The sequence below is a fragment of the Rhopalosiphum maidis genome, chromosome 2 (genome assembly GCF_003676215.2).
Source record: "Rhopalosiphum maidis isolate BTI-1 chromosome 2, ASM367621v3, whole genome shotgun sequence".
NCBI lineage: Eukaryota > Metazoa > Arthropoda > Insecta > Hemiptera > Aphididae > Rhopalosiphum > Rhopalosiphum maidis.
In genome coordinates, this window is record NC_040878.1 from 59830916 (window position 1) to 59943693 (window position 112778).

The following is a 112778-nucleotide window of genomic DNA, read 5'->3' on the forward strand; positions in this document are numbered from 1 at the left end:
TAAATGAAAATACAGTTTATGTTTTCATATTTTCAATTTACTCAATGAGTTAAATCTGTCTATGCAGAACATATTTGATAATTCAAAAAAATCCTCTTATAATAAAAATTCAAGTATATTCTGGAATACTGGAAATATTGATAATTTCACCAACGCTAGTAAGTTTTTAAAGGAAGAATCTTCAATAAAGTTTGAAGACATTTCTGAATTAGTAAACGAACATTTGACAAACTTAGAAAAATTATTTAACCAATATTTTCCTGAGGATATTCGAGTTAATTATGAGTGGATTGAACAACCATTCGCAGTAGGTATAATGTATAATGACACTAAATAATATGTCTACTGACATTGAAAATCAATTAATTGGGCTTGAGGGGGCTTAGCGCTCCAAAAGACCACCAAGCCCCCTCAAACATTCTTGCAAACATAAAATTCGTCTTCAACCGTCTTGACACCGTATATTATGTTATGTAGACTGTAGATAACAATTAATATTATTAATGATCGCCTCGAATGTTGATACACAAATGCATATGTATAGGCTTATGAGTAAATAAATATAAAATAATATAAATGTATTAAAAAAACGTTTTGTTAATATTCCTTATTTTGTTAGACCAAGAAAATAATTAGTTAACTTGCCCAGCCATGCCTGTTTAAAAGTGCGGGAAAATTTATAGATATTTAAAGAATATTTTATATAATATTTGTTTATCATTAACAATGGGATTGTATACTAATATAGAAGATAGATTAATTTAAGTACCTAGAAACAAACAATAATCAAATTATTTTTAAATAATGAAAGGTACCTATTACCACATCAAGCACCTACCTATATGGTATGTATTTCTTATGTATAAAGATTTGTATGTGTTTTCAAAGGAATTATGTTGTCATGATAATAAAAGTGTATAGTGTATATATTTATAATATGATGTTATTTAACACATTTATATTATTAGTATTATGTAGGTATACAAATGGTAATCTTTGAAAACATGCTGAAAATTATAATAATTTTATTACTGTCAATAAAAAAAGCAATATTTGAACTTAATTTGACTAATAACATAAACATAGGACTTATAGCTAATGGTGAACAATATGATCCTATCAAATTCCCATACGTAGTAGCTTTAAAAATTTTTTCTGAAAACAGGCAGAAAAATTCAATATGTACCGGCTCATTGGTAAAAAAGTTATATGTATTGACCGCTGCTCACTGTGTTCATGGTTCAGACAAAAGTCTTTTAGAAGTAAATATACTTATTAAATATTTCCAATATAATTAACTATATAGTATATCGACCACAAAAAAACTTTAATTACATAACAACTAAAATTTCATTGTAATAGGTATATCTAGGATCAACTAAAAATAATGATTTTCGAAAGGTTGTCAAGCTTTACATTCACAAAGATTATAACCCAGAATCCGATATTATACAAGGAGATCTCAGTCTGTTAAAAGTATGCATCTATCATGTTATCGATTGATTGATCACCACGTATTTACAATATAGTACTTTGCCAGCTGGGCCTAACCATGCTGGCTGACAGATGAATTTACAAACCTATCATTTTTGTTAAAACTTATTGATGGTCGAATAGACTCACCGGTTCGTTTAAACAAACTTAATTTTAAAATCTCAGTTTTCAATTCACGTAATGTCTTCCCCTTTCATATCCCTTCCTTTTTCTATGAATGATGATTATAGCGAACGAAGATCCGTTGTTCCTATTCAGCGAGTAAACAAGTCTTCTTTTATGAGATTTTTATCGCTAAATTAATGATTTTATAATTTATACTGTCGTGTACTTCAATTTCAAGATGAATATCTAAATTTTTAAATTTACCTGATTAAAGTTTGTTTAATATCAACTATCAAGGTTCATTAAAATATTTCAATAACATTGATTCATTGATGTGTTCATTGTATTTATATAAACTTAACCCTTCCACCTTTCGATAATTTTTTATTAAACTCTTACACTTATACTTGCATGCCTTACTTTTGCAGTTATAGATTCATTGTTAAAATTACCTGTTAAGTGTTAGATTTTTACTGTTGTAAATTTCATGAAAATTTATTTATAATTTATTATTTACTGTATAATAATTAAATTGTCTATTATAAATCATACCGTAAGGCATAAATTCATTATTATTATTATATTTATATATAGATAGAAAGCGCATTCCCAGGTGTCAAGAAATACATAGAAATTGGTGGCAAGCCTACAGATTTTGCCAATCACCAAGCCTTGAAATGTATAAGTATTGGATTTGGTTCAATAGATAAGACTGGTGAAATGGGCAGTTCGGGATTTATGATAACTACTAATGTTAGACATGGGGAAACTGAATGTAAAAGTTACCAAAGGTAGGTAATAAATAAAAATAATTCAGTTAATGTTTATAAAATGTATGACTTGTTGATGCAGTGTTGAAATAAAAGACACGTGGCAACAATATTTGTGTTCAGAACCGACGTTACCGGGTCGCACGAAAATGACATGTCCGGGAGACAGCGGTGGTCCAATGATTTGCAACAACAAACTCTATGGAGTATGTAGTTTTTATTTCAACTTCGAAAACGGGAAAAATGAATGTGGTATGCCTAACATGCAGACTGTACACTCGTTCATAAACTATCATTTAAAATGGGTAAATAATATATTAAATAAAGATGATAAAAAAGACGATAAAAAGGGCGATAAAAAGGGCGATAAAAAAGAAGATGATAAAAAAGATGGAGAAAAAAAGAAAAAAAAGAAGAAAAAGAAGAAAAGTTCTGGGAATTCGATTAAACCATACTATAAATTCCACAAAATTTTAACAATATTATTATATTGTGTGTTCATATTTATTTGAAATTGCGCAAAAGTACAATCTTGTGTATTATCTCAATATCTTATCAGTCATCGTACCCATTCATATTAATTATTGTTATTAATTAAATCCATCTTACAAAAGTAAATTTTAAATTTTAAATTTTAATCTTAATGTGTCTAACATTTTAATATATTTATTTATTTTATGATTCACCAATCATTAATATTTCCTCAAATTATGTCAAAATGTATTATTGAGTGGAAATGGTACATTTTCGCACAATCAATAAACAATATCTATAACAATATCAACAATATCTATTCCTAATCCCAACGAATAAAACTTTTTTCTTATTTTCTATATTAGTGTGGCCTACAGTATACATAAAATATAAAACAACATAATTATATCAATTTATAATTTAATTATGAGTGGATTGAACAACCATTCGCAGTAGGTATAATAAATAATGACACTAAATAATATGTCTACTGACATTGAAAATCAATTAATTGGGCTTGAGGGGGCTTAGCGCTCCAAAAGACCACCAAGCCCCCTCAAACATTCTTGCAAACATAAAAATTTTGTAATTTCATTTTTATATATTATATTCTTAAAAAACAAGAAATAAAACACATAATAATTTTTATATTATAAATTTGTTTGTATAATATCTTACACGAAAATTAAAATTATAAGTTGAAACACTGTCCTATAAAAATTTGTTTTATCGTCTGTCGAATATAACAAAATATATATAATTATATTAATTTTGAAATACAATATACAGTGATTCTTTTATCATAAAACACTCATTATTTCAAAAAGTATTCATGTTTTTGAAAACATTTTTTTTACATAATTTCAAGTTGTTAAAAAAACAACGTTTTTATTAAAAAATTATTGGTCCTCTACTCCGCTTGTCTAAACATTAAATATGTATAACTCATTAACTACTCGCTCTAAATTCGATTTTTATGAATCAAAATATTCAGAAAATTATTTTGCTTTGGATTATGAAAATTGAAATTAAAACTCTATGTTGTCTTTCAAAAAAGTAAAAATCTTAAAAAAATATTTAAAAATATAATTTTTTAATAAAAACGTTGTTTTTTTTAAAACTTGAAACTATGTAAAAATATGTTTTCAAAAACATGAATACTTTTTGAAATAATGAATGTTTTATGATAAAAGAATCACCGTGTATAATAATTTTTTACAGTTAAAAAAATTGTTATTTTTTGCTAGATTTTCATTTAAAGTGGTACATTACCGAAACTAGAGAACGGGTTTTGTTATTTGGGATCTTGTTAGATTCACTTAGTCTAGGAGAAGTGCTGTGAAGATTTCCAGAACTTTATCTTCAATCGTTAACTCACTACAAAGCTATAAAGCTGAATAACATAAAAAAAAACTCCCAATAAAATGATTTTTAATTTTATTTTTTTTATGCTCTGTAGTGAATTAATTATAAAATATAAAGTTCTGAAAATCTTCATTGCACTTCTCCTAGCCAATGTGAATCTAACAAGACCCAAACAACAAAATTTGCTCTCCAGTTTTAGAGATCTATCTCACTAAATGAAAATGAAAATAAAATCCATTATACATACATATTGCATAAAATTAATACATTTCTAACGGCTTTGGTTTATGAGAAAAATCGTAGCTCCCCAACTTTTTCAATGGATTTCCGCCTATGCTATCGTGTGATAACAAATTGAAACAAATGTTTTGTGAAACTTTATTAGAAATATTTTGGGCACACTTATGCACGAAAAATTACGCAGAATTAGTTACTAAAGCCATCTCAATTTTATTAATATTTCCAACGACTTATTTCTGCAAAAAGGCGTTTTCTACTATGGCAAATTTGAAAACGTCAAAAAGAAATAGACTTGAAACTAAAGATGATTGACGGATCACGCTTAGTCAAATTTAGCCAAGGTGGAATTTATTATGTGAAAACACTCAAGGACAAAGATCACATTAAATTTATTGTATCATTATTTGTTTTATTTTATATTTTTGTATGAATTCTATACATTTACAATTAAATATTTCACCTACTAAAATGTAATTTTTATTTATTCAGTTTTAATAGTTATACTGCAAAATATTAAGCAATTTTAAATTTTTTACAAAGCTTGCCTGAGTCTCGAAAAATGTAGGCCTAAAAAGGATTTAGGCCCATTTCGCCGAATCCCATCTCACCGAAAACCCATATTGCCGAAACTTATCTCGCCGAAACCCATCTCGCCGAAGCATAGTAAAATAGAATTTTGTTTCATTATAATATTAATTTAAAATATATAGTCAAATAAAATGGTGAAATAATAAAAAATAAATGAAATAATTACATTATAGTAAAAATAATTAATATTTAGCAAAAGTATACAAAAACATTTATCAAAAACTTATAGTAAAAATTAGTAAAAATAATTAATATTTAGTACAAATTTATAAAAACATTTGTCAAAAATTTATAGTTTTATTCAAGATGGAAGTGGTAAATAATCGCGTCTAGATATTCCATAATAGATTTTTGTTCATTTCCAAATCTGAATTAAACATACATTTGAGGTATTAATATAATATTATATAGGTATTATATAGGTAATTATAAAGTTGATTAATTAGTATTTACCGCTCTTTTGCCGTTTTTAATCGGTCTTCTAAAATTTTGTACTTTTTCTCATTTTTGGAGCTTGGTTACATTTTTTTTTTTAATCATAAATAATTTTTCGGCAAAATGAGATTCGAAAAAATAGCATTCGGCCAAGTGGGATTTGTTATCAATCTGTATACAACTGGTTTTTTTTGTCGGTAAAGTGGGATTCGGCGAAATAGGATTCGTCGAAATAGGATGATATCCTAAAGAGTGGGTCGCGAGTCCGAAAAGGTTGAAGACTGAACTATAGGAAAAAATCCCACGGAGTCAAATCGTATGATCGAGGTGAGTAGGTTTGGTGTTTGGACGTGTTCTCTACGAACTTGATGGGACAATATTTGATCGGATGATGAAGAATTTCATGGATCGAATTATGGCGTGTATGGCTAATAGGGGGAAGCCATATGCACGATATTATTTTCATGTTAAACCTCAACCTCTTTTGAAGAGAATGATATGTATTTTTGTTATTTTTATATAAATATATTTGATTTATAGCAGTTTTAAATACGTCGTTCTTTTTGAGACATCCTATAGTTCAGTCAGTCGTAACAAAAATCCGTTAATACTGTAAAAAGTGGAAAATGGAAATGGTACGTTTTGAATTAGCGCTTATAGGTACTCATCAATTAAAAATAATTACATTATTGTTTGTTTCTAAGTATTTAAATTATGTATCTATATTCTACAATATACTATCACATAGTAAATTATGAACGAATATTACATAAATATTACTTTTTAGCACGCTTTATAATGTATTTTTTCACTTTATCACCAGAAAAAAATGAACATAAACAGAAAAATGTTAATTTTTTTCTGTGTTTACACATCACGTATTCGATAAAATTATTCGATTTTCAACTTAAATAGCAAACAATTGGATTTAGTTTATAATTTAGAGAGGTCAAAATATGCTGTACATTAGGTGTCGAGTGAGTCACTATAATTATTTTAGTATAATTAGAATATAATGGATGTGTTGAATTTGAATTCAATAATTTATCATTGTATACGTAAAATAATTCTTAACAAAGATTATTAGTCTATATTATTAACTAAGTATATTTCAAGGTAATAATGTTTTTTGATAAAGCTATTTAAGTTAATTATTTTACTATTAGTAATACGGTAGGTTGATTTAATTTTTGTGAAAATTACATTTATTATATTATTTGTGATTAATTTTAACAATAATATATATATATATATATGTATACTATTACCATATTATATTATTTTTATTAACTTCATCATAACTAAATAAAAAAAGTGGGAAAGTGGGTATCGCTCTGCTGTATAGTAAAGATAGAGAGTAGGTCACTGGTCACTAAAATGGATGTGATAACGATTCTGAACGAAGATGATTTGTCAGTCAATGATGATTAGTAGGATATATTATATTATTATTTATATTTAATTTGTAATATATCTTTATTTTACACAATTTCGTAAGAAATTAAATTTCATACGCTCATAATTTTTTTTCTATATTGACACTGAAATTTTTTTTTATAGTTACTTGAAGGAAAACTTATGGATAACCTTTTATTGGGTTTTTTAACCTTAGGTATAAATCATAACAATTTTATGAATTTTCAACTTCAAAATTCCTTGTAAATTTTCGCGGTTTTGATATATTTCGTAGACATTTGAACTTTAAATGCTTATAAACAAAAATTGTGACTAACAGTTTTTGATTTTTTTACTACGATGAGTACAACTTATAATAAACCTTGTATTAAATTTTAAAGATTTTTTGGGAAGTCAAATTTTTGTTATCGGCAATTCAAGAAAAAAAACTTAGAAAAATCAAAAATTTCAATTGTCTATAAATAGTTTTAAAAAAAGTCAAAATATTTTGAAAATTTAACCGTAAACATATAACGTTAATATACACATTTGGTAAAATTTTCAAGTATTTGCAATGATTCGTTTTTGAGTAACAGCAAAATCAAAAAAAATATTTTGTCGAAAACTGATTATGCGTAAAAATTCCCGTTTTTCCGTTATTTTTTCAGGGTTTTTCTTGACGCTTTTGAAATCTACTGGACATTTTTTGACCCCCTAAAGTACCAACTAGATGAATTTTCCTTTTCAAAAAGGGGCTGAAGTCAAAAATCAAAGCATTATTACTACTCCAAAACGTGATGACAGACACATAAATAAAAAAAAAAAAAATATTTTAAAAAAAAAACACACAACTTTGTGGAATCAATACATTCATCACTCCGTTCAGAATCTAAAATAGTATTTGCATTGAAATTAATATTTATATTAATTCGTCAGTTATTCACACAACTGATGTGTAATACAACACAATAATCCTTGATGAAACATAAATTTGATTAATTCCAAATAAATGTCAACAGTGTATACAATAATATTGTTACAATTCTATGGAATTTATAGTATGGTTTAATCGAATTCCCAGAACTTTTCTTCTTTTTCTTCTTTTTTTTCTTTTTTTTCCCCTCTTCTTTTTTATCACCTTTTTTTTCATCTTTCTTTTCATTTTCTTTCGAAGGTATAACACTATTTACCCATTTTAAAAAATAGTGTATGAACGTGTGTACAGTCTGGACGTCAGGAATACCACAAACAGATTTCCCTTCCCCTATTTTATACATAAAACTGCATATCCCATAAAGCTTGTTGTTACAAATCATTGGTCCACCGCTGTCTCCTTGACATGTCATTCTCAAGTCATCCACTGTCGTCGGTTGCGAACACAAAAATTGTGGCCATCCCACTACTACTCGTCTTCTATTTAAACAAGTTACAAAATCTATACAAATTAACTAAATTATTTGTGTTTATTACCTTTGGTGGTCTTTACAATCGGTTCTGCCATGTCTGACTAAAGCCTCTATCATATTTCCTTCTTCGCCAAAAGTACTCTTATTATCTTTTATACCAAATCCAATAAATATACATTTCAATGCTTTGTGATCGGCAAAATCTTTAGGCTCACCACCAATTTCTATAAATGTATTGAGATTCGGGAATCCGTTTTTTAGCTATATAAAAATGCAATAATAATAACTGTTCTTGTATGTATGTATTATGTATAATTTATAATAGAAAATTGAATTATTATACATTGAATAATAAATTATAAAAATAATTATATGATATTTTTGAAAAATTAATATATTTTTTACGCAACAATTAAAATCTAACAGTTACTTTTAACAATAAATTTATTACTGCAAATGTGGCATGCAAGCAAGTATAAGAGTACAACCAGAAATTATCGAAAAATAGATAGGCTAAATGTATACATTGTACATTTCAATGAAGCAATATTATTGAGCTATTTTAATGAACCTACGTATTAAACAAACTTCAATAAGAAATAGTTGGAAGTTACCACTCAACCATTGGAGTCCACACCAAAATTGGATTTTTAATAAATACGAGTGCCCACGTATAAATAAGCAGCAATAATCTTAGTTCAATAAAAAGGAAATTGCATTAACTTTCAACACACAAATATCTCCATCCGGAAGCTCTGATGCTGGGTCATATCCTTTGGGTATATGAAGCTCAACAACATCTCGAGTAACTGTATTATTCAAAGCTGATCCTTGATATACCTATTAAGCATACATTTAAATTGTTTTTTTTTTGATAACACAATATATTTGACTGATATAATACATAGACATAAAATTTATTACGATGGAAATACTTATCTCATAAGTATACTTACTTTCATCTCATTTATGGTTCTACCAAAAGTACAGTGACCAGCGGTCAATATGTACAATTCGTTTATCAATGAGCCAGTGCAAAGATAACTAAACGCTTTATTCTCAGGCCGAATAGAAATACTCACTACGTACGGATATTTTTTAGCGTCATATCTTTTACCACTACATATAAGTCCGTTGCTGATACTATTAGTTAAAATGTGTTCAAATAATGTTACTTTAATCGATGACAATAATAAAATTATTATAATTTGCATCATACTTTAAATGATTGATGTTTGTATTATCTATATAATATTAATGTACTGCATTAGAATAATATATTATAAATATTTAAATTATAAACTTTTATTAACATGACAACATAAATCTTTTAAAAACATTTTAAAATGTATCTCTTAAACTATCAATACAGGTATATCATATCTATATACCTATGTAAATATGAAAATTGAAATATTTATTGTCACCTGTGTTCTCTAAAATTACTGAACCGATTAACTTGATTTTTTTTTTTAATGAAATAGTACATCGCGCATCAGTTTTTAAGTCGATTTCCGATTTTATGAGTTAACGAAAAATCGAGTATAAAGCCCTAGTATAGATACTTATCTACTTTTCATCATTTTTTTGTCACTTTCATCAGTATCATCATCTTGGTATACCGCCTATAGGGTTATATTAGAGAAAAACGTTTAAACCTAAAAGTATACCTTTATTGATTTATTTTAATATTATAATCGAAACTACAAAAATATAATACTTTTTTCTTATATCATACAATAGACAATAGTGTATAAAAGTTTCATTTTTTAAATCGTTATTTCATAAAACGAATTTTGTCCTCACTTAGCTTATCACACGATCAACCAGAATAAATATGCAAATGCATACAAATCCACGCTCTAGTTATTACCTATATATATTATAATTATATTATTGTAAAGTAAATAATAAGTTTATAATAATAATTATAAATAATGAGTTTTTTTATGACTTATTCTCAATTTTGAATTTTTTATTTGGCTCCATATAGAAAAAGGTTTCCACCCCTAAATTAGGGGTGACTGTATTTTTTTTTTACATCGATATTTCGGTACGATATTTTATACCGGTATGAATCGGTATACCGAAAATATCGTTAAACCGGTATTACCGTCAGCCTTACCCTAAATTAGTGCTTGCGCGCCAGTCACATTAGAACAAGGTGTATCTTTCGACACCGGATCCTGCGAGCGACAACTGGGCCTCTTTTTGAACAAGCTAAGACAGTATTGTTTTTATTTCGATTCACGTGTCAGGAGAGTTCTTTATTTGTGTCACTTAACTGGTTTACTATATCACTGCATATCAATATAATATATATACCGCAATGAGAGGTTAGGTGCATGATAATAATATATTATATATTACTCTAGTAATTTATGCATATATATTCTATAAACGGTGTACTTGATCATATTCTTGAGTACACGACATCGAGAGCTCTACAACAATGTTTACATTGTTACAATAGGTACATCACTACCTACTTATTACTTAAAAATAATTTTATTAAGTGTTAGTTTATAATTAAATTATCTATGATATACTATACCGTTGTAAATAATAAACGAATAAAAATATATATATTAAATATATTTTTTTTATTTTGAACCTTTAAATTTCTGAATTACTTTTAAAATGCCTGGACAGCTTGTTGTGTTGTAACAAATAACATTAAAGTAGATTTATAACAATAATAATAATTGACAATCGACTCTGTTTGTATTTAAATATAAAAAATATGATTGAACACTGGTATTTTTCATTTATTGTCATGTCAATATTCACTAAATACTAATGGTGTTATACTAACATATACCAACATTTTTGGTTTATATCACATTCACCAACGGATATCAACATTCATAAATTGCAGGTATTCACCTCAACAAATATAATATGATAAATATTATAATGAACCTACAATCAGTCGGACCAAAAAAAAAATTATATAAGCATACATAATACATTAACATAGCAACAGAATATATAATATTATTGTTTATAACTACATATTTTTCTTTTTTTTAATTTCAATAATTATAAATTATTGTAATGTGTAACAAAGTTATTATCCATTTTAGATTTTTGATCATTCTTCCACAGCTGGATGTTACTGGTGCGTTAATATGCCTGGTCTCATTGATCTCTGGATTACTTAAAATATTGAATTCTAAATAGTGTAATTCTAGAATCATCATAGTTTGATTTTGATAAGAATGGTTTGAGTGACTGAATATACACTATTCCTTTTTCTTCTCTGAATGGTCTGCTTTTTATTTTGTAACAACATTTCCAACAAATTTTTCAATTACAATAAACTTATATAATATCTATTTGGGTGTTAATTTTATATCTGAAGTTAAAGACTAACTTTACCGAACTAAATCACCTTTTTGAAAAGTTTATTTATTTTAAGTTTATCATAACCCTTTTTTTTATTTTCATTATGTTTTTTTTTTATTGTTTTCTGCTGCTGAATTTCTTGCTTCAACTAATTCGTCTATTTGAACATCTCTGGACTGCAAATATCAAACAAGGTTGTGGCTCTCAAAATTTGTATCTACTGATGATACAACAGATAGAGTTTTTTGAATTTATTATAAAATCTTTCAGCGAAATACCCGAATGGCATGATTTTGATACCAGTGAAAAAGCACATCGCTTATAAACATCAATATTATTAGTTGGAGAATTTATTATTGCATTATTAATAAAGTATTCGGTAAAAATAACGAAAACAAAATGATAAAATGTAGTTAATACATTAATAGCGATTACAAAAATATCAAAAATGTAGCTTATATAAAAATCACAAAAATATTGAACATTTTATTTAACTTGAATTAAAATTATATGCAGTTATATCTTTTAAAAAGTTCAAAGTGTATAATATAATAATTAATAATAACTAAAAAAAATTTGGTATAAATATAAATCAAAAATAAATGTATAATACTTACATTTGCAAATTAAAATTATATGCAATTATGCAATACCTTTTAAAAAGTTAATGATATTAAATAAATTTACCATATCTTCTATTTTTTTTGCTGTGTCTTTATATATATTTTTTTATTTTTCAAATATCCTGCAAATAATTCTTCGTACATCAGCTCTTGAATATTTTGTTCATTCTTTAAGCCATTTATAAAATTCCAAAACGTTGAATGGTATAAACCTTGCAATAATAAAATTAGATATAAAAATAATTTTACTTAATATTTGTTCTCTGCAATCCTTTTTTTTGCCAAATCATAACAATTCCAAAATTCCAAGGGAAATATTGGTATCCTACATGTCTATGTCTACGGCGTCTCCCAATGCAATTGTTTTCGAAGTAGTCAATTAATAGTTTTAATAGATCATTGTTATCTTCAATTTTATCAATATAAAATTGTGAATTCAATAATTCATCAAATGCTGTTACCTACCATTAACGATTTTAGAATATAAACTAAGGCTGGTAACAAGATATGTAATATGTAAAGAAAAATTTGGATCTGATATATATTTTTCAGCTAGGTCAGGTATTTTTTTAATTATTCTCCTCAAACATTGAGTAAAATGGAAAAAAATATCCAGATTGTTTGTTACTTATTACTTAGAAATATGTTTTTAAAGACGATTAAACTGCTATGCTCAAAGTCTATCATAATAGTCCCTGGATTCAAATTGTGCATAGGCGCAAATAAGGAGGCGCTTAGAGGGTATTAACACCCCCAATTTTAAAAATAGCACCCTCAAATACTTTTTATAATATCACAATCAGTAGCTATTCAATGCTATGCCCGTTAAATGAAGAGCTTAAGAACCCTCAGTTTTTTTATTGAAATTGTGGATAATTTATTTTACTTTTGAAAGCAGCAATGTATAAAAAAATCTTGTGTTAACCAATTTTACAAAGCTATAAAATAAAATATGTACTAATATAGTAATATAATATCTACTTATCGCGAAAATCGTAATCACTGTAATTACCTATGTAGCTATATTTGTTATCGTAGTTTTACCGTCGCTCTTTTCACCTAGACCACATAATTAATATTGATAAAATAATTTAGATTTGATTTATCCCTAAAAGTAAATATCAATTTGAGATTAACCAAGGAAACAAAATTATTTAGAAATAGTGCTGAAAAAACATTCCAAAAATGTATACAGCTACACTTGATTTAGCTGGAATATTTCAAGTAGAATTAACAATCCCTAAAGTTAAAGGAAGACAAGTGTATAGAATGAATATTCAAAACAAATCCACTGAAGAATACTAGCATATATCTAAACAGTAAAAACTCTATGTTAGGTAAATATTACATTATAATATTGGTTTGATTTATAACTTATTATACAATTCTTATACATTCTCTATTATGAAAACTCTCTATAACGAAAGAAATCTGTTGGTCCCTTCAAATTTATTATAGAGTATTTATTTCTTGTATGGATTATTACATTCACAAACTTGAACAAGGATTTGTCAATCATAAAATTACACTTAATAATTTAATAATTTTCAATCATTGTTTAAATCCGAAAAAAAAATAAGATAACTTTGTAATAAGCTATGACTGTATGTAATAACAAAACTTATCCAAGTGTCTTCAAACTATTCCAGATCCTTACTACTTTTAGTACTATAGCTGTCAAAACTACATAAAATGAGCGCACCTAATATTTATAATAGTTTTTACTATATTTATTATTGGGTTTATAAAAAAAAAAAAAACAATAATATAATGATAACATTATGTTTCAATTAATAATAATCAATGACTTCTTATTTCCAAACTAAAGTTGTATAAAATTATAAAAAAGTATAATATTAAGTAATGTAAAAAATATGCTAAAAGTAGATAATCAATATAAAAGAATTATTAAACAATCACATTTGTATTTTAACAAAAAAAAATATTATTATCATTCTTTTTTGCTTTTTTTATAGTAACATGTTTAATATTTTGAATAGGTGTTTTAAAATTAAACTTGAGTCAATACTAGTATATAATAGTTATAATCTTTTTGTTAAAAAAAAATTGTTTTTAAAAATAGGGAGATGCATGGATGATATTTTATATAAAATTAAAATATTAATATTACTAAAATAACAAAAGTTAGTAATATTCTGTCGTGGAAGACAGTAGTTAACAGTCTAAAAAGTTGGCAGCCATCAGTAGTTCTAAAGCAATTTGCGGCTTGATAACGAACTCTGGTATTTCTTCTAAACTGTTTTTATAACGAGCTTTGTATGCGAAATACTTACAAACATTAAGCAACACGTGCGATCTAAACAAGAGGAATATATCAAAACTTTTAACTTAGTTTTTCTAACAAAGTCGTTATTGCTTACGGTAACTCCCTGAAGTGTATTTCGTTCGTTTCACTCTCTGAAAACTGACCAGGTCCACTCAACATGGCTTTGATTGTGCCCGATATCAAAGCCAGCTCCCGCTTGATGATGAACTCACATCCATCGCTTGAGATTAACTTCACATACTTAGCATTGGGACCATTGCAATCGCCATGCTCGTTTAAGTCGATCTCGACATCCTACATGTACACACAAATAACATGAGTCTATTTTTCGGAATTGTGTGATGAATTTTTTATATAAATGTTTTCATTACCTCTCTTTCTTGATCTGTGTCGACGATCATATTTTTCGATTTACACTTTTTAAGTCAGAACCGTGTACTAATCAAAGGACCAACACTTATGGATACAAAATTGAGGTGCAATACTCTAGCCAAACACCAATAACGAAAATAATTGTATACTATTATTGACGGTCAACAAACAATATTAGCAATATCCCTGGAGTCCGGTCCTGCACAGGTTTCACTTTTCAGGGCTCACTTACTCGCATAGATTCACTTGTGGCTTGGTAGGTAGTTGGTAATAATCGATGATCAATACCGTGGTCAATACTCAATGTTGTCATATTAGATAATAATGATAATTATTATATCATAAGACTGCGCACGGGCGCAGGACGCTATCTGGTTGTTCGCCTCATCTGACTCGGGGTAGTAACGACTCCGCGGCGCACCACAACTTCGTCCGCCTCTACCTAGTCGCAACCCTGGCAGACGATATCGACACATATAACTAGGCACGAACACCAGACCCATGTCCTCACCATGATATAATCATGGTCCTCACAAACGCCGGCCGGTAAAATGTTTTTGTGTGCCCCGCCAAAATAGTTAATATAACTACCTCGATTATTATCCGATACCACAGCCGTGTGCCCGTGTCTAATACATTATTTAGTTAAATACAGTGCACCAGATTATCATGTATAGACATTTTACAATATTTTAATTTATACAAATTGATAATTCTGAAAAAGGAGTCGAAGTTCTAGATTCATTTTAGTTATACAGGCATTATAGGAAACAGCCCCTCTATATCAAGGTTTATTATAGATTATAATCTTACACGATCTATGAACTCTATATCCACGGACTAATCTATATCTTAGTCAGTGTCTATGATTTGTGATTTGTGGTGATATCCATATCTCGCTGTTATTGTTGTTTGGGGTGTTGTTAGACTCACATTGGCTAGGAGAAGTGCAGTGAAGATTTTCAGAACTTTATATTTTATAACTAGTTCACTACAAAGCTTCAAAAAAAATTAAATCACTTTTTATTGGGCGTTTTTTATGTTTTTCAGCTTTATAGCTTTGTAGTGAGTTAGCAATTAAAAATATAGTTCTGAAAATCTTCACAGCACTTCTCCTAGCCAATGTGAATCTAATAAGACCCCAAATAACAAAATCCCTTCTCCAGTTTCTGTAATCTACTATGCTAAATTAAAATCTAGCAAAAATAACTATTTTATTAACTGTGAAAAATTAAATAATTTTTTTTAAAATCTTGAATCTCACACTTTGTATCTACTAGATAATCCCTTTTTAATGAGCTATCAACCAACTTTTTAGCTATAATAGTTTTGGAGAAAAGTTAAAAAATAGAAATGTTGGAACTGTTTACACCGACGTTTTTGTGGATTCAAATTGATAAACCGCTTAGGTGTGATATCGGATCTCTCACATTAATATTTTATATTTTTTAATATTTTATTTTATATTAGTTAAAGCTAGCTTAATTATCTCCCAACTCATTACAACGAAGTTACATTTTTATTATTTTCCAATTTAACACAAATTCTTGAAGTTTTAAAAATTCTGACTTTTCATTTCAATTACCATACCTACTTAATAAAAAATCAAGAATGTAAAAATATTGTGATTTATTTAATTGTATAATACAATTCATTATCTTGGTTAAGTAATGACAACACTACTGCATAATTAAATGTTTTTCTACATGGATCACAAAACCGTGTTTACGAACAGGGGTGTATTTACATGTTTCCCGAGTATAGCCTGTGGAAAATTACCACCTTAAAAATTTTCCTTTGTTGACACATGCCTATAGTGCTTGCACAGGGGTGTATTTAGGTATATATTTTTTTAAGAGGAGCTAAGGTATTTTCTCCAACCAAAATTTCCTAATTCAGCCTATTAAAAACAAGAGTTAGGAATTTAGTACTTGCACAATTTTAATTTTTGTTATAATTTTTAATGTTTTCAAAAAATTAATAATGTGATAAAATATATTATAATATAACAAATTATATTAAATTTAAATTTCTTTCTTTTCCACTGTTGGCAAATTTGTCTGATAAAATGTCGACCCGTTTCTATTTTTTGGAAAGACATGGGTAAATAAATGTCTCTATGAAAAGCTAAAAGTGCAAGTCCCATTAGCCTGAATAGTGGATTCTAAAGTTTAAATATGTTTTAGTCTTCTGAACGTCATAAACTTAATTAATTGGATACACATGCTAAAAGTAATTTACATTTAACATGTATGGTTAAATGGTCAGCATATCAGAAGGCAAAAGTAACAGGGAGTGTTTATTCTCAAATATCTTCGCAACATACATTGATGGTTGAAAGTAATAAAAAATATATGAAAATATTAATTGATATTGTTTTATTTATAAGTTGTCAAGGAATTGGTTTTCGAGGACACGACAAGACAAAAGATTCTCTAAATCAAGGTACTAAACTAATATCTAAGTAATAATTAATAATATTGCTATTATTCTGAAATAATCTTAAATGTAAAATACTAAAATATCCAATAATTATGATAATATTATTTGTGGAAAATTCAATATATTTTCAGGAAAGTTTAAAGAAATATGTAAATTTTTAGCAAAAAAATTTAATCTGAAAACCAATTATTCAAGTCATATAATTCAAGATGAACTTAAAAATATATGTGCAGATATTGTGAAAGATATTGAAGATATTGAGGTGTTTGGAATTATGTGTGATGAAGCAAGGTAAAATATATATTATTATGTTTTATACATGGACTAGTTGTTTAATTTTTATTAAATTAATTTATAGGTGTTACAAAAAAGAACTAATGGCATTATGTGTAAGGTATGTCAAAAATCTAGATGTCGTTGAGAGATTTTTTGGTTTTATAGATTGTTCTAAGAAACAAGATGCTGAATCTTTTTATCAACACATATTATGATATTTGAAAAAGTGTAACCTTAGTTCTAAACCACAAATAATTGCTCAGTCATATGATGGTGCAATGAAGCAATTGGTATATTATAATTTATAATAACTAATAAGTAATAATTTTTTAATGAATAAAAGTTCAGTTTTTTTGTTTTAGGAATATTAGCAAATTTAAAAAGTGGACGATTTATAGTTTATTTATTTATCTTACACAAAGTATTAATTAATATTAATATTGTTGCCAACAAATTTCAAGAAAAAACTGCAACCTTAAGGCAATTTAAAAATATTATTCAAGGTGTGATGATGACTTTTAAAAATGTAAGAACAACAGAATATTCTTCTCAGCTTTGGTGTGAAATAGAAACCTTTGCTAAAGCCAATGACATATCAATAGTAACACCATCTAAAGGTAAGCATTGATTATACATATATATTTATTTATAATTCGTAATTTTAAGTAAATATTTACTTAACTAGAATGTAAAAGAAAAAGACAAGAGCTGACAATTTTTAAACATGTTGATGTTACTGCAACCACATGTGCTGAACATAGTATCAATGAAACTAATGAAACCATTGAAGGTTATTTTTAAAAAAATGCATTCTTTCCTGTATTTAATGCTATCTTGATAAATCTGGAAAAAAGGTTTTCTCCTGAAAGCCTTTAAATGGCTACAGCTGTTGATCAATTTATTCAACTTAAGTTTGAGGAAAGTATTACAGATCAATATTGTATATTGAAAAAAACATAACTAAATGTATTAATACCGTTACTGTTATTGATATATTTGAAAAAAAAAATAGATTAATAACATAAAAATAAAAACAAATTTAATAGCTTTAAATATTTATTTTTTTATGTTCATATAACCTATACATTTTTGGTGCCTCAGCTATAATAAAGTAGGAGAGCCACTAGCTTGTAGGTTGATGTGTTTAATAATACTAAATACACTAATGGATATGGTAAAATGGATGTGACCAGATATCCTCATATGCTTAGCCCCCTCCACCATAAAATACGCCACTGTTTATGGACTAATATAGAATGGCTCATCGCTATTCACAACCTATAAGTTTGGGTACAAATATTGAAATATAATTTATAAATTTCAAATAATAAAAGAATTATTATATTGAAAACTGAAATTGTTATTGATGACAATTTGATACAATGGCAATGTATATGTTCATATGTAATAGATATGGTATTATCACAGTATAATAGTAGAAAATAATAGGTAACAGATAATATGCAGTCATCCTTAAATATAATATATATACTATAAACTTTTCTATGCATTCTCTACAAAACAAACTGTAGAAATTTCTTACACCCATTGAACTGCATATTATGCATAGTAAAAATATGAAAATGTATACAAATCTGGACTATAGTTATTACTAATAAATTGAACTGATATAACTTATAACTAAAATAATTGAATATCATTTATATTTAGTAGTGTTATAAATATAAATATTGTTTTTTAAAATGTTTATTATCATCTCATCTCTTTGATAGCTGTTTTTGTGTGCATTACTACAATTAACATTATACTATAATATAAACATTTCAAATTACATGATACATACTTGAACCACTTAATTGAGATTAAAACAAGTTATATTATACAAGATTTAAATATTCAAATACTTTATTTGATAAAAAATTATGTAAAATATATTTTGTTTAAAATGCCTATTAACAATTATATATGTGTGTATTTTCCATTTTTTTTTTTTTTAAGTTTTTACTATTTTAGTATTAATTAATACAATAATCGTTTTATATTTTATTGATTGATTTGATTTTTATTATTATTGTTATTATTATCTGTACTATTTGTTTATTTAACAAATATTAAATTAGTAACATTTAAGATTTTATAAAATGTAGATAATTAAATTATGTTTAAAAAAAAAATACAAAATTGAATATTGTTATATTACAAAGAAACCATTAATTTATATATTGTATATCTATGCCCAAATTATAATTTATAGATACAATAAATAATATTAATTACAAATTATTATTTACCATTCCAATAATTATCAAGGCAAGAATGTTTTAAAAGCTTAGATTGTTTAAATTTTGTAATTATAATAATTTGAAAATATCTGTTTTTATTACTTAGCATTAACAATCCAAAAAATTAGCTGCCATCAGAAGTTCTAAAGCAATTTGTGGTGGAATAGGGAACTCAGGAATTTCAGTTGAGCTGTTTGTATAGCGAGCTTTATATGTGAAGTACATACACACCTTTTGTAAAACGTGAGAACTACAACAAAAACAACAAAAAAGAATATTTTTAGGGCTTCTGTTACCAGGGATTGTATAATATTATATATTTATATGATGGTTGTCGCCACCGCTACTTACGGTATTTCTCTGAAGTGGATTTCATTTGTTTCATTTTCTGAAAACTGGCCGGGGCCACTTAACATAGCTTTTATTGTGCCTGACATCAAGGCATGCTCCCGTTTGACAATAAACTCATGACCATCACTAGATATTAGCTTGACATACATGGCATCTGGACCTTCGCATCCACCATATCCCGAATTCTCCTCATCCTAAACACAAAAAAGCATTAATATTAGAGCTCGGATTTATATATATTTATGTTACCAAAATATGTGCTAAAAACCTCAAAATATATATTTTACTAATATGATTTATTTATTATTATTTAATTATATAATAATATAATATATCCATATGAGTTTCTAATGAAACAAATTACATTTTAAATAAGTAGTAAAATTATTTTTAAAAAAAAGGTATTAAAAATATAAATAAAAATACTAATTATCTTGATTACAATTTATGATAACATGAATTTTTAAATTTTCAAATAAAGATCTTCGATCTGATCGTAAAATTGCCATATACCGACTAAATAATTTTAAGTCGCAGTAAAAATAATATATTTACATATAAATCCGAGCCCAAATTATTACACTTAAATTGATTATTGTAACAAAATTATAGTATTCAAATTTTACTATTATATGATGTGTGTCATGTTGTATTCGTTCTGTATTATCACAGGCCCGCCATATAGGATAACCATTTTTGATTATTTAACAATATGTATAATCTTATTATATAAAATAATAATACAGCCTACCAATTATATATGTTCTGAACTAATCTCAATTCATCATTTTCCCCATGTATTGCTAACAGATTTCAATATAATAAAATACATTTTTATAGGTGCCTATAACTAAGTATTATGTTTTGTCTAATATTTTTTTTTAAAACCTTTCATATTCATATGTTTGCTATCTGGCTGCTACTGGTACACCATACCAGAGATAGGCAACATTATTATTATAATTATTACTACGTAACAGACAACAGTCTTTTAGTTAAACATAATCACAATTATCGTCATTACCTGACCGTCTTCAACCATGTCGACGCTCATCTTATCGCACGATGTGTGAACAATGACGGCAAAGACAAACCACGTTCACGGACAAAACGAACAGTCAATTCACGTTTAGGTAGACGAAGAGGTATTCCTCCAGTCTCTAATTCTCCAAGTAGTCCAAGTTAACGGGCGATGTCGGTAATCCGTGAAAACAACTTAGCGTCAAGTGCAGTACTGTAGTAATGTAGTGGTCTTGGTCTATAGACGTCTAGTGGGGCATAATATTTTGCTACCACAGTCCACGATGTGTCGCGGGTCGCGGTGGCATTATCAAACATATTCTCCACTACGGCAATAGATAATATCGGAAACGTTCAACTTCACTACTAGATCGTGGTTCAAACTTCAGTCATGGGTAAACAAAAACTCGATCAGCTGTTTGAGTGTCATTTTCATACATAGATAATTATTAAGAAATTACTTTTTAAAAAGATATTAAATTCAGTTAATTCTCTACTTCATAGTTCGTATATATATATATATATATAATTCCATGATTGAAATGACAATTAACAACCATTGACTATTGTTCATTACATTGTTTGCTCCGGACGCTCCGGCCCCCGGCTTTTTTGTATTTAAAACAGATATTTATCTGACATCTGTGCTACAACTACAATAAAATTCTCATATTGCATATTATACTCAGTCCAGCGAGATAACGCCTTGCAGACCGGCCAAAATCAGTTTTTCTGCTCATTCTCAAGTGACATTCAGTCATAGGCGAACCATTTTTGGTAGCAGTGTGACGCGGCGGGATGTTGCGCAGAATTTGCGCGTTCTCTCGCTGGACTGAGTATAGACGCATAGTACAAAATATAAACAACATGGTGTGATCGCTGGGTTTAGTTCAAGACTCAAGTCACGATTAGTTGACACAATACCATTGATTATAAAATAAACTACCAACAAAATATTACTATATAATCAAACGTATATAGATTATATACCCGTGGCTAAATAGTAAATACTCAACTATTTAACCATGTAAGTACCTACTACCTATCTATAGAAAATTTTAATAATAATAACATAAATTATTTTAATAATGATATGCATGATGTGATATAATATAATAAAATGGGTATAATCTATACTATTATAATATAAAGAGAAGTCGTATTTCGACGTTTTATTTATTTATTTATTTTTTTGAACTCCTATATTATTATGTAGGTAAATTATATGAATCTTGATATGTTTTTTGATATAGGTGGTAGTAGGTACTTATGTTAACGAGCAGTGGTGGATCTAGGTTTATTTCTTTTTTTTTTGGGGGGGGGCAACATTTTTCATATTAATTTTATAAACACAATTTAGAATTAGATATTAGGCCTGCCTTATAAATATAATATAACTGCCAAGTGGGGGGACTCTAATTGATATAACAAGTTTATATAATATGATACAATAATAATAAAATATAATATAATATATACCTTATATATAATATATATATTATATTATTATAATTTATAATAATTAAATACTAAAAGTAAAATACCTAAATGACTTTAATAGCTATATCGAAAAAACATATTAGGTACTTGTTGATATTGGCTGAAAGACCGTTTTCGACGTTTTCGCTTTGAATCGTTTTTCGTATAAAATGGTAAATCGTTGAATTCAAATTAAATAGATATCGCTAGTTTCCGCCGAAAATGAACGCTTAATCTCTAAGTCTCCGCTTAGAATAGTTTTCTGTTTAAAACTAATTATATCTTTAAAATTAGATTTAAATTCAAATTCAATACACCTTTAAAAGTGACCTATACTCGTCACCAAATGTATAGACGTATAGTCATATAGCAGAACATTACCACTTTATACCTTTTTATTATTATTATAATTATTTATTAGGACGCCTGTTTTAGAGATGAATAAAAAAAAAAAATTAAATTAATATTATTTTAAATAAAATACCTATACAAATATACCTACTTATATTGCTAAATATATAAAAACTAGTTATCAATGAAGCTGGCAGTTTATTTTCTGAACTCAGATGAGATTTAATTACTAATTAATCAATATATATTATAAATAAATGTATCGTAGTTCAATTATGAGTTAGCCATCAAGCCGCATAAATAGTAAATATAATTAGATATTACTTGGCAGTTTAGCACATACCTATCGATAATAATATATAATACATTTCCATCGCGTGTTAAACAGAAATAGATACTCCTATAATGTATTCGTCATCAAGTCATCTCATTTTAACATGCTAGCTTGGGCTAAAATAATTACAATACGTGGTGAGCATTCCACTTATTATATTCTAACTTCTAACCTAACCTATGTTCAATGCGAAAATTCATCGATTATATACAATATAAGTACCTATACATTACATTAAATTATTGAAATACAACCTACCTACATATGTATGTACTAGGTATATAAATTATAAATATATAAAATTCAAAAGTATGTTTTAAAACAATAACATCGCCATTGTCGCACATACAGTCCACGGGGGTGCCAGAGTGTGCTTAGACGCTTAGCACCCCCAGCTTTGAGCTAAAAATATTGTTAAAAGTGTAATTTTGCGTTTATAAAAATAAGTTTAATAAGTTTGTATTATTGTATTGGTAATGCACTAATACCATGGACGATGGACGTAGGTACTGAAATAATTTACATATTATGTATGTACAATATTGGGTATTTGGGTTTGCGATGTTAATATGTTACCTATTTATAATTATAACGCATTTGGATTTTGGAAACAATAAGCTATCGGCTTATCAATATTTAATTTATAGGTAATTTTATTTTACAATTTGGTTTTTACGAATTAAATGTTCAGTACCTAAATAAATCTCACAACAATTTGGTCAATAAAAAAGGTCTTTTAATAGTGATGTACTGATGTCTTATGATGTTTTAGGAGCTTAATATAAAAATTTAATAGCATAGATAGTTTTAAAGTTTGAGAATACTTACGTAAAGGTTTAATATATTATATTTTTTAGTAACTATAATCAGGGGCGTCATGATTTAACACTCAATCCCCCCCCTAGGCACGCTCCTGACTTAATCATAAAACGTTGTATATTCATTTCCAAAAATACCTTCGATGTCATATCTTATTGCAGTATAACGTATAACCAGGCGCGATCGCAGAGGGGTTTTGGATGTTTAGACCCCCTGCGAAATATCGGGAACAAAAAATAAATTACCTGACCTACAAATTAATAGTATGATATTTATGTACATTTTTTCACGTTTCTGAAATAAAATATTAGAATTGTTTGTTATCATTTTAAGAGCAAATTTTAGTAATGTTTATCATTAATCCTACCTTAAAAATATATAATAGTAATTCGTAATTACATCAATATTTTTCTGTCTCTCTGCAGTATTTGCATTTATTATATATACATAAAGAAGACTGATGTGGGCAGGTCGTGCTTAGAGGAAAAAAGATGCTATGATAAACACAGTAATTAAAGAGGAACCAAAAGGAAAAAGACTACTAGGCAAACCACGCCTCAGATAGGAAGACTGTGTGAAGAGAAAAGTTAAAGAAGTAGACCCAAGAGCAAACTGGAGGGAAATAGCTGAGAACAGAATAAGATGGAGGGAAATTTGTTTTACGGATGGTCTTAAAGACCGGAAAACCAAAAAAAAAAAAAAATATGTATATATAGTACTAAAGATTTACTGACGTAGTATTTATGCTATATTATTCCCTTGCAGAGTGCAGCACTACCTATTTGTTCTCAAAACGTCAGCCAAGATCATTACCCCTTCTATATATTATAATTATACTACTGTTCTATCATTCTCGTGTACCACCCACATGGCGCAGTATGGATCTCCACAATTATCCCATGCATTATGTGTGTAATATCGTACTTTATTCTGCGATATAAAAATAACATCATAGTGTTATTTATTCTTCGGCCTTGCACAGCTGTACGCAGGAAGTAGCTAGGTAGGTACGCATAATAAAAATATACATAGCGATAGTTCAAATAGGTAGATCTTTATTTTAATTATTTTAATCAAATATTGTAGTATTTTTCTATCTTTATTAACTCACGAAGATAAACATTTGAAAATTAATTATAATAATACATAATAATACCTCTAAAAGCATAGATACTAGATACAGATCGGCGTGGGAAGACAAACTGAGCTTATAGTTGTGGGCTCGTGGTCCACTCAACTAATTAAAAAGCCCTTTTCTCCCGTTCCCCTTACGACAATAAGACCCCTCTATTTGTGCCTATGACTATTACAATATAAATTTTGTTTTAGAAGACGGAAGGTTTCCTAACAATTTGACTAAATCTCCTACATGTTATCAATAAACAGTATTTTTTAAATTATACTTGTGATACATTTTTAAAATATAGGTAAGGTGTACTTGGGTAAATTAAAATATAGACCGTTATAGATTTGCAAATAAAATTGATCGATTTAATGGCTCGCAAAAATGTAATGAACCAATTATAGTAATAATTAATATAACGTCATAATAATTCAAATTTTTTTTTTGCAATAACGGAGTTCTGGGTTCAATAATTTTTTGAAAAAACATCCGTACGCAGTAATCGGTGGCGTCATCTATCTACGAATCGAACAACTACCGAATGCTGTACTATTGGGCATCAAATATCAATATTATTGTTGTGCCCAAAGAGTAGAGATACGAAGCGGCATCGCGTTATCTATAATATCACGGGTACAATTATAAGTTACATTTATTATTATTATTATTATTAATGTAGTTATAAACTTTTGTGATATTACATAATTACGTATATATATATACGTAATCTATTATTATTATTATTGATTATTAATAGACAGCACGATGTAGAAATAGAAAATATATCTCAAATCTCGATAGGCAGTTGAACGATTTATTATAATAAAAGGTATATGTATATATATTTAAATCGTACGTTTGTATGTATATTACACAACAGTAGTTACCATTACGACTTGAATGTGATTTAATTTGTTATTATTTACTTTGTGGTGCTATATTATTGTTGATTACGCGTTCGATTTAATATGCCTATTGCATTTACATAATATTGTGTTGCATCTCGTGAACGGTCGAGAAATGAAAATTACCGTTTCGTCGTCATAAGAAATCATATTGATACTGTGTAGTATGCCCGTCGTTAAGTTTAGTTTGCGAGTGCAAGAGGCAAAACGAATGACATCTAATGAATTAATGTTTAACAAGAAGAAATAATAATTTAAATCAGATGTATTTGTGATATATGTAGATTTATCCACATTCTAATATTCCACTCATCTATACGTGGACAAATTTTAAGATTTGAATACGTTTTGGAGCTCTACAGTCTACACCATAATGATTCTAATTTTTACTAACCGTTATCAATTTTTATGAGTGATGAATTATCATAAAAAAAAATTAGGTACCTATTACTCTGTTTTAGTTGATTAGTATGCTACCTAAATCCGTGCACAAATTGTTTAACGTGTTCAAAAATGATTTGTTTACTTTAGGTATAGGCATTAGGCGTATACTAATACCCATACGAAGTTATAAACTGAATCACTAAACTGGGGCTCTTTGAAAGTAAACAATAATGGAAGATGTTGGTGACATCGAAGACTTGATATCTTCTATTGCCGATGTTGCTGAAATTGGTAGAGTCAAACCTAGGAACATTGTATCTTTGCGTCCCAAAGTTAAGGACAGACCGCTAAGGGAAAATCATCAGCCACCATCCCAAGTTCCTGGTACTCAAACAATATTTATTAAGACTTGGGGATGTTCACACAACAGCTCAGATGGGGAATACATGGCAGGGCTTCTATCAAATTATGGATATAAAATAACTGGTAAGAGTAAAAATTCTTAATAATTATTTGTTGGTATAAACAATATTTGTTTTTAGAGGATAAAGCTATTGCTGATCTGTGGATACTAAATAGCTGTACAGTAAAAAATCCAGCTGAAGATCATTTTAGAAATGAAATTTCTGCTGGGAAAAAATCAGGAAAATTTATAGTAGTGGCTGGTTGTGTACCTCAGGGTGATAAAAAATCTTCTTTTATTCAGAATCTAAGTGTTATTGGTGTTCAGCAAATAGACAGGGTAGTAGAAGTTGTAGAAGAAACATTAAAAGGTTTGTTAAATAAAATTTCTTTTGCATGAAACAATATTTTTACTTACTTTCAATAGGACATACTATTCGTTTGTTGGGTCAAAAGAAGATAAATGGAAAAAAAGATGGTGGTGCCAGATTACAATTACCAAAGATGCGCAAAAATAAATTAATTGAAATTATTGCTATCAGCACTGGCTGTTTGAATCAGTGTACCTATTGTAAAACGAAACATGCAAGAGGCAACCTTGGTAGTTATCCTCCAGGTAACTTACTAATGTAGTGACATTCATTGATAGTTATAAATTCCTTTTACAATATAATATATTCTAGATGAAATTGTACAAAGAGCCATAGAATCATTTAATGAAGGTGCTGTTGAATTGTGGCTAACAAGTGAAGATACTGGTGCATACGGATTAGATATACAAACAAATTTACCAGAACTTCTTTGGCGTTTAGTTGCTATCATACCTGAAGGTTGTATGATGCGTATTGGTATGACTAATCCACCATACATACTCAATCATCTAGAGGTTTAGTAAAATCTCACTTTATGCTAGAGAATGGCTATTTATTTATTTTTTTAAATAGGAAATAGCCAAGATTTTATCTCACCCTAGAGTGTATGCATTTTTGCACGTACCTGTACAATCGGGAAGTAATCAAGTATTAGCAGACATGAAACGTGAATACTCTATCGAAGAATTTGAAAGTGTTGTTACTTTTTTGAGACAAAGGTAAATTAAAATTGTTTAAACTATTTAAATTATATTATCAATACTTTTAATTTCTTTTACTAGAGTACCTGGGGTTTCGATTGCAACAGATATTATTTGTGGTTTCCCAACTGAAACAGAAGAAGACTTTTCTGAAACAATGAGTGTTTGTGAAAAATATAAATTTCCTAGTTTATTTATTAACCAATTTTACCCACGTAAAGGTACACCAGCTGCAAGAATGCCTAAAATTCCCACAGATATGGTAATCAATAAGGGTAACTTGTTGTTTTTATGAAATTAAAATCAAATTTTTTTTAAAGGTTAAACTTCGAACTAAACGTCTTACAGAATTATTTCATTCTTATACCACTTATGACCATAGAATTGGGGAAGTACAGGAGATTTTAATAACTGAAGAAGCCAAAAATGGTATTGAGTTAATTGGACATAATAAATATTATGAACAGGTTAGTTATAAAAATTAATAATTTAAAATCCTAAATATAGAATACTTTTAACTCCCTAGTCTCTATATTATATTGAATATTTAATTTTACAAATAAATGAAGAATTTTTAGCAGAATCTATCATATTTTTAAAGTATGATATACACAAAGATTCAATATCAATTTATAGATAATTATTTAGTATGTTCCTTAAACTATTATAACTATTTATATTAATAAAAATTAAGAATAAACTTTAAATTGTAAGTTTTTTTTTAGGTTTTAGTGAGAAAAGAACCCGAATTAATGGGCAAGTGCATTAAAGTAATCGTGAAGTCTGCAAAAAAACATTGTCTAATAGCTGAAATGGTGGATAGACCAAGAATTATTAAAAATAATCTTCAAAGAATCAATGATATGTACTCAATTTGGCCTGTATTTGCTTTATTAGTTTGCGTTTTAGCAAGAATACTTTGGTTATTGGTGTAACATAAAATCTAATGTAGTGTATATAAAAAAAATGCTTTAACACATTTTCATGACCTCCATGTAACTTCAACTTCATCTGTCCTAAACCTAAGAAAAATTATTTATGATTAAATTAAGACTATTTAGCAATTAATAATTAATTTTATTATTTAATATTTTAATAATTAAATGATACCTTTGAGTACAAAATGTATCTTCCCATATAGTTTTATATCCACTATTATGCATTAAAGTTCCAGTATGAGCTATCATTACTCCATTGTCTATACAAAATCTATGATAAACAAACATTTAAAAACAATATATCAATGTTTATTTTTAGATTCTAAATGAAGCAAAAAAATTAATGGTTTAATAATGGTTTTTTATAACAAAATGATCCATTTCAGTATTGATACTCATTATTTTAACTTTATTGAAAATATTTTTTTTTTATTTTTATAATTTATTTATTTATTTTTTTTTTTTGAATTACAACATACATTTTTAATTTCATACTTTGATGCATAAAATCAAATTTTGGCAAGTAAATAATTAGTTATAAAGTATTTTATAAAATCAGAGCAGAGTAACATAGGGGTATCCCACAAAATGTTGGTCCATTATCTCATCTTAACTTTAAATACTTATAACTGAGTTATAAACCTTCGAAAAATGCACTATAAGCATACTAAACAATCATGATTTAAAAAATAAAAAAACATTTTAAATTAAAGATATTATTAATTATGTGAACATAATATGTAACATTTTATATTGAAAAGGTAATAAAATAAATATAAATAAAATTTAAAACAACTATAAAGTTTTAAAATTTAATTCATTAGTATCAAATTCAAACTTTATGTTAACAAAACTATGTTTTAGCTTTTATGACAGTTACAACATGCATTTTTCTAAAAATTCTTAATCTTAGTTAAACTAATTGATTATTTGATCAAAATTCAATTTTTATGTATTGCAATACTCTGAAAAATTAAATAAAAATGTAAAGTATGTTGGCATTCAAAGAAGTAAAAACTTGAAAAATTATAACAGTGATAATTATAATTGTAATAATTTCTTTTCAGAAATGTTGAAACTCGTGTATTTTAATTAACTATATAGTCATTATTTATTAACATTGTTTTAGTTGAGAACATTGATGTACATAATATAATAAAGATCTCTACTTTAAAGAGTTATATTTTAAAAAGTGTCACAAGTTTTAGAAAAATAATTTTAAAAACAGAAAAATCCATAATACTAATATTATTGAATTGATAAATATAGTTACTTTAAATTTTCAACATTGATTATTTAGACAGTTATACTTAACACACTATAATCCTAAATTATAATATTATAGAATTATGAAATCATATTATTAAAAAAAAAAATGTTCAATTTTAATTCAAGATCATTTATATTAGTCCTCGATAATTTAATGGTCAAAAATTAAATTGTCTGAAAGCTTATAGTTTTAGATTTTTTATGTAAAATTTAAATTTTTAAGAGTTATAGATTTTTCAAATATTTTATATATTTATTACTTGTTTTAAAAATAAAATATAAAAACTAACAAGAAAATAAAAGGTCAATATTTGATTCTAATATTAAAGATAACAACACTACATTACAATTAATGAATTCAAAATTTGTTATGTTATCCATTCATAAGATGGAAATAATGCATGCAAATTCTTTTATTAAACTAAAGTAATAAAATTATTATTTTATGCATTATATATATGATCTCAATAATTAATTTGATTGTAATTATACTAGTTGTGTAACTTTATGTATCAAAACTGTGTACCTATATTAGAGTTTACTAAACTGAAGGTCACGTTATATTTTTAAATAATATGTTTTTAAACATCCTATAAAAAAAAGTCATTGATATTAATTTTGGTTACTAAAATTCAAAAAATTTTCAAAATGGGTCGTACCATGAAAAGTTTGAAAACCTATAACCTATATTATCAAAAATTTTAAAAGACAATCTTATGAGTGCTTATAATTTTAAAAATTAATTGTGTACTGTATAATAGTTAATTATTATTTATTATCTAACCTTTCATCAGTAGCATATAATATTGCATTCCTTTCATCACACATAATTTTCATCATTTCTTGTAATCTTTCATTACAACCAACACCTCCAACTATTAATACTTCTTTTGACTGACAGTGAGACATTGCTCTTTCTAAAAAAAAAAAAGTATAAAAATTACTTATGAAATTTAATGTACACCCAATGCCATTAATTAATTTCTTTATTTTTTGCTTTTTAAATATTATGAAATAATTAAAAATTTGATTATTTATTTAAGAATAGTATTCTGCTAGATAATTTTTGGCTGTAAGTGGAAACTTAAGTGTTAACATTTTGACTGCGGTATGGTTTGACCTGAGCGATTCCCCTGTGCGGAACATTTTTTGTAATAATAGTAATAAGTATAATAAAAATACAATCCAAAGTAAAAAATTAAAAATATCATAACAATACAAATATAAGAATAATAACTCTATCAGTCAAAATTATACGTATAAATAATTAATAAACCACAACAAAAGTTAAAATAAACCGGTGTAAATAAATCCTGCTTAAACATAATATTGATCGAATTGATTGAATTATTTTTTTGTGCTTTTATATAGTATTAAAATTGTTAAGAAAATATTACACTCGCATGTAGTGTCGCTGTCTTTCAAACTCTTAACAGCAAATTAAACGTTCTGAATAAATTGTTAAATTCTTTTATGATTAATATTAGATATAATATACCAACTATTAAATTTAATTCTAAGTACATTATCTATTGAATTTTGTTAAATTTTTGTTGTAATTTAAAAGCAAATTATGAGCATTTTAAAACTGTATTTAAAATATAAAAATGTATGAGATTTATTAGAAAATATTCTTATTTTTATATTAGATAATAGGCCAATTCACATTAATATTAAACACTAGTTAAATGGATTAATTAGAATATTCAATTTTCTATGTATGTGTTTGTATACGGAAACAACACATGCAAGCGTAGCATCTTCTTTGTTAAAATTTAAAACCATAAGGGTTATAATTATAATTATTCTAAATTTTGAACATATTACTAAAGATAATTTTATTTGAATTTACCTGTTGTTTCTATTAACATTGCAAAAAGAGTTTCTTGAAGTGAAAAACATAAATCTTCAGGAGTATATTCACCAGATGACAACAATGTTTGTGCTTTTTCTTCTATATAAGATAATATACCAGAGAATGATACATCCATACCTTTTACCACATAAGGTAATTTAAGATATTTTTTACCTCTAAAAACATCAATACATAATTTAATACAAATTTATAATTTTTAATATAACATGTTCTATTACTTTTTAGCCATTTGTTCAATATTGTAACCAGGACTAGGATCATTGGATAATTTTAAAACTCTTGCAAATCGATCTAAGCAATTTCCAACAGCAATATCAATTGTTTCACCAAATATTCTATAACAATTCCCAGAATAAGCTATGACTTGAGTATTCCCTCCACTAACATATAAAACAGTAGGGTTGTCACTACCAGTTATTAAGCGTCCCATTTCTATATCTAGTCAAGATCATTAAGGTTGAAATCTAATAATTAGTATTAAATAAAAACGTAGCAAGCCTTAAAAGGATACGTGCAATACAATGGTTAACAGGTATTAAAGGTTTGTTCCAAAGTTGAGCAACAGTACGTGCCACAGCAGCAACACTAACCAAAGGATTACCAATTCCAGGACCTTTTGTGAAACATACAATATCGATCTGTTCCGGTTGTATACCAGATGTTTCGATTGTTTCTTCTAATAACGATACAATATTATTTTGGTGGTGTTGTGCTGTTTCTCGGGGTAAAAATCCTAAAAGCAGTACAATAAAGGTTTTATTTTAAATATAGGTAACAATTAAAAAGAAAGAAAAATATAAACCTTCACCGGGCGGAGTTATGTATGTTCTTCTACAATTCGCCAGCACCTCACCATCTCTAACGATTCCAATTCCTAATTTATTTGCACTACCTTCGAATCCTATGCTAATAACCATTGTTTTGAAATAAAGTGTATTGAAATTCACTATTATCTGTTCAAAATTTCAAATTCAAAACTTAATAACTAATGAGTCTTATTCTATTCTGTGGTCCTAAGTAGTTCACGACGCTCATAATACTCGTGTTCATAATAGACTAATAGAGCCAAAATGTTTATCACTATAAGTAACAAGTAACACCGGCCCCCACATGCTTTTATAGAAATACATATTATTATCATAGAGTATGATTATTATATGCATTACGGTCTTATATTATCACAGGACGGTGATAGTCATTATCATAGTGATAACGTAGTACCACAAAATACTGAACACAATAATATTGTATTATTATTGTAATTCTATAGAACCAAGTACACAACAATGTCAAGACCATAGAAAATAGATGGTCAAGACTAAACGTCTCCCTCTCTCTACAACTCGTCTAGTGACTACACAATAGTGTTTTAAGACTCGAAACGGTACAATAATCTCTTCTAACACAAAAGATTTCATTGTTGAATGAAAACTGTTGGACCACGGTTACGTGTAAAGTGTAAATATTTATACCTTTTGTAACCTAAATCTAACATATGTTTTTCATTTATTTTATATTTTTATCTACAATATTGTTCTGTATCTGTATATTTTCATAAAATAATAATACAAATTACTATAATTTAGTATTTATTATTTACCACCTAAACGTCCTAAACAGTTTACAATTATTATTTTTTTTTTTTGTTACTTGATTATTAGTAAATATATTATATTTATTATTGTTTCTCCCAATTTATAATTTTTATTTTCCATTTTTATTTAATATATTTGCTTAAATCTTTGAATGTTTTCTTACATTAATTGATTGTGTTATTTACTTGTGTTCATAATCTATTAGTCATGGATAAATTCAGTACATCCCGTTATAAATTTTTTAAACTCGTGACAGAATTAAAATGACATTTTTAAGGCTAAAAAATTAACGATTCTGTGCTTTAGACCAAGTATATTAAAATGTCGTCAAACAGCACAATTGAAAATTCCAAAAATACTGGTTTGTAAAATCCTTTAACAATAGTATTTGAGTATATATATATTTTTATTTTTTTTATTCTCTTCTGTGATAGACATGCTTACTCGAAGTTATTCGGATCGAAGTAATGATCGTAATCGAGATGCTAATAGTAATCGTGAACGTGATTATGACGGATTAAAGCAACAATGTGATAAAGCAATGCATGAGTTGATGATGTTGAGAAGGTATATATTTATTTTTATGTCAAATTGAATACAATTTAAATATTTTAAATCACATATTTTGTTTTTTATTTATGAAGACAACATGGAGAAACAGTAAGAAGATATGATCAAACAAGAAAAGAATTAGAATATTATCGTGGTCAAAATCAAGTGATGATTAACCAAATCGAACAGGCTGCCCAAGAATCATCTTCATTACGTGCTAAATTAGCTGCTGAAAAACAAATCTTGAATAGATCTGAACAGGTACATATTTCTTACTGTTTATTAATTAAATATTTCAAAGATCAATAGAATTAGTTTTACAGGGGATTGATATTGTAACCAATTTCAAAATATCTGTCATTTTTATAGGCATTATTTAAATAATTTAATAACAATAGTGGTCCTATATCAGGCTATATACAATTTACTATGCTAATTTACAGGCTATATACTATGTACAAATTGTTCATTCAGTATATAATTATGAATCTAGTTTAGTATGTTTGATCTTGTCTAATTTCATTTTTAACATGCATTTATTATATTTATAATATTCATTAGATTCATAATAAATCCATGCTAAATAGTAAATACACATTAATTTTTGATAATTAACATCATTAACTAGCTATTTATCTTCTTAATCACTTATTTATTGACTTGAATCACGGACTAAGATATACTAAGTATATCTAAGTCCATGAATTGAATATAATTTTATAGGATAATATTAAATATCTTGTTATGGTTATGTTTTGATAGTAATGTTTACAAGTATTAGAATTATGCTAAAATTCTAGTAGTTTGTAATTTCAATAAAATGTTCTAAAACACTAATGAAAATAATGAATTTATGTATTTTAAAAAATACTTATAAATGAATTACCTAGTATGAAATAATAATAAATTTTAAATGAGTCAAAGTTTGGGAGATAAACAAATTTAATTTATTTATGGTTTTCTTAATTCTATTCCAGAAATATACTTGTATAATTTGTTACTTCTTGGTTAAATATAACGTAATATATTATTAGATTGAGAACTACAAATAAAAAAAGAAAAAAATAATTAAGAATTAAGGATATTTAATATTTTTGATAAAAAGTTTGTACAGAAAGTATACATTAATCTTAAGTGATGACATTCTAGTATTTTGAAATTCAGAATAAATAAAAGTGCAGAGTAAGAATGTGGTTCTGATTTTCCGAGTATTTAGGTTTCTGGGTTTTAAGTATAAGAGAAAGTAAAAATATTAGATAGATCAAAGGAATACTTAGGAATAGTTTGATTAAAACTAGTTTTCCAACATCTTGGAAAATAACGTAGGTTAGTGATAAGTTAAGCAGGTACATTAAAAGAAAGAAAATAACAAATTTACAGTTTCTTCAAAATATGTAGTGTATTAGATGAGGACCAGAATTGTATTGTCTTATTGAGGATACTATACAATTTTGTATTTCTTGTTATAATATGAAAAGTAAGTACAATGGTTAAATCTTATTGTTACATCAAATGCAATGCAAAAATATATAATCGAAAAAAATAGTTTTTTGAAACTTATTGGAGCTACCATGGTTTTTAATTTTAATTCTATTTAAATAAAATGTATATTATAATTTTTAATGTAAGAAGTGCAAATTATTTTTCAAACATTTATGTTTTTTGCTTTAAGAAAATAAATATAGTTATTGAAGCATATTTGTCCCGCAAAAAAAAGATTAGTATTTGATGAAATTTATGATAGATTCAAACACAATATAACTATATAATTAAAAGTTTCTAACTATATTTAGCTATATGTAAAAGGTAGTTATAACGTTACTTTTAATATCTAGTTAAATTTAAAGATATTTTTAAATCTATATCCTGTTTATAAGACATAAAATTATGACTATTTATAAACTCTGAATTCATTTTGATAAGCTTTATTTGCATCATACTTTATTTTTACTTTATGATGTAAGACATGCAAGTTAAATTGTTTATGTTTTTATTATAATTTAGCTGATTATGAACATACATTTTTACAACATTAATTTCAATTATAACTTCATGACAGCTGTATAATTTATTGTTATCAATATCAGGATTGTTTGAATTTACAAAAAAAACAAAAAGTCATGACCATATATTACGAACAAGTAAAAGCAATTAGAAGTTGGGATTTCATCTTCAATGAAGTGATAAAAATAAAAAAATTTATCTTTTTCTTAAATTGAATTTTCACTGGATTTTTAGTTATATATTTTATAGTTAATTTTGTTAGCTAATAATTTATTTAGGTGATATAATTTTTCTGACATTTTACATAATATGTACATTATTATAAATTAAAATAGCTTACATGAGTAATTTATCAAATTGACAAAATTATATTTCAATTATCTTTAATTCAATAGTTGATCACACATCTAAGTCCTAAACATATTAATACATTATACACAATTCAAATTTTTTTTAAATACCAACAGCATTTATTTATTTGAATTTTTGGTGTTTATTTTGTCAATAATATATTTATGTATGTATAAAGTAAAAAATTATTAAATTTGAGATTTTAAAATTTTATTTTGACGTTATAAAAATGTTTTTTTTTTTTTTTTAGGATATTCCTGAAGATGATACAGCAAGTGGTGATTCACTAAATGATCACTTCATGCCATATGATTCAAGGCTAGAAGATTATGAAGCTTTGAGAAAGGGATATGAAGATTTGCGTACCACACATTCAGCAGCTGTTGATAAAATGGATATGATGAAAGATGAAATTAATCAATTAAAAAAACAATGTAACGAATTATTTAAAGAACGGGATATAGCTTTCCGAGAAAGAGATGGTTTAAAACAACAGTGTACAGCTGCTATACGCCAATGGGATTTAACACTTCGAGAACGTAATGATCTTCAAGAAGCTATACAAAAAGTTCAACAACAACATGAAGAAGCAGTCCAAGAAATGAAAGCTGCTGTTGCTTATAGTGTAAAAAGTAGTAAGGAACTTAAAGATTTGAATAAAGCTCATGATGCTGCTGTTAAAGAATATAGACTTATTATGAGTGAGCGTGATAGTGTTCATAATGAACTTGAAAAACTTTCTGAAGATTTATCTCAAGCATACAATAAAAATAAATCATTGGAAAATGAAATAAAATCTTGTAGGGATGAAAAAAAAACTCTACAATTACACATTGAATCATTAAAACGTGAAATATCATCAGCATTACATGATCGTGATAAAGCACTTAAAGAATGCAATGACTATCAAGAAAGATTTGGAGAGATAACAGCCAAAAATGAATCTCAGAGAGAATTTAAGAGTCATTTAGATTATGGTTTTAGTAGAGAAAGAGAAAATCGGAATGATTCACGAGAACAAGTAGCTTCTTTAGATTTATTTAACTCTTGTCAAAAAGAACGTATGGATAATCTTGATCAAGCTAACCAAGAAATTGAACGTTTACGAAAATTAGCAGATAAATATCGTAATGAATTAGATGAGTCTTTAGAAGAAGCAGAAGTATCTAAAAGACGCCGTGATTGGGCTTTTAGTGAACGAGATAAAATTGTATTAGAACGTGAAAGTATACGAACTCTCTGTGATAGCTTAAGAAAACAACGCGATGATGCTGTGAGTAAGTTGGCCCGTGCTATGAGAGACTGTGATGATATAATGAAACAAAAAAGTGATACAGCTAAAGAACTCAATGATTTTAAGTATGATAATAATAGTATGATAACATATTTTTTTTTATATACAATTAATATGTTTTCTTATTTTATAGGGAAAAAATGGAAGCTCAATTGGAAAAAGAAGCTCGTTTACTACAACTACAGGCTACTGGTCGTTACAGTCAAGATTCTGCAATAGATACTGACCTTCAAGATTGGGATACTGAAATATTAAATATTGATTTAGTAAGTATTATTTAAAATATTAAACAATTTATATTTTAATTTAAATGTATATATTTTCAGGGTGTTTTAGGAACAAATGAAGATTTAGGAATTGATTTACTTGGGGGAAGAGATGATCCTTTGTATCCCAATGATAATGCGATTTATATATCATCTGTCAATAAAGGAAGCGTGGCGGCAAGAAAATTAAGGTTGAAAATATTATATTTTAAAAATCTATTTATAAATACTATTATTATATAGTCTGTATATACTATATTATATAATATCCAACCTATATAATTTTTTGTATCCAAAAAAAATAACTCATTAGTTAAAAGGATGTCAGCACACTATTTGTTTTTTCTGACCCACTTGCTATTTAAAATGTTGCTATATTAATCCTTACTTTAAATTTTTTATGATAAGCAAATTCACTTTTATTAATAATATGTTTTTGCTAACAACATAAGATAAATTTTGGTGAATGCATATTCGCTATGTCATATGTGAGTCTGGGAAAGAAATAAAATAATGTGATGGCTTTGTCTGAATAGTTTTATTTAATTATTTTATAAATTTAAATGATAACATACAATATTCATTTTTTTTTATTATTTGATAATATTAAAATACATGCATTTTTTTTTCTAGAGTTAATGATTGTATATTAAGAGTGAATAGCCTTGATTGTACATCAATTAGTAAGCGTTTAGTTTTAGAGACTATGAGATCATTAAGCAGCGCTACTCTGGTTGTTAGACGAAGAAAACCTGCTTCTCCATCTAGAAGTCTTTTTACAACTCAACTTCAAGTAAATAATTATGATCATGGAATTTCATTGGAAACTGGTATATACATTAATAAAATAACACCTGGATCTCTGGCTGCTAAAGATGGAAATTTAGATGTTGGAGATAGAGTATTAAGTGTAAGAAGAATGTAGATGTTTAAATGAAAACAAATAATTTATCTTAATATTGTTATTTCTGTTTTGTTTTTAGATTAACAACACTACAGTAGATAATATAAAACATTCAAGAGAAGCGATGTTATTATTGCATGAGCCTGGTGATGTATTAACTATTACAACTATGAAATCAACATATTGTGCTGGAAATTGTGGTTCCGGACCAAATCGTGATATATATAAAAAATATACTAATAGTACAACACAAACAGACAAATCTAGTTATTCGAGGTATCAAGAATCTTATCAAAAACCTCAATATGTTCAATCAAGAAGAGTAATGCTCGATGTACCAGAAAAACCTCATAGAAATCCTTCACCTGTCAATAATTCTATCTCTGAACGAGATCAAGAAGATGCTATTGCTGAATTAGATTCTGTAATTGATGCTTTTAGACCACATCCCGCACCCCCTACTACTGCTAAACATTCTAGGTAATTATTTTTTCATGGTTTAATAAACCTTTCTTATTTTTAATATAATATTTACTGCTTTTATTATTTCATCCTCAATTTTCCTCAATATTCGTAGATTTTCTTATATTATGTAGCATCCGGTTTCAGTTTTAAGGCTATAGGCATTAATTCAGTTGTGTAGTTGTGTTATTTCAGTTTTTTGAAATATGACCATAAGACCATAAAATTAATAATATGCCAAAATAAGTAAATCAGTATAGTATGTTAGAGCCAATGCTTATTAAAAAAAAGTGTTTATTTCACTTCCATATCAATTTATTTGTATTAAAAATAAACACATTATTTCTAAACAGGCATATTTTATTGACTTACATCTATGAAAACTAAAATTACTTATTAATATTATTTTGATTTTCTTCATGGGCCTATTAACCAATGATGAATGAAATGCATTATTTTTCATATTTGTCTTATTATTTGATAATCAAAAAAGAGTTGTACAAATTATAATTCACGAGTGCGGAAATAAATAATAATGTATAGTATTATGGTATAAAATTAAAGTATATATCACACAATCAAATGAGTACTAAGATACCTTAAAAATTATTTTATGTAAAGCCAAAACCAATAATTACTTCTTAATTATATAAAACTCTTAAATAGATGTTTTGAATTAGACCATTACACAATTATATTTTATTATTATTATTATTATTTTTTTTTTTTTTTGGTATTAGGAAATAGTTTTATTATTATATAATAAATATATCTTTCATAATTTTTACAGTCGGCATAGAAAATCTAAAGAATTAGACAAGAATGGTGGTACTTGGCCAAAAGCTAGAAGTGGTCCTGTAATTGAACATGGAACTGGTACAATACTTCATCCTCGTAAAAATAAGGAACGTTTGCCATTATCCGTACTTCTAAATAATCCTCCATCTTGGTCTTCACAAAATAATTCAAAAACTGATACTTCATCAATAGATTTCTCTGTCAGGTAATTATTTAATTTTGTTCTATTTTTAAAATAAGATATATTTTAAATGATCTGTATGTTTTATTTAAATAGATCTGGTAAAGTTGGTAAAGATGTAATGGACTATTATGTTAAAAAGAAAACTGGTAAATATACAAATAGTGATACTGAAAGTAATGCTGGAGATAGCCTTGCACCAAGACCAACATCCCATATGTATGGACCACCATCATCTAACGCTCATCACTTTTTCACTCCACAATACAGTAGATATTCTCAACCATCTCCATCTCATAGTGGGGAATCAATGTTATATTGTTTTGAACCTCCTTACAGTCATGTATCTCAAGTAAAAAAAAAATATACATATGAAGTCAATATGATATAAATGTACCTATTATTAATATAAATAATCTATATTTCTACAGTTTCATCATAGTCACTCTCCATCGGTTGATATGCACTACAATAGACATACAACTAGATCACCTCATCGCATAATGACTAATATCGGATATCGTGGTGAAGATATGCCAGAATCCTATCATGGTTATGAAGTTGGTACATTTCCTAGAAAGAGAGAAACTCCTAGATTTAGGTATGTTTATTTTATTTATTTTTTGGCTGTACATTTTTATTTTTAAGAAAATATTAAGAAGACATCTTATGTTTATATTGTCTTACATATGTACAATATAATAAGGTTGTTATGTTGCAAACATTTTTAAATTGAAATTTTTACATACTCATTACTTGCTTAAAATTTTAAATATTATAAAAAAAAATTATGTATAATCACAGTTTATGTTGTTAGTACCCTATTACATTTAAGTTTGGTAATGAGTCAATTCATTATAATATTATATTATATATATATTATTAAAGGTAACAACATAAAATTGCTTTTGTTAATGTATGTTTGACAGAAACAACATATGCAGTATGATATTTTTAATAATTCTTAGTATAATTTAATAAAAGTATTAAAATAATATATTATATCCTAATAAAAAAAATTGTAAAATATTATGTATGATAAACTCATATACTATGCATGCTTATTTACTTTTTCAACATTAAACTACAATATCAAATAGATGTTAAAGATGTTATTGATTAATATTTTATTAAAAAGTATTTTTTTTTTTTTAATTCATGAAAAAAGTTCTTGAAATAATAATTCCACTGTTTAGGTGGACATTAATTAAAATGGCATGTTTGTGACAGAACAAATTTTGATTAATTAAATATTTATATATATTTTATAATAATTTAATATGTATTAATAAATATGTATTTCTTGTTTTACTTAGAATACCTTCCAACCCAAGCGTGGCTAGTAAAAGTAGTGGTGGTGCAGTTGGTATATCAACTGGGAGTATTGATAGATCTGTAAGTAGTGAAAGGGATAGCCCAATGCCTACCTTTAGGGTTGAAGTTCTTAATCCTGGACAAATAGCTATGCCAGCCAACAAGCGACAATCTTTACCTGAATATGGTTGGGCATCAAAGTTAGTATAAAACTTAATGTTTAATATTTTTAATACATATTACTTATAAAATTATTATTTTAGGTATTTGAAAAAACCACTACTAAGAGGAGTTGGGAGTGGTCCATTAACTGGCGAGTTAAGATGGATCAGTATAGAGAAATCAGTCGAACCTCTTGGAATTCAGATATCTTGTGTTGATAGTGGTGGAGTTTTTGTATCTACTGTTAGTGAACATAGTGTGGCTTCTAAGGTAGGTCTTCAAGTTGGAGATCAGCTACTAGAAGTTTGTGGAATTAACATGAGGAGTGCAACGTATCAATTAGCTGCAAATGTTTTACGTCAATGTGGAAACTCAATTACCATGCTAGTACAATATAGCCCAGATAGTATGTCTTATTAATTATTATTGATTTGATATAATATGATTTTAATTGAATTGTTCTTTTAGAATACCAAGAACTAGAAGGCGCTGAGAGTTCAACAAGCAGCCGTTCAGAAACTCCAACACCATGCAATTCTCCTACTGTTAATAGAAAATCCACTGGTGCTTCAGTTATAACTCATGGCATGGCTACATTAACTCGTCGAAAGAGTGATCGAAATACAGATAGCAGAAGTTTAAGAGCATATGAGCCACGATATTTTATCATGGAGACAAGGAAGTGTAGTAATTTAGGTATAAGTCTAGTTGGCGGGAATGCTGTTGGGATATTTGTACACAGTGTAAACTTAAATTCATTGGCCTATAATGCAGGTTTACGGTAAGGCTACTTAAAATTTGTCTATTTTTATTAATCTTAAGTATAAATTTATACTTTTTACATAGAACTGGTGACCGTATACTTGAATATAATGGAACAGATTTAAGAGAAGCAACTGCTGAAGAAGCAGCTTATGAATTAGCCAAGCCAGCTGAAAAAGTCACTGTTCTCGCACAATATTTAATTGATAGTAAGTAGTAACACAATTTTAAAATTATTATTAAATTTTATTAAAAAATAAAATATATTGTATTTAATTATTTTTTTACTATAATAGAATACAACGAAATAAAGGATAAACCTGGTGATAGCTTTTTTATAAGAGCACTGTTTGATCGTACAATTGAATTAAGTGATGCTGGTAATAATTCTTCACAGCTACAATTTCGTAAAGATGATGTTCTGTATGTAGATAACACTATGTATAATGGTGTTCCTGGCAATTGGCGAGCGTGGTTAGTTGATCACAATGGTTATAAACAACAAGTTGGAATTATACCTAGCAAATACAAGTAATTACATTAAAATATAAAAATATTTTGCACTGTTATGTTATTGTTGAATTTTATTTTTGTATGATTATAGAGTTGAAGAAGAACTTGTAATTAGACGTAGTGGAGGTGAATTAGAAGGTGATGCACGGCGTGCAACAAGACGTAGTTTCTTCAGACGTAAAAAGCATCAACGCAGCAGTTCCAAAGAATTGGCTAGTTTTTCAAATATAAACTTGGGATGGTATAGTAGTGACTCTGGTACTTTACATGACGATGCCATTGTTATTGCTTCTTACCAAAGAGTTATCAGGTTAAATTGTAAGTGTACTTTTATAAACAAAAATAACAGTGTATTATATATCTGTTATACTAATTTTAGCTGAACCAAGCATTCGTCCTGTAATGGTTGTTGGACCTCTGGCAGATTGCGTAACCGATAAATTAATAGTAGATTTTCCTGATTTATTTATGCGATATATACCAGAGGCAAAACATTGCTCTCAAGCATCTATGGAAAAAGGAGTTGCTGATAGTTTGTATATAGATTATCGGAAAAAAGGGTCTGTTTATGAATGTGTTTCTGTCTCAGGGCTCAAAGAAGCCTGTAGCAAAGTAATTGTTTTTAAAATTTCTTTAACATATTAAAACCAATATTTATTGAACTTTATAATATTTATTTTATAGAATTGTCATTGTATAATTGACATTGGTCTTACTAGCGTTGAGAGACTTCATCGTCATCATATATATCCAATTGTTTTGTTAATTAAGTTTAAATCGACTAAGCAAGTGAAAGAAGCTAAAGACTCTAGATCATCTCATGATAAAATTTCTGCTAAAGCTGCAAAAGAAATGTATGAACACGCATTAAAACTTGAATCTGAATATCGACACTATATTTCAGGTGTGATTTTATTAAAAGTACATATTGTAATATTTCATAATGTTATACTTTAAATATTAAATGTTATATTTCAGCTATCATACCAGCGGGAGTTAATGTAGCATACATGTGTACACAAATTAAAGCTGCTGTCGATTTAGAACAAAGCAAAACACTTTGGGTTCCTTCTCCAACACCACTTTGATAACAAGTGTCTTATAAATCATTGTTCCGTCCAAAACAATTAGTTTTATTATTATTATTATTATTATTATTATTGCTATTATACTAATTTGGGAACTCCCTTTAAGTTTTTATATTGTAAAATGTATTTTAAACTATTGTTGGTTGTTGGATTTTTTTTTTATATATAATAATTTTGTATTTAAAATTTTTATTGCTTATAACATATTAAATACTTTACTGCGTAACATATCATAAAGAGTATCAATAATATTATATACATTATTTTTAATTATTTTATATTTTAAGACATAAATAGCCCTATGATAGCTCTAAATGAGTGATTAGGTGGAGGTGGAGTGGCTTTGGTCTCTAGAAGAAGATACATTTTAGATATAAATATCCAATTATTAGAACAATCCTTGTGGCCGTGTCTGAGTGACAAACAATAAGAATTATTTTAAATTTTAATAATATTAAAATATTATATTACACAAGCGCTAAGCTATAGCTACCAGTTTGTTTACATGTGAATGGTTTATTTTTATATTAATTTAATTAAAAATACAAATTTTTTTTCTTTTTAATAGACATGAATAAAATGCTAGATTTTATTGTAAACTACTAATTAATAACTATGACATCATGAATTCTGAAATACTGTTATTGATATTATGCGAATAAATAAATTAAACATTGATTATTGTTTTCCAATAGGTAATATCATTAGTTTTATTATTTAATATTATTTTTATTTTTTATAATTCTTGTTTTAAAATATTTTGACACAAAGGCAACATTTTTGTTATTTTTAAATAACATTTAATAACAATAAATATTAAACTACAAAAACTATATTATGTGAGATGTTTAAAATATTTTTCTATTTGTGTTTATAAGTAAGTGAATAACTAAATAAGTAGTATTGAAAATTAATTAATTAACATTTTAACTAAATAGGTACATAATTGCTAGAATACTAGATAATAAACTTTATAGTCTATATACTTTGTTAAGAATAGACTGAAGCCAAAAGTTAATAAAAGTTAAAGTTCTTTTTATTATATTTTTGGGCATTTAACATTTTTGACTTACGTGTTTTTTTAGATTTTTATAGGTATTATGAGATTTTTGTCGGCCAGTTAAAAACATTGAAATTATAATATAACTATATAAAGTTCCTTATAAATGTTTACAACCCTAAAAAAACCATATCGAAAATACTTGGTCACATTTTTTTTTACAATCAAGTGTTTAATATTAAAAATCTTGTTCAAAATCAAAAAAATATATAATTAATTAAAAAATAAATTATTTTGTAGTTGAAAATTCAAAAATATTTTAATTTAAATATTAGATGAGACTTGTGGAATACAAAATTCTAAATAAGTTTTTTAATGGAATTTTTAAAAGTTCGACGTTGGGCCACATAAATTTGTATGAGTGGTTTAGGTTCAAATGTTGACATTATCTATTTCACAAATAAGTTTTTTGTTGTGATTCGAAAAATATTAATCATAGAACTTTTTATTTGTAACAATACACCTTAATACTTAATTTCCATGTGCAATTACGTTATTTACATAGGGTGGCCAGACGTTCCGTTTTATACGGGATAGTACCATATTTCAAAAGTCTGTCCCGTTGTCCCGACATATGCTTCCGGGACACTATATTGTCCCGTTTTTTTAAAAATATGACTATTTTCATATAATAGAAAATATGTAAATAAAATTAAAAATATAATCTTTATCTATCTGTACTAAATATCAATTATGGTCTACGGAGTAAATGTATGTCGTATATAATTATTCATTTGTAGAATAATGATGTTTTTGCTAAATTATTATGATAAATTAGTAATAATTTATACTTATAAAGTTATAAGTTCAAAAAAATATTTATAATTTTTAAAATTGTGATTAAATATCCAAAAAATATTCTTTTAGGAAGTTACATTTGTTATAGTTATCAATTATTATTAAGATTTAAGACTTTAAATATTTAGCATTTCATTAAAAATAGATGTTTATTCATAATAAAAAATTCTTATCTTTGTCCCGTATTTTCGTATTTTATATCTGGCCACCCTATATTTACATTAAATAATAACAATAGAGCAACTTTCTCAATTTTTCCGGATTATTTTGAAAAGTACTGGTAATTTTTAACTTTTGTTAATAATCCCACTCCCTCAAGAAAAAAACACACTTACCTACTAAGTCCAATTTTTACTACAGACCATTTTAAAAGATGAAGAATAAAACATTTTTCTACTGTGAAAATAATTTAATTAGGTACTTATTACTTAATAGTAATAAGTAGATAGTCTTATTTTGAGGACACCTACCACATCCGAATTGCAGACTTCAGTATTTGCTGCCTGCCTTATAAAAGTAGGTACGGCATAACAAATTTATATTCTACAGTTTCACTTTTTGTTTTGTGTAATAACATTTAATTACAGATAACATTTTTTTTTAAATTTATTAAATAATAATATTGTTAGCTGATATTTTACACGAGTAAAATAAACAAATTATTCATCCTCAACTACCATACATACGTGAAGTTGGCACCCCGACTTTGTCCGATCGTTTCCAAATCGGTCTCATTTTTTTGCAACAATTTGCAACGTTAATAAAAAAATTTACAACATATTTTTACGGCGACAGAGCAAAATTCAGTTCGTGGTGCCAACTACCCCCGCTTTGTTTGCTAGGTCAAAGGTTAAAAAAATATAAATAAAGTTCCATATTAATTGCGCTTACAGTAATTTAAAAATATAGAAACTATATATAGGCACTATTTTTTATACATACATTTAAGTTTATATTGGTTCCCATACAACCTTGTTAAATTAATTCAATACAAATATTTCGTCAAGGATCACATAGGTATGTCATTGAAGTTGGCCACCCCAATTCATCCGATCGATCTCGGACCGGTGCCAATATTTTGCAAATAGTTTGCAATAATGTGCAATAATTTGTAAACTCATTTCCAGTTTGCAAACTTCAACTTTAGTAGTGGGAATTGTTTAAAATTTGGAGGGGCCCCCCTACGTGCGTGAAGTTGGCCCCCTACTTAAACCCAGGAACTTAAAACTTCTTTAGAAAAATTGCTACACTTTTTATTCTTTTGAAATTTTTTATTCAAATTACATTTTTATATTACGTTGCAAAAAAATGAGACCGATTTGGAAACGATCGGATAAAGTCGGGGTGCTAGGTGAAGTTAGCACCCCGAAGCTATGTTTTTTTGTACCACCGTAAAAAACGTGTTGCAAATTAGTTGCAAAAAAATGAGACTGATTTGGAAACGATCGGACAAAGTCGTAGTGCCAACTTCACGTACGTTAAGTACGTGTCTATAATAATATGTTGTCCCAGTCTGGGATCAATATGCTAAAATACATAAATAAAATACATATCGTCATGTCCTACAATTCCAAGTCCCACGTGTGCTTTGAAATGCTTCGCGGTCTGTTCGAAATGATGCACTGCACACATATTTTAAAATATCATCTATCAAAAATTACATTAAGGACCCAAGGGCGTAGCCAGGGAGGATTTAGGGTTCAGACCCCCCCCATGAATTTTTTTTTTTTGAAATAAGATTGAATAGGTTAAAATACATATTATATTTAAAACTTGTATAATATAACATATTTATACTCAGAACCCCCTAAAAAAAAGTATCTGGTTCCTCACCTATGTTTACAATAATACTCTATAAAATTATTTTATTATATATCCTAAATATTTTAATTTTAAGTAAAGTTGATAGGTACAAAAAATTATTTCAAATATTAAATAATAATTTTATCGTACGTTTATCATCTAGCAATACCGTTTGACCGTCAGAAATGGACTGAACAGAAATTCAAAACGGTATTTTGTATATAATATTATCGTGTTGAACCGGGTTGTTTATCGTTTCGTAGTTACGAAATTTTGTAGCCACGTTCAATATATATATATATATTTATATTAAGAAATACCTAATTAATTAAATTCTTATTTTAACTAATTTGTCAATATTTCTTGTATTTTTATTTCAATAAATCAAACATAATACTGTGGTTATGAGACTATTTTTCTATTTGTATTTTATTTAGTTCACATTTTTAATAGCCTTTATCTATTAAACTTATTACTTCCAAATTTAGTTTGTAATATTTATGTTGGTTATCTACAAAAATAAAAAAATAAATAACATATAAATACTACCTTACTTTGATTTTTTACTATTTGTTTTTTATATTATATATTTTGTATAATATATAATATATATATATTTTTAACACACTTATATTAAAACTATTATAGTCTTACAAGTTTTGTTTTCATAGTATTAAATAATGAATAGACAGAGATTGATAAATGGCAAGGTATGATTCTACTTATTTATAGTATTAATTTTTACTTCTTATAAAAATAATCCAAGCATTATAAATACTATAATTAATATCATAACTATTTTTTATTTTTAAAGAAAATTATCCTTGATCCAAATATTTTAACTACTGAAAAATTACTCATTCAAATTTTAAATTAAGTGCATCAAAATTTAATCTCAAAAACCTATATTAACTAAATAATTTACTGTCATAAGGGAGAGATTTCATTTAAAAATAAATGTTTATATCACCATGGGATACTCTTGAAGTAATACATGAAAAATCAATAATTCAAAAGTTTGATCTTTCAGTATATTTGAAAATTTCAAAATCAGAAATTGAAAAAATGCATAGGTATTCAAAGAAAAAATAGGAATAATGAGCGTACTTGATGAATCACCTTATATATTTGTGAAGTTTTCAATCATTATTATTATATATTATATTATGATAAATCAATATAGCCAATAAACATACAGATATATTGTTAAAATCTGTACAACTAGTAGTAAATAATGTAAGTACAGTATTTAATTATACTCAGAAACTCAGATTTTTTGATAGTTTAACACAACTTTTACTCATTTTTACTCTGGTACGAATAATTTTTAAATTGATAAATAAATAAAAAGTAATAAATACCGACTAGAAAAGTTGACTATAAACCGAACGAATAAACTGAATAAAGTTCATAACAGTTTTCTAGGTCACTTCATAGGCTTTATTAATATATTAATTTTTAAATGAGTTATAGTTATGTAAAATATTAAAATTTTAAAATACTTGTAACTCGTTATAAATCAATTAATTTATTATACATGTGTTCACTAGCGTCTGGCGTAACTAGGGGGTGCAAAAAGGTCTTTAGCACCCCTTGTTTTTATACCTAACAATTATTATTTAAGTGAAATATCATCAATCGGTAAACTGTCAACAGTTTAAGCTCCCCCGCGTTTTAGAGATCTAGTTGCGCCTATGCATGCGTTTTTAATTCATTATTCCATGTATAATAGTTTTAAGACTACGCGTCAATAGGCATTAACTTATCAGCCTGCCCTCTAATTATTGTCGTTATATGTACATCTTAATTCTTTATTTTTAAAGACAAATATCGACATAATATTCCTTTTTGTGATGTATTATAAGATATTTTTACTATACATATTACGTTATTATCAATGTTGGTACATTTTTTGAATTTAGATTTATTTAAATATTTCTGTTTACTTAAAGTAAAAAGGTAAAAGATGCACAATCGTGTTAAATTCTTATTTCTATGATATTAAGAATTTCTTTTGTTCATCGTAGATGATATTATTATATTAAATTCAATTAATAATGTAAAGTTGCCTATATTGTATAATGTGATCCCATTAATCTCGTTGCTTATATAAATATTAATGTTATTTTAAAAAAAGATTGAAAATCAATTTGGAATAATTAATATAATAAGTATTTATGTATAGTATTATAATATTAAATATGCATGATAGTCATAATTGATAATAATATAATACTATAAAATAAAACATATCTATTAATGGTTAAGTATAATTACTCTATATCCAACAATATGGACATAATATAGTATATTATAATTTATAGTGAATCAAACAACCACATCGTGACTTAAGTATAGGAATAAAAATTAACATAGATATAAATATGAAAGTATATAATTGAGTAGCAAAATAATGTTTATATTGTTATATATTATTATGAATATTATGATGTAATAATAGTAAACATTTATGCTGGACAAGCGTAGGTACCTATTCATGCATTTGTAGGTACAGTTAAATTTGTTTTTTGTCCAAACGTTCGTTGCCCTTCAGAGGTCATAAACCGGAATTATACTTAACCTAGAGCACATAATATTCCTTTAGTTGACTAGATAGATCTAATTATAGAAGTTGATTCAAAAATGTTCCATAAGGAAAACTATAATAATATATTATTCCTAAAGTGACATAAATATAGATAGTGAATCTTTGTAACTATATAGGTAAATACTTTCAGGTATAAATAATAATAATAATATAATATAAGACGGTCTGACTTATATTTACGACGAATACTGTTTTTTTCTTAACATTTTCAATTAAGAACAAAATTATTTTTAAAAAGCTTATAAATCTTATTATTTGAATTATTCGTGTAGATATAATATATTATTACATTCACATTTATATTATTATCTACACACGAACATGATATTATGACAGCATAACAACAACTACTGTAATGAGTAATGACAATTTTATTTCCATAGGACAACCAACTGAAATATTTTATGACTTAATATATTTCCCTGAAATCAGAGTCTTTTTTAATTGTATCTTCAAACTGCATTCTGATTGATTTTTGGATTTTTTTGTGTAACTGGAAATAAAGTCTTTGGATACATTAGGATTTACGTAATTACGTTATTGTATCAATTAACTGTTTCTCTGTACACTTCTGAATTTTTTCAGTGTATTTCTTAACTGCCTCTACACATTTTAGAATTTTTATCATTATACTTTTTTATTGCTTCTTTGTGTCTTAATTATGTCGTATACTCAACAGTTGTATTTTCCTTTCATAATTTATTATTTAAATTATTTGTAAGCTAAGTGTTACTAATGGGTGACTTCTTAGTCCCGATTAACCAGCTATTATAACCTTCTCATATACTTATTGATTAATTGTGCTCCTTGTATAGATTGTGTAATTCATGTAACAATAAAAAAATATATTGGTATATAATTTAGATTTTAATAAGAATTATTTTAGTTTTATTTTTAGGTAACCTATAGTTAAATCATTTTATATATTATGTTCCAATGTTAATATTTTATATTGTATAATAATTATAATAATGTACCAACACAATACACAAACTAAGCATGCAAGGAGTGTTGTAACCTGTAGGTGTTGTACTAATTTATACCAGTACCCAGTACTTAATTCAATTTATTATTATGTAGTTTTGGCTGTAAATTATAAAATCTATTATTAAATATTATACTACGTTTATGTTATTATAGGAATATGATTTATATTTGTTCTTTGATTTTATTATTATATATTTAAGAATAACATAATAATATACCTAAAAAAATATTATTTTATAATTTTACATTCTTAATTTTATTTGAAGTAACTTTTTATAAAATACATTTATTTGTTTATTTTTAACTCGTAATATTATATCAACTATTTTATAATAATAATTTATATTAAAACTTTTAATTACCTTGAAAACTTGTATAATATATGCTTATATAATATGAAAAAACACGTAATAACATGCACTTTTGTAAAGCCGACAAATATATTATTATGCATTTCAAAAAAATCGTTAAAAAAATACATTTGTTTTAAATATATTTTATATTTTAGTTAAGTATTTGATTGTAAATAGTTTTTTTTTTGAAGTAGGTATATAAGAGTGTCGGCCTGGGCGCCTGGCCATGACCGCTGGGATGCGAATGCGGCTGTGAGGTCCCTCGTGTTTTTTTAGTGTCGTAAATTATGTTCATGGTATTCAGCCGTAATTTTTAAGAACAATTTTTCTTTCGGGGCCCAGGGAATTTTCCTAATATCTATATAGTATGATGAGCAGTGCATAATAGTATAATTGTTAAGTAACAAGTTTTTTTGGATTAATTGCGCTACTGCAAATTAAGTTAAGTTTTATCTTTCTTCTTAAAAACAATGGGCTCGGATGAGGCCACGAGGACCCCACTTGCCCGACTTGCAGGGGTCTCGGTGGGCCATTAGATTCAGCGATCGTGTAAATATTGCATACAAAAATATGTATAAAGTATTAATTTACAATACTATATGCCTATATCTGTATAATATATTAATATATAATAACGATGAAATATCAAAATCAGTAAATTGCAATAAACGCAACAAATGTATTCACTGCGCATTTTTAATTGTACGAGAATTATTATACCAGTCAAATTTATTTGTCATTTATAAATTTGCTAATTTGCTTTGTTGGTTTAACTTTTGAAAGGGTATTTCGAAGCTTAATTGCATAAAAACCAAATTTTGCTCAACGTTGCACCAAAATCACCATTAATGTTAATGACTATAGAAAAAAATATAGCTAACAAAACTGATCGAGACAATAACTTATTCATCTAATGAATTAAAAAAAATTACTTATATAAAAATTGGGTTTTACTATTAATGAATTGTTACTGTTTAAAAAATAATTAGTTATAAAATTGCTTTATATTTAAGTTCATTCATGATTATTAATTATTTTATATTTGTACTAAATAATATTATGACAGTTGATTAATGATCAAAATATACATTTTTATATTATGATCCATATTGGTGAAAATATAAAGTGTATATTTATAAAAGTATCTTAATGTGTTGTTTCAGTAAAATATATACACTTTTTAGGGGCCCCTTAAAAATACTAACCCATGGACCTTTGGTGTGCCAGGCCGACACTGTATATAACTAAATAATTGAAGCGTATATTTTTTCTCGCGATTCCACATCATCGTTTTGAGTCTTCCAATAACATCACATATAAAATAATGCATGATAAATTTAAATAAATAAAATAAAACTTGCATTTAAACAGATATATTTATAGTGCTTATATACTATATTATAATACCAAACCATTTATACGATTTACCATAACATATATACATAATACCATAATACCTTATGTACCTATATGTTTTGTCGTAATGTTTATACGGATCATATTATAATATTATATTTTATATATTAGTTAATAACGTAAAGCGATTCTATATTTTCTAAAGCGCAATTGATTATACGGAATTATACACGAATTTGAACGAATGCCAATTCGGCCAAGTTGAGCGTTCGTGGTCGGAGACTTAAACGTGACATAAGCAGTTGAATGGGTACGCATTATAATTTTAAAGCATCCGCGAGTTTACCCGAGGAAAACCAATATAGTGCTCAACGATGAATATACCCAGATTATAGTTTTTAACACAAGTTCACGTGGGTACCAACATTGAACCGCCAATATCCGATATGCGATAAACTATTGCATTGATAGACTGCATCTGTTTAATATGTATAGTTATAAGCAAAAAAAAAAATAAAATAAAAAATAAAAATAATTATTTGAGCCACAGAACGACGTTTTTATAGAATTATAATGTCAGTGCGTATATTATACACGAAAATATATCATATTATTATGTATAGGTATTATAGTCGTTAATGTACCTAAAATATAATCAAACGACCGTGTCGACGCCGCGTTTTGACCGAGATCGGTCAAATTCGATTTTTATACGCACGTGCGTCGAAAACCAACAAACGTCACTGTCTACCGTAATTGCCGTGGGGGGAGGGGACAGGCGCGAATAAATGAAATAAATAATGAACAATAAGAGCGAAAAAAAGGGAAATGTGCTGGATCGCGCCGGGATATCCGCGAACTTCGTCTTCGGCTGCGCGCGCGCATCGTCGTCGTCATTTTAAATAACAATAAAATAATATAATATAATGGCTCACGTGCGTTCGAATTATTATTTATTATCATTATTATTGTTATTATTTTATGCGGTGCGCAGGTATAGGCACGTGATAAAATAATAATAATAATAATAATAATATTACTAATATCTACAAACGGCGGCGGCCGGTGAAAGTGAGCGACGCGATCGGGTGTTACGTGCGCGGGCGCTGTCGACGTGATGGCGGCGGTGCGCGCGCGTGGGAACCACCGCCGATCTTCGACTCATTCTTCGTCTTGTACGGTCTTCTTCTTCTACTCCACCGCCGCTGCGCCGTCCGAGTAGGCTAAACGTAACGGTATATGCCACGCTACGGAGCTGCTGCTGACCCAGTTTTGCGATCGCCGCCGTCGTTGTCCGGCCAGTCAGTCAGTCTCGCGTGCGACACCCGGCCGAGCTCAGTCAAACCCATGTGCGTGGTCTCGCGCGCCCCTACAGTGTACTGCATGTGGACGACTCATGTACTTAAAGATACTATTCCTTTGGGCAGTAAGTACTCTATTGATGATGTAATAATAATATATTGTGATATTCATGTACGAATATACGACGATGATGGCGGTTGTGATCAAACGTAATTAAGCACTGTATTGTTGTAATTCATACATTATATAATTTGACAACCCTTCATGGTTTTTAATTTAATTTATTTTTTTTTTTTTTACAATTTATTTTTGTAATGCGTGAGATATTTTGTCAAACAAACTTTAATATTAAATTATATTTAATATGTATTTAATATGACGTGTACAACAGCTGTAATTATTTAAAGTCGAATGATGTGTTATATTAGTACAACAATAAATATGTTACGTGTAGTAGATGTGCTATGGTGGCAATAAAGGATTAAAACAAAATTTTATTTCTCTGCCCGTTCCCGTTGCACACGCTTTACCCGGGTTCCACGTCTAATAAAATAAACGAATTTCGGGGATGCAATGTGGCAATAATCGCTTATATTTTGTTGCATTCGAATTCTTCACATTTTCTCCGTCCTGAAAATATCTTATGCATAGGTTTACCTAACCACCCAGCTTTTGGATACAAAATAAAACGAGACTTTTTTTCACGATCGTGGCATGCCTCAATAAAATAATTTTTAGCCGTCATTGTATATTGTGTATGTGTGTGTGCAGGCAGGTAGAAATACCGAATACGCGCAAATGATTTATAAAACGAGGTTTTAACAAAGCGCGCGCTCGTAAGCAGGAAGAGGAAGAGCTATCGGCAAGGCAGGGTGAAGGTCGGAGCTTCACCTTTCCAGTGCGGTCGAGTGTACCTACCAAACTGGACCAATGCCCTCACCCGAGTCAATATTATCTTATTCTCGAAGATATTTTTGATATTTACGGTTAATATAAAGTATATTATTATATTTTACATTTATTGCCTCTACATATTGAAAAAAACCGCAATATCCGATCCAATAAAATTTAAAAAATAAATTAACTTTCCGAAAACAAATCTAATTCACTCGTATATGTTTCGTGAACAATCATATAACTACACTTAAATCATAGAGGAGTTGAGTTAAATATTATATATTTGTTCCGTATTTTCCGTAAAGTGTGTGTTGAACTATCTGATGAATATGTTACATTATTTTATCAAACATAATATGATAAGTTCTATAATCACTGTGCCGTTACCATGTGTTATTAAATATAATTTTTCAATTTTTGTAACAACTCAAATATTTAAAGCTGTGTAAACTTTATTTTACATTTTAATGATTTTCAGCGTAATATATTATGATACGAATGTATAAATTGTAAAATCAACTTTTTTAAATACTTATAAAGTTATAAATATTAGTTAGTAAGTAATATTTTTTTAATTTTATATTATTATTGTATCTGGGCTTGATTTTTTTTTATTTGTTTATTAAAAATAAACGATATTGATTAAATATTTATTTCTAACTTACAACTATAACATATAACATATAAGTTTAAATTTATATGAAATATCCTTAGAAATACCTTATTCTATAATATTATCACGTCTTACTTTTTACATAATATATATAAGTATTTTATATATAATATGAATTAAAATTCATGAAACAAATTTAACTGTTAAATTATAATTGATTATTTCATAACTACATTATAATATGTAAAGAAGCAAAAACAAAAAGATCTTCCATTTTCTGCGCACCTTTTCATCTATTTGTATAGCTAAGGTGCACATTTCACAATTACGTACCATTTACCTTCATTATTTGTACTTGTCACACGTACCGAAAATTTTTTGTTCATCATAATAAACTAATAAAGGTTTAACAAATTATCAAAATGTTAGCAAGATTTTTACACACATTAAATTTAGACACATGTAAATACTTAGGCATGTTATCATTGTTATAATATGATAAAAATACATTGTTATTTACTTACGCTATGTTTGAAAAATCTCTGCAGCTACTGGTTGTCATTAGCTGATATATATATATATTATTGTCTATTCTGAATCCCGTGTTATAATATAACTCTTAAGTATATAGTATAGTGTTCTTGCCGCGTTTCCGGTGTATGTATCATATTAGCTATAACTACTACTAATCGTTGTCTGTAGCAACAAATCGATTGGTGGAACTGGTTGGTGGTTGGTCATTACTCATTAGTCATCGTAGACTGTAGGCAGTACATAAAATATATTACTCATTAGCTTAATAATTGCAGATCAACAGATACACTTAAATACACAATGTTGTATAACGTTGTTTATATACAAATCTCTACGTAGGTAAAGTTTTAAAAATATATATTAATAGAAATATATTGAAATAGTAATTACCTGGCAAAAAACAAGGCTTAAGTCACAACCACCGCGGTCCCATATCGAGTGTGATCTTCACGAACAAAACCCGAAAGAACTGTGTGCATATATAGGTACATAAAACGTGACGTAGAATGCGTTTAAAGTGGTCAGACCAGATTAGTGGTAAAAAAAAAAAAAATAATAAAAATAACGTTCATCATTGCCCGCGCAGAGGTCGTCGAATCCGCGAATTTATTGCGAAACTAGCGGCTTGTACCCATATTACAATATTGTTTCCATTTATTATTATTACACTGTTGCACAGTACACTTTATAGCGCGAACGCTCGATGTACTGCACCTGTACATGAATTAATAATTCATTCGTCCTTGTGAGATAGAGACTCCACCGGAGGAGGTCTTTGACTGTTTCGCGAATGGTTATAATAATATAATACATTTACATTGTGTTTAATTGAATATTTATGTTTACGAAAATTGTCGGTGTCGTTTTTGCGTATGCATATATAATTTTTGCCGAAGACGTTAATTGGAAATCCGATCGTTTTATTTTCGACACTGGCGAACCGTAACTAAAATATTTGATAGCCATTGTCCACATAATGTATGATATGTGCGTATATATAGTTGTTTAGTGTATACATTATTGTGTTTCACTAGACGGAAAAATAATCGTAATTCATCCTTGCAATGTTGAGGCACCTTGACATTGTGTGCACAATAAAAATCACCGTCAGCCGCCACATGGCACAGTTTCCAATGCCAACGCTTAACTTTCACGGCTCCTTTCTTCTGCCCGACATACCGCTCCTATATAACACATAAAGCAGGTCATACTTTTCTCAAATTTCAATATTGCGTAGAAATTTTCCTAAGAAAATGATAAACACTAATTTTAATTATTTTATAAATTGTATTTACGAAACAATTAAATAGTTGTTCTCAAAACATAATATTATATTGTTTGTTTCAGCTGCCGTTGGAGCTCAATGGTTACGGTTACGACGGTTATAGCACCTGCACGAAACCGTATCGCAATGCAAGAGCTAAATTTCCGGATTTGCCTTGCGATTTTAACACTCAATCATGGTGCATGGTACCTGGATCGACGTACCCGTGGTAATATATTATAATAATATTTGCGACACCGTAGTCTCAATGACCAAATAATTAGAAAGCAAAAACCTCATTGTTACCCAAAAATATACGTAGGATAGACGTAGGTTATTTGTTGTGAATGAAAAAAAAATTGCCCATTATATTGTTTGTCATGATTTATGTAACACACGCATAAATGTAGGTGAAAGTATGTCTAATATGACACGAGCGAGTGAAAGTTCTAGATTTAAACGGTGATGTTATTTGTATATGTTCGGGATCTGATAAGACGTATATTCTAGGGATACGGTGAAAGTATACTTATAGTGTTTATAATTTAAGTTTTTTCAAGGAAAACTAGAGTATTTTTATGTATCACAAACATTTCTGGATTTTTCTTTAGGTCAAGGTCAATCAATTTATGTTTTTATATGTTTTTGTAAATAAAATATCACTAAAAGAGGTTATAATTTATCATCACGTTAATTTAATTCGATATCTTTTAGGTTGATTTACTTTATAAATATAGCTATATAGTTATTTATATGTTTATACAATGATTGATCAATGATCATTATGTGATCAACTCATAAGTTGTAATTATTCGTTTTAATTATAGAAATACATGATCGGTAGGCGCAGATTTTTAATGTCTTTAAAAATATTTACATATCATTTATTAAAACCTGAAACCTACAAATAAATCCCCAAATATTTGTAACTAATGTTATGAGTTATTATTTGGGGTTGATTCAAGTGGAAATAGTTGAATTAATATAAAAAATTGACATCTATATGAAATCTACTGATGACTTGTTTCATTAAGAATCAAGATTAATTATAGATTTATGTTATTTTAAAACCAAATCATGACATTTTATAGGTATAGGTTTGAATTTCAAAATATTTTGGCTCATTTTTGAATTATGTAAAATATAGACACATTTTAAAAGTTTCGCTTTTTTTCTATCTACATGTTGATGTTTAGTCGAAAATCTTAAAGACGTATAATAGAAAGTTCCTTATGTAATATTAAAATGTATAGGTATGGTAATTTAAAAATATCAAAAATAAATTTGTCAAAATTACGAATATTTACAAATTATTTTTTAGCTAAGAATTCGTAAATGTTTAATTTTTATAGCTTAACTTTACAAAGTTCTTCATAGTTTGAATTTCTTATATAGAATTATAAAAATATCAGAAATACATAGTTACAATTTTTTTTTTAAACATTTGAGGTTCTTATTTTGGTGAAATAGAATTTTATTTATAAATTCATAAATTAATTATAGGTATACAATATTTTTAGAAATAAAAGCTACAGACATATTGTCTTAGCTAGGTATCATTTTTTTGTGTGATTTGGTGTAAATGTTAAGTACTTATGATAATTTGTTTTTTATTTACCTAAACAAAAAAAAATCGATTTGATCAAAAACCGGTTTTGCGTAAAATTTTTTGATTTTCCTTAAATTTGTATTTTTAATTATATTCTTGGTTATTTGATATAAAGTGCTAAGAATTTTTTGATTTTAACCCCCTAAAGTAACAACTATATTTAATTTATTGATATCAGAAACCATCTTCAACATTAAAAATTTAAGCATTTTTATTACACCAAAAAGTGACGACATGCATAAAAAAAAATGTAAAATTAATACATTCATCACTCTGGCTCTGAATCTACAAGATAAAATTATCGATGTAATTTATTGATCATTGATGACGTGCTACTTAGTGTTTTGTATGACTATTGATATATATATATATATATATTATATATTACCCATATATCCATTTATATCATATATTGTTATCTTGTTGATAACTATATAGATTTTTAAATTATTAAATTACCGTAAAAACCCCGGAGCATTGAATCTGCTATATAATAAGTTTATAAAATGTACCTCGTCATTAAGTAGATCGCTAATCGCTGTAATAGAGGTATCTGAATGTAATCTTATTAGTCTGTATAATTCAATTATACCTGCAGCAGTATGTATACAAAAAATGATTCTAAACGGAGATAGTCAGCCTGTATTTCTAAGGGTATATTTTTACATTTCAATCAGTAATTATTATAATATTATTATATAATATATAACTTGTTTGCTGGTAATTGTGAATAACTTTTATGAAAATACTGTAGAATAGTATGAAATATGAATAGATAAGTTGTTTCTAAAATAGTTCTAACTTTTTCGGTTATATATCAAATTTCGTAAAAATGTGAACATAAAAGTCTATAAAAATAATTGTGCAAATCAGTGGCGGATTTAATGGGAAAAATATGGACATTTGCCACCTGGGCCCCTACACGAATAGGCCCTCCGTATCCAGTGTCCCAGTCCTCAGTCCTCAGTCCTCACTTATTTTCATTTCAACAAAAATTGTCAATTATAATTAGTCATTTTTTAAGTTTTTGAAGTTTTGGATTGTAACACATCAAGTAATAATTGGGATAACAATAATACTGTGTAATATATTTGTACTCGTACGTATTACCTATGTACAGTCAAATCCACACACCGGCATCATTATAACTATTTTTATTTATATTGTTTCATTACTTAACTAGTTTAATAGTTTTTTAAGATCTGAGGGAAGGTGGGGGTAATGTTCTCCACGAGTTAATATTCACGACAATTCAAAATTATTGGACCCTTTATATAAAACGCCACTAGGAGGCTTTTTTCTTTAAACTGGTGCAAATGTATTTTTGAGAATTTTAGGGTTCAATAATAATATGATAACTTATAAAGAACCTTGAATTAAATGGTCAAACCTTAGCTATTGAAATTAAAACAGTTATATTCATTTTTGAATTACAAAAAACATCGATTTTATTGAAAACTGGTTTTGCGTACAAATTCCCGTTTTGTTAATTTGTTTAGATTATTTTTTTCGATTATTATCAAAATTACAGAGAATTTTATACATTTACTATTTAGTATTTAGTCTTCTAAAGTACCAACTAGATTACTAGAAACCACCTTAACAGTTGAAGATAAACTACATAATAGAAAAAATAAATGTTCAAAAAACCATGTACAAGTCTGTAGAATTTAAAATATGTATAACCACAGGGCTCAGATACACCTTACATTAAACTATATCAATGCATATTGTATGTACCATTATTACGTTATATTCGTATTATAATTACGATTATATTTTAGTATTTTACAATATTATAGCCTGGGGATGGTTGTTAAACTATCGACACACTTTACGATTTCAGACATCGATTTGCGACAGACGATTGCTATTATAGTTTATTTCTTTATCTTAATCACGTTTTATCCGGTTATCGTGATCCGAACAATGGGCTGTTAATCGTTATTCACTATTGCAGCAAATAGCTTCTGTACTTAAAACTATACGTGACGTTACGCTTGACCTTGAAAAACAGCATTAAAACTACCGATAGAGGTATGTAGTAATTAAGGAATTATTAAGGGTGAACATTTTTAAAGTCCATAATCACTAATTGTTTTTATTTATGATTTTGACAATAAAAAAAAATAAAAAGTTTAAAACTATAGTGCTTGTATACTAATTTTTTTAGTTCTAAAAATATATATACAATTGTAGATGGGCACAATTACTCTATACTATAGAGTATCTATATCTATAATCTTTGGTCTATACTCTACACCATTAAATGCATGGGTGATGTATAAAAAATCACTACAATTTACAATTTATAAGATACTATATTATATGATGGTGAAAACGAAATTTGTTTGTCTAACATTTTAACAATGTTTAAAATATAATTTCATAAAACTAATAATGGGTCTTTTACTTTTTTTTAGTAGAATGCCAATGAATTGGCACACAGTATAAAAACTACCAAAACCCAAAGATCAGAATTCAGAACATTCCATTTACTGCTAAATCAAAATGTATCTTTTTTTTTATGTCAAGATTCGGAACGTGTATAGTAATGAAATTATTGGGAAACAATCCCGCCTTATTTTATCACACGCTGCAGGGTATTGAATAATTTTTCAATCCTGATTTTAACACTTTTATCCTTTCTAGGAAATGCATGACTTAATTCTCCACTTTTCTAGTCTAAAATTTGGCCAAAAGTAGTATGTATTTTTTATCTGTTCAACATGTTTTTGAAGGGGGATATTTTAAATTTAAGTGGGAATACTCCGCTCATAACCATTTTTTTCCGTATAACAGAAAGTTACGGTATTTCTCAAAAAGTTTAATGTATGTTTACAGCACCTTTCACCGAAAATATTTTTAAAAACATTAATAGTGTTTCACGTTTCGCTATTAAACAATATTATATGATTTTTACCCTATATTATGATTTGGTCGTTTTCATTCGCTCGCATTGTCGTTATAATATCAATTGAATTTCGTATATTTATGTATAGGCACGCAGTCCGACGGTTCGTTTTCGAGAATCACGGTTTGATGAAACGCATGTATGGCGAACAGCGACACATATCAGTGTTACGCGCCGATATGGACACCAACGATATCGAAGGAGGCGTCTGGAACCGACGCCGCGAGGAGTCATCGTTGAACCGCTACGACTCACAACCGCCACCGCCGGCGCCAACTTCGGGGACATCCTCGGGAACCGCTTCGACTAGCAACAGTACTAGCACTACCACCTCGACGACATCCACGACCTCCACCGCCCGACCGTTCAACGTTACTACCGCGTCCGTGGCCGACATCATTCCGCCCACGACAACGGCCGTCGCCGAAGACGTGGAAGACGGCACCTCAGACGACGTTACCGTTGACGACCAAATGCAGTTCGAAACCACTACCGATCCGATAGCATCAACCCAGCGCACCGACCAGGTGCAGGAGCAACCGGGATTTTTCCAGGAGTCGACCAATGGTGGCACGGACAACACTCAGAAATCAAAAGGCATGTGAGTACTTATATATTTATTTGATTAAAAAAAAATTATATTATTATGACACTAAATCAATCCGCGGCGATTTCAACATAATATATTATACAAAACAAGTAATAAGTACATACTTTATCGGGATAGATCTTATCCATTAGGTATTGTAGTGTGCATACTATGACTACGCTACAATCAGTGGCGTAGTCAGGGGGAAGGCTGAGAGGACTGCAGCCCTCCCCGAAAAAAAATTCTGACTACAATAATATAACATTTGATTTTTTATTAACTTAAAAATAAAAAAATCGATCAATAAAGAGTAAAGCTAAGCGTTACTGCTGAAGTGCTGAACGCATATTTACATTTGAAAGATAGTTCAATAATTATAATTAATAATAATATAATATCTCCTTTTCGATTATGTGGAACCATGTGTCTTTTTTTTCAGTAATGCTTGCCCTGTAAAGGAAGAAGTGGTCGCACCGTTCTGGGCGAATAACACTCGCGGCGAAGTGCTCGCGCTGCTCAATCTCTATCCGTTCGAGCAGTACGTCCACTGGGAACGATGCACGTGAGTATTGCGTATAGTCAATATTGTATAATATATGAAGGGTGATTCACGCTGTAGATACTTTTAGTCAATTATTGTGTTTATCAAAACTGATTATACAAATTACATAGTTTGAAGCATTTAATTGAAATCTAAATTTTCAAGAAGATTACATTTTTACACTGAAATTATAATATGATGGAGTTTACCGTGATAGTTTACTGCTTAATGATTGCCAAAGGGCATAATCAAATATTTAAAAAAAAATAAGTGGTTACTGGTTATGTAAGTATTGTGTTACTTTTCTTGTACTGATTTTGGCAACTAGCCTTAGCATACTGTTTTACTTTATTTTAGTGCGATAACACTTCATTTATAATGTATAAAAGTAGTAGTGATCATCGTAGCTAACATAATTTTTACACACTAGCAGCTAGTTGATACATTGAAGTATAGTAATTTCCAATTATTGGGAGTGTGGTATGGATCACGTCATTTTTGGGTCCTTTTTGCGTGATCGTCAAATTTATATTATTATTAATTTTCGTATAATTTAAATAAAATACGTTTATTTACCAGTCTAACCAGCCGTGATATGATATTGTGTTGCGCAGGTTCGAGAACAAGCAGATGTTCTGTCGCCAGGGCTGCCGGTGCGAACAGCAGTATCGCCTGCACAGGCTGCTCGCCTACGACCCATCCAACGACTGCCGCGGAATATTCTCCGACTGGTTCAGGTTCCCGTCATGCTGCGTGTGCCGTTGTTACGATCTGCCAAATGACCTGAGGATCACGTCCCGCAGTCCACGCACCGACGGAGACGACGGCACCAGTGGCAACGGCAACAGCAACGACCTCGACACGTGGTTCCAAAATCCGTTGAACTCTTAACTTTTACTTTTCTTTACACGATATATTGTATTATTATAACATAGCCGTGTTTTATCTTTTCTCTCTCTCCTTCGATAATAATAATATTATTTGTGCCCGCGCATCATTTATAATATAGTGTTGGGCAAAAAAAAAAAACCAAAAAACCATTTTCGTGAATCTTACAAATCGACGAGTTTTTTGAAATATCATATTATACTGTACATTTCCATATATATAGCGATAAATTTAAAATAATATAATCTCGATAAAAACATAAAACGTTCGTTGAATTATTTGTCAGTTTACTAAAAATTGACAATATGTACTAATTGTTATCAATTAATAAATCTTGATTATAATAATATGAAAATGCCTATTAAGGTGTACCTATATATAGTATAATCAATCAAACTCCACTATTAATACGTATAATATACAATCATTGTTAACCATGAATTTTATTTCGTTTAGCTTTGTTTTTATTAATTGTACAATACATTTTTTTAATTTTAATATTATCACATTTCATGCATAGACTCACAAATTAAACGAGTGTTCACATTGGTCAGTCGTAAAATTATTGTTTTTTTAATTTTTTTTTTGCCTTGCATTGCTGCAGTTTATTATATACAGATTTTTAGATCTATATATATTATAGAAGCCATCCATAGATTTATAATATTATTTTTATTTTTAAATGTTTATTAAATATAACGCGTAGGTAATATAATATACATGTTGTACATAAACTTTAGTGTATATATAATATTTTTATATAGTGTTAAGATGTTTCTATCTTGTGATACATTTAATTAATCATTACTATTATTTATTTATTTATTTATTTTGTATTTTAAACTCATTTATTGATGCAATGATAAATTATATGTGTATACTTGTGGCGTACTCACGTGTCCATATTTATATTTGCTATAAATTATTACGAATTTATGATTTGAAACTGCAAAGTCTATCGTTTATGTATGAAAATAATGTTAAATTGTAATGTTACATCGTTGTTGATATTATAATATATTATACAATATACTTTATATAATATACAGAATAGACCGTAAAGTCACTGTATCATGACCTTCTTAAAAAACAAAAAGAATAAAGAGGAATAGAAAAAGAAAATCTTATAAAAATATTATGACTAAGGGAGAAACACAAAATATATCACGTCTTGAGTTCGTTCGAAAATTAGTGTACAAAATATTATCCGCGTTTTAAAAAAAATCAAAATAAATCATATACACATTAGAATAATAAATAATTTATAATAACTAATAAATATTATATTTTTAACCACACCATTTAAATAAATAACAGTCTTTGGTGTGTAATAGTGAGAAAGAAAATATGTATATATATATATATATATATATATATATATATCAATATTATTAACTAAGACACAACTCGTATATCTTTTGAGAAAATCGTGAACGTAACTCAGACGTATTGTGGGAAACCACGAACGCAACTCAGACGAAATATAATTTATGGGCACAATTCGAATGCGCCGCAATAATATAAGCCACGCGAGTTCAAAAATAGGGTTAGATTGAATGTTTGCTTTCGTCAGATGCTAGAATACTAGATAATAAATAGAGTAGTACGACATTATCTGAATACATACACACCAACTACAATTATTAAGAACACAGCATAAAATTGCGATGATAAAACTATATTGAATTTGTAAAATAATGATATGGTTATATGGATAAATATATATGTATAAGGTTATGTATGAAATCAAAATTAGTAAATTTTTAAAATATAATTTATACAAAATTACAGAATATAATAATATGAGAAACATAAATATTTAATATAATCAATGGTATAAGTTATGAATTTATGATTAATTAATACTTTTTTAAATATATTTCAGAACTTATTATATTGCACGGCGTTATGGATAGGCTATACAATTTACTTCACGTCATCTTGAATAATATATTTAAATATAATAATTCACACTTCATGATCTTGACCTTATATTTTGTAATAATATTAAGATAATGAATTTCACACGCACAATTCGTGGTTTTGTATAAAAATATAATAACAACAATTCTTTGTTTATATTTTTTATTATTGAAAAATATCGAAATCGAACCATATTTTATAACCTATATTTTTATCGTGTCGCGTGATATTGTGTTATCATTTTTAACTAACCTCTCTCGCCCACTCAACTACTCTTGGCTGGTGTACACTGATACTGATTACTGAGCTGAATGCTTACGTTGGATTACTAGTATAAGTCCTGAATAACTTGTACTACGAATTAACGGCATTCGTCTTTGTGGAAATAAAACAATCTAGAAGACCGCGGTTTTTCATTGGAATAAGTAATCACTAAGTATGTAACATTTGATTATCAATATAATATTACAATGTGAATATATAATAGTTATTTACTATTTGTTTAGGTTCAAGGATGCATACTAAAGATCTAATCAAATCTAGTTGGGCAGATGAGGTTGAAGATCATTTGGAGAAAACAACATTGCCACCAGCAAAAGTTGATACACATGGCAATACCAAAATTATTACTGAATATCGTTGGAACAAGGATGACAAAAAAGAAAAGGTAGTCCGTACATATAAAATTGAAAAGAGATTAGTATCTAAAACTATCGCTGAGCGAAAGACATGGGTTAAATTTGGAGATTCTCGTAATGATAAACCCGGACCAAATACTTCTACCACGATTCCGGCCGAAGAAATACAGATGCAATTCTTATCTGGTAAGGATGGTGATAAGGTTGAAGAAAACCCATTGGACAAATTAAAGAATGTGAACATGAACATTAAATGCCGAAATTGTGGCGGAGAGCATTGGTCGTTTTCATGTCATCTCAAAGGTACTGGTTTGGTTATTGAAGACAAAAAACTGGTTCAAGAAAAGGTACCAGAGCCTGAGAAAAATACTAGTACCAACAGGTATAAACATAATGTCTTTTCATTTCTTAAAATTTTAATTGTATGAGGATATAATCGCTTGATACTCGCATCTGTCTTGCACACTTGTAATATAATATGTATTGTATCTAGAGTAAATAGTATAGATTTATATCATATTAGGTTTTTAATTCTATTATTATTAACTTTATAAATGAAAACATTAACCATGTTTAATTTTGGCATTTTTTATTTATATTGAACATTTGCAGTTTGTGCATTTTGGTAGCATTCCTTGTATTTTTTTAAAAATTCTTAGGATATCAAAACTAAAATTACTGAGATTAATAGATTAATAGATATAGATTAATTATATTTTATGTGTTCAAGACAAGTAATAACTAACATGATTGAATATTCTTAAAATTATACTAGGATATTGATAACTATATGCAATATAGTATTCTTAATCTTGTGCTTTGTTTTAGACCATATATTCCCCCATCAGCAAGAGAAGGAGCCACAAATACAGCTGGAAAACGAGATCCATATTCACGTGGTTATGACGAAGTACCTGCTATCCGTATTGAAAATCTTTCTGAAAGTACATCTGAAGCTGATTTAAGTGAATTAGTGAACAAATTTGGTCAAGTTGCTCGAATTTTCTTGGCATCTAATAAGGTCACCGGTGCTTGCAAAGGATATGCATTTGTTAACTTCAAATCAAAATTGGATGCCGAACGAGCTATTAAAGGATTACACGGATATGGTTATGATCATTTAATATTAAATGTTGGTTGGTCGACTAATAACTATAGTAAGAGTACTTACTAATTTGATGGAAATTTCTTGGAAATAACAATAATAATTTTTTCATTATGCTATTGATATCTTATTTTATACCTATTTTTCAGTCAATATTAGTTAATATAAATATATAAAGCACAATAATTTTTATACTATTATAATATAATTTAAATTAAAATTTGTATTTTTTTTCTGAGCTTTTAATTCAGTAAAAAATGTATAGTTGGCTTACAATAACAAAAAAAAAATGGACTTAAAGTAATATTAGATATGGGTTATTATTTTTTCTTAAGATCCTGTGTTAAGTTATTTAATTAATTTAATAAGTATTACTAAAAATATTGATTGACATTTTAAAACAGTGTCTTATATTCATACAGTTAAATTCTAGAATTTTATATGAGGAGTTTTGTTTGAAAGAAATAATTTTTATGTTTGTGATGTGTACTTTACATTCATCATGGGTTTTACCTATTCTTATAATTTATAACTATTGCATGTGGCTGCAACTATTTATACTACTTATGTCTATTTTCTATCAGAAAGCACCCTGAACATTGTGCATTTTTCTGATAAAAGAATAGGTTCACACACATGAACAAAACTAACATTGTTTTCGTAAAACCAATTGCTCCACTCAAAATCTAAAATAATAAAACAAGAACACTTGTCAAGTTATTTTATATTTGTATTAGTATATTAGTATTATAGCAAAGCATGTACACATTGTAAGATAAGTGGTGTGAAATTATAAATATCAATGTTTAGATTTAGTAATTATTATTAATATACCTGGTGTCCCATTAGGATTTACCCATTGCGATATCTTTTGAAATAATAGAGATATTATAATTCTGGTTTTTTATTAAGAATCACAGGGACAAAAACTACAAATATTCAAATACAATACTTCAAACATATTTTTTTAGGTATACAAGAATATATCGTTACAACTGTTCATATTTAATACAAATGGCATAATTATTTCATATGTAATATTTTTCTGCACACAATAAAAACAAATTATACTCGACGACTTATGCGTGTGGGCGGAATGATGTGAGCGTGAGAAGTATCTAAGGTCTGACCACCACAGGGCACCGACAAAAATTGTACTGCTCTTTTCTAAAAATACTATAATAATATAATAAACCCCGGTATACTAAAGTATATTATTTCATGAAATAATATAGTGAATAATGATCTAGTGGTTCTACATCTACATCTACAGTATCAGCCATCCGATAACGAAATAATATAAAATATAATACAGATCAGAGTAATATTACTTTGGAACAGATTTTAATTCTTATCACAGAGCCGGGCGATTGTAAACTCTCCCGGGTCTTCAGTACTACTTATTTAATTTAATAAAAATCAAAATAAATCTATTATATATTTAAGTTTCATTTAAAAATAGTCAATCATATAATAATAATAATATAAATTAATACCTTTAGCTGCTATGAGCTATAATATTATAGTCAAAATACAATGAAAAATAAAAATTCATTAAATAAATCTAAGACATAAATTATAATATAATAAAATAAAAATTTTTGATATTAGAAACACAGAATTAAAAAAACTTATCGTATCTATTTTTAATCTATTATTTTTTGTATTACGGGTTTTACTTGTTTTGTTTAATTTATCGCAACTTTGAATTTTAATGTATATTTCAGTTTGAAAATGTTGACCCTGGAGAGCTTACACATTTCTTACAGGTAACCATAATTTTGATCCGGGAAAGTTTACACATTTACTTCAGTAGAAGAAACTTAATGTTGATTGTTGACTCAGGAGAGTTTACCACCGCCCCACGGAGACACTGATCCCATCACCCATTTAATACGGTTAGGTTGGTAATACTATTTCAAAACTGAAATGTGATTAAATTCTGGGCATACCTTAAACCATGGTTATGTTGTTAATTGATATGAGCTATCTCGAAATTGATAACAATTAAAATTTCAAATACGAAGCACATGTTTGAATTGTTTGATCACTATAATTCAGTACTCATGCAAATAATTGCTTTTTAATTTTGATAAGTATTAAGTACTTATGTTGTGAGTTGTGACTAGTGTCTATTTCCTTTCGTTTAATTATATTATAATGCCTATCGTAATGTCTTCGGATGTCGATTCTGAGGAAGAGGTAAGTTAATAAATTAGTTAAAATTATAATTTTTTCTAAATTTCCTCGATTATCACGATGTATAATTTAATATAATACGTAACTCGAGAATTCAACATGCATTTGTGAATTACATTTTTTTTAAATAATTTAAAGAATTGAAATTGAATTGTTTCAAAACTAAAGAAAAATTAATTTAACTTAACATAGAAACCGGACAGTACAAAGATAATATGTTTGGATGCAAAACATTTAAGAATATCATTATATTTTAATGTTTGAAATTTTAAACTCATACTTATGGATTTAAACATTTGAAAAATGTGATTTACCAATTTAAATTCCAAACATGAGTCCATGTTGTTATTTGATCTGGAATCAATTAGTCAAATATTTTTATACTAATTAATAAGTAATATAAATATTATCATACACTTATTCCTTAATTAGTTGTGAAACAAATTAATAATTTCAGCTATTCTTAACTAAACAATAAATTTGTTTTGATTGGATTTATATAGTATCTAATTTTTAATTTGATTATTGTAAAAGATTGCTTTTGTATTACCTTATATTATTCAATTATCATATCTATTGATTATTAACTAATTCATATTTTATTTATTGAAATTCCAATTTTTTTTAGTTGTTGGAATTGTATGCATCTGGCAAATTAAAACCAGGTTTAAATATACCTGTAGAAGAAGATAAAGTATTCATTAACAATGTTGTAAGTAATATTACTATTATATTTGTGTTTATTGATACCTATAGAATATTATCTTGATATATAAAGAGTACTACCTGTTTTGAAAGTTACATAAATAAGGTATGGAAAAGTATTAAGCTATATTTGTCTAGTTTGTTGAGTGGAGGTAAAAAATAAATATATTTATTTAATATAATAGTAAACAGGAGAGAGAAAAATAAGTTGACAGTAATTATCAACAAGGAACTAATTAAGTAGAAAAATATTACATCTTATAAAAATGCTCTAAGGGCAAGGGCAGGTAGTATATTCTACTTGTGTGGGATATAGACGAAGAATATTTATTTATAAATAATTGTTTCTATGAATGTAATATTTGATAAAATTACTTATTGCTTATTTTTTTTTTTTTTTTTTTTTTTTTTTTTTTAGAATGGAATGAAAGAAGCTATTGCTTCATTTCAAAGTAGTTTACCATGGAGCGAACGACTAGATATTGTGGCTGAAGCTGCTCCAATGGCACCTGAGCTTTCAATGGAAGTATGTATTTAATTATCAAATATTTTATATACATTTCAAAAAAAAATTTTAAATAGCAGATTTGATTTTGAAAATTAATTTTTATTACAATTTACTCTTTTTAACTACCTTATCAATGGTAGAATAAGAATTAAATAATTTTCTCTACTTGCACCAAGTCAACACAGCTAGTATAATAAGCATGCATATTTATTATATACCATGCTCAAGTAATCAGACAATCAATTATAACCTAGCAATGTGTAATAAAGGTATACTATTTTGTCATGTTCTTATTACAATTCTGGTTATGATATATAATTATTTTACATTTTAAAGAAATATTATTTACCACTGCAACATATCTAAGTATTTAAATATGATATCATTTTAGGAGTAAAACTTGATTTAAATTCTCACAGTTATCATTTTTTTTTTTATTTATACAATAGTTCACATTAAAATAAAATTGTTTATTCTTTAATTGATATTATAAAATATATTAAATAACTTAATGAATAAAGGTAGGTAGATAATTTTAACTGTATTTTAATAAGTGTTAAAAATCTAATTTATGTAAAATCTTAAATCATGCTTGTTCTTTTGTTGTATACACATTTAAAATATCCAAATGAAATAGTATTTGTTAATGTACCAATTAAATTAATATTTTTGTATTAACCCTGCACAATGTACTCAAATAAAAATCTGGTATCTTTAAATTGTTTTATATTGCATTATCTATATCATAATATTTTTATATTATTTCAGATTACTGAACAACAACAATTTCTTAAAGCTGGTAAAATTGATGAAGTTGCATTAAATGATTTTAAACGAGAAACAATGTTCCATCGTCAAGCCCAATCAGCTGTTATGCGTGGAATAGAATTGTTACGAAAACATAATATAGCTACACATCGACCTGAAGATTATTTTGCAGAGATGTTTAAATCTGATGAGCATATGCAAAAGGTCAGACATGCACTCTTACAAAGAAAGACTGCTCTAGAACAAACAGAAAAAGTTCGACGTATTAGGCAAGAGAAAAAATTAGCTAAAGAAAAACAAGTAGCAGCTATACAAGAAAAACACAAACAAAAACGTGAACTTAATGAAAATATTAAGAAGTTTAGAAAAGGTTTGAGAAATGATTTAGACTTTTTGGAAACTGATAGTGGGAAGAAAAATAAGAAAAAAGATGATGGTGGTGAAAAGAAAAAAAATCTTTCAAGGTATTAAAATTTTAAATTATTACCTATTTAATATTAAATAACGTTTAAATTAAGTAGATAACATAGACTAATAAACAATTTTAAATTGTTTTATGTATTTTTCATAATAGATTTTATAACTATAAAACTATCAATTTAAAGTAAATTATACAATATAGAGCAAAAACTAAAATAATAAGAATATATACTAATACATTTACTAATTTTATATGAAAGCACGACTCTGAGATAATAACAAACACCCAAGGGTATAACCTATTACTTATTAGTTTAAGTATTAAAAAACTACTTTCATAACACAAAAAAAATTTTTTTTTAATGTATACATAATATTAATATATTATATATTTATTTATAATTTTTTATTAATTTCTTGTGATAAAACTTCTTAATTATGTTCTATCTATTATGAGTTTTAAAGTTAATGTTTTTTAAATTATTTTCATAAAATTGAAAGAAGTATCAAGATAAATTAATTTTTATGCATAATTAATTATTTAACAGATATCGTTGAATTAGATTACTCTTTAATTTATGATAATTTTAAAAATCAAAATAATTTTTATTGATCTGATTGTGATCAATATAAGTTATTAATTTTATTTTTTTAGAGTAAAGTTTAAGTGAGCAGATGATCTGGGCTTGCTTAAAATTTACATAATATATTCATTTATACATTTTCGGTTTTAAAAGTAGTGGTCGTAGTATATTTCATTATCATAGTTTAATTTTTAAAGTATTATTTTTCACATTTTTATTGTGATATATAATGTATCTTAAAAATATATTAAGTTATATTATTTTATTTTATAGGTCACAACATAAAAGAAAAGGAAAAGATACAAAGTATGGATTTGGTGGTAAAAAAAGAGGCATGAAAGGAAACACTACAGAAAGTACATTTGGTGGTAGTGGAAAATCAAATTTGAAAGGAAAGAATAAGGGTAGAATTGCTAAAAAAAAAAGAATGTCTTCAAAAAAATAAATAAACTCATTTTTAAAAATTTGAATGTATATAATTGTATTATCTGTGAAATTGTTTTACTGTTAAATCCTGTAGTAAGTTCAATTTCCTATTTAAATGTTTCAATACAAAACCTTTTACTAGAACTTAATTTTTTTTTTTTCATAGTATGTACTTTATTCAAAATAAGAAAGACAGTTGGCGGTTTTCATCAGGTAACACCCGTTTCTCCCTCCCTGCCGGGTCAATCATTTATATGCTTGTTGTGTAGTTTAGCCATGCCCCTGCAAATTAATCAGCCGCTGATTGTGTTTCTTAACTCAAACAGAGTGTAGTTTATTTAATTACTTAATGATCATCAAGAAATAAACTAAAAGCTATCACTATATACTTGTATTACACAAGTATACAAGTTTATACATTTGTGTTTTGATAAATAAATAAAATACAAAATAGGTATTTAAAACATCAAATACATTCTACACTTGCAATTAATTTACAGTAGGACTTATCATTGTATACAAAATGAAGTAGGTTTATTAACTGTCATCACAAATTTAATTTAGCAAAATTGTGCTATCTAATAATATAATAAAAAATGGTGTTGATAATCACACCATAAGTCAAATACATTTATTTAACCATGATACATATTATGTAATATCCATAATGTTTACAATACAATAGGTAAATTTAACAAATATTTATTGCATCTTGAAATAAAATAGAATTTTGAATTAAGTTAAAAGTTACTTAATCGTGATTTATATAAAAAAAAAATATTTAAAGTAATATTAATAAATACTTGTCAATATTAATCTAGGAAATAATAGGTTTTCATCTTAGGGTATATTTTTAATGTATATTGCATGTACATAAGTTGGTAGTAAAATTAAATCTTTTTGTTGACTTTCAATTAAAATTATTGATAAGTTTATTTATTTTATTTAAGAGGACGCTATACCCACATATGTTGTCTCCGATTTCCAAATGTAAAAATGGCAAAAACCGTTATGCGTGAGAAACAACCTAGAAGGCTACAGTACACTCATAATACTCATAACTAAGAAACAAAATTTTCATCACATAAGAAATTTGGCTATGAAATATTATTTTTATTTTTTTGATATCACAAGTACAAAAAAAGTTATTCAAACTCAAATATAAGGAATTTTGAATCAATATTCAATAATAAAAACTATTTTGTATAAGTGATATTACAAAAATTAAAACGATTTTCACAGATATTATTCAGTATTCTCAACTTCATTGTCTATCAATCTGGAGTTTAAATTAACGTCTGTCGTCTATCACTATTCACTATATCCTAAATGATTCTATTTCGCGCAAAACCGTTTTTTCTATGTGTAATAATACATAATTCAAAATAAAACACTGTGAATTTTATACCCAAAAAAGTATTTAATAATTAATCCAAGAATATGTCTAAAATAAATATAGTGCTATTTATTTATCAAATAAACAAAGAAGATATTTTAGTAATCATTGGTTAATTTAGTACTGAATTTTATTACTTTGTACAATCTGTTAAAACTTCAACATATCAAATAAACAAATGTTTAATTGATCATAGATTTAAAGTAGGTATTCTATTAATTTTTATAATCTGTTAAAACCATTGTGTAGTATTTATTATAGGATTGAATTTCAATTTTTAATAACACTTAAAATATAAAATTCATCGTTATAACCAATAAGGTACTTTTCACTAGCAGAGCAATGAGTGTTGGTATCTATGATAAAAATTATTATGCTGTTTATTTAGCCTTTATTGACCTGCGCGAATGTCTTGAATAAATATTACCAGAAAGCAGTAGGTCATATTGCACATTATTAAATTATTTAACCAACAAGATATTGAAAATTTGTAACATTTAAGTTTTGATAAATTTTATTTACTTGTAATTATCTAGTTGAAATTTAAGAAAAATTGAGTTATTTTTTTGCCACGACCATGAATTTACATTCTATTTTACTTCGATTATCATTTCATAATTGATAATAAATAAAAATGAATAGTATCTTGAACTATCTTAATATCTTCCCTTTTAACTATTTTAATGCGCTCAAGTACTTAATCAACTATAACTTAGTTAATGTATCATAAAAATATACCTATCATATTAATTTGGTTAGATTGTGTTATACAAACTTAAATATACGTATTAAAAATATTAAAATTATTTTTTCTGCCAAAATGTTCTGTGATAGCATGACGTACCTTTTTGATTTAATTTTTTGTATATTTATTATTACTTTTTATGATTTATATTAGTCTGTTAGTAAATAAATTCATTACAAATGGTTTATTTGTATGATATATGGACCTATAATAGTATATACCAACCTAAATAATATAATACCTTCACAAGTAGCAATTGCAGGTGTATCTACGGGCTACAGAGTACATTTATTGATTAAAATATTATTTGTGAATATGAACTAGGTACTTACTAGTTATTACTTAACTCAACCTAGGTACCTAGACATCTAGATAAGAATAGTAACTAACTTATTTAATTTGGAGTGATGAACACAACTTTGGATTATAACTTTTGAATGTTAATTTAAATTTTATCATTGAAATTTGAAACAAACTTAAACAACCTAAGTTGAATATGATCACCTATTGATTGAATATTTGCATAATAAATCAATAACTAAAAAAGTAGATAATACAAAATAATGGCAGTAATATTCTGTTTGTGTGTAGAGTGGCGCTGAGAACGTACTTTATGTAATTCAATTGAACTGCTTAAAAAATTAGGTTCAATTTTGTTTTATGTGCATAGCTGCATAAGTTTCCAAAAAGTTTTAAAAAATTCATTTAAAAAATAACACATTAATATTAAAAAATAAATAATGATCATTAAAAAAATCAAATTAATTATTTTTTATATTACTTGGCCAATGTTTTCTATTTAAAATGACATATCTATTTATAGAAATTATGCTTGAAAAATGTTTAGGTATTATAAGGGGTGGGTGGATCAATCTAATTATTTGAACTGCCAGTTTCAATTTCACTCGGCGCCACTGTATCTATGTGTATACGGTAGGTTGTAGGTAAAGGTACTACATCTGGTGTAACCAGTGGGGTGTTTACTGTTTTGGCTGTTAAAAGATTTATACAACCCCAAACGATCATATAAAAAATATCCCTATGATTAAGATTACTACCAATAGAACATGTTATATTTTAATATAAAATTAAAAACAATTTTGGCAACGCGCGTGTTTATAGTTAGAACTTGTAGATGCCGAACTATTAATAATTTTTAGGACCTTATAATTAATTTCAATATAACCACCTACACACGTCACACAGTTGTATGTAAAAATTCTATATTAATCATTATCACTATTAACCAATCTATATTATCGTAATAATTTTATTTCCTGGTGGCTTATAAAAGTAAGACCCCATCATTATAATTTCAATATCGATTTCTACGAAATTACAGCGAATCATTCTTCAAATAGATTATTAATTTTAAATACAATATTATTTCCAAAAAAGCGACAGATATATTATAAATTATTAAAAAATATAATTAGGTAACTATACGTCTATATTTGTATACGCATAGCCGCATAATATGTATCTACCTATTGTTAAAACCTATCTACTCATCATTTAATTGTCAAAAGATACTTATACATGCATATAATATAATATTATGTAAACTTATTATTTATGCAATATTTATTAAAGGTATTTATTAATGTATTATTTATGTATAAATTATGGTTTTGTTATTTTTATACTTATATCATATCAAATGGGTAGGTATAAAGTATTGTATAAATATGTAAGCGACTAAGGGAGCAAATTGCTATATTTAAGTACTATAGTTTAAAAAAAAAATAATGTATCAGAATAGATGACAAATTTTATAATAAATAAAACAATTTTAACAAAATAATAATTAAGTATAATTTACAATGTCGACATTATTTTACTATAATTTTAATAATATTGTCGTCACTGCAGTGTCGATAAATCATTATTTTGGTATTTGGTATATATCGTAATTCGCTACTACACCTGCATTTACATATTTATTGCAGTCATTGTTAAACATAAATACATGCATAAATACTTAACATTAAAAAAGCAATGTTTATTGCAATTTAAAGGAATGTGTCTTTTGAATTTTATTTAAGGTATAACAATTGTATTTAAACAATAAACTGAAAAAATATTGTTTTATGTCTTTCACCGTTGTCCGTCAAGATAGTTTTGTTCAACATTTCTGTTGAAGAGATTTGGGAGGTCAGATTAAAATGTTTTATAATAATTTACTTACATTAAAATAGTTTTCTTAACAGTCAGTCATCACGAATATTGTTAGGTAGGTGCTCGTTGCCTTGAATTTTTCGTTTAAACCAAATTTGAAGGACATTGTTTGAACGTGAGTTTATTGTAATGCGTAACACAAAACAATGACAGTTTATAAATGCGGGTTCAGCGTCCTGTTATACCTATAATAGTTTTTAGTAAAAATATTCAAATCACAAAAATTAACAACTTATTAATTTGATTTATCGACGAAAATGCCGGACACACAAGAGAATAACGAGTAGGTACCTGAATAAAAAACTTCACGATTACACATTTATTTGATAAACAATTCACACAATAAACAATACTGTCTGTATTTATACCGTTTACGAAGAATTAATTTCTACTTAGACTAGTCACCTAATGACTAATACATGTATAATGTATGTAGTGATAATAAATCTTGGCGTGATGTCCAGCTCTATTTTGTATATGTTGACATATGTAACAAGAATGAATAATTGTAATCATTAAAAGCACTTGTAGTTATAACAGATAAGTAGGTATAATTAGGGCCGGATCCAGACCGTATAATAATAATAATAATAATAATAATAATCAACATGCAAATAAAAAATTATCAAAAAGTGTTTAGTAGGTACCTTGGTGGCTAAACATATTAAAATAGTATATAAATGCATTTAAGTCTTAAGCTAGGGGCGTATTTAGAAATTTCTTTTGGGAGGGGATGAGGTATTTTTTATTATATAGAACTTCTACAATTTACATAATATAATAGGACATAATAAGCAGGCTTAATAAATATTTCTTGGATTTCGAGGGGGGGCTGAAGCCCTCAACCCCTTATAAATAAACCCCTGTCTTAAACTAATATTTGAAAGAAGCTTTAATAATCTCGCAAGTGCATTTTGAGCTAGTTGATAGGTTAACTTTATAGGTCAAGCGTTAAATTAATATTATTTGTAATAAAATATAAGTAATAATATTTACATTCTTGGGTACCCACATAAGTGCCTACATTGTGTATACAGTTAAAACACATATTGGTTCACACTAAAACAACAAAAACGCATGTATGTCATCAATTTTTAATAAAATGTTTTTAAAGTCTTAAATGAAAAATTCATTTAAGTCCATGTCTGTGGTAATCATAGCCAATAGTTAATTATTGATTAATTTTGAGTTTGACCAACCATGTAATAGAACCCTGCTCCCAAAAAAACATAATATGATTATATGCTTAGTAATGATATATAGGAAATATTTAAATATTAGTATATTATTAAAAACTATTATGACGATGACGATAATTTGATTTAACGGCATACAATTTGAAATTCTTCGATATAATTCATAAAATACTAGTATCTTAGCTAGTTTGTTTTCTTTGTTTATCTTTTCATTTAAAAATTAAAAATTCACATAATTATTTTTGAATATTAAACGGAAATAAAAATATTTAATTACTTAAAAAATATTTACAGTTCATTTTTACAAGGAGATTATACTATCCGTCAATTTCTTTCTTAAACAAAAATATGTAACGAATACACCATCAATACATCATCATATAATATATTATCTATACAAAAAAATATAGAATAAACTTCTAATTTTTTCAAACGTTTTGAAGTTTTGATAAAAAAATGAAATAATTATTTAAAATAATAAAAGAAACCAAATTGTTTAAATAACAAATTTTAATGATTTAATCTATTGTTTTTTCATCTTTTTAATACAATACATGTTTTACATTTGGTACTATAAATTAATTATAAATTATTTACATAATTTGTGTTCTTTTATTTCAGTTTTTATAAAAAGGTTTGAAAAAAATCAGAAGTTTACACAAGATAAATATTTATTTATATAACAATATGTGTTATTTGATATAATGTATATACACTATGTAGTAAATATATTTGTGTAATTTTCTTGTAAAAATGAGCTGTAAACATACATTATACTTTTATATTGATTATAAAATGTATTTAATAATATAGATTCTATGATACTTTGTAAAAATGTTAAGACTAGGTAAAAGGTAAAAATTCAAATAAAATCTGTAAAATCTGAATAATTATTTACTTACATTATTTGTGGAATATAGACATGTATAGGATCATTAGGATCAATCAAATGTTTGCATTTGAGTGAAAAAATATATAAGCAGATTTTTTATTCTTTCAATCTTAAGACTTTTTTTTACGTAGTGACAAAATAAAATCGATAAATAAAAATATACCTATATAGTATATTATAGTAAATTTTAATTTTTAATGTATGCAGTATGCTATATATAATATATATGTACATAGTATATAGTATATTATGTTTATGTATAGATAAATCATTTAATATCTACTGTTATACATAAGTATTAATGCGACAAAACAATTATTTTCGTAATGGAAGGGTAATTTATAAGGTAATACGAATTTCGAAGGGAAGGTAGTATACATTCCAATTTTATTTACTTTCTAAGAATACACAATTTATTATTGTTTTTTACTTTTTCAAAAATATTATTTTTAATAATAATTTTTAGTTAATTTTAAGTTCAAATTTGTAAAAATAATCAAATGCAGAAGTGCAGTTATTTTATTTATTAAAGTGATGAACATGTACATTGTACGTAGGCCATTATACATTTATACCTGATATACTTGGAAAAAGATTGGGTTTGATTCTTGATTATGATTATTGTTTTAATAATTTTATAGTTAGTATTTATAGGTATACTGGATATAGCAGTGGTTCTTAATCTTTTTCGGTTCAGCGCCCCTTCACGTAGATACGGCTTACTCTTTTACAACCGATCAAAAATTTCTCATACGAATAGGATCATTATTCTAAATTAAAATAAAAACTCTTAATTTAACGTTTAGTAAATAAATATTTTATTTGATTCCAATTTAAACTTTTCTATAATTATTCTGAATTCATGTGCGATAATATATGTCACTGGACGCTGTTGTTTTTTTTATTTCTTCCACTATTTCGAATTTGAGAACTAATCGCCCCTCCAACGCCCTATTCAAACCTACCGCCTCCTATGGGGCGGTACCGACCACGTTAAGAATCACTGGGGTATAATAGTGTTATGATTATAGAAATCCTTTTTAAAAGTAGGTAATTGTAATATAAGTAGTTCATCTGCAGATGACGAAGTGGGCATTACCTGCATGGTGCACATAATATGTAATACGTAGATTGCAAGTAAACTGTAAAAATATAATAACTAGTAAGGTAGGTATAATAAATTTAAATAAGGCACGAAAATTTCCCAGAATTATTGATTGATATCGTATGGCGCAATTATTAATGGGCAATTAAAGTTGAGTGGAACTACATTCATTTTTAAATTATTGGAACCAGTTACTTTCTTTGCATATTATAGTAAAACAAGTCTTATCGTCTTATCGAGCATTCAGGCGTGTATTTTGCATTTAGGTAGGTATAGTAATCTTAACTAACATTTATAGCTTGCCAATAGCCATAGGCTGTGATATTTAATAGTGATTATTATGACTAATGATGGACATAAACAATGTTTATTAGAGGCGTGTTCGTTGCATTTTGAAGTTGTTATTGGCACTTTTACATCTTTTAATTAAATACACTTAACACTTTTAAATTAAAATAGTTTTTTTATTAGACCTTACAGCTTATAGTTTGTACTAGATAGTAAAATATTATTGTTTAGTAATGGAGTGATCATCATAATGTACATCTCCCTAATAATTATTTACTCAGTAGTTTATTTGTTCATTATAATATTTGTGTTAGTCTCAAAAAAGTTACATTAAATATTATCCACAACACTTAATATGAAATGTGCACAAGACTACAAGATTATGTTTTCCATTTCTCTTCTCGGTACGATCATGTGTCTTTTAGATCAAGGCATCTTTAGATCGTGCAATTCAAATAAATTCTAAATATTGTAGTAGTTGCGGCCCAATACGACTAGTTTGTGGAACCTTTGAATGTACATTGATGATTTATGTGCACTTTACCTTGACGAAATTCTGGGTAATGGTCGAAGTGTTTCGCTAGAATGTCTTATTGCATATTTGCATAAAACATTTTACCTATCCTATTGGGAACGGCGAAAACAATTTAATCGAGAATCGGACAGCGAGCGTGGTGGGTGCTGAGAAAGTGAGAAGACGGTAGCTGCTATAGTTTTACCCATAAGACTCAAAGACTCACCAACAGAAAACATCATAATTACCTGTTTATGAGTAAATCATATATAGATGGCGATCAGGTCATAAAGTCACATCGATTGAGGTATGCTTTGTATACAGCAGAAATTATCAAATGGTGATCCGCTGGCCATGTAAGCGGCCTGTGGACAAACTTTAACTTTTCGCAAAAATTTTGTTTATTTATTAAATAATATTTTTTGATGGTGAATTAAATAAAGATACTATTTGTTTGATCTAGCATTTTTTTGGTTTATTATTTCATAAAAATAAATCAACAAAAATTATGAATAATAAATTATTTAAAGACTTAGTATTGCAAATGTCATAATGAAGTGTAAACCCGGGAAAAAGTTTTTTTTTTTAATTCGTTTATTTTATGAAAATTTACAGTCTATATGCACGTGGGTACAATAAATAAATAAGTGGTATTGAGTATTAGACGATGAAAATAGAAAAAATTGAGATGGAGTTTCACATTGGAAACGCCTGAACACGAGTGTTAATTAATAATTTTAGAGATAAATAATAATATATACGTTAAATATGATATGCATTAAAACTAGACTATTAGCGTTTCATGAGTCGGGATGGATTACCCGGAAAAAGTTCGCGTAAAATTTTTTCAAAGAAATATGTTATTTGACTAAGAGATTTCGCGATAACTTCTTTAGTTTGCAGCACATTTATATTTATAAATGTACATGAAGTGAAAAATTGTTGGCGGACTATCATAATTATATGGTATATGCACGGTAATATTCAAGAGTAAATAATCTATTTACAAATTGTACGCAAGTTTGTCTGCCTACTTTTAATTTTCAGTACTTAGGTACATGCAATAATGATTAAAATAATTAGGAATTTAATAAATTAGTACAGATACATTATTATATAAGTACTATTTAGTATTTATAATAAATGGTAATTATATTAGTTATTATAGTTATTACATATTTGCATATTAATATATTATTATGTTATTATAATAAACAAAAAGTAAAAAAAATAAAAATAGTATAATGAATACATATCATATTATTATGTAATACTGTGAATTTTTTTGAAAAATAACAATTTTATTAGCAAAATATATGTAAGAGACTTTGCAGTTCGAGGAATTATATTGGAGTCATCGCGTAACTGTAGAACAAAAAAATAAATTGTTTACGTGGTATTTTTTTAGACGAAATACGTATGTAATTCAACTGGGAACCACATCATAAAGACTGTCACTCGTTACTCATACACATAGACATATGTATAATATATAAGAATATTAAATATTATAATAAAATGTAAACACGCGTAAAACATGGTGGGCGTCCAGGACAATGTCGTTATAGTAATGAGTGTACACATATTACGTATAATATGATGCATACGTACGGTGTACGGATGATAACATTATAATATATGTATAAAATATAAAAATATTTAGTATTTTAGTTCACGTCGAAATGTTGAACAGCAAAATAAACATGAGCAGTAGATACTTATAAAATCACTCAGACCTTATCGTTCTCTCTTCCGCCGTCAACGCCGCTGCTCTATACCCGTCTCAATATCCCATTATATGTCAGTCTGCACGTGACAAAAATTCACCGTTTGTCGGTTTTTTTTTTGTGTGATCCCAGTTCACCGTCCCAGTAAGATTATTGTATTTTATTATATTAGATATCTTATTGAAACAATGAAACGATTTATAATACGCACGAAAACCGTGGTAGAAATCAATCGCTGTTACACAGTAGTCGCTACTTATTTACCTATGGGCTCACACGCGGGCTGGTCCTGATTTACACGAAAACTAACAAATAGAAAACAATTTGTTTATTGGACTCACCGTACTGGTTATTGGTTAATGGGTTTAATGCGTATTTTTAGAACACATTTCTATTTTTCTAATTAATTTTCCCGCTTTTATCGCATGTATTTTTACGGTTAATACCATGTCTTTGGATCATTACATCGATAAGTATTAAAGTTATTAAAAATATCTTCATTACATCATTTGAAATGATTACGAAACCAAAATGAATATTTCCATAGGCGTGCGCGAGACAATAAGTCCCTACCAATAAGGTAGGTGTTGCTGAAAATTATTCATTTATATGTGTTTAAGCTTTAAGAAAAGAGCATTTACACTGTAATAATAGGACTTTTCTTCAGTCTTGAAAATTTATATAATTGATACAAAAATGGATCATAATGTTATGAATGTTTTGCTTGATGTTTCTATATTCAATCAATAAATAATTGATGTCTATGTAATTTAGTAAAGATAAATAAAAAATGTAGTTTATAAAAATGTAATTGATAAAATATTATACTGGATATTATGAGTATAATATAAAACACTATTGAATAGGTATAGATATTAGATACCAAATATACTTACCTACTCATGAGTTAATAATTTTTTTCTAAATAAATAAACACAAACTTATTGTAAAATATTTTAAAATAATTTATTAATAAATTTGATTTGTAATGTTATTGTAGTTTGTAAATTATAACTACTAACAACACTGTCAATATTAACGTCTAACAATAGTCACTAGTTAGTTAGAAAAAACAAAAATTGTAAGTGAACACTGTAGCTATATTTGCTATTTGCATCTCGCAGGTGTTGCTATAGCATACGCTGCAACACCCGTGCGCACGCCTATGAATATTTCCTATTTTTATCATTACCTATCAAAATATCCATGTAGGCATCTTTTTTTTATGAATGGAAATCTACATTTGAAGTACAAACTAATAAATATCTATATTAGTATATTAGTACACAGCTAGATTTTATTTGTCGACTTTAACGTGTACATACTTATATCTTTTTTATTCTTGAATTTTTCGCCTTATTGAGCCATGTGGCTAATGGGAACAATGAACAAATTCTCTGGTCCCGAAGTGAGTACAATAAACGGCGACTACCTAAGTGGCTATGTAATCATCGACAATTAAAAACACCCGCTGCGTGTCGTCGTGGTGAGGAAGAACAGACATTGCCAATTTTTTTATGCCGTATTATACTTATTTATACTTATTATATTGTTGGACTTGACTACTTGAGCGTAGAGGGCAGTTGCTCTGCTCAAAAAATAAAATATGCCTCGTTGACTTTTGTATCGCAATATAGAACGTGTAAACACAATTATTATTCTCGGTACCCACTATTAACCAACCTACCTAGTATATATTATACCATATAGGTACACTAACCACTAACCATAATAATATAATAATACCGGTACGCATATATGCGATCTATAAAACTATCACGATATGTTGTAGAGTGAAAAAATCATTAACTCATGTTACATGCTTATAATATAGCTCCGATAATTAGATTCAGTGCCGCACACGAGCTCGGGCCACGCAGAACACGAAAATACGTGTACAGGAAATTGAAAAAGAAAAATAACAGTCGGCCATTGCAGCGATTCGACGGGGAAATCAATTATTGAAAACAAGGCCTCTGGGTCGGCGCGCCGAGAGAGATGACGCGAGCACCGCTGACGATGATTCGAGAGTCGAGGACACCGCCGCCACCGAAGACACGCGTGCGACTAGGTTACGCGCGGCTATGTTATTTTGTTATTTCGTTTTTATCATATTTTTTTGTCTGACGAGTGGCGCGCGCCAGCGGCAGTTTACCTAATGCCGTTTTCACGTGCGGTGTCTGCCGCAGTTCGTTCGCTCCGTTTGTTTCGCACACAATAAAATATAAATAATAATAATAATAATAATAATACCTACGACCCTGCGCCGTTTAATGTGTACACACACAATACACTGTATATTATATCATTACACGATAACGGCGTTGTAATATTATTGTTCCTACTGCGTTTTACTATTGGATCGCCGACGTCGAGGAGTTTTTAATTTTTTTTGCCATTAGTACATTTGCCGCGCTATACTGACGTTGTCGTCTTCTCTCGACCGTCCGACATTCGACGATGTAACGATTGTCGAGGAAATTTATTATTCAGTGTTTGTGATACGCACCTGTAGCAGAGTGCAGGACGACTGCCACTGCGGTGTGCGCGTGTGTCCCCATTGGTTTTTGCCGACCACTTTATAATAGTATCGTCGTTGCCGCTGCTGTCGTCGTCGTCGATTTCAATAATAATAATAATATATATATATTGTAACCTCCCGTCTTTACACGGCGATGTGAATCCTACACACTTGTACACTACGTTAGTACGTCGCTGCGTGGAACACACGTGTGCGCGTGTGTAGACGTCCGTCCGTCTGTGATAATATTTTTAATTTTTAATTTTTAAGTTTTTTTGGTTTTTTTATTCAATCTCATTCACTCGCAATTGGGACCAAGTTACACAAACCGTGAGTTTTATATTTTGATTTGATTTCAGTAAATCTATCAGTACCTATAATATTTTGATTTATATATTATGTAGTATTTTCAACATATTATTTGTGACGTGTATAATAATAGTTTAAGTTCGCATAGATCACTAATCATAAACGTAATATCTCCGACTATTAAATATATAATACAAAAAATGTAAAAAAAAAACGCACTTATACGTATGCGTCGACTTATAGCGTAGAGGCACGCTAGTATATACAAGTGTACAACACCAATCGTTCATGCGTTTTCTCCGAGTGAATACCTATATTCATTAAGACATTATATTAGGTTTTTAATTTAAATAAGCAGGGAAAAATACGATACATAAATTACGTATTTTTATTTGATATCATGTTTTTACTACAAGATTATAAAAAAGATACTTAAAAAAAATTAAAAATAATATATTTTTAATGTATAACGGATTTTTGTTAACTGTCAATTTCCAACGTAACATTTTGATTGGTTTAAAATACACAAATATTGAAATATACTATATAATATTAAAATACTTATTTTGTAGTTATATATAGTAAATAATTTATTTAGTTTTGTTTGAAAATAGAAATTCAAATATATAGACGGGATTAATATCGTTGTATAATATGCCTATAGATAATACTATTACAGATTTTTGAAAAGTTATTTTTTCAAGTATTCTCTACGTACATTGATATGCCTACTTACCTACTTCCGTTTTCTCTTTTTCTTGTGGATGAGAAGAAATGATTTGTACCTATTCGGAGGTGACCGGTGGTTTTGATTCAACCGTCAATCCTTACCCTAATAAGTGTAGTAATAATAATAAAAAACAACTAACCTATATAGTAAATATTAATAGATTACCTATATCATTCATTATTCATAGTATTAATGGACATTTTATTATTGTAAAGTTTTTATTTTATATTTTTAATAGTCTGAATAAATAATTACTGTAGTCACGGATTAATAAATGCTTAATCAAAAAAAAAAAATTATATGTATATTAAAATATCGTTGTGGGTAATTTTGCATACATTTATTACTTTATAAAGTTTTGATTGTTCAGAAATTTATTTAATTACGACATGTTTTATTTAATGCTACATTAAATCTTCGATTTAATAAATTATGTTTGAATGTAGTGTTTAAATAATTGTTTAGTTTAATGGTTCATATAATTTCTCAATTCGTAAAAGATATCAGTTACCCATTACCAAAATGTTATTTAATATGAAGTGTAAGTATTACTATTTTCGATAATATTTATTATAATTTATAATGGAATTAATCTGGTAGGTTTTAAGTATAAAGCTTATTTGATTATGAAATCAAAATGGCAATTTTAGTTACCATATTTTATAAACTATATTTTTGCTATTTGGATCATGGCACTAAAAGATACAGTTTGTGTTTCTTATCTTATCCAACTACTCAAATATACTTTAGATAGTATAAACAAAATGTTATATAATTAATGCTTTGAATTATGTTTAATTGGATAAATATGTAGAACTATGTAAATATATATTAAATAATAAGTCATAAAAAATGTTGTCTTCTATATGGCGAAAAATTGTCCAAAAACAAGTATCTCAGACTTGGCATTTCTCGATAATGGGAGAAATATTCACACAGATTAAAGAAATAATACGAATGTTACAGTTCCTCCTACGTACAAACCAAATTTAGTTGTTGTCGGATATTATGTATCAAAGTTAAATTGAAGTTTTCACAAAATACAATATTGTGTTATTTTTTTTTTAAAAATATGAAATCAGAAATTGTGTTAGGTATGTAAAAAATACACATAAAATAGAAAATAAAAGTCTATAGATTTAAAGAAAATGTATATGTAGACTATAGTCATATTTTTATTATTATTTAATGTCACAATGAAAATTGTAAAAAGGTGAAAAAAGCTGTACTTTTGACACTAATAGCAGGTTTTTTGAGCACGACATAATATTTTATATTTATCTGATGTATATAGACATATAGTCGTCCATTTTATAATATGATTTACTCTTGTATTTCCGATTATTAATTAATAATTAATAAAAATCTGATTATTTTGCTTTATTTTATTGGATATTGTAAACATTTTTAAAAACTATTACTTCCGTTGTTACAATGTTACTTTTTATAGTTTAATAATTTAATGAATTATATTTTAACATTTATCAACATTTATTTCAGTTTGTAAAATTGTAAAAAAAATATTAAAATATATTATTTAGTTATTATAATTTATAATAATAAATTAAATCATAGGTTCAAAATATGTGCATTGCCCTTGATTAATATTTACGTAATCAGCCAAAGTAATTATTCAACAGGTCTGATTGTTAACAATTTTAACCAAGTTTTTTATATATGATTATTCAGCGTTTATGTACACAACATAATATGAAATTAATACATTTATATAATTTTCTTGGTTTTTTAAAGCGGTTAAGGTCCATTGCCGTAACCACCAATAACTTCTATCTCTTCCTCTTATTTACTAGTTGTTTTCTATTGTGTTCATCAATACCAAAATTGTTAAGTATTTTTCGATTCTATCTCTACATTGTTGCTTAGGCTGACTTCTTAGCTGATTTTTTTGATTTTCATTTTATGGCCCAACTATAATAGGTCTTTCTGATCTCCATACATGACTGGCTTAGCTCAGCCTACTATTCGTAAGGGCACCAACTATATTGTTTCTCTATATAGTTCTTCTTTACCTCGATTTGTCCTTATTTCGTTTTTTCCTCGGATGTTTTTTGGGTCCAATTATTCTTTTAAGAATCTTTTGTTTGAAATTATTTTTAATTGTCTTTGTTGTAGCACATGATTATGCACATTTATCCTCATTCACTGTTAATCCAATTTATATTTATGTAATAATAAATAATTTATACACCTAGAAATAGATAATACAAGGTGTAGTATTGTTTTTGTGAAGAAAATCGTCAAATTAGTTTATTTATTTTCAGATGTTCATAATATTTTTTTGTATATATTACAAGTAAATTGTTCATAGTAAAATAATATATTGTGAGAATTATATATTAATTATAGGTACGGGTTCAATTAGGTATATCGATTTTATCAGTTGAAGTCTTCCATAGTCCACGGATGTTTTATAATTCGGTATTGATAATGATTTTTAATAATACATACTATAGTTTAAATATTATGACTTTTAATTTAAAAATAATAATTATTTTAATGTTTTTTAAATGTATCTACAAAACAACAGATAACATTTAAAACTGTATGTTTATGCTAAAAAATATAACCATTATATTTGTATATGTACAAATAGGTTGTTTATTATTAAATTATATTTATTATATTGAGAGTATAAAACATTAGCAATAAAACTAAAATATGTGGAAGGAATTTTTACTAGGTTTTTATTTAAAATGAATTTCTTTATAAAACCAATTTACTTGATATTTCGTAAATGTATAAATCGATCTCTTTTATAGAGATGATATCAATTATTGTTCCTTTCTCTTTTTCTACTTAAGGAATGGATTTTTTAGTAGGTACCTATTTTAATATGATAATATGATTTCTGGATTTAATATTTTTATACCAAACTAATATGGGTATTAAAATTAAATAGTACAATTATTTCTTAATTTTATGTAATAGAATATTGATAATTTACGTTGTAATGTTGATTTAGTATTTATATTATCCTTTTACGTACAGCTGTGCTAATTTTTACTTTTGATTTTGTATTAGATCATGGTTTATTCGTAATTCGATAACTAATATAAACTAGATAATCAAATGTTATCAATTTTTTTTAAACTGTGATTTATAATAACTTTTATATGCAATAAAATATTTTAATTTTGGATAGTTGTCTTTAAGATTTATAAATAATATTTTAAATATAATACGTATAAACATTATGTACGATACTAGAGAGTTCTTTACCTTCACTTTTATGTGACAATATAGATTTTCACATAATACAGTCTAGTAACACGCACTTGTAAGTATTATAGTTAAGCTTAAATACATTTAATGTATATAATTTAACTAAATTGTTTTGATAACTTTCTTTCCGATCAACTGTAGAGAGACTATATAATATAATTATTAAATAATAAATAATATGGATTTTTGAAGAATTTATTAAAATTATATTTTCTTTTTGTTTACTATTTAAAAGTACAATACAATACACGAATAATATAAATATTTTTTTGATATGAATGTTATACTTAATAATTAATATAACTTTTCATGTAATACTATATGAAAATTTAATTTTAAAACTTTGTTGGAAATGCATTGAACTGTTTCATGTGTATTAATTAATTAATTAATTTTTTATCTTCTTCGGTAAACAATTATTTTAATCAATAAATTTGTAAGTTTTACAGATTTCCTTCTCGAATTGATGTAAAAACTGTAATAACTTTCTTATGACGATGAATGCAGCTAGCGATTATTTCTGGCTTCACTTAATTAAAATACAATTTTAATAGAGAGAATATATTAATAAATATCCTAGAAATTGTATTAACAAATAAATTTAATTTAAATTTATTTTTTCAGAATCTCAAAAAGTGCAAATGTAGTTATATTATCACAATAATATAGATCAATGTATTTTATTAAAATTGTTGATTATTTTGTGATGCATTTTATTAGATTAAATTTGTATTGATTAACTTTGTAACACACTTACAGAAGTAATGAATGTAATGTATGTTGACCTAGCGTTTTCGTGCAACTGAGACATATCGACTTTCAACAATGAACTTGAAATAGTGAATGATGTTCATGTTACCGATATTTTTTTATACAGAATACCTAGTTTGATCTAAATTTTATAAATGCTTTTATTGATTGATATATAGCTTCCATTAGAAAATAATGAATATATTTATATTTATATGACTTATACCTATCTAAATATAATGTATAAATTGTGCAGGTAATAACATTAATATTAAACTAATTTTTTTGTTGACCTAAATATTCTAAATAAAAGCTTTTTTTTAATTCATAAAAAAGTTTCTTTTTAAATTAATTTAAAATAGATATTTGTTTCTTAAATGCTTTTTTAATAGGTAATTTAATACTGTACAATTTTTAGTTTGCGTTACTATAGTAATAAGGTTTAACTAAACAAACATAATTTTTATTGATAAATGAAAGTTCTTGAAAAGACATTGTTTATTTTAAACTAAATTCTAGGCTATTGATTTTACTATATTAAATAAATCCAAACGTTAAACATACTATTACACGACTAGTCCTTTCATGTTAGAAAGTTGTAAAAATAAAAGGGTTAATTTTAGTTAAGTAGGTACATTATAGTATATATACAAGGTCATTCATAATGTCTTATTAATATAATTTGTATTTATTGTAATTTATCTATTATTTTATTTATGTATTTATTTTAATCACTAGTAAACTTTCATTGATATTAATAAAATTACGTTACTTGTATAATATTAAATGTAAAATCGTAAAATGTTTTTATTTAATCATCAAGTATTATTTATGGTATTGCGTTATTTATATTATAGTTGGGTTTGTTCAATAAAAAAATAAAAATAAACTTTTTTTAAATACCTACTTTAAAACATTCAAAGTTCAACATTTGAAATATAAACAATGCACTTATTATAGATGCATTAAAATGTTCGACTTGGCAAAAATTGTGCCTTATCTATGAATATATTTTCAAACTAAATAATTAAGCGATATCAATCTTTAATTCGCATTTGTATATTTACATATTATTATTATTTGCTTTGTATATTTAAATTGATAATAGCAATATATACATTTAAATATTAAACATAATAAATCAATTTTGTTAATATCAATATTTGTAATAATAAAAATTGTTTTTATACTTTTAGGACTAAAGTGATTGGTTTTTTTAAGCACTAAAAGTTGGTAACTTTAGAAATATGAAAAAAGAAGAGCCAGCCAACGTGGAGACCGGATTGGTCATTAAGCAGACTCGTAAGTCTTTTAGTGGTTATAATACGATACTCCTTATATGCATATACAGCTTATGTTGATAAATTTAAATTTTTTATAGGGTCGATGAACTGTTCAAGAATATTAAATCTCATGGTTTTAGTTGGATTTATGGTCAATTATATGCTACGAGTGAACTTCACAATAGCCATCGTAGACATGGTACCTAATCATAAGCAAAATGTATCGATAGAGCAAGCCACTAATTTTTCAACTTCGCTATTAAATGATACCACCAATGTAAGTACACCTAATATAATTTCAACGGGTTATACAAATAATACCGATCCACACAGAATTGATTGAAGATTTTGACAATTATTCTAATTATAGTGGAGTATCAAACTAATTTCGTATTCAATATTTTATATTGATACATTTAAACAAGTTTTAGATAATACTACTTAGAAATATCGGTTATTACGAGAAACACTGCCCTTGAAATTAATTTCACTACTTTATGACAACATATTGTTGGTCAGTTATTTTACATCATTGGCACGAAATCTAAAAGTTTTTGGACGCGCACCAAAGCAAAAACATTGGTTTTCTATGACGGTATTATTAAAATCTGGTTCTATTTTTGCTGTCCCCGTGAAAATATTTCTCAGTAAATTTAATCAAATTATCAACAAAATAATATGTTGTTTATAAATATTGATTATTTATTAGCAAAATAAAATTAGTAGTTATATAATACTTATACATTTTTATTTATAAGTTAATAAGATAATTAATACCTAAACATACGATAATTATTGGTAATTGTAATATCGAGGTGCTTAGTAATTTTTGTGTTCAACTTAAAATTGTTTACTGTTCTTACGAACTTATATAAGTACACCGTATTTATTTTCATCATATTTATTGGAAAGTAATTCATAGAACACAAGAAAGATAATATAATATGTATCATTGATTTAAACATATAGCACTAATGTCTTAGACTATAGATAATAATAATTTAATATGTAAAACATTTTTATTGGGTTTATAACTTTTATATTATTGAGACAAAAATATCTTGGAAGCACTAAAATAATCAAACATGCAACGATGCAACAAATTCATAGAAGGCAATAACTAGCCCCCGTGGGTTACTTCTGCATTTTAAATTCGAAGCTATTTGGGTTCGGAGCTGGATATATAAGGTTACTGTTATTTCTATTGTAACTGTATATAAAATATTTTAAGATACATAGTCAATTCGCATTTTAATGATTTTCAAAGAACCGAGAAAAAAGTTAGGTATATCGAGAGTTCGTTACATCCATATTCGTATGGTAGCGACAGTTTCATTCTGTATACAGAGATTTTTGTTAAACTATTGATTTTAGAATATATTATAAAATCAATGATTATACCGATCTTCGTTATATTGGAAGATGAATTTTATAGATTTTAATATATTATTGAAATATTATCATAAAGTTTATTGACTACTAGAATTGTCCATTTGTCATCGATCAATCAGTAGGTAATACTGTAATAGGTATGTTATGTTCATTATTGAATTTGGTAAGTTAATTATTTATTATAATCAGTAGTTACTGTCCTATTTGGAAAATAAATTACGAATGTTTATTATGAATTGTCGAATAACATTAAATCAACAACTATTATTTAACGATTATAGCATGTGGTATTATAAATTCTTAGAATATCAGATTGCTTCAAGGATGAAAGTATAACAATAGGACAATTTCCTTTGCACTTTGTTATGATGTAACTTATAACACATTTTACGGACTAACTACTCAGCGTTCAAGGAATGACGGCAATTAAAATGGGTAGACCTTTGGAACATACTAGTAAAATGCTATATGATATCTATATAGTTTTATTTTTTTTCGTTGCATACGTCAATATCCTTATTATAAAAAATACAGTATCGCCCTCTTTTATAAAACGGCAACTTGATACTTTTCCTTGTTCAATAGGTATTAACTGACATAAATCTGTAATGCTTATTTTTTGATTTAGCAAGGTTAAAACTGAGATAAATATAAATAATTTCAGCATTTTTGCGTTCTACATTTAGATTAAAATAATCCAAAATCAAAATAAAACCATGTAATAAAAAGTAGATACAGAAAGTGACTATTATGACATATTATCTATTGTTAATTATTACATTAATACATTATACGAAGTATAAAACAACCAAACTATGTTTAAATCGTATTGAATTACGTCGTAGTAATTTGGAGAATGTTTTTAAGATAAATCAAAGATTTGATATACATTAAGATCAAAGTACGATTTTATTCATGAATAATTAAGTATGCTAAATACATTAATTAATATGTACATATACGTATTTTAAACTGCTTGATAAAAATAAATTATTGTAAATAAATAAATTCATTTATGTCTAATATATTATCTATGTTATTCGATTATTTTTCTTCATGTGAATATTTTAAAATTAAATAAATATAAAATAAAAATATATTTTAATATTTTGATTACCTAATGATTTTAATTCACGATAAAAGACTATCTATCTTATAGAATTTTAACGAAACATTTATTTTTGTTAAATTAAAAAACTTTTAATTTTACTGCGCACGTGTAGTAAAATTTTCAATTTTTTTTAAATAAGTGTAATATTACGTAGGTACATTTTGTTTTTTATATTTTTAAATTTGAAATTTAAATGGTTATAAAAAAAAATGAATGTGCTTTACAAAACACTTCATAGTAAACTATAAATACTAACTGTTGTAAGAAAAATTTTTGAAAATCCTGTTTTAAACAATTTTAAAATTTGACTATGTGAGAAATAATAATTAAATATTACATTAATTGCTAACTACAATATGCGAGTATTCGGAATTTGACGAATTTCGTAAACATTTGGTATTCAAATGGAAATAAAAAAAAAATTGTTTTCTTTTTATTTTTTAAATACTGTAAAAAAAAACTGATGAATCTTGTATTAAATTATTAATATTTTTTATTCATAAGCAAACTTTTATAATGAATTAATAAAAAAAAAAGTAAAAAAAAAGAGAATTCTAGTCAAATATTTTTAAAAATGTTTTATACCAAGGAAAATTAATGCTAAAATATTTATTTATTTATATTTATATAATATAATATAAATTAATGATAATAACACATAATTACTGTCAAAACAATACATTTATCGCTCCACTCAGAATCTAAAAAATACATTCATTATATTATAAGAATACGTAACATACCTATTATAGATATTGCAATATTAGAATTTTTATGTTTTAAATGAATTGATTGATGTAATAAATTTGAAGTATTGATGAATATTTAAAATATCGTTTTTTTAAGTTAATTTTTTTTCTACCTTTTAAACCCAGTAAACCCAGTTTTGATTTATTATTTTTATTCAATAATCAATATAGGTTTATGATGTCATGTATGATCATTTATCATATAAATAAATCGTGCATTACAGAATAATCGTAATGAGTAAATTTTATGTATAATAATATAGATTAGATGATTCTCCAATCATTAGATGATGTACCAATTTGGCAATTTGTACAATAACAATTGTACCTACTGTTATAAATTCACTCTGAGGACATTTAACGTTATGATAAGTAGCTAGGTGAATTTTTTATTTCCGAATTTCTAATCTTTAAGGTAAATGATTAAATATGTTGTATTTTTATTTTTCTGATTTATGTACATTAACTATTTATATTGAATGATTAGTATAATTATTTACGGCTAATATAAATTTATTATGTTTTCTAATTACTAGGTTAAATGCCCCAAGGTAGTGAAAATATAGCTTATAATTTATCAATACTAATTTAGGGCATCAAATCACAATATGGTTTTAAATTATTTAATAACCATAATACCTACAACTGATTTAATAGTTTTTTTTCTGATTGTAACCAATATTATGACCTTCGATGTTTTGATATCGGTATATATTACTTATTCAACAATATATTATAATAATTATGTTACCTAGTACATTAATTAATAATTACTTAATGATAAATAAAAAATAATATAATATTATAATACTAATTTTTTTTTTTGTATGTTGGGAGAAATATTTTATTTAGGCTAAAATATACTATTAACCAATAGGCAATAAAATTTTTATTTTATATTTGTATATTTTATGTTACTTTTTTTAATCTTGAACTATTATAATGATGTGTTAAAGTTTTAAATTGTATTTTTAAAGCCCAAAATAATATTTTGTTTTATAAATTTTTTATAATTTCTCTCATTTTGGGCTATTTTACTGATACAATTACATTACTTTTCTATAAATTTATCATTAATTTTACTTAAAATATAAGTATTCGCATATTGTAATGAATAATGATCATATAAAAATAAATGAAAAAATTATGTAAGTATTTAATTTAGAATTAAAATATCATGCGCAATAATTCAACGTTCTCTCTACATTTTATTTTCATTTAAGGTACATGTTTACGATTATTTATTAGTTTTTTAGTTTTGTTACTGCAGGTATACTGAATAAGTATAATTTATGTTTATATCATGTTTTGTATTAATAATGACATAATTTATTTATCAGGTAAATTATTTGTTATTATACATATTAAATAAAATGTATTTAAATTAAATAACTAAAATAATATACAACTGTAAATGGTTACCTACAAATAAAGCGAATGGATTACAAAACTTTTATTTTAAAATTTAAACAAGATGTAATGCGTAATTAAAATAATATTTAGAATTATTTTTGTGACTTTATATAGCTTTAAACATTTCTTTCTTACTTACAAATTAGTTTTAAGACCTTTTTATTATAAATTAATAATAGAGGCTTGGGATATATAATTTATATTTTGATACTCGAATGTATTGTTTTTCTTTCATTGTTTTGGTGGGTAATAGTATAACTACTAATAGGATAACTAATATAACAGCATACATTTTTGTGAAACTTAAACAAGTGACTTTTAATTTTGCTTCACTGTATAAACTCTCACGTGAAATTTTAAAACCAGATTTTTTAGTCCGACTAGTGCAAATATATGTTATAAATTATCATAATACCTGATACTTCTACTATATGCACGTGTAATATATTTTAAGGATTAGGTTTTTTTTTTTATATAATACCGTTATTTTTTATTTATTTCAAAGTAAATATGTTTAAATTAAATTTAATGTATTGCTTGCTTATATATATATTAAAAAAAAAATTACATTATGATATACTAAAATATTTGTAAATTATATATTAAATACCATTGTGCTCATTCATCTATCATGACATATTGACACACGTTACCACAATCAGTGGCTGCATGACAAAGGCTCTAGACCCAGGTCTCATATATATTTAATATTTGGGTATTGTTAAATTAATTAATTGACTAGGTATTTTAAAAAGAAACCATAAAAAAAATAAATAAATTGATATACTTATAATATTAATTGGAATATTACGCGTTATGATGCTATTTATTTAGATGAGTTATGTTACTTGTACTAATATAAATAATATTAAAATGTGACAATTATTACTAATTAGTAAGTTTTAAGTACGAAAAAGAGACTTAAGAGAATGTGAATGCATTTCACAAGTCTGTATAATATAATAATTACTTAGATTTTTCATAGCTCCTCAATAGTATTTGACTATATAATATTATACGCCTATAGGAATAACAGATGGCCATGACCGAAACTACCACTGGTGCACGGTACTAATTGAATTATAAATTTACGAAACCCAGTTAAAACAATTAGATTTTAATTTCAAATTGATAAATTAACAATTTATTATCAAGACGATGTGACACCAATGTTTGGTCTCTCACAATATAGTTGATGCATATCAGTAAATTAGTTATGTGTTTTTATAAATTATTGGAATGTAATTTTAGAATATAAATAATTTTAGTTTAAATAAAAGAAACTATTAGGTATATTAGGGGAAATAACTATATTTTTATTTTAGTGTTTATTATTCAACAAATAATAATGTTTTAATATATTTTCAGGTCACCGTGAGTTTGACTCACCATAATCTACCCGGTGCTGTGAAGTTTAATTGGTCTGAGTACGAACAAAATATGATATTGGGCAGTTTCTTTTGGGGCTATGTTCTTACGGAATTGCCAGGTGGTCGTTTGGCGGAAATGATCGGAGCTCGACCGGTTTTCGGCTACTCTATGTTGCTAGCGTCTATGGTTACCTTATTGACACCTATGGCCGCAAAAATCAGCATATATTGCCTAATATTTTGTCGGGTGTTTTTAGGATTTACTCTAGTGAGTATTATTAAATATATTTATTACAATAAACAAATTTAAAGAGTAGATTGACACATTTTTATTATTTTTATGTGTACCTATGAAACAGATTGTTTTAATTTTAGGTATATTCATACCGGGTGGGACATTATTAATAAAACGGAAATAAGTTTAATATTCTTTGAATATAATTATGCTGAAGAGTAATTTTGAAATTTAACAATAGATTTAAAATTCCTTAATTACTTTCTTCTATAATTTGTTAAAAGAAGTACCTGTAATTTGATGATAAATTTATAACATTATCATGTAACTTCTACCTGTTTTTCGTATTTCAGGGAGTAACATGGCCGGCTATATTGCCACTTGCTGCTAATTGGATCCCACCAAATGAACGCAGCAAGTTCATGTCCAACATGATGGGTATTATGTCATTTAACTTTACATTTGATAGCTTTTATATCATACCATATTTTTAACCATTTTTTATTTATGGTTATTTATTATTTATACATCTTTATTTTTAGCTATGGAACAAAATTATTCAGTAGCAGTTCTTAAAATAAACTGTTTATTGTTACGTATTTTTAAAAGAAATAAGGTTTATTAATTAATTAAACTGCCATAAAAAATTGAGTTCTTGACAATTAATTATAAAACACTGTATACTATGAAGAAAAATTTAGCTTAATATGCTGACACTAAAGCATTGACACTGTCAATTACATTGTCTCGTTTCTTGATTAATTCAAATTCGTTAGAAAACTGTATATTAATGTGGGAAGAATTTTTAATATTTTTATACATCGAGCATACTTGTAAAAATGTAATCGTAAAATGATTATTTAAAAACAAATATGTAGTGAATTAGCCATAGTCATTATACTTATGTTAATAAAATATGTAAAGATAATAATCGTTTATAAAGATAGTAGATATTAAAAAAAATATTGTCGTTTGAAAAAATCGTTGGTAATAGTATTTATAATCAACGATGAAATGTACAAATTATTTATGATATAACTATCGAATTATTGAATTTTAATTCCAATTGTTCTATTAAAAATAAACATAAATTACATTTTTTTACTAATTTATTAAATGTTTATAAAAATTACACTATAATACAAAAAAAATATTTAAATCCTATAATTATCATCAATGTTTATACATTTTATAAATAATATCACTAAAATAATATAAAATAATTATTCAATTGATATAAAAAAAAAATTCATTGAAATTATTATTCTTAACTATATTTAAGCTATCTATTTAATTGCTATTAAAAATTGTCTAATATGTAATCACTAATCGTATTGGAATTTCTAGCTTCTACTTTAGGTGCAGCTATTACCTTACCAGTTTGCGGTATACTAATTTCTGCGTGGGGATGGGAATCCGCATTCTATATCACAGGACTAGTAGGTCTTGCATGGTCCATATTGTGGTTTAATTTAGTTTTTGAAACACCTGCCGATCATCCTAGGATAACCGAATACGAAAAACATTATATTGAAACAGAAATAGCTAAGCAAAGTAAACCTGGTACAAAGGTAATAACGAGTTTCAATAATTTTTATTCTAGTATACATGAAATAAAAATATAAAATTAATGATTTATCATGTTGATTGATATTAAGTATTTTATAATATCATTATACTATGCATTTTAAATTATATTGATACATAAAGATTTACATACCAATTACCAAGCTCATTTATTATTTTATATTTTTATGATTAGCTAATTTTATTTTATAGACAACAGAATACTTGAAATTTGACAATAACACAGATTACATTCCTGTTGTAAGCTATAAGATTTTATTAATTTTTTTTTTTTAGCCAAAAAAACTGCCATGGATAAAAATACTTACGTCTTTACCTGTATGGGCCATAGTTATTACACACGGAGCTAGTGTTTTTGGTTATTTTACTATCGTTAATCAGTTACCTACTTACATGAAATATTTACTCCATTATGACATTAAATCGGTATATATATACATTACTTTTTATTCATCATGTTTATTTTAATTTGTGATATTAATAAAGTTTAAAATATACATTAATCATCATTATGATTTCAGAATGGTTTTCTATCTAGTCTTCCTTATTTGGGCAAATATTTAATGGCGTTGGTTGCTGGGATAATTGCTGATCGTCTATTAAATTCTGAAAAAATATCTAAGACAATGACTAGAAAAATTTTTACTTTTATCGGTAATTTTTCTTTAAATTATTTTGTTCTAAAATTCTATTTTTTTTATTTGTTATAAAATATTTTTTATAGTGTTTTGAATTTATGTAAAAAAACAAACTTTTAATTTTTAGGAGTATTTACGCCAGGTATTTTGATGATCTTACAAGTGTATTTTGGAGATAATCAAGTGTGGTCGGTAATAATTTTTACTATTGCATTGACGATGAACGGAGCTGTTACAGGTGGTTATCTTGGAAATGGTTTGGACATAGCTCCAAATTTCTCTGGTGAGTATTCAATATTCAGACAATATTTACTACCTACTCTAACAGTTCGTAAATTAATTATGTAACGACATGAATGTGCAATGACTTTATTTCAGGTACAATATTTGGAATGGCGAACACATTGTCTTCGTTTGGAGGGACCTTGTCATCGTACATAGTGGGAAAACTAACAAACAACAATGTTAGTATATACACAAAATTTTGATTCAACATTTAAATACTAAAACTGGTTTCTATCAATATATTATTATACGTATAATTGTACATATACTTGCAGCAAACATTTGAACAATGGTGTATTGTATTTTGGATTTTGGCTGCGACATACATGTGTGGCGCTATGGTATTTTTGATATTCGGAACGGCGAAAACGTTATCGTGGAATTCAGGACCCAGCACAGAAGAATCAAATGGTGTTTCAACAAACGAATCGGAAGCACTGAAGCCGTTGAAAACTTTATCAAATTCTCAATGATTTAATGAAGAACGATTTTTTGGAACAAAGACAAAACAATATAAAACGACCACTGTTAATTAATGTATAAATTACAATTTTTTCTTTTTAAACAATGTACATACGTTGACGTTAGTATTTATTATATAAATCTTAATATCTAACACATGATATCAAGTGAAATATTATAAAATTATTCACATTGATAAATATTATAAAGAGACTAATAAACGAAACATTTTATTAAAAAATATTTTTTATTTAATTAGTTGTATGCTAATTGCTGATCTTATTTATTTATTATTATATTTAATACACATACAATTTTAGCAATAATGGAGAATAAATTACGATCGATGAATATATATTTAATTTTAAATTTGTACGAATCATACAAAATGGTTATAAATAAATGGTAACGAGTGAAAGTTCTAGTCAGAATCTTTTTTAGATTTCGAGTATGGCGAGAGTATCTATGTACCTGGTTCGGGTTTTATTTATTGTGTTTTAAAAATCATTATTTATAGTTAAAAAAAAATTGACATTCATAATTAAAAAATGTATAAATCATTTTAAATAAAATAGTTATATAAAGTACCTATATAGTGTATAACGATATATTATCTGAATGTATGGATAATGTGTATTTACGTAGTTTTTCGATATTTAAAATACAAGTTGATTTACTATTTAGTATTTTTTATATTTCAGTGGTCTGTTATGAAATCGTTATAAGATTATCTACTTAATAAATTAGTAGGCAAGCTATAAGCAGTTGTAATATTCAATTATTTAAGCCAAAAAGTAACATATTTTGATGTTTTGTCTTTTTAAAAATTATTAGTTTACCGTGAATTTATCCCTTTTTAGACTTTATTAAAGATTGTTTTGACAAAATTATATAAATTACAGGTCTAATTAAATTATAATATAAAGGTACAGTCATGATAACTATTTTATTAACTGTGACCTATGTTCTATGCCAACAATGTAAGTAAGTAAAAAAAGTTTTTCATGTGTCGACTATAATGTCTGTGGTCAAAATGTAAAAATTATAGATGTATGAAGAGATAAAATATTATTATATCAATTCTTCTAAGCTTTTTTCTATTATTACTCTTTATAATGTCTATGGTAAAAAGTAACTTATGACACTATACGAATCATATTGAATTTATTGATGAACAGTTTATGTAAATCACTGGATTTTCATAAAGATAATTTATTTTAGGCTTTTGATTTATATGGTAAATATTTAAATTATATTTGTTTCTGCAGGGCGTTGTCCGAGACAAGTTAAATAATGCTGACGGATTTACTCTGTCTTAAACTCTGCTGACTTTTTTCTAGTTTCTATCATATGAGAACCTATTTGGTTAAATTAAACTAAAACACAAGGTATTTAGTACATTTTAATTAGAGGTGAGTATAGGCGTTACAGATATTGAATAATGGGATTTTTTTAAGCTGATATTTGATCCGATATTTAATATTTTTGGAATAAAAAATTGTTCCTAACTTAATTTATTATTAAACTATTTTGTGAAATTTAAATAATTGTGTATTAACCTAACCCCGGTTTTCAACCAATATATTGTTTATTTTCAATATCGGCTAATGGTTTTCAAACATCGGTTATCGGGTGTATAATGGTTTTTTATATCGGATCATCAGATATCGGAAAAAATTCATATCGGCAGTGACTAATTTTAATTTACTTATTTTAAAGACATTAGAATCAAATAAATTGAGAAAATATTTATCGATTCAAACTTGAATAATCATTAAAATTATCAAGACCAATATAAACATCTAGGAATCTAAGAATATCGAATACAATATTATTTTTATATTAAATATAATTATCATAGTAATTTTAAAAATTATAGTTATTAGCTTTGTAACATTTTAAACTGTATATTTTTTTTAATATAATATAATGAAAGTTAAATTCCTAATTTGTACAACAAAATTGTTAAAGCTACCTAACTTTAATCTTTAATAAAAAGGTTCTTTTCATAAAAGTTGTAACATAATTACTTATTATAGGTAGGTAGGCATAGTAAATTTTTAGTAGATCTTTCATCGTTATTCAGTGTACTATTATTACTTATATTTATCTGGTCGTCACCGTATCCTTATAGCTTAACAAAAGATCATTACAATTTACGATAATCTTAAACAAGCTAAATAATTACTTATAATTTTTATTCGTTAACTACAAACAGTCCAAACTACTAAAGCAAATTCATTGAATATAATATATGTATATCTTTTTAAATAAATGTTATAACATTTTATAGGGTTTTTTAATTGTTGTGATCAATAAAGACTAGTAATAATTTTTGCTGGACTTAACAAAAGTACAAAAAAAAAAAAAAAAAATGCAATAATTGTAATGTTATAATATTAATAAATAATAATATTATTTTAGGTCTATGTGACCGTGTAAACGGTTTTCGAAAGTATGTTCTGATTGAGGTTTTCTGACACGAGTTCTTCGTCGATGGGGTTCGGACCAGGTCCTAGGTCCACTGCTGCCTTGTTGCCTTGCACTGCCTGCAGCCCGACTCTGATGCTTTCCAGCGCCTCGCCCAGCCCGACTTTGATCTCCTTGAACTCCTGCGTGACCAGTGACAGACGTCCGAGCAAGTAGTTGAGATTCTCGTCCACTTCCGTCATGCGGCCGGCGATCGCCGACACTTTGCCGTTCATGCCGTCCACTGAAGTGGCCGTACTGTTGACGAACATGTCCGTTTGTTGCTGGAGCGTGGCCAATGTGGATGCCGAGTCCGTGAGCGTCTGGTACATGATGCCGATCTGCCTCCACACCTGACTGATCTCCGTTTCGATTTTCACGCTCAGATTGGCCATACCTACGGACTGCGCGTCTAGCACGGTCTTTACCGTCAATTCCAGGCCAGCATTTACCGAGTCGTTCAGCTCCTTCGACCGGTCGTTGATCACCGCCGTCACTTCCATCAGGATCTGGTGTGTGCCGTACTCGATTCTCCGCTTAGTGTCCAACACATTGTCAGCTGTTTGCACGAGTACTTTTTCTACGTCTGACAGCGTTTTCAATTCGTTTGACATCAACCGGAAGCTGTTCTGCACGTCGTCCTGGAACGCGGCAGCTGATTTGGCTACTTCCGCCAGTTTTGCATCCGATGCCGTGCGCTTCCGGTCGCTATCGTCCATCCGGTCTGACAGCGCCTTGACCGCCTCCAAGACCTCGTGCCTGGTCTCCTGCACCAGCTGAGACGTAGCGTTCGCGGGCTCCGATACCGTGTTGTGGTTCTGTGAGCTCTGATCGATCATCATTTTATTTAACAGTTCAAAGATGACATCGTTCGTCACGTTAGACTTAGGAGTTCGTTCCAGAGAATCGAATCGGGACTGTAACGCATTGATTTGTTCCGACATGGCGATCAGCTTTTCGTCGAACGACTGGTATAGCTGGCTCGAAGACTTTTGTTCTGCTCTTAACAGAGACTTAACCTCGGCCTCAGTGGAAACGATATGCTTGTCCAAGTTCTCTAACATGAGTTTCGTGCTTTTTCTATTGGCGGTCTAAAAATAAAATCGATCGTTTTCAATATATGAAAAATTGAATTCTTAAATTTATATTTAAAAATTTATGAACCCTTTTAACATGAAATATTAAATTTTTTTTTTTTATTAGGGTTTCCTGTTAAATTAACGGTTCAATCCCAGTTTAAGAAATGTCGAGATTATGATTTATAATTTTCCAACGAGACACTCCTATCTAGATAAAACCCTTTCCAATATTTTAAATTAATTAAATAAAAGCCTTAAAACAATACGAAAATTAAACTCGTATCGTTTTTACTTTTTATTTAAAATTATTCACTATTCTAGCGCGCGTCTTAATAATTGAGGACTGATTTCGGAATTTATAGTTATCGTATATAATAATATCTATTGTAAGTTAGGTAATAGGCATCTTATAACATTTTGATGTATACTATTTAAAAATTATATACTATACTGTATTTTTAACTTTGGGCCTTTTACTGTTTTTTGTTATAAAACAAATTAATATATATAATTTTTATCGTTTTATAAACATTTTGACCGAAAATATTGATAGAGTATATTTTTTCTCTATTGATGTAATATGTAAACCTTTTCGTTACATTTTCTTACCTCTTCTGCTTCGGCTCTTGTTAATGCGTTCAAACTTTCTTCCAATCCTTTGATAGCCATCTCGATTTCCTTGTTTTCTATATTTTGCTCTCTCTGCTTATTCACGATTGTCAACAGCATATTTTGCATTTGATCGCCCGATTGTTTCTCGCGCCGTTCGTGTCGCTCCAATTTGTCTACATTGTCACGCAACGAGTGCGCGAATGAATATATTGCAGTTCTTATGTCTTCGTGCCTGTACATGATAAATATTTCTATAGGCACGGTAATTTAATTTATGATTTCTTTGTATTATCGACGCTGAAATGGCCAAGTAATCTACAAAAATTAATTGTTTCATTGTTTCAATTTTGGGTAGTAGTTTCGTTAAAAATGAGTGATATAAAAAATGATATAATACATTTTAACCAAATAAATTATTTGAAAATTACGTTACTTCGGAAAAATGTGCATTAATAGTTATGTCATTATCAGTTTTATCAGTTAAAATCCATATTCCGTTGATAGCGTGGTTGATATTACATAATTTTGCCTTTTCACCGTCATTATAATATATTAAATTATATTCATCACGATTTCAACGGTTAAAAATATTAAAGAGTATTGAAATCAATACTCACGTGGCATCTTGAGCGGCGAACGCTAATTGAAGATTTGCGACGGCCAGCAGCCATAGATATACAGTAAAAGTGACGGTTTTCGACCACATTGTGTCACTGTATTAATAATATATCCTATTGCAGTCTCGATGACAATATTTCGGTACGGACTGTGAGCGACTAAAACGTTATGTTTTATCTCAGAACAAATGGGCTCATTTTCATTGACCCCCGGAATGAAATACTAATAATATAATATGAGAATGTTAAATGTTTGTAAATCAATATTATTTGTACACTGTGATAAAAGCCCACTATCCGTTTTGTTCCGTTGTAGAGCGGAAACGTTGGTGATAGTGGCTACGGGGACCGATAAAAAATAGAAATACGATTAAAATATTGATCCATTATAAGTAATAAGTAACCAAATAAGTTAAACGCAGTACTCGGAATAAAATCAAAATTGAATATTTATTTGCTATGGTCTTGATAATAATATAATGCATTGTGAAGAATATATATATATAATGTTTTGCATTATTGTGTCGCTGACTTAATTTATTAACCGTATGAAGTTACATAATAGATAGACTTAGTTTTTTCTAGAACATTTTTCATTAAATGATATTTTCATCTGCTAGGTAAATTAGGTCAACATACAATTTACGTAAACTATTTAATAACGTGTCATTACAGTTATACGAATATGTTTATTAAAAATGAATAGTAGGACCTTACCCTAAATACCAAAAATGATTGATTTAAGATTTATAACCTTATTCCTGGAAAACTTTGAAAATACGTTATTATATTTTAATACTTTTATATTTAATAAGAATAAAAAGTTCATTGTCCTGTAAAATTCGTTTGTACGAATGAAACTCCATAAATGAGTTATTATTTATTAATTATAAAGTTAAAGTCTAGTAATAAATTATTAGAATAACAAATATTATATAATACAATTCAAATTTTATTTTATAAAATTTTTTTATATAATTTACACAACTTATACTCAACCAATTAAACAAAATGTTGTGTAAAATAATAATTATAATAAAAATATTATTTGTAATTTGCCTTAAAACTGTTAAATGTTTTTATTGCATATTTTAAGACTTAAATATAATACTTACGGATATTTTTGAAATTTCCACGAATGTTGAAAAATTTAACTATGTGCAATACACTAACGTATAAGTGAAAGTTTTTTTTAATTCGTTCAAAAAATAAACCGTTTGATTGAGGATTTAATATTACATATATATAACCGATGTTATCGTGCATTACTGGTATAGTAAAATGTAAAATACAATAAATTGTTATTATACGAATGACAGTCTATTTCAAGAATGTTTACATCAATTGATACCTATATAGTTGCAATCACTAACCCTGCTATATTACTAAACATACACTGTTTAAGTTAAAGTAAATAATTAATATATTTATGTTTATTCAGGCCTATTTTACGTATAATAATAATGTATAATATAATATACTATTAAACGATTTGAATGTTATTAATGTTTAAAAAAGCCATTTATTCGAATACAAAGTGCAAGGTCAAACTACTAAGTTGTATTAAAAAATTAAAATATTAAAATATAGTTAACACACATATAATTCTGATATATCTATATATAATCATTATATAACATTGGTATATAATAAATATTATGTGGATATAACATTTTTAAAAAATATAACCAATTTCAATAACAAAATAGAAGCAAACTTATTTTATTCGGATATATAACTTTTAAAATAATAGTGTATTCATTTTTTCACCTTAAATAATACCAACACGTATTTAAATGTTCATAACTTTTATAAATTATACAAATAATTTACAGCGGATTACTTTTTTTTTCAACAATACATAGCTGAGTATTTTTAATTCATTAACTTAAATATTTTATATTGTACTGAAAACACGGTTTCAAAAGTAGCTCATTTATTGGGATTTCAATTGTATCTTTCTTTGTTAAAAACATAAAAAATAGTTGATTTATTACTGTTTAATGACTGATTTTTAAAGTAAAATTAGTACAATAAACATATATTTAATAAATTTAAAGAGTTGTATTAATTAAAAAAGATAAGTACAATTGTCTAAAAAAGGATAAAATACTTATAGAAAAGTGTGAAAAATAAATTTAATAAGTTTCTAATATTATAATGATTTTATTATAACTATTTTTAAAAACTTTTGAAATTATTTTCGTTTCATAATTTCTAGTCGAAATAAAATAAAATTAAAATTTTATTTTTCATCATACATTTTTAAGGATTTTACTTTTTTGAATGACAACATACATTTTTAATTTCATATTCCAAAGCAGAATATTATTTTGAGTATTTTGATACATAATAATCGACATTTTGACCAGTAGCTTATGAATTATAAGTATTCAAAGTTTTGGTCTGTGGAGTAGTAGACCGTTATTTTGCGGGGATCCCCCTACGGCCGTATCTTACAACTACGTTCACTTTATATACTAATATTTATAAGATGACTCATAAACTATTTGTTCAAATTTTATTTTTTATTTATATACGAAAAATATTCTGTTTCAAACTTTCTAAGTATGAAATAAAACATTTATGTAGTAATTTAAAAAAGTAAAAAATCTTTAAAAATGTCATCATTTTGATGACAAAAAATATTAAAAAATATGTATTTATTTTTTTTAAATGTTGTTTTATATCAACTCGAGATTATGAAAAAAAAAAAAATTAATAAACGTTAATAGATTTTGAAATAATGAATGTTGTTCTATAAAAGAATTACCCATTGCATTTTAGACATCCAAAAAGAAGTATGGTTATTCGATTAAGTTAAACAATTTTTTAAACTATATTGTATGTATTTGAAGAACCATATTTTATGAGATAAACTTCAAAGTTTATAGCAATAGACTTAGAACAAATTAAAATAAATTAGGTCAAATATTAGTATTTGAGTGGATAGATCTTACGCAACTAGATTATTTAAATTATTTATAATAGGTATTTATTCATAAGTCCATTACATTATTTGACATACCTATGTATGTGTTGTAGATATTTTGCCAAACAATATTTGATTTAATAATTTTGGCACATTGTTATTTTATTGTGGGTACAGAAACTATTACAACTTACAAGTACATTACTAATCAATGTTACTGAAAAAATGTTCAATATTATACTACAATGGCTAATTGATAATTTGTATTGCTTAATGTATAAGCATGTGTTAAATTGATTAAATATATTTTATGTTAAATAATACATACATTATACGTGTTAGGAAATAATATTATTAATATCGAGCTTGTTGTAGATTGTAGATATATCTACTTACATCCCACTGATTTGCGTTTCTCTGTAATATTAGATTGGTCTAAACGAGAATACCGAGCGCAGTGGAGATATGTCTAAATAGATAAAAACATGAATTTTCTTTTTGTATTGAAAAAGCTCATTTAGATACAATAAAAATCACAATATGTATTTGGATTTAAAATTGAATACAGGTCATATTTTAAATAGGTCATTTCTCAAATATTTTGGAAGTTTACCAGAAAATGTATTTTTTTTTTAAAACTAAGCCTTGATAATTTTTGGATAGGTTCGTACCAGACGCTATTTAGATTTTTTTTTTTGATACTATTATTTATTATTGGTTTTAATTATAAGGACACTCCACACACCCCACTCTGGCCCACGTAAGAGAATAAGTAATATTAGAGTTTGATTGATAGACAAATTACCTGGTAAATTAAGCGATTATTTAAGTCCAAAGATCTTCAATTGAATTATTACAGTTAATATACATAATATATATTATCATTATAATATGTTTTCAGTATATAAATACCTATATTAATTATATGTACCTATGAATATTTTAACGAAAATTCCTTTTGAGGAACTCACTCTGCTGTATATTATAAGTTTTGAATGCACCACTCGCCATCGAGTAGGCCAAAACACTACAGTGATTTACTCAACCCCCCTATCCAGTGAATATTTGATTGAACGTGCAAGATTGGGTTAAATACTTATTGGTAGATAGTTCACTTTGGTTGTAGTTACTCAAACTGTAGGTATTACTAAATTTTCATTTATAAATGTTGAACTATAATCTATGATATTTTTTTTAAAAATTATATATTTCAAACCGTGCACTTAAATGGTTCACGTAATATTTTATGTACTTATGAGTATATTAAATTAATTTCGTATGTTGGCAATTCCTCAATATCTTTTAGAAATGTATATACTATAAATATTTAATTTAATGAATGAATTGGTTTTAGAATAATGTGATCAAATTTTGACGAATTGGATACTTAAGCGTTAAGCGTTAAAAAAAAGATGTTAATTATTTTAATGTAATTCAAAAAATATTATTCATAGAGACTTTAAACTTTACTTAAACACGCATATATTGTTATTTTATACTAAACACATAATGACATTTTGAATACCTATTTTAAATTAGTTTTTTTAATGTTTTTAGCTATTTATACAACAAAATCATTCAAATCTTTCTATAATATGTCGGTATTAACTTATACAATTACATGAAATACTTAATATAAAAATAATATTATAAAATATAGGTATACAATTTGCATTTAAATATACAATAAAATATTCTTAGTAAATTTTCGTGTACAACAATTTATCATTCAATTCAAATTTGACACATCCATTACAATAATCTACTTAACGATGATAGTACATTTGGCACCTACTATACAGCATGGAATAATTCTTGGTTTATAAAAAAATGCTTGACTCAAGTTCAAGATGAAATTAGAAAATAAGTATTTTATTTCTAAGCTATATGGTATATATATATATCAATAGCGGATAAGAACATAAAGTTTGATTTTGTATTTAAGTATAATTTAATGATTAATATTGCTTGGATAATATTTCGAATACGCATATTATGCTAATAATTAAATAAATGTTTACAATTATTACTAGGACTATAAAGTCTGCATATCTATGTCTTTACTAAATAATTTACTTAGGTTACATTTTTACAAAATATAATGAAATCAATGTTTGTTATATTATAATAATTTTAATATTAATATGCAATTGTTTGAACTGTTAAATAAAACCTTTATGATCCAATACGCAACAAACGTAAATATATAGTATGTTTGATCATCGATGTGTGTGTGTGTATTGGATTAAAATAGCAATTAAAGTAAAAATATGTAAATATACGCAGAGGTATATTATATAGGCATGTTCTCTGACGTTGTGTAATATTGGCAATATTTCTGCAAGAAATCAATGATATTTTTCCTGTTTATTATGTGCATATAAAATATAAACTATAATCTGGAATGCAAAAAAACATAATGATAATAAAACCAATTGGCTTACTTCCCAATTGGATTTATTATTATTGGATCATGCATAGTGCCTACCTCTATACAACTGAAAATAATTGAAAACTTATATTTTATAGTTCCTGGAGTCTAGAATATTTTTTGTCTGTGACACAATTTAGCATAATAGATACTTGCACACGGATAATAATATAAAAAATAGTACAATATACAATATAATATGTGCTGCATGATGTCAAACTCCCATTAAAGTAAAATATGTATTGCTTAAATTTCAAAAATTGAGTTCTCAAAAGCAGTATATTATGGAAAAATTATTTATATGTTTTAAAAATAAATATTATTATGTTTACATATTCTTTAAGGTTACCTATACGTAAAAAAATTATAATATTGGTAAGTCTATGCATTTTATTAAAATCATAGCATGTTAATTTAATTTTTATCGATTATCAGTTTCATTTATACATTGATTTAATGTGTTAAAATTAATATTCATGCGATGTACTTCAATTATCACAATCATATGAATATCATCAATAAACCATAAACATAATAACCAATTGCGTACTATAAACGAGAATTTTAGTCAGTAGGTACAAAGAACTTAAATAATAATAAATTGTATTTCATATCATAAACTAATAAACTAAAGTCAAATTGAATTATATGAAGGAGCAAAGGCCAACGTCTGCATACTCTATTATGAAAAAATA

The 112778-nt window shown here is 26.8% G+C and overlaps 11 protein-coding genes and 1 long non-coding RNA gene across 15 annotated transcripts; 7 read left to right on the top strand and 5 right to left on the bottom strand.

Annotated features, from left to right (window-relative positions):
• Positions 1 to 1004: 1004 nt before the first annotated feature.
• Positions 1005 to 2824, top strand: LOC113552527 (trypsin 3A1-like; the record flags this gene model as incomplete). The annotated part of the gene is made up of 3 exons (XM_026955392.1): positions 1005 to 1262; positions 2194 to 2390; positions 2452 to 2824. Coding segments are annotated over exons 1-3 (828 nt in total), but the record flags the coding sequence as incomplete, so codon positions are not given.
• An 11446-nt stretch (positions 2825 to 14270) lies between these two features.
• On the bottom strand, positions 14271 to 15936 carry LOC113551706 (elongin-C-like). The gene is made up of 3 exons (XM_026954109.1): positions 14902 to 15936; positions 14625 to 14824; positions 14271 to 14560 (listed from the first exon to the last, which is right to left on the bottom strand). Exons 1-3 carry the CDS (start codon positions 14929 to 14931, stop codon positions 14419 to 14421), a joined length of 372 nt encoding a protein of 123 aa, XP_026809910.1. The 5' UTR covers positions 14932 to 15936; the 3' UTR covers positions 14271 to 14418.
• Positions 15937 to 19767: 3831 nt separating this feature from the next.
• On the bottom strand, positions 19768 to 21524 carry LOC113552350 (elongin-C). Its single transcript, XM_026955208.1, has 3 exons — positions 21239 to 21524; positions 20215 to 20408; positions 19768 to 20113 (listed from the first exon to the last, which is right to left on the bottom strand). Exons 1-3 carry the CDS (start codon positions 21266 to 21268, stop codon positions 19972 to 19974), a joined length of 366 nt encoding a protein of 121 aa, XP_026811009.1. The 5' UTR covers positions 21269 to 21524; the 3' UTR covers positions 19768 to 19971.
• Positions 21525 to 25715: 4191 nt separating this feature from the next.
• On the top strand, positions 25716 to 29171 carry LOC113551941 (threonylcarbamoyladenosine tRNA methylthiotransferase). Of its 3 annotated transcripts, none has more exons than XM_026954535.1 (9): positions 25716 to 25973; positions 26777 to 27115; positions 27172 to 27402; positions 27459 to 27647; positions 27715 to 27917; positions 27976 to 28121; positions 28185 to 28365; positions 28424 to 28570; positions 28829 to 29171. In XM_026954535.1, exons 2-9 carry the CDS (start codon positions 26860 to 26862, stop codon positions 29036 to 29038), a joined length of 1563 nt encoding a protein of 520 aa, XP_026810336.1. In that variant the 5' UTR covers positions 25716 to 25973; positions 26777 to 26859; the 3' UTR covers positions 29039 to 29171. The 3 variants fall into 3 exon arrangements, with proteins under 3 accessions (XP_026810336.1, XP_026810334.1, XP_026810335.1); XM_026954533.1 differs by lacking the exon at positions 25716 to 25973 and adding an exon at positions 26023 to 26169; XM_026954534.1 differs by lacking the exon at positions 25716 to 25973 and adding an exon at positions 26477 to 26685.
• Positions 28963 to 33293, bottom strand: LOC113551942 (probable tRNA N6-adenosine threonylcarbamoyltransferase). Its single transcript, XM_026954536.1, has 7 exons — positions 32989 to 33293; positions 32698 to 32919; positions 32405 to 32624; positions 32163 to 32341; positions 31095 to 31227; positions 29214 to 29312; positions 28963 to 29125 (listed from the first exon to the last, which is right to left on the bottom strand). The coding sequence occupies exons 1-7, from the start codon at positions 33101 to 33103 to the stop codon at positions 29086 to 29088; spliced, it is 1008 nt and encodes a 335-aa protein (XP_026810337.1). The 5' UTR covers positions 33104 to 33293; the 3' UTR covers positions 28963 to 29085.
• A 537-nt stretch (positions 33294 to 33830) lies between these two features.
• Positions 33831 to 44686, top strand: LOC113552725 (disks large homolog 5). Its single transcript, XM_026955598.1, has 20 exons — positions 33831 to 34142; positions 34216 to 34348; positions 34426 to 34594; positions 36939 to 38047; positions 38116 to 38248; positions 38309 to 38439; positions 38882 to 39158; positions 39232 to 39632; positions 40405 to 40617; positions 40690 to 40945; positions 41025 to 41194; positions 41910 to 42107; positions 42171 to 42475; positions 42538 to 42850; positions 42916 to 43040; positions 43128 to 43362; positions 43436 to 43662; positions 43724 to 43956; positions 44029 to 44248; positions 44323 to 44686. Exons 1-20 carry the CDS (start codon positions 34103 to 34105, stop codon positions 44430 to 44432), a joined length of 4998 nt encoding a protein of 1665 aa, XP_026811399.1. The 5' UTR covers positions 33831 to 34102; the 3' UTR covers positions 44433 to 44686.
• Positions 44687 to 54664: 9978 nt separating this feature from the next.
• On the top strand, positions 54665 to 64689 carry LOC113552390 (protein spaetzle 4). The gene is made up of 5 exons (XM_026955272.1): positions 54665 to 54823; positions 58091 to 58236; positions 62619 to 63131; positions 63559 to 63681; positions 64275 to 64689. Exons 1-5 carry the CDS (start codon positions 54794 to 54796, stop codon positions 64549 to 64551), a joined length of 1089 nt encoding a protein of 362 aa, XP_026811073.1. The 5' UTR covers positions 54665 to 54793; the 3' UTR covers positions 64552 to 64689.
• LOC113552391 lies at positions 56427 to 57271 on the bottom strand. The gene is made up of 3 exons (XR_003405175.1): positions 57134 to 57271; positions 56734 to 56970; positions 56427 to 56604 (listed from the first exon to the last, which is right to left on the bottom strand). It is a non-coding gene; the product is annotated as an uncharacterized LOC113552391 (long non-coding RNA).
• A 2037-nt stretch (positions 64690 to 66726) lies between the features above and the next one.
• Positions 66727 to 68333, top strand: LOC113553125 (eukaryotic translation initiation factor 3 subunit G-like). Its single transcript, XM_026956290.1, has 3 exons — positions 66727 to 66907; positions 66978 to 67491; positions 67938 to 68333. Exons 2-3 carry the CDS (start codon positions 66986 to 66988, stop codon positions 68281 to 68283), a joined length of 852 nt encoding a protein of 283 aa, XP_026812091.1. The 5' UTR covers positions 66727 to 66907; positions 66978 to 66985; the 3' UTR covers positions 68284 to 68333.
• Positions 68334 to 70230: 1897 nt separating this feature from the next.
• On the top strand, positions 70231 to 73872 carry LOC113553828 (probable rRNA-processing protein EBP2). Its single transcript, XM_026957371.1, has 5 exons — positions 70231 to 70416; positions 71042 to 71125; positions 71537 to 71644; positions 72395 to 72858; positions 73672 to 73872. The coding sequence occupies exons 1-5, from the start codon at positions 70375 to 70377 to the stop codon at positions 73841 to 73843; spliced, it is 870 nt and encodes a 289-aa protein (XP_026813172.1). The 5' UTR covers positions 70231 to 70374; the 3' UTR covers positions 73844 to 73872.
• A 12195-nt stretch (positions 73873 to 86067) lies between these two features.
• Positions 86068 to 102184, top strand: LOC113551784 (sialin). The gene is made up of 11 exons (XM_026954264.1): positions 86068 to 86716; positions 92615 to 92720; positions 92800 to 92978; positions 98735 to 99004; positions 99325 to 99409; positions 100319 to 100542; positions 100835 to 100984; positions 101080 to 101212; positions 101324 to 101479; positions 101575 to 101660; positions 101757 to 102184. The coding sequence occupies exons 2-11, from the start codon at positions 92666 to 92668 to the stop codon at positions 101952 to 101954; spliced, it is 1536 nt and encodes a 511-aa protein (XP_026810065.1). The 5' UTR covers positions 86068 to 86716; positions 92615 to 92665; the 3' UTR covers positions 101955 to 102184.
• Positions 102185 to 104024: 1840 nt separating this feature from the next.
• LOC113554392 lies at positions 104025 to 108079 on the bottom strand. Of its 2 annotated transcripts, none has more exons than XM_026958216.1 (4): positions 107836 to 108079; positions 106721 to 106943; positions 106101 to 106335; positions 104025 to 105503 (listed from the first exon to the last, which is right to left on the bottom strand). In XM_026958216.1, the coding sequence occupies exons 2-4, from the start codon at positions 106807 to 106809 to the stop codon at positions 104370 to 104372; spliced, it is 1458 nt and encodes a 485-aa protein (XP_026814017.1). In that variant the 5' UTR covers positions 106810 to 106943; positions 107836 to 108079; the 3' UTR covers positions 104025 to 104369. The 2 variants fall into 2 exon arrangements, with proteins under 2 accessions (XP_026814017.1, XP_026814016.1); XM_026958215.1 differs by having other exon boundaries at positions 104370 to 105503; positions 106721 to 106879.
• Between the last annotated feature and the right edge of the window lie 4699 nt (positions 108080 to 112778).

What these genes read in the sequence shown, in the direction of transcription:
- LOC113551706 (XM_026954109.1), bottom strand. Translation starts at nt 14,931, where the DNA reads ATGATCGTCGACACAGATCAAGAAAGAGAG. An exon ending in ACACAGATCAAGAAAGAGAG is followed by an intron (nt 14,825 to 14,901) that starts GTAATGAAAACA and finishes GTGTACATGTAG; the next exon opens with GATGTCGAGATCGACTTAAA. An exon ending in ATACACTTCAGGGAGTTACC is followed by an intron (nt 14,561 to 14,624) that starts GTAAGCAATAAC and finishes CCTCTTGTTTAG; the next exon opens with ATCGCACGTGTTGCTTAATG.
- LOC113552350 (XM_026955208.1), bottom strand. Translation starts at nt 21,268, where the DNA reads ATGAGCGTCGACATGGTTGAAGACGGTCAG. An exon ending in ACATGGTTGAAGACGGTCAG is followed by an intron (nt 20,409 to 21,238) that starts GTAATGACGATA and finishes TTTTGTGTTTAG; the next exon opens with GATGAGGAGAATTCGGGATA. An exon ending in ATCCACTTCAGAGAAATACC is followed by an intron (nt 20,114 to 20,214) that starts GTAAGTAGCGGT and finishes TTTTTGTTGTAG; the next exon opens with TTCTCACGTTTTACAAAAGG.
- LOC113551941 (XM_026954535.1), top strand. Translation starts at nt 26,860, where the DNA reads ATGGAAGATGTTGGTGACATCGAAGACTTGATATCTTCTATTGCCGAT. An exon ending in GTTACTTTTTTGAGACAAAG is followed by an intron (nt 28,122 to 28,184) that starts GTAAATTAAAAT and finishes TTCTTTTACTAG; the next exon opens with AGTACCTGGGGTTTCGATTG. An exon ending in CTAAAATTCCCACAGATATG is followed by an intron (nt 28,366 to 28,423) that starts GTAATCAATAAG and finishes TTTTTTTTAAAG; the next exon opens with GTTAAACTTCGAACTAAACG.
- LOC113551942 (XM_026954536.1), bottom strand. Translation starts at nt 33,103, where the DNA reads ATGGTTATTAGCATAGGATTCGAAGGTAGTGCAAATAAATTAGGAATT. An exon ending in CATAACTCCGCCCGGTGAAG is followed by an intron (nt 32,920 to 32,988) that starts GTTTATATTTTT and finishes TACTGCTTTTAG; the next exon opens with GATTTTTACCCCGAGAAACA. An exon ending in TGTTAACCATTGTATTGCAC is followed by an intron (nt 32,625 to 32,697) that starts GTATCCTTTTAA and finishes GATCTTGACTAG; the next exon opens with ATATAGAAATGGGACGCTTA.
- LOC113552725 (XM_026955598.1), top strand. Translation starts at nt 34,103, where the DNA reads ATGTCGTCAAACAGCACAATTGAAAATTCCAAAAATACTG. An exon ending in ACTACTGCTAAACATTCTAG is followed by an intron (nt 39,633 to 40,404) that starts GTAATTATTTTT and finishes TAATTTTTACAG; the next exon opens with TCGGCATAGAAAATCTAAAG. An exon ending in GAATATGGTTGGGCATCAAA is followed by an intron (nt 42,108 to 42,170) that starts GTTAGTATAAAA and finishes TTATTATTTTAG; the next exon opens with GTATTTGAAAAAACCACTAC.
- LOC113552390 (XM_026955272.1), top strand. Translation starts at nt 54,794, where the DNA reads ATGTACTTAAAGATACTATTCCTTTGGGCA. An exon ending in CCTGGATCGACGTACCCGTG is followed by an intron (nt 58,237 to 62,618) that starts GTAATATATTAT and finishes ATTTATGTATAG; the next exon opens with GCACGCAGTCCGACGGTTCG. An exon ending in GTCCACTGGGAACGATGCAC is followed by an intron (nt 63,682 to 64,274) that starts GTGAGTATTGCG and finishes TGTGTTGCGCAG; the next exon opens with GTTCGAGAACAAGCAGATGT.
- LOC113553125 (XM_026956290.1), top strand. Translation starts at nt 66,986, where the DNA reads ATGCATACTAAAGATCTAATCAAATCTAGTTGGGCAGATGAGGTTGAA. An exon ending in AAAAATACTAGTACCAACAG is followed by an intron (nt 67,492 to 67,937) that starts GTATAAACATAA and finishes GCTTTGTTTTAG; the next exon opens with ACCATATATTCCCCCATCAG.
- LOC113553828 (XM_026957371.1), top strand. Translation starts at nt 70,375, where the DNA reads ATGCCTATCGTAATGTCTTCGGATGTCGATTCTGAGGAAGAG. An exon ending in AAGTATTCATTAACAATGTT is followed by an intron (nt 71,126 to 71,536) that starts GTAAGTAATATT and finishes TTTTTTTTTTAG; the next exon opens with AATGGAATGAAAGAAGCTAT. An exon ending in CACCTGAGCTTTCAATGGAA is followed by an intron (nt 71,645 to 72,394) that starts GTATGTATTTAA and finishes ATATTATTTCAG; the next exon opens with ATTACTGAACAACAACAATT.
- LOC113551784 (XM_026954264.1), top strand. Translation starts at nt 92,666, where the DNA reads ATGAAAAAAGAAGAGCCAGCCAACGTGGAGACCGGATTGGTCATTAAG. An exon ending in AAAGTAAACCTGGTACAAAG is followed by an intron (nt 100,543 to 100,834) that starts GTAATAACGAGT and finishes TTTTTTTTTTAG; the next exon opens with CCAAAAAAACTGCCATGGAT. An exon ending in GAAAACTAACAAACAACAAT is followed by an intron (nt 101,661 to 101,756) that starts GTTAGTATATAC and finishes ATATACTTGCAG; the next exon opens with CAAACATTTGAACAATGGTG.
- LOC113554392 (XM_026958216.1), bottom strand. Translation starts at nt 106,809, where the DNA reads ATGTGGTCGAAAACCGTCACTTTTACTGTATATCTATGGCTGCTGGCC. An exon ending in TTCGCCGCTCAAGATGCCAC is followed by an intron (nt 106,336 to 106,720) that starts GTGAGTATTGAT and finishes TATCATGTACAG; the next exon opens with GCACGAAGACATAAGAACTG. An exon ending in CAAGAGCCGAAGCAGAAGAG is followed by an intron (nt 105,504 to 106,100) that starts GTAAGAAAATGT and finishes TTTTATTTTTAG; the next exon opens with ACCGCCAATAGAAAAAGCAC.